This window comes from Aulonocara sp. 'chitande type north' Nkhata Bay, linkage group LG4 (assembly GCF_057382095.1).
Source record: "Aulonocara sp. 'chitande type north' Nkhata Bay isolate Kocher_YH1m ecotype deep benthic linkage group LG4, A_spYH_male_GT1.1, whole genome shotgun sequence".
Classification (NCBI taxonomy): Eukaryota; Metazoa; Chordata; class Actinopteri; order Cichliformes; family Cichlidae; genus Aulonocara; species Aulonocara sp. 'chitande type north' Nkhata Bay.
Genome location: NC_141347.1, coordinates 35,843,206 through 35,965,101, shown reverse-complemented (window position 1 = coordinate 35,965,101; position 121,896 = coordinate 35,843,206). Strand labels below are relative to the sequence as shown.

The following is a 121,896-nucleotide window of genomic DNA, read 5'->3' as shown; positions in this document are numbered from 1 at the left end:
TCATTAGCATCTTTATTATTATTTAATTGTTTGTTTGTGCTTTTTTTCCCTCTTTGTGTTGTTATTTTTACATGTTCAAAATACAATAAGAAGAAATTTCGAGGACCTGATAGAAAATAACCAGCATGTGTGTATCCACGTCAAACTTCAGCATAAGTGTCATAATGGAAATGACATTTAAATAAAACTCTCTCTTTACCTCAGCAGTCTTTTTTTCCCCCACGAGGTATTTAAGCACAAAGACAGCAGCAGTGATGACATCATCAGTACGTGCCACATTAACGATGTCAGCTGAGTTAACATTCATTAGTATAAAGTCTCTCTGCTGTTTGGTTGCCACTCATATACACTGTATGTAATGATATAATAATTTTTCACCTTATTTTTCTAAACTTTCCATTGTTTATTGTTTGAAAACAATAAAAATATGTTGTGATGTTCCAGCTGACTCAGCATGAACACCAGAGGAGGAAGGACGTGCTCAGAATCCTGGATTTTCCCCAACGTTTAATGAAAAGCTGAATTTAGTCAAAAGGTTTGATCAGACATAACAAAACAGGCACATTACATTTAAAATGAACGACAAAAATCAGACTTCACGGCTGTAACAGACGTGCAGAGTCAGTGAGTGGAAGAAGAACATTCATTATTTCATTTAGACTAAATCGCTCTCAGGTTAAAAACAGACACGTAAAAGACATCAAAATAAAAAAAACATTTTTTCTGGTTACAATTATTTAAGGATTAAAGATTCCAGCTATTAACATATTCAGTGCAGTTGGTTAATATAAAGAGTCATTTGATCGAGTTTGTGTGTCTGCACTGAAGGCGAACAGTTTACGGCTCCACAGTTTTACTCACGTTAACACAAAACAACAAGATCAGGTCATTCTTAAAAAGCTCCTTTAAGGTGCTTTACAAATGTACCACTCGCCATAAACACAAGAGAACAATATTTAGATTTTCTCATTAAAAACATGACTTTGATTGAAGCCTTGGTGCATGCTGGTGGATTAACCAGGGCAGCTGTGGCACACGTCTGTCCAAAAGTCCTCCACAGTGATGTGAGACTGATGAAAGAACACCTTTAATTTAAATTTCCTCAAGTTTAGTTGCTGCTAAAGTGGTTCTACAGTTTGGAGGGGGAACTTTATTTTAAGTGACTGTACAAAAACCAAACAGAGAATTAGACGTGTGTTTGTTACTTTTTATGGCTGATCACAGCTCGTACAGGAGTTGTTTTGGTCCAGTTTTGTTGTTCTTCCTTAAACATAAAGTCTTTTATAATGACAAATAAAAATGTAAATCTGTAAAGTCAAAGGAACGATCAGGTTAGTTGAATTTTACTCTGAAAGAGTGAAAGAGCTTCCTCGAGTGTTTTTATACCCACAGCTCTTAAACCAACACCAGCAGGACGTGACTATTTGCTGGTTGTCCTGTTTCTGGTATCCGTGTGAGCTCAAATATTCATCATCCACCTTCAGGCTGAGCAGAAAGCTGTAGACGCGATGAGTCGGCAGCTTCAGGCGATGTTCTCTGTGACGCTCTTCCCATCAAATATAAAAGCATCTCCCGAAGGTCGTCTGTCTTTTTCCTGTCCGTTTCCATCTCTTTATTTATTCAGTCTCTTCCCTTTCCCCCGCTCTCTCGTCTCTCCTCTTCCTCCATCGCATTTCTGGCTCTCTCTCAGTCAACCTTGGTGCTTTTGTGTCTCCAGGGATAAATCAGCTCCCCGACAAACAGCTTCTTGACCAGAGCGGCCCATGAGTCTCTGGGGTAGCAGCTGTATGTCGGGGTGCGGTACAGCTGCACCACAGTGCTGCACTTCAGAGGGTTTATCTGAGGAAGAAAGCATCAAAATAATGGCTTACTGTCAGGAGGAGCACACACTGATGACACATTATTAGCACGCTGAGGTATGAAGTAAGGTACAAACAAAACAAATGCACCTGCAGTTCTTATAAAGTCCACTAGAGGCGCCAGCAGTGAGTCGGTCCCCGTGGGCTCCCACGTTAAACTTTACAGCAGATATAAACACGTTAACCGTCTCATTAAGTGTCAGTTTTATTTACTTAAGTGTTGTAGTCTGTAAGTTTTTGGTTCTTTTGTTTTTTATTGAGCTTCATCTGATATTTCCCCTCCTGAGTTCCTGGATCACAGCGGCGTGCCAAGTCTGAGTTTTCCTGTTCCTCAACCACCAGATGTGACCTCAGCATCTGTTCCTGCACCAAACCTGTCAGACGTCTCCTCAGGACCAGCCGTCAGGCTCTGCTGCTGCTCGCCCTCCAGCGAGGTCCGGCCTCCACCCTTTTCTGTTTCTCTCTGCAGCTCCATCATGTTAGTTTTCTCCAGCGTTGGCTGGCTTATGTTTATTTCCTGTTTTCCATTTTTCTTTCAGTGTCTTGTGTTAATTTTACTTCCTTTTTTTTTTTTTTTGATCGTCCGCCTCGCCCAGATTGTTCTCACCTGTCATGTGTGTTTATAGCCCCGTCTTCCTCTTCCTGTTTTTAGAGGAAGTCAAAGTCAAAGTCAAAGTCAAAGTCAACTTTATTTGTCGATTCTGCCACATGTACAGGACATACGGAGAATAGAAATTGCGTTACTCTTCACTCCCTAGATAAATAGCAAATGAACATTTAAATATATTTAAATATAAAAGTGATTAAAAAATGCAATTAAAATAATTAAAAAGTAAAAATTTAAATAAATACAATTTTACATATAACAAGAAAGCTATATAATATACAATATAATGGGTAAGTGACATTGAGTGTAAACCAGGCAGAGTAGTGCAAATAGGCAAATAGTGCAAATGGAGATTTGGTAATGTATGGTAAGAGAAAGTGTAACAACAAAGTCTTATGAGGTAATGGCAGTCCAATGCTCCACAAAGTGACTGGTAACTGGTGCAGGCCAGTGAGTGAGTCAGAGAGTGTGTGTGTTTGTGTGTGTGTGACAGAGTTCAGTGAGACCGTGGAGGAGAGAGGGGAGAGGGGGCAGAATCGGGAGGGAGTTAAGCTTCCTGACAGCCTGATGGATGAAGCTGTCCTTCAGCCTGCTGGTCCTGGCCTGGAGACTCCGCAGTCTCCTCCCCGACGGCAGCAGCTTGAAGAAGCTTTGCATTGGGTGTGTGGGATCAGCCGCTATGCAAAGGGCTTTTTTAGTGAGACGGGTGCTGTAAATGTCCTGGAGGGAGGGGAGAGAGACACCAATGATCCTCTCTGCAGCTCTCACTATGCGTTGGAGGGTTCTATGACAGGACGCATTGCAGGCTCCAAACCACACAGTGATGCAGCTCGACAGGATGCTCTCGATGGTGCCTCTGTAGAAAGTGTACATGATGGGGGCTGGTGCTCCTGCTCTTCTTAGTTTGCGGAGAAAGAAGAGACGCTGCTGTGATTTCTTGGCCAGTGCTGTGGTGTTGTACGTCCAGGAGAGATCCTCTGTGATGTGCACACCCAAGAACTTGGTGCTGCTCACTCTCTCCACAGACGCTCCGTCAATGGTCAGAGGAGCATGTTGGGTGAGCATTCTCCTGAAGTCCACAACAATCTCCTTCGTCTTCTCCACATTCAGAGAGAGATTGTTGTCAGCACACCACGTGGCCAGGCGTCTCACCTCACTTCTGTAGTCGGTCTCATCCCTGTTGCTAATGAGACCCACCACCGTTGTGTCGTCCGCAAACTTGATGAAGAGGTTGGAGCTGTATGATGGGGTGCAGTCATGGGTCAGCAGAGTGAAGAGGAGGGGGCTCAGCACACATCCCTGCGGGGCCCCCGTGTTTAAAAAGTCAGTAGTTTACCTGAAGTTGTAGTAGATTGTAGTAGATTGTGTCCTGCTGGAGCCTTTGGGTGAATTTTTAATGTGACCAATAATAAAGTTGCTGTGCAGTCAAGAAAAATAATTTGGCCTCAAATGTAACAAACTAAGTATTTAGCATTTAAAACAAGCAAACAGCTGGATGATCATGGAAATTTCATCCAGCTGTGATGATTTGAACACAAAGAGGCTTCCTTGTAGCAGCCAATGAGGTGCCTCCATGTTTAAATCTGCGTGGTAAGACAATGAAGACCTGTGTGACCTCTTACCTCCATCAGCAGGTGAAGGGCGGTGCCCGGCTCCTCACACAGCACCTGGAACTTTACACCTTCTGAAAACGTGCACAAAGCCTCACGATGAAAACCTGCACACCTCCCCCACGCAGTTATTTAAAGGCTTTATAAAGACGGTTCAGTAAAGCGTACCTGCCAGTCTGTAGGGTCTGAAGAGGCGGAGGCCCATGGCAAACAGCGGGAAGGAGTTGATGAAGTCCACGCTGAGGTGGAGGACGCCCTGGAACAGCACCACCACGAGCCGGAGCTGCACGACACAACGAGACCCGGGAGTCAAAAAGAAACAAACAAAATAATGGATTGGATTTATATAGCGCTTTTCGAGACACCCAAAGCGCTTTACAACGCCACTATTCATTCACTGTCACATTCACACACTGGTGGAGGCAGCTACGGTTGTAGCCACAGCTGCCCTGTGGCAGACTGACAGAGGCGAGGCTGCCATATCGCGCCATCGGCCCCTCTGACCATCACCAGTAGGCGGCAGGTGAAGTGAAGGCGTACCAGAGTGAAGACCAGGTAGTAGAGGGCGGTGGTGGGCAGCAGGAACAGCAGGATGGTGAAGAGCAGCGTCCCGATGAAGAGCTGGAAGAAGCACAAACACAACAACACTCAGAGAAAATTCTCTGCATCTCTAAGAACTGATGAAGATTATGTTGAGTCTGAGGCTCTCGATGCCTCCTCTTCCTCATGATAATTCATTTTTTAAATAAATGTAAAAATCTTGGTATTAAAGCTCTTGAGTTAGTTTGGGTTTGAAGCTCCTGTGATGAGGTTTCAGATCAGTCTCAGCATCCAATCGCTGACAAACGTCCCTCTAAGAGGGGGCGTGTCTCCTCTTCACAGTAGGAAATTAATGCGCAACCAAATAAATCAAATTACGTTTGTTTATTCAGAACATTTTACACCAGAGTCGAGCACAGAACAAGCAAAATCAGGAATAAGTGCAAGAAACCCAGATGTGATGCTCCCATTTAAAGACTGCTCAGTAGAAATCTATGAATGCCTTTAAAGAGCCAATCAGCAGCTGAGCCTGGAACCATGAGCCAATCATGCTGCAGAGCTCATTCACAGCTCCTAAAGTTGAGTGGAGGACGATGCATTCACCGTTCTCGACGCGGTAACAAACATCTTTCTTTGATTTCTTTGCCTCCCTGATCCTGGTTCTGCTGGAGGTTCTTCCTGTTAAAAGGGAGTTTTTCCTCCCCACCCTCGCCAAGAGCCTCTCACAGGGGATCGTCTGATTGACGGCGTCTTCTCACCAATATTTAAGGTTCTTTATCTTATAAAGTGTTGTTGTGAAATGGAGCTGTATAAATCAAACTGACATCAGTGGTGCTCAGATATACATATAGTGAGGAAAACAGCTTCCGAATCCTCATTTTGGGATAAATGTACCATTTTTTTTAGCAGTTTTTAAATAAGATTTGACTCTCATCTACATTTGTAGAGACTCTTTGTCTCTACAAATGTAGATGTTGAATTCATGGATCTCTACCTGTTTATTCTCACAGGTGTTTGTGGGTTACCTGGTCCACGTCATAGGAGCAGGAGTCCACTCTCTGCCGCAGGACGTTCCACTTCTTCCCTCTGAAGAGCCTCCAGAGCGACGAGAGCCCATAGATCTTCAGACAGTACAGCCTGACAGAGACACAAACAGGTGATGAGTGAACAGGTAGATATCTGACACAAAGACAGGTTTCATAGAAGAGCTCTGCAGAGGCCTGTTCAGCTGGTAAACCACCAGCTTTATGCGCAGCAGCACTGACAAATCATTTCAAGTGTAGTCACAGAAAAAGCACCACGGCTGTAATAGGAGCAGTCATTAATGACACACTCAGTCTGTTTGACAAAGACTAAGAGAGACAGAGAAGCTTTCCGTTTGAAGCACAGCGAAGCTTCTTCGACTTTCATCCTCTGCAGAGCCGAGCTGTGTTCACGGCAGGAGATATTTTTAGACCCGGGCGCGCAGATTTAATAATAATAAAAAAAACTCAGGCAAAAAGCTCTCAAAGCGAAGAGCCGGCGGAGCATAAATATGTGAGGAGGAAAATGGGTAATATTTCACTGTGCACCACGGGGCGAGGCACTGCTATCTTTAGAGCAAATACATAATTTAGTCAATCCTTCACGACAGCACTCAGACTCCCGTCACACCACACGGCAGACTAACAGACCTCATTTCTCCTGTTAAAGCCAAAGCAGGTGAGTGTACCTGAGAGCTGACAGAACAGAACCAAGATTTAAGAAAATTAAGATTTAAATGTCATCGAGCTCATCTTTTAATCCTCAAACGGGATTCAGCAGCGATGACGTGCTGTTTCTGCAGCTGAACACGTCTTCAGGTTAAAGATTAAGAAGAAATACTCATTAGTCCTGTGATGCTCTGCAGTTACTGGCTGACCTACTGAAGGCAGCAACATTTCCTGCTGCAGAAGTTTCAGTTTCACACGCTTGTGCACAAAATATTGTAAAGAGTGTCATCTCCAAACCAGATGTTTGCTTAGTTTGAGTTTGACAGCAGCAGCCTGAGAGGACGTATGACAGAGTCATCGGTTCATCTGCAGTGTGGTGTTACAGGGATGCAAGCATGCTGTCACTTTTAAATGGTAAGAAGCGCTAAATAAAGGCTGCCAGGGTGGTACCAGAATTTAACTTGACCCTAAAATCTTCCAGAACCAAAAAACTCATCATGAAAGTAAGAATGCCCCAAATCTGATCCATGCATGATGCTGCATGGAAGGGGCCCTCAGCACCCAGACATGAAGAAGGCCCAGCAGAGGCTCGACTTCTTCAGGGTTCTCAAACAAAAACAGCCCGTCCTCCCACTGCTGCTCCATCAGCACCACCGAAACCATCACCAGGTTCCCACCACCCTTCCTGGAGGACATTTGGAGCCACCGCTGCCTGATAAGAAGCATCAACAGAACCACGAACTCGCCCCTGATAATACTAATACTAATATATTTATATATTCATGTGCTTGTATATTTTCTGAGGATATTTTAATACATTTGTATTCCTTATTCTCGCTTCCTTTCATTGTACTTTGTTCAAAGACAATAAATTCATCTGAAAACCAATTAATTGATTATATTAGAATATTTTGCAACAAAGTGTTGTGCAAAAATCTTAAGGCACCCTCATTTCTTTATATTTGTTAGTGAAATGTGGAACAGTTGCAGGGATTAACTGAAACGTGTGCAAACACAAAGAAATACATTAGAAAATTAAACAGAATAAGTTAATATTTATTATTATGACCACCTTTAATCTTCATCACAGCCTGAAGTCTGAGGAAACTCTCTGTCATTAGTTTAAGTAGCCTCAGTTCTCCAGCCTTCGTGGAGGACGTTCAAAGCTCTTTGGATGTTTCTGCCTCTTGTTCTGTTCTCTGTCAGGACGATCTCACGCTGCTTCAGTAAGTCTGAGGTCCGGCTCTGAGGAGGCTGATCCACGACTGGTGGTGTCCCACAGGTGTGTTGGCATCACTGTCAGTTCATAATCGTCAACACCGCTGGTTAAACTGCAGCCCACATGTCCATCACTGATGCCCCGTCACAGATTTTCAGTCCAGTTCTTGTGTAATTTCCATACCTCAGCCTTTCCTCACAGTTTTCCTTGGCAATGGCTTCTTGACGGCCGCCCTTCCACTGAGACCATTACTGATGGCACGTTCATACTGAAGGGTCACGTTTCACCTTCATCTCTCTCTCATGGTTTGGACCCTCCTCTGAATCTTCACCATCTTCTCACAGTCAACAATGACTCTGTTCAGCAGCACAGTGCGAGTGTGAACATCTAAAGCAAACAGGCCTGCAGAGCAGAGCGTGCACCAGCTTAGGCGAGGCTCTTCCAAATGTCCAACCCTGTTATGTAACCGTGACGTCAAACAAAACATCCTGCAAGTCAGATTTGGTTCTTTTGTGAGCGGCTGCAGAAATGAATTATGATGCTCTCATCTTCATCTTTCAGTTTTCACTATTGTCCAAAAGGTATTTTATAGTAAATTTACCGGCTGTGTAAAAGTTTTTATGTGTAAGATTTTAAATAGTTTCTTTTTGAATGAACTGCTTTTAGCAAACGTCCCAAATATGATCTTAAAACCCACCAATTTGGCCTCCATCACCTCAGTCCGGTCGATTATTTCATTATTAATAAATTCTCATTTCTAGACCATTCTCGGGCCATTTTCTACCAAGAAGTTTTTTCTAGATGCACAGAGGAAGGAAAAGATTTGAAAGCACTGCCCCCTGCAGGTTATCAGAAGTACCTCCTCTCACAAAGCTTTACCGCGTGCTTATTCAATAAGGTGGTGAGATGAAAACTAAAAGAAGTCCTAAACAGTCCACTCATCCAGGTCCAGAGGCAGACTCGTCCTCAAACCCAGCAGAGAAGACTAATCTCTGCGGAGAGTCCTGGGTCTGTCCCAGGGCTTCCTCCCATTAACACCTCAAATGGCTCCTGTTGAGGTGGAGGAGCATCAGTTTCACTTCCTCACCATCCTCGCTCTCTAACCCTGACACCCACAATCTCATTCTCTCCTCACAGCTTGAAGAAATCAGCAGCTTCACCTTCACACAGACACTGTGCACATCTGTCAGCCTCATGCTCCAGGCCTTGTTGCCTTCACCGATCAGAATGAGCTTTGCTTCATAGCGGAGTAAAAGCTGGCCGTTTCTAAGACATACCTGGCTCCGTAGACGTAGAAGCAGTAGATGTGGAAGGTGAGCAGGGCCACCATGTCTGACAGCAGCGAGAGGGCAAAGGTCAGGCCAAGGCAGGCCGACAGACCTCCGTACCACAGGATCCCCTCGATGAATGGAGACATCAGGTGGATGTAGCCTGGATGGAGAGACCAAGCAGCACAGTGAGAGTCAGCACAAGCTTTTGTGTCACTTTAGCGTGAAAAAGATTTAAACAAATTAAAGGAAATCTCAACACTGCAGAAAACCTCCTGATACTCACTGATCCAGAGGTGTATGTGGTACAGGAAGAAGCGGCCCAGAACCTGGTCCAGGGCCCGGTTCATCTTCAGCCCGGCTGGAGCTCCCATCAGCCACTGCAGCAGCTCCTCCAGCTCTTTAGCCACATGCTGAGGAGGAAGCGCAGGAGTTTAATGACAGAAGAACAGAAGCTGAAATTACACCAAATCCAGCCGGTTATTAGCGACTTAATGAGGCCTGTCGGCGCTGCGCAGGGCGCTGAAGTCTCTACATTTATAACATGAAGAGTTTTTGTGGCTTCAGGCTGTTTCCACAACATGATCCAAACACATGTCTGAGCATCATTAGTTCACTTATCAAGAGACTGTTTTTGTTTTCAAACCTGGAGTTTCTATAAAGCAACAAGCTGAAATTATTAAAGCTAAACTTTTTCACGTTTTTCCGATCCGGTGCGCAGCATCCTCTAAACTGCTTTTTGTCTCCTGGATGAAGCAGCAGTAATGTCTGATTATGCTCCTTCGATCCGTCTCTTGCTGGCAAAAGATGCTCATGAAGTGCAGGCAGCACAGGTCATTGGGCTGTGCCCCTCAGCAGGCTTCTGGAAGTTGGCCAATCAAAATAAAGTTGGTGTTTTAAAGAGACACGAACTAAAACAGCTTGTGTGAGACAGGAGGGCTGCATGAAGGCCAGCATGAGGTACACATGGATCCTTTTTTTAAACAATGAATCATGCAGAGCTGCTTTTTCCAACAGTGAACTGCAAAAACAAAACCAAGCTCATATGTCATGATGGCGATTCTACATCAAAGACACGACCATGAACCTGTAAAACAAAGACCAGTCTGCGAATCGAGGACATTCATTCAGCTCCAGCATTACTCAGCTGGTCCCTCACACTTGCACACAGCAAAAATCTCCACAGAGCAATAACTTACATCAGCTGCAGGCATCAGCATGTTAGCCAGCGTGGCGATGTGGTCGTCTCTGTAGAGCCACGACATGAGCAGGACGCCGAGCCCCACGTCCACCAGGAACGACACCAGGATGTTGCCTTTCCTGCCGACAGACATCAAAGCGGAGACGCGGCGTTACAGTCGGCTCGGTTTCAGCAACAGTTTCAGTACAAACCAGGTGAAGCTCCATTTCTTCACCAGACGCCCACCTCATGAACTGCTTATGCTCGATGGCTGGTTTGGGCGAGCTCAGCGTCCTCATGTGTTCGGTCCTGTAGCTGATCTGGACACATGTGGACAGTTTACTGGACAGGAAGCGCAGCGGGTAAAGACTGAAGATCCTGCATGAAACAGAAGAGGCAGCTTAGAGCTTTACAGCCGCGGTCGGGACTTTCTTACAATAAATGTTGGACTAATAAATAAGAGCAAAACAAAGAAGGAAGCAGGAAAAGTACGTCGCTTCTTCAATTCAAAAAATAGTTTTTATCCAGCTTTGCATTACTCCAAGTCTGTGGAGGTGAACAGAGAGCCGAGTTTGAAAGCAAAGCTGTCGATTCACCGGCTGAGCTACGTTCTGACCATGAGACCAACAGAGTGAGTCTGAGGATACAAGCAGCAGAAATGAGCGTAATGATGCTGCACCTCCACATTAAAAGGAGCCAGCTGGGGTTGTGCAGCATCTGACTCGATGCCTCCTGGCTGCCTCAAAGCTGAGGCATTTTGGGCATATCAGAGTGGGTGAGGTCCTGCAGCAGAGCCAGAAGCTGCTCGATAGCTGCTCCTTCTCTGCTAGCTTGGAAGGATCTTAAAGCTCCTCACAGAAGTGTTGGAGGAGGTGGAGAGGGAGGCCTGTGCATCGATCTACTATACAGCTTTTCTATCAGTCTTTATTAACAGATTAAACACACCCAAACGCTGAGATGTAATAAAGTGTAACTACCTCGAACTTAATCCGTGCTTTGATTTTTTTAGAGGATTTTAGTCTTTTGCACAAACAGGACTTGAGCAGATTGCTTGAAATGAGTGTTTTTTATTTCATTTTTTAAAATGAATAAACTCACTGAAATTAAAACACGCAAAGTGAAAAACACTGAACAAGAATCTTCTCGTGCAGAAACTGAAATGGTGAAAGAAGGCACGGCAGGATTATAGTTTGTGGTTTATTCATCATGAATTAACAGGATGTTTTGTGCAGTTTCCAGCCGGGGGAGGACAACCAGCGATAAAACAATCAGCACATTGATCAGTATATAAAATTATCTCTCAGCTGTAGCTCTCTTCCTCTTACCGGATGCTGCAGAGCCACGTCCACAAGGCGAGCAGCCAGCTGATGAGCACACACAGCGGCACTGAGGCCTGTTTAAGCAGCTCCACGATGATGCTGGCCTCCCGGCCTTCAGACTGCCAGTGCGTCGACTTCAGCGGCCCGTCATCGTAGCGATCCAGGAAGAACAGAGGCTGGCTGCGCGCTACCGTCTGGAACACCTGCAACAGGAAGAGGAGGAGCATGTGAGAGATCACCAGCTGCCCACATCAGGGATTGGACGCATGTTGGTGGAGGAGCTGATTTGAGAGCTTTGCACCAGCACGGAGACATCACAGTTTTTTTCTCCTCTCTACCTGTTTCAGCTCAGACGGCGGCTCGGTGTCGAGGTCAGGATCTCCACTCTCAGTGGGGTGGAGCTGCGACAGCATCACCTTCCTCTGCTCATAGTGGACAAAGATCACCTTCTCCTCCTCCTCATCATTTTGCTTTTTTGCTTCCTGCTGAGTTTCTTGCCCATCTGAAAGTTATTCAAATCAGAGCACAGAAACTTTCAAATTAAATGAAGGACATTTTATTGGACATTTAAAAACAGAAAAGAAAAATAATCTTAAAAACAGAAACAAACTGTCAGATAAAAAAATGAAAGACAGCTGTGAAAAAGGAGAACTATCATTCCAGGGTCAGCAGGCTTAAAAGAGTGGGAGGAGCTAAAGCAGCTTAGTTCAGACAGGATGAACTGCTAGGCTGCGCCAATGCCTGCACCTGTTTAAGATAAATGAGGATTATTTTGAGCTGAGAATCATGCAAAGCTACTCTAGCACAGTCCAGAATAAAAAAAAAAAGTATGGAAAAGAAAAGCCAAGGAGGAAGCAGATTCCAGTCTGAGGATCTTACTTTGGTTCCGGTTGACGACCTCACAGATGAAGCCCATCTTTCCCATTTGGCGACTGACCTGGAGCCAGCGCTGCTGGGGGAAAATGGTGCTGAGGTCCCTGAGGAAGCTCTCCATGCTCTCCTGACCCTCTTTAGGCAAACTCCAGGAGCCGAGTACCGTCAGCTCCACCCCGCTCTGGGCCTGCATCTTAGAGACGAACACAGAGGACGGCTGAGGGACTGACGTCTGGCTCACGTTGCTGAATGGATTCATCTGATCATCTGCAACCTGACTAAAAGTTTTCCTCTGCATTGTGTTTAATTCAAAAGTCAAAGGTGACACCTATTGGACAACTTGTGCCCTACAAAGACTCAGCTCCCTCTTTATAATCACCAACCTGCTGGATGTACTGTTTGACCTGCCCGGGGATGAAGGGGTAGTGAATGACCGCCAGCACCACGGCTGAGTCATGACCAGAGATCCAGCGGCCCACCAGCAGCCCGCTCTCCGCCCGGTTACAGCACTGTGGGAAGAAAATCTTCAGCACCATGACTGCACTGTGGCTCAGAGTCCAGCAGCTCTGATGATCTGAGAGAAATAAAACAAGCAGAGGTAAACTTTAACTTCAGTTACCGCCCTGACGGAGAAATCCTTCATCACAGATACGCGTGCTGATTAGCGCGTGCAGGTCCCTCATTGGTGTCCACACCTTGGTTGGAGACACTCGTCTAACCCTGGAAAACTCACTGCCAGCAGCAGATATTACAAAAGTCCAACTTGGAAATCAAAGAATTCTGAAATAAAATTTATGTGAACATTTTACAACAGCAAAGATGGCGGTAAAAGTAAAGCGTTGAGGAAAAGCCTTTAAAAAAGTTTCAGCCAGTGTCTTAAAAAGGTTTTAAAGCCTCTTCTCTCTAACCTCTATTCTACTGGTGCTTTCCTGACATGAAGCCCAGCATGGCATCAAGGCTCAGTTTCCCAGACATGGAATAAGTCTGGACCTGTTTTCAGTGGGACACATTCACGGAATACTTCTCCTCATTTAGGAACAGGTCTAATCTATGTGTACAACACACTGTATGTGTGTATATATACACAAGAGTAACAGTAACCAAGTACGAACTACCCGCCGAGGGGACAAAGAAGTCCTTATTAATGAAAAATATCCCCGCGTTTCCATTTAAGTGCTACGACAGGAAAACCACTCAATCTTCCATTTTTTGAATGGAGTTCGGCAACAGAATGGAACAGGGTTAGAGACGGCTGTCCTCATTTTTTGCCCTTCAATCAGAAACCCGATTGGAGCACAACAGGAAGCCTGGGGCAGGGATGACATTGATTTCCGAGACCACGAAGCCGGTCAGCTGCAGTTTTATCTGCAGTGTTATTACAGAGTAACCGCGGGAACATAAAGAAATTACCCATCACGTCAAAGAGAAGAGTGACACCCCAACCTGCTGGTTTATCATGTCCCCCACCTGACAACCACCTTAAAGTTCTTCGCATTTTTCATTATTTTTCGTTAAAAGCGTTTTAAAATCAATGAACTGAAGCTCGAACAAACAACGGAAAGGTCAAAGTGTCTAACATCACTGCGGAGACGAGACACGAGTGTTAAAAATGCAACTTTTACCTTGTTTAACACGACAACAAGAGTTCACCTTCCCTCTGCAGCTACGTGCAAACCGTCGGCGCCATCTTCGTTGTTGATAGTCCGTGCGATAAAACGCTCCGGAGAGAAACACGCGTTAATGACTGTGCTGCGTTCCTCTTACTGCGATTAGATTTCAGTTTTTGAAAGAATTAAAAGTCTCACATATTTTTTTTTTACCAAAGTTTTTTTTTATTTGAAAGGGAACTCTTTCAATAGAGAATATTAATAATGTTATTTTGAAAAGTCACTATATTAGTTTACATTCCTTGTTGTTTTATGCTAATAGTTTGATCAGGATTTTCTGAATTGTAATGTCTGAATGAAGGTATTGATCCTTAAGGGGAAACGTTTCAACCCAAAACATCCCAGAACAATAAAATATGCAGTTAAAGTCAACATGTAGTTCTCCTTACTCATAATTCCAGTTTACACTGAATTTATTACGTTTGCTTCAAAATTGAATTTTACCACGTTCACAGGCTTCAGCATTGGCCACAAGACGCTCCTCTGATTTTGAAAACAGTAATTCGTGTCGGCGTTATAAAGGACTGTGTTTCTGCAAATCCTTTTTAATTAATTTATACGGTTATTTCCTCTATGAAAAACTTTCTATATTCACTGTCTTCATGCGGTCCTTTTAAAATAATAAGAAGATATTATAATACTATAACAACATTTATAATTTACCTGGACCGAAAACTTTAAAACTTTATTATCCACAAATAATCAAAATCGTTAGTTTCTCTTAGGTTCTTCTTTTCTGTTAAGAAAACCAAGTGAAATGATCAAACTGATGTTTTAAAATAATCAGCTCATACTCACCAGTAAATGCTCAGTGTGCTGGAGCTGCTGCTGTGAATGCACAGTTGGTCCAACTGAAGAGATTTTATCTCCGGCTGCAGTGACACAGCAAGAAAAGAGCGCGAGGAGAAAGAAATATCAGAAACCTTCTGGACGAAGCGACGTTAGTGAGCGGGCAGAATTCAAGGCCACAGCAGCAGATCTGACTGAAGCTTCACAGATATCAGCAGATATCACAGGTTCCAAAATGAACATGAGTGTGGCTCAGCCCTTTGATTTATACCACAGTAACCTTTTATTCATGTCACCGAGCTGCTGAAGCTGGCATAAAGGGGAGGTTTCAACACGCTGCTGGATTCAGGTATAAAATTCAATAAGAACTGCAGCTGGACTTGAACCTTGAGTCTCAGTGTTTAAATCCACTGACAGACAGAACCAGCCGAGCTCTCCAGCAGCTCTGATGGATCAGAAATTTACTCTGAGGTTACAAAACATGCACACGAACGAAACGGACAAAACCTCCTTAAAACAAAAGTATACACGATTTTAATTCAGAAAACTTACACAGAAGATCTTTAAAGCATAAGACTACCTGCTGGAGAAGTGGGTCATCTGGAGGTTTGATCTCATGATGCAGAGGAGAGCCACAGGAGTGGCAACTTTTAATTTTGACCTTAAAAGTAGAAAAAGATATTTGCTGGACTTGAATCCTGAACCTTTTAGATAAAATATGATGAGACCATAATCAGAGCTCTCCAGCAGCTGATGTCTGAAGACCCTCCAAACTAAAAGGAAAAGAAAAACACACAGAGAGCAACAGAAACTGTATAAAAAGGTTAAGGAAAGCCCCAGAACACACTCTGGTTCAAAATGAAGTTAAGTTCTAATTAATACAAAACCTTACATTTAAATAATAAATGTCCACTAATAAAATATATAACAATAAAAAGAAGACTGTATGTATGTATGTATGTATGTATGTATTAAACACATGCACTAGCTCTCTGTAGCTTTAAAAAAGGCAGCCGATGCTCAAACCTACAGATAAACTTCACTACCCAGAGGCTCTGGCGAGAGAGGGTCGCGCAGGATTATGGGTAAATAGGAAGTAAACAAATACACGTGTAAGATGGCGCTTTCAGAGCGGTCCTCGGTTCAGGGGTCAGTTAAAGAGGTTTTAATGGAGTTCCAGGTGTCGTTTTTCGCTCTGACTCGGCTCCCTTCGTTTCCCTGGACTGTGAGTACGAGTCTGGCCGAACTTCATTCAGAAATCTCCGCATTTTAGCACCAAAGCAGTCTCTGCCTGTGAAACATGAGTAAAGCAATGCTTGTAATCAGTCAAGGGACCTCCCTGAATAATTTTGGTCTCAGTTCATAAAGATAATCTTTATTCTTTCTTTTAATTTGTTTTTATGTTTTCAAATTGGCCACGGGCTCTCTGAGCCTGCTTCTGCCGGAGATTTCTTCCTCTTAAAGGACATGTTTTCCTTTCCACTGTCGCCCAGTGCTTGCTCGTAGGGGTCGTCTGATTGTTGGGGTTATGGTGGGTCTACCTTAAATCAAATTCAAATTTTCAAATTCAAATTTTATTTGTCACGTACACAGTCATACACAGTACGATATGTAGTGAAATGCTTGGACAACTGCTCGTGACCTAAAGAAAACAAAAAAGGAAAAGGCTATGAATAAGATAGGAAATAAATATGAAAAATTAAAAAGGGTAAATTTAACTAGGAAGGAATAAAATATAAATTAAGGTTAAAAATGAAATAACTGTACAACACAAATTAGAATGAAGGGTAAATTTAACTGGGAAGAATAAGATAAAGATAAATATATAAATTAAAGTTGAAAATAAAATAACTGTACAACAAAATACACAATATAGAACTATATAAGAATGTATGAAGAAATCTAAATATAAATAAATATATACACAATAACAGCAGCTGTACAAGTATTAACCGGAAATGAAGAATATAGTGACCAGTGTTGTGCAAAACCAAAGTCCAGAAAGTCCAGTGTGTGTGTAAGAACCATATGTGTGGGTCAGTACTGTGTGGTGGTGTGATTGAGAGACCGTATCGCCTGCGGGAAGAAGCTCCTCCTCAGTCTCTCTGTGTTGGTCTTCAGGGAGCGGAATTGCTTTCCTGACCTCAACAGAGAGAACAGTCTGTTGTTGGGATGGCTGAGGTCCTTCACGATCTTCCTGGCCTTGGTCCAGCACCGCCTGCTGTAGATTGAGTGCAGGTCAGGGAGCTCGGAGCGGATGGTGCGCTCAGCTGACCGCACAACCCTCTGTAGAGCTCGTCTGTCCTGCATGGTGCTGTTCCCGAACCAGGTTAAGATGTTTCCCGCCAGGATGCTCTCTATGGTGCAGGAGTAAAAGTTCCTGAGCACCTTGGAGGGCAGTTGGAAGTCTCTCAAGCGTCTGAGGTGGTAGAGACGCTGTCGGGCCTTTTTCACCACGGTGTTGATGTGACAGGACCATGACAGGTCCTGCGTGATGTGAACTCCGAGGTATTTGAAGCTGTCCACTCTCTCCACTGGGCACTCGTTGATGACGGGGGTCTGGTAGTTCCTCTCCTGCTTAGTGCTGAAGTCCACTATCAGCTCCTTTGTCTTACTGACGTTTAGAAGGAGGTTGTTCCTCTGGCACCAGTTCTCCAGATTCCTAATCTCCTTCAGGTAGGCCGTCTCGTTGTTATCAGAGATCAGGCCCACCACGACGGTGGTGGCGCTGTCACTTGGTGTTCGCTCGCTCTGTGGTAGAGTATCACTTCCTGTTCCTGCTCAAACACAGTGGTGTTTCTGAGTAGCTTATTTGCTTAGCGATTTAATTAACAACTTTTAAATACATTCTTCTTTCATAGTATAATCTTCACGTGCTTCCTCCGAAGCACACTTTCTGTGTACTCACTACCTAATTTATAGCCAAAGTATTCACTCACTGTCTCTGTACTGTCTCGCTAGCCTAGCTCGTAGCCGACTCATTAGCACCATGGCTACTTCACCTGTCCCTCCTGCACTTTCTTGCTCATTGTGTCAGATGTTTAGTTACTCCTCGGCCTCCTTTAGCAGTAATGATATCTGTAACAAATGTAGCATATTTGCAGCTCTGGAGGCCAGGATTACTGAATTGGAGACTCGGCTTCGCACCCTTCATTCACCCGCAGCTAGCCAGGCCCCTGTAGCTGGTGCAGCCGAAAATAGCGTAGGCCCCGCTAGCTGTTCCCCGGCAGACCCCAAGCAGCTGGGGAATCAGGGCGGCTGGGTCACGGTGAGGAGGAAGCATAGTCCTAAACAGAAGCCCCAGGTACACCACCAACCCGTTCATGTGTCTAACCGTTTTTCCCCACTCGGCGACACACCCGCCGGGGGTCAAACTCTGGTAATTGGCGATTCTGTTCTCAGACATGTGAAGCTAGAGACACCGGCAACCATAGTCAATTGTCTTCCAGGGGCCAGAGCAGGCGACATTGAAGGAAATTTAAAACTGCTGGCTAAGGGTAAACGTAAATTCAGTAAAATCATAATTCACGTCGGCAGTAATGACACCCGGTTACGCCAATCGGAGGTCACTAAAATCAATATTGAATCGGTGTGCAACTTTGCCAAAACAATGTCGGACTCTGTAGTTTTCTCTGGTCCCCTCCCCAATCAGACCAGGAGCGACATGTTTAGCTGCATGTTCTCCTTAAATTGCTGGCTGTCTGAGTGGTGTCCCAGAAACGATGTGGGCTTCATAGATAATTGGCAAACCTTCTGGAGGAAACCTGGTCTTGTTAGGAGAGACGGCATCCATCCCACTTTGGATGGAGCAGCTCTCATTTCTAGAAATATGGACAAATTTATTAAACCCCCCAAAATATGACTATCCAGAGTTGGGACCAGGAAGCAGAGTTGCAGTCTTACACGCTTCTCTGCAGCTTCTCTCCTCCTGCTACCCCCCCAAAAACCCATCTCCATAGAGACTGTGTCAGCTTCCAAAAAGACAAAAAACAAACTAAAAACCAGCAACAAACAACTTAAACATAAACAATCACAAAGAAAGAACAATACAGTATCCACATCTGAACCAAAGAGTAAAACAGTGAAATGTGGATTATTAAATATTAGGTCTCTCTCCTCCAAGTCTCTGTTAGTACATGACTTAATAATTGATCAACAAATTGATTTACTCTGCCTTACAGAAACCTGGTTGCAGCAGGATGATTATGTTAGTTTAAATGAATCAACACCCCCGAGTCATTCTAACTACCAGAAATCTCGAAGCACAGGCCGAGGGGGCGGTGTGGCAGCAATTTTTCACACCAGCCTATTAATCAACCAAAGACCCAGACAGACTTTTATTTCATTTGAAAGCCTGATGCTTAACATTGTCCACCCCAGCTGTGAAACTCAGAAACCAGTCTTACTTGTTATCATCTATCGTCCACCTGGGCCTTACACAGAGTTTCTGTCTGATTTCTCAGACTTTATATCTAATTTAGTTCTGAGCTCAGATAAAATAATTATTGTGGGTGATTTTAACATCCATGTAGATGCTAAAAGTGACAGCCTCAACATGGCATTTAATCTGTTATTAGACTCAATTGGTTTCTCTCAAAATGTAAAAGAACCCACCCACCACTTTAATCACACTCTAGATCTTGTTTTAACATATGGCATCGAACCTGAACATTTAACAGTGTTTCCTGAAAACCCTCTCCTGTCTGATCATTTCCTGATAACATTTACTTTTACAATAATTGATTACACAGCAGTGGGGAGTAGACTTTATCAAAGTAGATGTCTTTCTGAAAGCACTGTAACTAAGTTTAAGAATATAATCCACCCACTGTTATCATCTCCAATGCCCTGTACCAACACAGAGCAAAGCAGCTATCTGAACGCTACCCCAACAGAGGTCGATTATCTTGTTAATAATTTCACCTCCTCACTACGTACGACTCTGGATACTGTAGCTCCTGTGAAAACTAAGGCCTCAAATCAGAAGTACCTGACTCCGTGGTATAATTCTGAAACACGTACCCTAAAGCAGATGACTCGTAATCTGGAGAGGAAATGGCGTGTCACAAATCTAGAGGATCATCATTTAGCCTGGAGAAATAGTTTGTTGCTTTATAAGAAAGCCCTCCGCAAAGCCAGAACATCTTACTATTCATCACTGATTGAAGAAAATAAGAACAACCCCAGGTTTCTCTTCAGCTCTGTAGCCAGGCTGACAAAAAGTCAGAGCTCTTTTGAGCCAACCATCCCTTTAACGTTAACTAGTAATGACTTCATGAACTTCTTCACAAATAAAATTTTTATCATTAGAGAAAAAATTACCAATAATCATCCCACAGATGTAATATTATCTACAGCTACTCTTAGTACCATTGATATTAAGTTAGACTCTTTTTCTCCAATTGATCTTTCTGAGTTAACTTCAATAATTACTTCCTCCAAACCATCAACGTGTCTTTTAGACCCCATTCCTACAAAACTGCTCAAAGAAGTCCTGCCATTAATTAATTCTTCGATCTTAAATATGATCAACCTATCTCTAATAATCGGCTATGTACCACAGGCCTTCAAGCTGGCTGTAGTTAAACCTTTACTCAAAAAGCCATCTCTAGACCCAGCAGTCTTAGCTAATTATAGGCCAATCTCCAACCTTCCTTTCATATCAAAAATCCTTGAAAGAGTAGTTGTCAAACAGCTAACAGATCATCTGCAGAGGAATGGTTTATTTGAAGAGTTTCAGTCAGGTTTCAGAGCTCAGCACAGCACAGAAACAGCTTTAGTGAAGGTTACAAATGATCTTCTTATGGCCTCTGACAGTGGACTCATCTCTGTGCTTGTCCTGCTAGACCTCAGTGCAGCGTTCGATACTGTTGATCATAATATCCTATTAGAGCGATTAGAACATGCTGTAGGTATTACAGGTACTGCACTGCAGTGGTTTGTATCATATCTATCTAATAGACTCCAGTTTGTGCATGTAAATGGAGAGTCCTCTTCACACACTGAGGTTAATTATGGAGTTCCACAGGGTTCAGTGCTAGGACCAATTCTGTTTACATTATACATGCTTCCCTTAGGCAGTATCATTAGAAGACATAGCATACATTTTCACTGCTATGCAGATGACACCCAGCTCTATCTGTCCATGAAGCCAGATAACACACACCAATGAGTTAAACTGCAGGAATGTCTTAAAGACATAAAGACCTGGATGGCCGCTAACTTTCTGCTTCTTAATTCAGATAAAACTGAGGTTATTGTACTCGGCCCTGAAAATCTTAGAAATATGGTATCTAATCAGATTCTTACTCTGGATGGCATTACCTTGGCCTCCAGTAACGCGGTGAGGAACCTTGGAGTCATTTTTGACCAGGACATGTCCTTCAACGCACATATTAAACAAATATGTAAGACTGCTTTCTTCCATTTGCGCAACATCTCTAAAATTAGAAATATCCTGTCTCAGAGTGACGCTGAAAAACTAGTTCATGCATTTATTACTTCCAGGCTGGACTACTGTAATTCATTATTATCAGGATGTCCAAAAAACTCACTGAAAAGCCTTCAGCTAATCCAAAATGCTGCAGCAAGAGTCCTGACAGGGACTAGAAAGAGAGAGCATATTTCTCCTGTTTTGGCTTCCCTTCATTGGCTTCCTGTTAAATCCAGAATTGAATTCAAAATCCTGCTCCTCACATACAAGGTCTTAAATAATCAGGCCCCATCTTATCTTAATGACCTTGTAGTACCATATCACCCTATTAGAGTGCTCCGCTCTCGCTCTGCAGGCCTACTTGTTGTTCCTAGAGTATTTAAAAGTAGAATGGGAGGGAGAGCCTTCAGTTTTCAGGCCCCTCTTCTGTGGAACCAGCTTCCAGTTTGGATTCGGGAGACAGACACTATCTCTACTTTTAAGATTAGGCTTAAAACTTTCCTTTTTTCTAAAGCATATAGTTAGGGCTGGACCAGGTGACCCTGAATCCTCCCTTTGTTATGCTGCAATAGATGTAGGCTGCCGGGGGATTCCCATGATGCATTGAGTTTTTCCTTTCCAGTCACCTTTCTCACTCACTATGTATTAACAGACCTCTCTGCATTGAATCATATCTGTTATTAACCTCTGTCTCTCTTCCACAGCATGTCTTTATCCTGTCTTCCTTCTCTCACCCCAACCGGTCGCAGCAGATGGCCCCGCCCCTCCCTGAGCCTGGTTCTGCCGGAGGTTTCTTCCTGTTAAAAGGGAGTTTTTCCTTCCCACTGTCGCCAAAGTGCTTGCTCATAGGGGGTCATATGATTGTTGGGTTTTTCTCTGTATCTATGAAGCGCCTTGAGGCGACTTTTGTTGTGATTTGGCGCTATATAAATAAAATTGAATTGAATTGAATTGAATTGAATTGTCAGCAAACTTGATGATGGTGGTGGAGCTGGTAGTGGCCACACAGTCATATGTGTACAAAGAGTACAGCAGGGGGCTCAGAACACACCCCTGGGGGGCTCCAGTGCTGAGAGTGGTGGAGGCTGAGACATGTCGGCCCATCCTTACTGCCTGTGGTCTGCCAGTTAGGAAGTTGGAGATCCACTGACACATAGATGAGCTGAGTCCCAGATGCTCCAGCTTGGTGGTGAGTGTGGAGGGAATTATGGTGTTAAATGCAGAGCTGTAGTCTATGAAGAGCATTTTAACATAATTCCCCCTTCTAGTGTCCAAGTGAGTGAGTGACGTGTGGAGGAGATGAGAGATGGCATCGTCTGTGGAACGATTTGGACGGTAAGCGAACTGTAGTGGGTCCAGTGTGTCTGGTAGTGAAGAAATGATGAAGTCTCTGGCCAGGCGTTCAAAGCACTTCATCACTACTGAGGTGAGGGCTACAGGGCGATAGTCATTGAGAGAAGCAGGGTGGGGTTTCTTCGGGACAGGAACAATGATGGACTCTTTGAAGCATGTGGGGATCACCGACTGAGATAAAGAGATGTTGAATATCTCAGTGAACACAGGAGCTAGCTGGTATGCGCAGTCTCTTAGGATACGACCTGGGATGCCGTCTGGTCCTGCTGCTTTCCTGGTGTTCACTCTCTTGAAGGCTCTCCTTACTTCATGCTCGGAGATGACGAGCACGTTTCCGGTGCTGGCAGTATCTTCCTGTCTGCAGCCGTTAGCGCCGCCAACACTAGCATTGTTGGAGACCTTAGCTGCAGCCTCGAAGCGAGCATAGAAAGTGTTCAGCTCGTCTGCCAGAGTCACGGCCGCGTTCGTCATACCGGTTGTTGGTGCTTTATAGTCCGTTATTGTCCTTAGTCCCCGCCACAGGCTCCTAGAGTCACTCTGTTGGAGTTGTGACTCTAGTTTCCTCCCGTAGCGCTGCTTCGCCTCTTTCACCGCCCTCCGCACGTTATATGACGCGGCTTTGTACGGGTCCATGTCCCCCGTCATGAGTCCCGTGTTGTAGGCAGCGGTGCGGGATCTCAGAGCGTTGCGGATGGTTTTATCCACCCACTGCTTCTGGTTGGGAAACGTTGTGATAGTCTTTGTCTCCACGGTATCATCCGCTAGTTTCCCGATGAATCCCACAACCGCTTCCGTAAACACGTTGACGTCATCGTCGGAGCTGTTTCTGAACATGCCCCAGTCTGCGTCATCGAGTGCGTCCTGTAACGCGGCCACCGATTGATCCGTCCAGCGCGCGACCTTCCTCTGAACCGGAACTTCCTGTTTTAGCCTTTGTTTGTATTTTGGCATGAGGAAGATGGCGGCGTGATCAGATTTGCCAAACGGGGGGCGGGATTGTGCCTTGTAGCCGTCCTTGACCGTAGTGTAGCAGTGGTCCAGTGTCCTTTCACCCCTGGTGGGGCAGGTGATGTGTTGATAAAAGTTCGGCGCTGCGCGTTTGAGGTTGGCGCTATTAAAGTCCCCCGTCACAATAAGCGCAGCGTCCCGGTGTTGTGTCTGGTGCTGTGTGAGTGCCTCATGCAGCTCGCATAAGGCGGTGACCGTGTCCGCTTGTGGTGGAATATAAACGGCACTTACAATGACCGATGTAAATTCCCGAGGTAGATAAAAAGGACGACACATGATGGACAGTAGTTCCAGATTTGGTGTGCAGGAGCGTGTGAGAGGAACAACGTTCGCACTGTTGCACCAGTTGTTGTTCACCATTAAACACACGCCGCCTCCCCTTGACTTCCCCGAGTCCCGTGTCCTGTCCATGCGGTGAACCGAGAAGAACTCGGCCGGCTGGATGGCTTACAATATAAGCGCCTTGAGGCGAGTGTTGTGATTTGGCGCAATGTGAATGACTTTAGCCTTCAGCCTCCCTGGGAAAGTCTATGCCAGGGTGCTGGAAAGGAGAGTTCGTCCGTTAGTCGAACCTCGGATACAGGAGGAACAATGCGGTTTCCGTCCTGGTCGCGGAACACTGGACCAGCTCTTTATCCTCTCCAGGATACTTGAGGGTGCATGGGAGTTTGCCCAACCAGTCTACATGTGTTTTGTGGACTTGGAGAAGGCATTCGACCGTGTCCCTCGGGGTGTCCTGTGGGAGGTGTTGCGGGAGTATGGGGTGTCTGGCCCATTGCTACGGGCCATTCGATCCCTATACAACCATTGCAAGAGTTTGGTTCGCATTGCCGGCAATAAGTCGGACTCGTTCCCGGTGGGTGATGGGCTCCGCCAGGGCTGCCCTTTGTCACCGGTTCTGTTCATAATTTTTATGGACAGGATTTCTAGGCGCAGCCAAGTGGCGGAGGGCTTTCGCTTTGGTGGCCTCAGAATCTCATCTCTGATTTTTGCAGATGATGTGGTTCTGTTGGCTTCATCGGGTGAGGGCCTCCAGGTCGCACTGGAACGGTTCGCAGCCGAGTGTGAAGCAGCGGGAATGAGGATCAGCACCTCCAAATCTGAGGCCATGGTTCTCAGCCGGAAAAGGGTGGAGTGCCCACTCCGGGTCGGGGATGAGTTCCTGCCCCAATTGGAGGAGTTCAAGTATCTCGGGGTCTTGTTCGCGAGTGAGGGAGAAGGGAGCCGGAGATCGACAGACGGATTGGCGCTGCAGCTGCAGTAATGCGGACGCTGCACCGGTCCATCGTGGTGAAGAGGGAGCTGAGTGTAAAAGCGAAGCTCTCAATTTACCGGTCGATCTACGTCCCTACCCTCACCTATGGCCACGAGCTGTGGGTAGTGACCGAAAGAACGAGATCGCGGATACAAGCGGCAGAAATTAGCTTCCTCCGAAGGGTGGCTGGCCTCTCCCTTAGAGATAGGGTGAGAAGTTCGGCCATCCGGGAGGGGCTCAGAGTAGAGCAGCTGCTGCTCCACATCGAAAGGAGCCAGCTGAGGTGGTTCGGGCATCTGACAAGGATGCCCCCTGGGCGCCTCCTGGGTGAAGTGTTCCAGGCATGTCCCACCGGGAGGAGGCCCCGGGGCAGACCCAGGACACGCTGGAGAGATTATATCTCTCGGCTGGCCTGGGAACGCCTTGGTATTCCCCCGGATAAGCTGGAGGAGGTGGCTGGGGAGAGGGAGGTCTGGGCCTCTTTGCTTAGGCTGCTGCCCCCGCGACCCGGCCCCGGACAAAGCGGATGAGGATGGATGGATGGATGGATGGATGGATGGATGACTTTAATTGAACTTAAAACGTGACTTACACAGAGGTTGAACTTTTTATCTGCTTACAGTTTGTAGAAAAAGACCTTCAGAGCAGCGGGTCATCAGAGCTCATTTCTCAGGTGCTGAAACAGGTGAGTGTTCCTCCATCGTGCTGCAATCATAAAACAGCTTCGTCAGTGTAATGAACAGTCACATGTTTTTACAGACGTGCCTTCATCCCCTGTGCCGGAAGTTTCCACCTTCAGTCAGATACAGGAGGCTGTTTCTCTCCCAGCTCATCAGACGGGTAAGGAGAGGTTAACTCTCAGATTATTAGTTGAGCTTTTTTTTTCTCTGGGCAGAAAGATGTTGAAGTACTCGATCACAGAGTCAAACCCGGCTGTGTGCTTCCTGGTTTCTTCCTCCACAGCTGGAAGCTTCAGGCTGTGAACCCCTGGATGAGCTGTACGATGCTCTGGCTGAGGTGGTGGGCGCTGAGGAGACCATGGAGTGCTACAAGAGCTACCTGCTGGTACCGCACACAGAAAACCCCCAGTGTCACTGTTACCTTTATATCAAATTATTTGTTTTGTGCCATAAAAATATCACGATCTGATTTTCGGTCTGAATCGCCCGGCCCTACTTTTGCCAGCTGTTGCTTGCAGGAGTCTTAATTTGAAGTGCAGCGATGTTTGTGTCCTGCAGCCTGCTGGTGGCGCCGTGAGCTTGATGGAGAACATTGCTCTGATCTCAGAGGGGACCACCGGGCTGGTGACGTGGGAGGCGGCTCTTTACCTGGCAGAGTGGGCTCTGGAGAATCAGCAGGTCTTTACAGGCAGGTAAGCGGAAGGATCTGCAGGTCGTCGCCCTCCAGGTGGAGCTTCTGCAGCTTTTAAATTTGCTCCTCCTCCTTCAGGACGGTGCTGGAGCTGGGCAGCGGTGCGGGGTTGACAGGTATCACCGTCTGTCGGTCGTGCAGCCCAAAGCGATTCATCTTCAGCGACTGTCACTCCACAGTGCTGCAGAAACTCAGAGACAACGTCCGGCTGAATGGGCTGAGCGAGCAGACGACCCCAGCGGTCAGCGTGGAGAAGCTGGACTGGACGGCAATCTCAGAGGAAGAGCTGAGGGAGATCGGAGCTGATGTCATCATCGCCGCAGGTCAGATTTTTGGAGATGGTGTGGACACACATTCACACACCTCAGTGTTCTGGATTTTGTGGAGCTGTTGACAATCTGCTTTCTCAGATTTGGAGTTAAAGCAGATTCCTGTTGTTTGTCGTGGTGCAGACGTGGTGTACGACCCCGACATCGCAGGAAGTCTGGCGAAGCTGCTGTCCATCGTCCTGAGGTGTTCGTCTGCCGAGGGTCTCCCTCAGGTCTTCATCTGCTCCACGATAAGGAACCTGGAGACGTACGGCGGCTTTAAACAGCAGCTTGGTAAGACAGCGCTGAGGAGGAGGCGGCTGTGGTGAAGATGGTTCAGATTAATTCAGACTTAAACCTGATCAGAGTCTGGTTTACTTAAACCTGACATTCTGCTGTGGCTCTTTGGCTCATGCTAACCTCACGTGATCGACCTCATGCTCGAGTCTGAGTTTCATCAGCCTCGCCCACAAAAACACGTTTTCTGCCTGAAATGAACAGTAAACATATAACACAAGGGGAAAAATACTGTGGTTTGCTGTAGTAAGTAGTTCTTTAACCAGCTGTGCACAGTGTCCACAATTCATGAAATTCATGAAGCAAAAAGGACCTGGAGACAGCTCACAGGAAACACTCAGACGTTCCAGTGTCGACAAAACGAGACTGCAAATCTGGCCAGATTTGATCCTGGATACTTCCTGGTTGCAGTGGGAATAAATAATAATAGTTGTTTTTGAGGCGTGCTTGGGGAATTATGAAGATGATTTTATAGAGATCAGGATTTTCGCAGTGCAGGACGTTGGTTTGAACGAAGTCATTGTTTGTTTGTTTTGGCAGAAGCTGAAGGAGTCGGCCATGAAGTGATCCCAGCACCCGTCAACCACGTGTTTCCTTATAACAGACAGTCGGCTATAGAGCTCATCAAACTGCGCAGATGACACGAGGGGAGCATGATAAAGATTTTATTTACAAATGTACATCCTCATCGTCATGACAACTTCCTTTATACATTCAAGTGAAGAAAGAAAAACGCCAGGAATAAAAAAAGAAGACCTCAGAAGACTTCGTCTTTTCACCCACTGATCCATTTAAATTTTAAATGTACATTTATCAGAAAACACCCCAAACAAACAGTTTTGTCCTTTATGCTCTCACTCTGCTGTAACTGGTGCTTATCTCATCCAGGCATTCACTGGATACTGGACTCAAAGGCTGGGCCTACTTTATTCCATAAAGTGCTCACCAGGCACAAAAGGAAAAAAAAGGCTTGTTTCCATGGTGATGTCTACTGCACGTGCCCAGTAGGGCTTACAAAGCGAGACTTTCATGAATTAAAAAAAATGGTTATAAAACTGCAGCGCTGTCTAGCTCTCTAAATAGAGCCAAGGTTATCTCGGAGCAGTGATTAGAGGCAGGACGTTCTGGTCCCAGTTGTCATCCCAGCGCTGCCCCCTGCTGGAGTGGAGGTTCCTCCTGAAGGTTCCCAGTTTGCCGTCTGAACTGGGAAAGTCTGACAGGAGAGTCTGGAATCATAAACGTTCAGCATTATTTGAAAGAAGTCAAAAGAGCGTGTCGATCACCTTGTTTGTTTTTTTGAGAATAGAAGAAAGAAGGTGGAGTGCTAAGGTATCAGCTAACGCTAGCTAGCTAGCTACCATGCTATATAAATAATTAGCTATTAACTGTTATTTATCTGTAATATCCAATTAAAATCCTAGAATTTCACCCCCAAAACTGTGGCTCCAGCTTCTTGGACAGTCTGTTAGTACAGTCACCTCACAGCAGCCATGTTTTTGGTCACATGATGTTATTAAAAAAAGCTCCAACAGCACAAACACGGTCCAGAGGTCCAGTTCAGTTAGCTGAGGTGAAGCCTAACGGACATCTAGCTGCTACAGCCACCTGTGTCACCCTCTCATCACAGATGTGGCCACTTCACTCCCACTCAGGCTTCAGAACCCACAAAACCATCTTTTATATACAGTCTATGCTTAAATCGTGTTGTACGGTATTTTCAGAGAAGAATAAATGTTGATAGATATTAGAGTCCATATCAGGGTCTGCCCGAATCTTTCTCCTGATCATGTGACTGGTTTACAGGCATCTCTCACCTTCAGCTGCTCGGCGAGCTCTGCAGAGTCTTTGAAGATCAGCCCGTTCTCCTCGTGCTTCACCAGCTCATCCAAGCTAGGAATAAAAATACAGCCGAGTCAGGTTTAATTCACGTTCATGAGCTTACTGGAAGCACATTCTCATCTCCAGTTTAAATAGGTGGACATCAACACAGAGAGGGAAGTATTTACAGAGGTCACTGATGAGCATTTTACTTTGCAACCAGCGGAGTCGCCCCCTCCTGGCCACTAGAAAGAATGCAGGGTTAAGAGGTCGGCTCACCAGTTGAAGTGGACGGCGCAGACGGGGAGGCAGCAGCCGAACATGTCCACCACCTTCATGGGCAGATCCAGACCGCTGGACGACTTGTGGAGACAAACACCCAGGTCTGCTGAGCCTGGACGACAGAGAAGGAAACTCCTCCAACGACCTGCAGGAACCTTTGTGCGCAAACACGAGTGAGACTAAACTGGTCGAACAGACCAAAATTAATACTAAAATACCTAAAAGCAGAGGGTAATCTTCTGCCTCCAGCCAGGGGGTGCAGATCTCCACGTGCTCCAGGTGCAGGGAGTCGATGAGCTTCATGTAGTGTTCCTTCTGAGGACCCTTACCTGCACAAACGCACAAAAACACACAGAGTGGAAACATGTTCTGAATAAAGGAAAATCTTCTAATCTGTAAGCAGCGAGCTGGACTACCTGTGATCACGCAGAGTAAAGGTGGTAAGGAAGCTCCTCCCCTAATGAAACCTTCGTACTCTGGTGGGAACAAACAGGCGACAGGTGAGGAAACACGTTTCATGGATTATTTAAACTTTCGTTTCTGGAACAGCAGGTCGCACCTTCGAGGGCCGTCAGCAGGATGGAGAAATCTTCGTCCTCTGCAGAGAAAAAATGTCCTGAATCAGTGATTCAGTGTTTCCAGAGATGAAACACAAGGTGCAAAATAAAGTGAAACTGGCTGAATTTGGAAAATTTTACATTCTGTTTACAATAGAAGCTGCAGCCAGAAACCTTCAGTGAGCGTCCTCGCGCATCCCGACATTCCCGCATCGTGTTTACGTCGATGATGAGGAACACCGGGAGTTTAATTCCCCTTTTCCACGAAAAAACTTTATTTATTTCCGCACTGAGATCACGATCTCTTTACCGAGATTCACAGCAGGACTTAAAGCGAAACCGTTGCTCCCAAAATCCTTTCCTGTAAATCCTGAACGGGCCGAGGACGCCGCTGAAGCGGAGGTCACGACCTCCAAGCAGTAACTTCTGTTTTGTTTCTGTTTCTTCCTGATCATTGAAATGTGATTAAAAACCCTGCAGTGAAGCTGCCTGTGTGTGAGCCGCTGAAGGAAAGTAAAAGCTTGTGAAATTAAAAACAAGACTTTTTGAACTCCTGAGATGAACGACTTCAGCAGAAATGTTCGAACAGCAAACGCAAAACAAAAAATCGGTTTGCAATCAGAAAACACCAAAAGCTCGCCGTGGTTTTCGTTCTTAAATGGGGGGAAGCGTCTCTTCCTCAGACCTGTCCAGCTGGTGCTGCTGAGCAGCAGCGCTGGTCGCTCCGCCCTCAGGGTCACGGTGCCGTCAGCGGGGTCACGAACTGAGAAGATGGTCCTCTCCGCCTCAGACCTGAGAGAGTAGGTGAGCACACAGAGCTGATGTGTTTTTTTCTATAACAATAAACTGAACAACCGAGGAAAAGCCGACAGTAAAACTCTGCAGCTCTACGATTGCACACATTACACAAACTTCCTGTTTTGTGGGCGATCAACAGTGTTTCACAGGAACTGCCCCCCAACGGCGTCATCACTCACCCCGCATGTCTGAACTGAGGATAGACGGCGGCGAGCCTCACGAAGAGCTCGTGCTGCAGCTTCAGCGGAGTCTCTCTGAAGATGGAGGCCGGCCGGTCGTACAGAGTCGTCGCCCTGCAAACGTCAAACAGTAAAATGTCGCGCTGCGATCCAGAGTGAGAACAGAGTCACTGCGGTTAGTTTACTGGTTTTTATTAACTGCATTAAAAACTCGGCCCTGCAGTGAAACACAAATGTGAACATCAGGAGCCTCACAGAGGACGGATCACGGGACCGTCCACAGCAGAGCAGAGACTTCGAGCAGGTACGAGTTATGTGAACACATCGTCCGCAGACCTGGAGCAGCGTCTCCTTTTAACTCCGCTCCTTCAGTGTCTCCTCAGGTGTCATACACATCACGGCCTCCAGAGGCCACTAGTGAGACATCTGACCTTTGTTTCAGTCTTTCTTTCCTTCATCAACTTCACTGTAAAGTGACACGTCTGCATGTTTTTATTGGTGTGTTGTGAGAATCTTCAATTTCAAACATCTCTCAGATTTTCTGCCACGAGCATTCGTCAGTGAATGAAAAACAGCCATGCAGATAATAGAAAGAGAAAGTCATACTTGATGCCCCAGTTTTTCTGCAAGTCGACCTTCATGGCGTTGGTGACGCACAAGTTGTGAGACGCCAGAGGGCCAAAGAAGCGCTCGTACCTGAAAGACGAGAACGAAAGCGCCCGTCAGAGACAGAAACACCTCGGATCAGGATTTAACATTAAGTATTTTTATCACAGTCCTGAGGATCAGGACACCGCAGAGCGCCACCTTCAGCCTCTCAGCGGTACTCACCACTTTGCCAGTCGGACTATGGGATGCGCCGGGCCGTGGCTCAGCGCCATGATGGTGTAGCCGTAGTTGTGCCAGTCGATGATGAATCTGCTGCCACGCAGCAAACACACGAACCAGGTCACTGCGATGCTGGGCAGCCCAGGAGGATTCTGGGAAACAAAGGCAGTCGTTGATGTTAACAGAGTGAAGTATTTATAGCAGAGTTCTTTATCGTTCCTCTAGAGTTCATTTAACTCTCAAAATAAATGTTTTTGAGTCAAAATGAGGATTTTTGTCTTAATTTAAACAAATAAAAAAGAAGAATGGATGAACCAGTGTGATGTTTACGTCTGTACGTGAGTTATTGTTCCCCCTGTGAGTCACAGGTAACACACCTGCATCAGAACATGCGCCTGCAGCTCCATCGTCAGCAGGACACGGAGCAGCTGCAGGGACTGAACCGTCACCTTCGTCACATACGAGACCACTTTCGGTCCGACTGCGAAACAGGAAACGGGTTCATTAAAAAACAAACAGTAAAGAATCACATCCTGTTTGTTGTTTAAGCGCAGATGTAAATGTACCTCGGACACCTTTCAGCTCTGCGATGGGCACTATGGTGATTTTCTCCTCGCTCAGCACGTCTTGATGAGGTTTGGTTTCTGAAAAACAATCACAGCACAAATTCTTCACTTTCACAGCCGACACGGGAATTTTTCAGGCACGATGAAACGACTTCCTGATTGTTTTTAGTCCAAAGCTCACATTTCGTTTTTTGTTTCTCAGAACAACCGACTGTTTGTCTGAAACTCTTTTGGTTTTCAGTGCTGTAGAAACAAAAGGTATTTCTTTTCTATCAGGTCATGTTTATAACGCACAGCTGAAATGAACCCGGCTCAGTTAACCTGGATGTGCTGCACCGAGTTTACGTTTTAGTAATTTTAATAGAGTACGTGATATTACTTCTTTCAAACACCACCCTTACAAAGAGGATCGGCTCCATCTCGGATCACTTACAGCGACCTGCTTTGAGGTGTTTTCTGTCTGTGGTCATTTTGCATCCTTTTTTTTCTGCATATACTTTACAGTCACGTCTTTTTCTTTATCTAAAGTTTGATTTATCTCAACCTGCTGAAAGCACCAGTTTTATACTTGGATCAAATATTCTTTTCTTTAGATTTTTGATTTGGAACTTTTACGAGTAACGACATGTAAACGCTGCTTCTTTAAAATACCACTCCTTATAAATCCTACAGGCAGAGCGCTGCAGTATTGATGGAGGTGTAGAAGTTGCAGCACATGTTTCAGGAACAAATAAACTCGCACAGTGAACCACCTCACTATACAGCTCCAACAGGATGTAGACGCTTCAGTGTTTGTTTCCCCCAAACCTCCAAACATTAGGAGGTATGGACCTCCTCTGTCACTCCAGCCCTCCTTCACTACATCCAGAAATATCCTCAGAGGTCATCCTCTTCTCCTCCTGTGTATATCCAGTATATGTACGCTCCCTCCTCTGCACACCTCAGCCTCTCTGACTCTGAGATGTCCCTCTGATGGACTCATTTCTAATCCTTGTCTCCACCCACGCCGCCCTGCCTGCACGTTCTTCTTCACCTCCTCTTGTGCATTGTATGGATGATTGACCCCAGGTATTTAAACTCATCCACCTGCACTGGCTTCTCTCCTCACATGTCCACCTGTCAACATGTCTCTCTCACTCACGTCTATTCTGTCTGGATTGTACCAATTTTCATTCTTCTTCTCTCCAGATCATACCTCCACCTGCTCACTACTCACACTACAAATCACAGTGTCGCCACAGGGACTCCTGCCTACCCCCATCTGTCTGCTGACCAGAGTGGGCTCAGGGTCGATCCCTGATGTAGTCTCACCTCCACCTTAAACCCACCTCCCCACTGTCTCTCTGTCCTCATACTGGTACGAGGATACGCTGGTATCGGTACCTACCTGAACATGTCGGTACGAGAAGTGAAAGAAGCTGACTGTTTGATCTCAGCGGCAGGTGGGAAACAGGTGAATCAATGTGTCACAGGAAGCTTCAGTCTCACCTGAAAACCCCACGAAGGTCACATGGTACCCGTGTTTACTCAGGGATAAAGCGTGATACTGCATCCGAGGACTGCGCCCGATGTCCCCCAGCACCAGCACACAGACCCGCCGGGAGGTCCCGTCGTCCCGCCGCCGTAGGCTGCGGCCCCACAGCGGCAGCAGCGCGGCAGCGACCGCCAGAGACACCGCGGGCCACCTCACAGCCGAGTGTGGCGCCAAAAGTCCCGCTAAAAGCGCCAAAACCGTCAGGGAAACTGCCAGCAGAGCCGTGCAGGAGCAGCGCGGCGCCATGTTTGTTTGAGATTTGTGATGACGCGGCTCATCACAAATGGGCGGGGCTTGATGTTTAAAGGAAGCGCGCATCGTATCGTGACGCGTTCATGTGCAAACCAGGAACTTTCAGTCTCAGCCGTCAAAGCGTGTAACTTCTATTGTTATCAAAAGATTATATTAAAAAACCCACAAAGAAAAAATTAAAAAGTAGGGCTTTGGTAGCACATTTACATTTTGTTTTTAAAAAAAGAAAAATCTCAGAAACATCTTTTCACAAACATTTTGGAACAAAGAATAAAAAGTTTGACTGAGCAGATTTTTGTGAATATATTTACACAATTAAACATTTGTTCTGAAGTTTTGTGCTTTTCAAATGTGAAAATCTACTTTGTATTAACCAATCTCTCTTTAGGATATTTTCGGTTCTATTCTTCATTTAGAAACAGGAGGATATAATATATACACATCAGAATCAAAATAGGATTCAGGATTATACTTTACTGTCATTACACATGTATAAATACAGTGTAACGAAATACAGTTTGCATCTAATCAGAAGTGCAAGAGCAGTAAGTGCAGTACTTTCTTAATCCCTGAGGAAATTATATTATACACATATACACGTATAAGAATGCGTGACATTGATATGTAATATATGTTTTCTAGTGCCTTCCAGAAAATATATTCATAAAATGTATGCATTAATATACTATAAACAAAATTGTTTAAAAAATCTAAATAATAACATATACATATTCATCAATTTGTAAATGAGCCTGAAAATTGTACTCGTGCTGTCCACACTGTATTTTTCTGATGAAATAGTCTGACTTATTATCCTGGAAATGCCCTGCACACATAAACAAAAACAAACAAACAGAAACAAAAGAACCAAAAAATTAAACATTACTGAAATAAGAAAACTGCCTTCAGATTTCTAATTTTTCTTTGTACGTTGTATTTACAAAATCATTTACATTGTAAGCAAATTATTGAGAAATTTACTTATTGTTACTTCCGCTTGTAAATAATTTTAAAACCAGACTGATCTTCTATACTAACCTTTTGTGGTCAAATATTCTGGCTCCCTGCGCCGCCCCACTGGAAAATCCCGCATACATAAACCTCACCTCACTGTGGGAAACTGCAAGGAAATATGATATTAATTCTGTGTACATTTTCCACTTTTTGAACAGCTTTTGTCTTCCATGCGTTGCAGCTTTCAGGCCACTAACTGACTTTTTTAAAATGTAATTTTGTTTTTTGGTTTCGGTTAAATAAACGTGTAAATGGTTTCACTGCACATCACTTTAAATCCTCTTAGGAGGTAAGGTGAGCTTTTCTTGGTGTATTATTTTTATTCTAATATTAATTCAAATTAAACGCAGTAAAAATAAAATGTCATTTCGTGAGCCCCTCTGACGTCATGGATATTTCCTCCCCCATGCTGAGCCCTTGACTTTCCTCCCCCCGTGTTAAAGCGGAGACAGGCTGTCCTCCTCCGCCTCTCTCGGTCTCCCTGCTAGACTGAAGCTGTCCCGGACCTCAGACCGGATGATGCGGGTTTCGGTGCTCCGGCTGGCCGCAGCGCTGGCTCTGTTTGCCGCAGTGTGCGGCTCTCGGGCGGAGGTGATCGATGACATCCTGAGCAGCCTCTCCCGCGGAGTGTCCTTCCTGGAGCGGCAGCATGAGCACATCAACCTGGACGGAGTGGTGGGGTTCGTCATACTGCAGGGTAGGACTGTTTACCAGCTGCAGGAAAACATCTGGAGAATAACAGCTGTTTATGGTTTGCTTGTTTTGGTGAAACTCACTGATTTGAGATGCAGGTGCAGATCGAACAGGTTATACAAATATGCGAAAGCTTTTAAAGTGAAATGCTTTTAACCTCAGTGTCGACTCAGAGGTTTTTGTCTCGCAGTGCCTGAAAGTGACACATTTTCTGCTTCACTCTCAGACTTTTCACTGATCTGTTTTATTTTATAGTAAAATACAGTAAAGTACAGCGCTGCCAGTACAGCTACTGCTCTGACATTTGATTTTATGACAATGAAAACCCCAAAGTAATCTAAAAATAAAGTAAATCTATTGTTTTAACCCCTTCTGTCCAAAAACAAATGATGAACATTTCCAGAATAAAAAGTGTATCCCCCCCAAAAAACGTTGATTTTGTGGCCGTAGCTTCTTAAAGAGCTAAAGTGGGATCATGTGTATTCAGAGCACAGAGGATAAAATGATGGCCAGTATTTTCTGCACGGCATTTAATATTCTGATTGGCCAGCTTCTAGGTGCCTGCTGAGGGGCAGCAATCTGTGCAGCATTAAACTGTAAAGTCGCTCACAGGTCACGTAACATGTTTTTAATGTGAACGTTTGATGCTCTAAGGACAAATAAAAAGGAAGCGTGTGACGGCCTGAGTGGTGGCTCTGATATTTTACTCCGCTCCACAGTGACAAACATTTAAATCTTGTTGGTTTCAGCAACTTTGAAGACAAACAGTCTTTGTTTTGCGTCACACTGTTTTCAGGTCTCACCACCGCTCGGCGAACAGTCCGCAAGTGTCTGCAGACGAGTCAGGGTCTTCCATGTGTAACATTGTTAAAAAGATGCAGATTACAGTTCACTAAATGACACAACACTGACTGAAGCTGCGCCGCCACATTTGGCTAAATAGTTTCTGCCGTGGTTTGTTTTCTCACCAGGAAAACGAACTGACTTTAATGTGAGGCCGTGTTTGCACACAGAGCTCTGTTTGCCCAGCAGAGATCATCTTCATGCTTTATTATCTTTCCTCATAAATGCAGATGTGCAACAGCTGCTCTGCTGTTTATGAAACAGAAAACAGCAGAAAGTAACAGCTCAGTATTCACCATCTGCCTGCTTTTCTCATTTTAGACACAGACCGTGTCCGTGAAGTGACGTAATTTGAACCTTTATATTTTCTGTATGTTGACAATACACAGCAGCCTTGTGAGAATCACAGTTAAGTTATAAGGCTTTTTGTCAATTTTCTACCAATCATTCATGAAGCTGACCTTGAAGACCTCGGTGGATGTAAGTCGGCATTTACAAACTCAGCCTGCTCCAGATTTAGAGAGACAGACATGATGCCACTCAGGAGATACACCTGCAAACCTGTTGGCAACCAAAGCAGTCACACAGAGGCTTTCTGTGCAGCTGACCTCTTTGCATATGCAGCTGACTTCACCTAGAGCCAGCCGGTCAGGTAATATCGAGACCAGAAGGCTGCTGGCTGGTCTGCAGATCTGTGTGACTGAGGCTGAAGTAAAAACACTGAAGAGCTCACCTTTGAAATAAAACAGGAAGTAAGCCAAAAGAGGGAAAACACAAAGACAAAAGCGAGGGCACGAAAAAGAACAAAGGAAGAAAGTAACAGATCAGAAAACCAACTAAGGGCCTACCTTTCAAAATAAAACAGGAAGTAAACCGAAAGAGGGTCCATCCACAGGAGGAAACAGGCAGAGGAAATTAAAACCATAAAGCAAGTTTACTTACATCCTTTTATTTTACGAATGAACTCTTTCTTCCTGTTTTTGTGTCTCAGCTGAGCTGAAGGAGGCGGTCCGGACGTGGCCTCACACCGACCCGGTCAGCTGGGCTCAGAGAACCACCGCCGTCGCTCTGGTCAGACGTCTCGACCAAAGTGTGGAGAAGGCGAACGCTGCACTGGAACAGGACGACCCAAAATACTACAGAGGTGAGACTTTCAGACTCCGTGTCCCAAAAGTCTGCAGGTACAGTGCTGATCCATTTAGTGGTTAATTCTTGGAGCTGTTATGGTTTTTATGAAAAGGCTCAGGGCAGTCTCAGATATGTATTTTTTATTATCACACCTTATATTTATGAAGGTAAAAGTGTCAGTGATGTTACAAATCTGTTCTTCACAGTGACACTGAAACACTACAGGTCAGTGAACACAACATCGAGAACAGACAACAGTCTGCTGTGACGTCTTCTGTAGGTGTTTCCTGAAAAAGGAGGAGCTTATTTAAAGACTGTTTGAACTTATAGGGGCTGTTTTTGAGTTAAATTTGTATTTAATTATGTTTTTAATCATCACGACGTATTGATTAAGGTTTAATTATATAATTTAAATATCTGACTTGAGAGAAATGAGCAGGCAGGTGTTGCACAGACGTGGAGGTGAGGTTTGTTGAGATCCTAGCAGACTTTAACACTTGTGCGTTTCTTGCATCCTCCTCTCAAGAGTTCGAGCCCCTGTTGTCGTGGAGTTTCTGGCTGATTCCTCAGGAATGGTACACCACAGATCCCAGCCTGGTTTATCCCTCCACCATGACCACTGAGTGTTACGATGAGCAGCTCAGTGACAAATGTCTGACCCTGCTGCTGGGAACCTGGTAGGAACCCACACCAACACCCCAAAGAGTCCGGCTTCAGAGGCTCTTTACTGTGCTGGTTCCCCTACATTTGGATTGTTGGACTGTGCAAATTATTCACCGACCGCAGCCTGTTTTTTAACTTTAAAAATGCTGATTTACACTAAAAAGAAAGTTCTTTATCTCATTGTAACTGTCAGTAGTTTGGATTGTTTTTCACTACTGTGTAATTATGTATGAAGGTAACAATACCTGTTAGCTGAGGTGAGGACACTCACCTGCCCGAGTCGTGTGTGTGTGTGTTCGGACAGGAAGATGAACGGGACGCCGTGCATCGTCACCAAGCCCTGCCGGGACACCATGACTCGTTTTGGGTGTCCACACTACTCTCTGTCCCACCAGCTTCTCTACTTCATGATTGGAAAAATGGTGAGCAAACAAAGATGGAAACAACACGTAAAACCACTCAAAGACCCACAGATGTGTGTAACACTAACAAGCATTTTGGAGAAAGAAACAACCTTATTTTAGGAAGCCTCACAGAAAGAGGCTCGAAACCAGATATGAGCCTCCTGTGTGGAGTTTGCATATCGGCCCAGAACCTCCGGTTTAACTCAAAATACCAGATTAATGCTGCCTATCTCTGCCCAAGCTGAATTTTTAATATTTTACTTCCTGGTAAGACTCATTACATTTTCATTAACAATTTTCATTAAGAGTCTTTACATTTGTATGTTTTTCCCAGTAAAATACTGAGCCAAAAGCTCAGGCTGTAGGCTGCTCTAAAAGCTGTGAGCACAGAAGCCCCACCCACCCGCTCTCCAAGACATTCTGTTTATAATGTGCAGCCAATCAATAAAAAGCTGTCTTAAAGTGAGACCAGTACAGAGCCAAAGACAGAGCCTTGGGGAACACCACAGGTGGCAAAACTACTGTTAGAAATATTTGATTAAAGTAGCGAGGACCATGATTTCAGTACGAGGGGAATTTATGAGCTTCACAGTTTGACTCGTTGGTATTTCCATTTCAGAAAGGCTGCACTAATCTGCTGAAAGGTGACACACGAGCATCCAGAGCAAACATGACTGAACAGAACTACCAGAGGATCTTCTGCTCCAACATGATGAAGACCAACCAGGACATCAAAGACGGTCTGAGCGAACAGATGGTCGACATCTTCATCGAAAACAGTGAGTGTCAACATTTTCCTGATCCGGTGTTATTCCGGTTTGATGCAAAATGAATTCCCATATTTTAAAAAAATGTTCTTACTCATATTTTAATATTTTCATGCAAAAAAGCTTGAAAATGAATTAATTTATAAATATAAACCACTAATTATGATAAACGTAAGGATAAACTCATAAAAATGATTGACTGGAATGGGAAAACCATATTGTCAAATACTGATGTGTCCTTTTGAATGAGATAAACTAAAAACGTTTACTTTTTTTGATGACTACATCACCATTTCAATATAAAAGAAAATTATGGAATAAAAGAGATCACAACAAAATCTGAATTTCAACAAAATTCAGAGTGTTGGTTGTAGAATTTGGGGATTTTAATGTTGAGTCCTGACTTTTCAGGAGACATTGAGGCTCGCCTTCAGAGAATTCATGTAACAAAGAAAGTTTTTTCTTGTTTTAGGACTTTTTAAGACTTTTAATTTAATTTTTGTTTTAGATTAAATTGAAAAGTGTACAGGGGGGAATTTGGATGAGCAGTCAACTGTAAAAATGTCTGAACTGTAAATAAATTAGTTTCTGAGTTTCCTCTCTATGTTGGCAGTCCTGATTTGTGGATTGTCTGGATTCTCCGACTTCCACAAAGCCGACTGGCTGCAGCACATTCTGAGGCTGCAGGACGAGGAGGTGGGCTGCTTTGGGAGAGACAGTGAGTATCACAAACCTGCTAAAATATATGTTCTTAGTCAAAAATACCAAATATGTCAAACCTCATAAATATAGCAACAGTGTATTTTAGAGGTCTTAATGAAACAAAGATGGCCACTGATGCAAGAATATGCAGGTTTTTATGTGTTAGGCAAATAAAACACAAAGAGCATTCGTACAAGTAACGTGGCGATCAGATCTCTGTCTGACGTTATGTCAGTGAAAAATCTGCACGAGATCTGAATTACCTGCAGATTTCTTGAGAAAACTTTTGAGGAAGTGCAGTAATTTGTTATAGAAGACACTTCAGAAATATTGTTATAATTTACCTACAGTTTCTAAACTTTTCATGATTTATTTCTTGATTTCTTTGGACAGACCAGCAAACAAAGACTGCAAACAGAATTTTCTGCTCATTTATTGTGAAAACTTTTAATAAGAATAAATGTTTGAAGTAGTCGTCAGGGATGCTGGTGAATAATAATGCTGCCCAAGGGGTGTCTGTGTGTGGATAATAAAAACTGAAGAGGACCTAGAATACTTCCTTGAGGAACACCATATTTAACATCAGCTGCCCTGAACCATTAAATCACTTTTTACTTCAATTTTTAACTTTTGAGTAGAAACAATGATAATGAGAGTAGTGATTAAGAGTCCTTCCATCTCAAATCGCTGCCAAAGTTCTATATCTGCACATACACGCTAATCCGGTTGTTCAGTGATGACGCGACGAATCCTACTTCCGGGTCTAAAGTAGTCTGCGTTTAATATGGCTTTTGTGTTGTTAACATGTTTAATGTTTTGTATTTTCTTCTATTTGATCTCAAAAAGCTCCTAAAACAGTCAGCGACCACTGTTGACCTCCCTCGGCTTTTATTACCGCTAATCATTTATTTAAGCTCAGTTTTTAAAACCTTAGGATGTAACTACAGCCCAGCCCATGCAGCAGTATATGAATGACTAACCTCGTATTGTGGATGGATTATCTCAGTTGTTCTCCTGGCTGAAGTTTGGTCCTTTTACAGCATCCTGCCATGCGATTACATTTGTTCCTGACCACCGAGAACACTCACATTAACTTTTATCGAGTGGAAAAAAAGTTAGCTTGTTTATATTATGCTAACATAGCTGTGTCGCTAGCGGTCACGTAGCACATCATTATATAGCAGCTAGCCCAACTTCAGTAACCCTACAAACGTCACTGCTGTTTAGTTTTCTGTCTTCATTTATGCTGGAAGTGATAGCAGAGCTGTACGTTTGAATTTGTTTCCAAAACCCCGCAGTCAGGACATGCTATATTGTATTTAGATAGAAGCTAGCGAGCTAACTCCCTGCTAACTTCTAACTCCGTTAAATGTCATAAATTCCGTTTTCATGGATGACTGGATGTTAAACTCAATTGTTACACCTGGTAGAGGAGAAGGCTGATCATTTTATTAAAGATGAAAGACTTTAGACAGTTTTTCAACTCTCAGTAATGCCACAGTGATCGTTTGATATATGGACCTGCAGCGGAGTTTAGACCCAGACACGGCTAGTGACGTCAGACTGAACAACCGGATAAAAAAAATTGAAAGCCATGCAGAGTAGTTTACAACATGAAATTCTTCAGTTAAGTTGTAGCATTTTAAACTTTGGGAATTCTTTATGTTGGCCAAAGGCAGGATGTATAATGGAAACAGGTTACGAGCCTGAAACTTCCTTGAAGAACATAATTTCAACAACAAATGTCGTCGACACTAAATCACCCGAGTTACAATTTAACTAGAGGGATGGAAAATCTTTGGGCTGTTCAGAAAATTTGAGGTTTTTGGGAGCTTTTCGTCACAATTATTATTGCATTCCTACAATGTTCATGTTTTGGATCCTGTAGTAAGATATATAATAAATAGATTTAAATATCTATTTGAATACAATAAATAATAAAATCAGCCATGGAACAGACTTTTTATATGCACTGTACTGATGTATTAACCCATTTGATGTATTTTGAAAGCAATTAGTTTTAAACAAAAAAAATCTCCTAATTACTGATGTGGATTACACAAGAATCAATTATCTGTATTTATCTGTATTAAATTACTTATTTCTGGGCAGAGATTGTGAACGGATGGATGGGCAGTTCATTCTCTGTTGTTCTCCTCAGAGAGCATCATCTCACAGATCATTGGAGACGAGCTGCTGGAACAGCTGCAGCCTCACAGGAGAGTGAAGAGGAGGGAGAAGATACTTCCAGGTCCGTTTACATTTTTCTCAGCTGAGGATCTGTCACGGTCTGCAGCTGCAGAATGTGGGAAGTGATGATGAGGCGGTCCCAAATGCAGGCTTAACAAAAAACGAGCTGCTTTATTCATAGGCTGCACAAAAACAGAAGCAAATGGCGAATGGAGATAGAACTAAACTAGGTAGACTAAAACATGAATCACAAAAATGAAACTAAGAACCTGGACGTGGACAACTGGACAAGGGACAAGAGGAACCTGACACAACATATATGCGCACACACCCACACCCACACACACACACGAGGGTAATTAGGAAAAGCAGAAACACACGGGGAACACAGCTGGGACGAATTAGGCGTGACGAGACAGGGAGGAAGCAAACACACTGAACACAGGATGGCAGACTGTCAAAATAAAACAGGAAACACACTAAGACACAGACTAAAACACGCAGCATGATACAGGAGCCGGGAGGAAGGAAAGCACACGGGACCAAGACAGACTGGAGAGACAACTGGATGAGACACAAACAGTTACAGAGGCGAGACATGGAGGGAGAGAGAGACAAGACAGGCTGGGGAGAACACACATGGACAGACATGAGTGGCTGTGGAAACACAAGGAGGGGAACGTGTGGACACAGAAGGGAGACGCAAAACAATGACCCGACTAAGACATACACAGAGGTTGAGGGAGCGAGACACCGAAACACAAACACAGACGACAAGACAGATTCTCACAGGAGACACGACGACAAAGGCACAAAAGGGACCTAACAGACCAGAAATGACCAATAACTCAGTGACATGGAAAGGACTGAACTCAATACTGAATGATAGAAAACTCAATCATAACATCTCAGGAATCACAAAAACACAATAAACTCAGAGCTGGATCAAATGACCCAGAAGCATGACAAGATCGTAACAATCACATCAGCTGATCTTCAGCCACTGTGGCTAAAGAAGCTTGTTGTTACGTTTGTAGGTTTGGAGGAAATCTGAAGAACGCTGGTGTTGTGAAGCCAGCGGAGGTCACATTAAAAATGCAGTTGGATGCAGAGCTGCTGGAGCTCATATGCTGATAATTTCTTGTTATGTGTGAAGCTGGCATGAACAGTCTTTACCACCTTAAGTACTTCATCTGATTTGAGGTTTTTGTTATTGTCTGATAAACTCTGTTTGCTTTCATCTGCCAGACGGCTGTTCCAGTCACATGACGGCGGTGGCGGTCGGTGCTCTGGGAGGATACCTGAACTACTACCTGACAGAGCAGGACATTACAAAGAGGCCGCTCTCCTGAGGGGCGTTCTCACGAGAAAAAAACACTGTAGATCATCAGGTAGAGACTTTCGTCATCGGCGAAACGAGGCAGACTCTCCACACCACATGTCGCTTTAAGAACGTAGTGTTAACATGATGAAAACGCCTAATGCAAAGCTGGGATGTGGAAGCTAAAGCTTTATTTTCAGTCATGTTTTGTTACTATAACAATAAAGCTGATTTTTTTTATCATTATTATTATCAAACCTAAACAAGATGTTTGAAAGTAGTGATGCTCCAACCGTAAAAAAGGATGGCGTACCCAATAAGTAGGACCGTGGTAAAATGTAAATGAGCGTTTTGGAGGATGAGACTTGGATTAATTCGACTTTTCGAGGTCATCACGAGATTTTTTCTGGCTCCAGGGGTTAAAGTGGGCCACGGCGATCCTGAAAGCCCACCTCCAGTTAATGAGTGATTACATTTGATCGGCAGCTTTTAATATTAAGAGTTCATTTTTATTGCAGCTCGGCTTTGTTTCCAGCTGCTCCCACCTCAACCAATCAGACGGTGACACACGGCTGCATGCACACTCTGAGCCTTCAATCCTTCCATTCGTGTCAGAGTTCATGCTCACAATAAGACTGGAATCTTAATACTTTAGCATTTAGCCATCACTACAGGAGTCCACAGAAAGTGCTGTATGAAAGTTACAGTGCTGAAGTCCCACACTGAGCTGTAATGGTGACGAGGGCAGAGCTGGTCCCGATGTTTTCAGCTTTGAGAAGTGAAAATGCACAGCTAAGAGTTTTTATACAAAAGTATAAATTAATTCAATTCAGTTTTATATATATATAAATTTATAGGGCCAAATCACAACAAGAGTCAACTCGAGGCGCTTTATATTGTACGGTAAAGACCCAGGAAATATACCCACCCCCCACCAGCCCAATCCCACTCTAACCCCTGTGTATCAGCGACACTGTGTCCACAAAACAGTGTTTTTTCTTTGATGTAGCCTCTTTAGGAGAAATTTGTAGTTGCAATGAGTGAACAAGAGATCAGCTGGACTTGGAGGGGGGTGGGGTCACCTTTGTGTGAACACCACAGTGAGAAAAACACAGAGGACACAGCGTGATGTGGTCAGAGACTCGACGATCTTTGATTTTTAACGATTCGATGATTTTTAAAGTTTATATGAAGCTAAAGACGCTGATTGGAGCATCTCTATTTAAAACACATATTTACATTTACTTTGAAAAAAACATCAGAATCCACCCAGGTTGTTTTCCTGGTGAAAACCTTGAGTTAAGTTCTAAAAATATCTTTATTTACTTTAAATCGTATTGTTTTTCACACGTATTTAATCGACAAACAGAGTCGGGAGCAGCGGCTGCAGAGGATCTGCATGAACCGAATGCATGGAGATAAACTTACATTACTATCATCATGTATGTTTATGTTAGTGAAATAAACATAACCAATAAAACTAAAGTCTGTTCTACAAACCGTTGTGTTCATAGTGATGATAAATGCAGCAATGTGATTATATCAGATCTGCTCACTGAGATCACGTCCTTCAGCCAGAAGTGTCCCAGCGCAGAGAAGCCGGACGAAAGCTCCACAGAAACACGTCACTGTGTGCTGACCGTCTTTAAACCGAGTTTCTGTGGAACTTATTAAACTGTCCTAACTCAGCCGGTAACACCTTTGTGATGTCACTTGTTCCAGCCAATCACCTCGTAGAACAGGGCCTTGAGAAGCCGAGCCTCGTAGGTGACGGTGTTCTTGCCGATGTGAATGCGGACCTCCTCCAGAGGCTGCTCGATGATGGCCGGCACCTCCTTCCCATAAACTGCAGGAAAGCAAAGAAAACAGTCGGTCAGAGCATTCGGAGTACAAAATGACTTTTTACCGCAGTACAGGAGGCATCAGCAAGAACATTTAAAATGGAAACACTGCACACAATTTTACACTCCAGCTAAACAACCTAAAGTCCCAGCGTGACTGTGATGGATCGATCACAGTTTGAATAATGTGCAGTTAAATATCTGTGACGCAGAGGACCAGAAACAGGCAGTAACACCCTGAATGTTTGATCCGTTTCCTGATAATTCACTGGACAAAACTTCAAAAAGTGTGTTTGGATGAGCTTCAGAGGCTCATATCAGCAGGTGGCTGAATCGAACACACGTCAGTGTTCACTGGTTTCTGACTTCTGGACTTATCATAACTCTAAGCATCAACATTAGCTGTTTAAGTTGCCACCATGTTGGTTTCTCAGAGCTGAAGGGGACTGAAGCTGTGGTCAGTGTCTCTTACAGCGGTTTCCAACTGTGTGAAGAGACTAAAGATACTACACTATCACCAAAACGTTAACAATCACTAAAAACTGGGACCCGTACACGAACATTTTAATCTGAAGAAACAGAGTAATCCCATTAATCGTGTCGTCACACCGGTGTGTTCTCGAGATATTTCTGCAGGCGTGTTTGTGACGGCTGCTCACCCTCGCAGTGCTCCAGGAACTGAATGCACTCCTGTACCACGGTGTCCCTCAGCATGACCATGTGTTTGGACATGTTCTCCAGCAGGGACAGGAAACAGCGCTTGGCGTAGAACCATGTGTCCGTCCCCAGCTACACACAAACAGAACAGATTAACAACATATAACCAGACTGAACGCCTCAGCGCCTGCCAGCAGGATTTGTTTTGTGAACATTGTAAGCTGTCGTCGTGACAGTTTAACCACGCAGGCCGGTTTCCTGTATAAAATGATCTGAAGTAACCAGAGACGAGAAGCTTGTGTGATGGGCGTGCATCTCGCCAGGTTTCACATTCCTGTCGTGCTCGCTGCTTTCACTGTGGATGCGACTGGATGGTGATTGTTGGAGGGGATGACAGGCTCAGGATGATGGTGTGTGTTCTCAGCTGGATTTTAGTGGACTCAGCTGCAGCTGGACTCCGCTGATGTTGTGACCAAACGGGATCAAAAGGTTCCCAAAAAGAGCAGCTCGGCCTTGGAGAAGGTGCTCCTGCAGGACTGTATTTGTTGTTCAGATATTTTTTAATCCTTGGACACAAAGTCCGAACACTGCAAGTGGGATTACCTGCATTTAATATTAAATTAAGCTAAAGCATGATTAGATTTCATCAGACTGTACAACGAGCTGTAAGTGGAGTCAGATTGCACAGAAACTGCAGATTTATGAATAAAACTAAACCATGAAGGATGAAATGTTCAGACTGCTTTTGATAAAACTGTCCATGTGCATGGTTCTCTTTTTAAGTCTTAATCTAAAACTACATGCATGAGTCTCTAATCTATAAGCATGAACGTGGACATGGAAGTGAAGAAGACTGTCCGGGTGTTAAGCATATTAAAGAACACTCCATGAAGCTTGTTTGTTCCTGTGCCTCCTGCTGCTCCTGCAGCTGGTGGGGCTGGTTTGGGCCTGGGCCACCAAGCATCCTCACTGTGGCTGTGTTTTTCCATCACAGCCATTAAAGGCTTGCATTGTTATGCTGTGTGTCCTTCCAGTGTTAAATGACACAGAAGTGTGTGGTCTGTACGAGCCCTGCTCGTTTTTGTGTGGGAAAAGGAAAAATCTTCAAATTAAAGAAACAAGATTTGAGTTTTCATTTTTTTCATCCATCTGTAAGAACGATGCCATCCAGCACTGATTTACTCGGTTCAGTCGGTGCTAAGCATTTAGCCCCGGCCCTTACACCACTTACACCAACACCAGGCTCTGATTGGAGGCTCACTCTCCCAACAGATGGCCAATCAGCTGCAGTCCAAGAAGCAGGACTGCGGAGGGAGACTTGAAGTGTTCCTGAGTGGAAGCACAGTCGGCACCTCTTCTCTCACTAAAGCTGATCGCCCGGTTGAATCATCATCGTGATTACAAAAGTACTGGAATCAAAATCTTCTGAGTGTTGTTCACAGTTTGAGGATCTCCAGGGTGACCTGCTTGATTTTCTTTTCTTAGCTGTAGGCACTGGGAGCCAGTCAAACATCAGGGGCATTAAACTGGGCAGTAGGAGACGACGTTGTGGTCAGCCTCGGTGACCCGAAGGTCTCTGTGATCTTTTGTATCTGACTGATACAATTGGTGGAAAAATGGCTGACCTTCTTGTTGTAAGGCTCCAGGCTCTTGATAACACGGGAGATGCCAAAGTCGTAGTTTCCCTTTGCACAGTACAGCGTCCTGAAAGACAAAACACAAGTGTGCAAAGAAGGTTTCACAGAGATGATCTTACTGATGAAAGCAGGACGTTTTTGTTCTTCCTCTCTAACCTTCACATCAGAAATGATACAAAATAAAATACTTAGGACTGATTTCTGATTGCATAGTAACTCCCTTTCATTACAACTGAAGAATACAGTAAATAGCTGCTGACTGTCCCCATAAAGCTCTTCCTGTGTGGGACTCACCCGATGACCAGGTTGACGATGCAGAGGTGAAAGACCTTTTTGTCGGGGTCGTCGTAGGAGATCTGCTCCTCTTCTTTCTCGATCTTCCTCATCAGCTCTTCAGCCTGTTAAACCGGGACGACACGCAGAGATCATCAGTCAGAGAAGTTATGCTGTCCTGTTATTGCAGAGGCTCGATTCTGGGCTTTGCTGCTCTCTCACACCTTTCCTTTCTACTCTCAGACACAACAAAGGCTCCCCCCAAAAAATCATCCATCCTGGACAGTGGAGCTCGAGTTTGGATGAAAGTATCACACAGGGACCTGATCAGACTCCCAGCAGGGAAAGGCTGGAGCTAGCTGTCTGAACTTTCAGGCAGTCTAACAGCACTGCTGGATTTCAACATGTTTCCATGCCCGGCTTTTTGTTAATTCCGTCACCGTCAGTGTGGAGATAAAGTAGTGCCCGCTGTGGCTTTACTGTATAACAAAGAATCAACAGTGACAGTGGCCATCGCAGAGAATGAGTACAATAACCATATGTGTGCATGAGTCTGAACAGATATCCTCTGTGCTCCCTGTCTCTTTAGGAGGACATCCCAGTGGACATTAATCTAATCTTCTATCAGGATATAAATGCTGCTTCATCTTTTTTCTCTACATTGATATATATTAAACTGGAATAGGATAATTAATTTATTTCGTTGACTTCTTTTGTCTCATCTGGTGTGTCTCTGTTTTTTAAAGCAGTGCTTTGCATGAGTTTCATTACTTTCATGTGTGTTATAAACATGTTCTTCTGGATACAAACTATATAGAAACACCTTTGGGCTGACAGTGACCGTGTCTGTACGTTACCTCTTCGTTTTGGCTCGTCATGATGTAGGACACGCACAGGTTGGCTAAGACCACTGCGCTCACGTTCAGGATCTACAGAAGCAAACACCAACATGGATCAGAGGCTTGACCAATGATTTCACAGGAAATCTTTTCAGTCAGCAGCAGAACCTTTAAATTATCCCACTGATGTGAGGTTAAATCTGAACTGGAACATATAAGAAACCTGCAGGTGTTTTCACAGCTATAGTCTGTTTACTCTGGGTTGGTAAACTTGTAGCTTTTTCTCAGGGTTTGGTTTCTTTTCTTGTGTCACTACAAACCACATGAGAATGTTCAGTCTACTGATTGGCCAGATGTGTCTGAGGTGAGAGAAACAAAAGTAAATACAGGAAGAAGGTTCTGCACTACCGCACAGAGCATGGAGAATATTTTAGCTAAAACCTACAACGTACAGCTGGCTTTGGCTCAGATCGAGGATGGATCACATTCACACCATAAAAAATGCTCTTTGTTCAACACTGGTGCAATTACTGCGTTCACACCTGCACAAACCAAAACGAACCAGAGTTTGAATTGAACAGGTTAAAAACCACCTCTTTGTTGTCCAGTGTTAGTGCGCTCTGTTAAACACTCCAGACCTTCAGCCATGTGACTGTCTGAAGTTGTACAACATCAGAAACAACACTGCAAACCATCACACTAAACAGTGGATTCATGCACAGATAGAAACTGCAGAGGCAGAGAAACAGGTGTTTGGTCTGTTTTTTGTTTACCGATGGTTTGCACTTGCAGGGACACTCTTGTATGTTACACTGCTCCACCTGGACAAAAAGGCACACTGTCAGCTTTTACAGCTGACGTCACACTGTCATCATTTGCTGCCCACAGTTGAACAGGCGGGTAATAATCCGCCCTGAGCACTCACGTTGTCGTAGTGCTTCTTGACGATGGGCTCGTAGAAGCCGATAGCCTCCTTGTACTTGTTCTGCATGAAGAGCACGTGAGCCACGTTCAGCTTCCAGGTGTCGTTATCGTTGCAGTACTCCACCGACTTGCGAAAAATCTTCTCCACCATCTGGAAGTTCTCGCGGTTCCAGTAGATCTTAGCCTGAGCCATGAGGACAACGATGTACCTGTGAAGAGATGCGGCCAATCAGAAAGTAATCCTCTGTTACTGAATTTGCTTTGTTTCCATTGAGGAAATGAAAACACGGCTTAGTGTGTTTATGTTTGCGTGTCCTCACTTTTCCTGCATCAGTTCGAAGTCCTGCACGGCTTTCTTCAGCAGTTCCTCATCTCGAGTCAGCCTGGTTTCCTGCAGCTTGAAGAAGATGAGTGATTCACACAGACATTTTATTTGTATTCAATCCTGTCCTGCAAGAAATCGGCAAGTTCAACTGCAAGCCCCTTTGCAACCAGCCTCCAAACCACGTTTTATAGTTCTGAGTTAACCCACAACGCCACTCCTATAACAAAAGCATGTCTGATATATAACCCCACAAAATAAAATACAGGCAGTGTGAAAATGCTGTGTGCAGTAAGACAGAAAGAGCAGCGTGAGGTAAACAACCTGCTTTGATAGTTTGCGTAGCTGTTCCGCCAGTTTTCCGTTCATCTCTTCAAACTTCCTGAAAGCCTGAAAAAAGAACGCAGGTAATGAAACATGACGGATACTAAAGACACAAAAACAAATCTGATGCTGAACCATCATACTGGTCTTTTCCAGCCGACTGTCATCCACAGCATTAGTTGTGTTTCATTCACAGTGTTGACTGGTTAGCTCAGCAGGTTAACGTACTATGGTTCATGTTTCTAGCACTCCAATAACGAGTATTATTTTGTAATTTCATCCTTCTATACACTCTCTGCCAATTGTCCAGGTCTGGATTGTGGCAGCAGCAGTCTAAGCATAGGTGTTAAGACCCCCCCCCTCCCAGCCATCTCCTCCAGTTCTTCTAGGAGGCTGGTTAAGTGTTCCTAAGCAAGCCAAATTACAAAACCTCTCTAGAGTGTCCTGGTTCTGCTCTGGGGTCTCCTCCCAGTTAGATATCCCTGAAGCACCTAGAGAGGGTCCAGGAGTCATCCTATTCAGAGGCCTGAATCACCTTGACTGACTCCTTTCGATGTGGAGCAGCAGCTCAACTGAATGACTGAGATCCTCATCCAATCTATGGCTGAGTCGAGAAACCCCTCAGAGGAAGCGGATGTGTCTTCAATGCTGCTTTCAGTTAAAACGCAGAGCTCGTGGTGAGGGAACGTAGACTGAGCCATAAAGAGTTCCTCTTTACCACAACGGACCGCTACAACGTCCTCATTGGTCCATCTGTCAGTCTCGTCTCACTTGTGAACACCCTCACATAACTGAAACTCCTTCCCCGTCCTGGAGTCTGCACTCTCTTTGTTTTCCAGCTCAGGTGTAAAGGTACTAATTCTCATTTCAACCACTTCACTAAAATGATCTGTTTCATTTACAGTCATTACAAAGAGACTCAGAAAAATCTTGCACATGAATCCAAGTCCAAGCTGGAAGTCGACATTTCAATGAGAACAGTTTAAACAGAGCTTAAATATATTTTTCGGCCGTGAAACTTTCATATCATGTGGACATTTGGTTGATTTTATACAGATCATTAAAAATAGCTTCCTATTGTTAATAAGGTGTCAGGTGTTTTGTACCGTACCTCCTCTGGTGCCGTCTGGCAGGTCAACAAAGCATCAAGAAACTCGTACATGTACTGAAAAAGAAAAAGAAACAGATGACTGTTTTTGTTATTACTAGTCATATTTGTGCAGACGACACTACACCAGATGTTCTAATTAGAATAAAATCAACTGGCTGGTCTCTTGAGGATGCTCGTTACTCACCGGGGAGAGGAACTTGTAGGTGAGATGTGCGTTTTCTGCCAGGACATCAGCTGCCAGGTCAAAGTACTGTGAGAAGTCCAGCAGAGAAGTTAATGCCATCTTAATGAAAGACTTGCAGCTCTTTGTTTTCAGCTCTTTCCACTGGAACTCACACCACATGAGTCCAAATCCCTTTGCAAACAGTGTTACTCCCTGCGTGGATGCTCACTGGTGGAAACTGCTGACATGCTACAGAGAGGCGTCGTGGTGTTTATGGAGAACGGCGATAAATCTCTGAATAATGAGGTCAGCGTGAGCGCTGTCAGGGAGAGGAGCTGTTCAGCGTTTATAGGGCTGCCAATTAAAACTAACTGTATGGAAAATTTTAATTTACTGAGGAAAAGTAAAGAAAAAACATAGAAATTAATTGTAAAACTGTGTTTTTGGAGCAGTAGATCTGAATATTGATGCTTAAAGTCAGAAATTCTTTATCTGTCTTATTTAAACTGGCACGGTGGCAGATGCTTTTGTGAAAGATGTTTTCTTGATTAATTTCTTGTGAGATTTATTTTTGTGTCTTTTATGGTTCAGTGTCTACTTTTCTTTATCTTTGTTTTTACTTCTGTCTTATTTTGGTAATCTGCAGCAGCTACTTCCTGTCGCCTCTGTAATTTTCTGCCACACCCTGATAAATTTCAGCTGTGTCTTCTTCTTCTCAGTTTTTGGTTATTCCACCTGGTTTCCCTCCTCGTGCTCCTTTGTGTTTCTGAGATTCCTGCGTTGTTTGGCCACGTGGATGTTTTTTAAAATGGTTTTTTTTCTGAACCTTTGTGAGCTAAAACTGCTTGTTTCAGTTACCTAATTACCTGAACTAATCTGAGCTGTTACGAGCCTTTAAAGCCACGGTGGAGTGGGACAAATTATTTCCCACAGTGTTTGCTGGATCACAGCAAAAGCCTGTCTGATAGTCCAAATAGCGCTGAATACAGCACGTTTCATATTGATGTTATTGGTTATTGGTAACTTTATTGTCCCTAACGGGAAATTGATTTGCAGTATGTCCGTACAAACAAACAGACAACCAACACATCACATACACACTCCAAAATAATATAATATAATATAATATAATATAATATAATATAATATAATATAATATAATATAAGCCTGAGAAAACAACCTAGATTTTTCATCAAAAAAGTGCAGTGTGCAATGGCAACAACACTTATGGTTTAGTGTTATTAACTATGATAATAGCAGCAGGTACAAAAGACAATCTATGTCTCTGTCTTCACTGCAGGCACTCTATAACGACAACCTGATGGAAGCAGTTGAAAATCATTAAAGAGAGGATGATCTGTTAAGTCTGGTCTTATTATTCAGGGACATATTACCGTACCAAGCGATGATACAGAAAGTTAAAACAGATTCAATAAAACTTTTATAAAAAATCATTTCAGATGAAACATTGAAACCTCTCAACCTCCTTAAAAAGTCTTTGTTGAACCTTTTTCACTCTAGCAGCAAGATGTGACTCAAAGGACAGAGCCTTATCAAGAACAACCCCCAAATAACTGTCCACCAGTTCAATGGCTGCACCATTTACCACTGTTAGTGCAGGATGGCGGGATGTCTTCCTGAAGTCAATAACCATGTCCTTGGTTTTCAAGGTTTGCTACAGCAACAGGAACAATTACCAGGATCCTATTGTTCTAATTTCTATGCACATATTTTTGCTTTTATTCAAATGTACTTTTTACTGAGCCTCTTAGCTCATCATCTGTCTGAAACACAAGCTGTTTTTAGTGCCGTTTAAGACAACCTGCTGACTGACCCTCAGAAACACCGGGTTATAAAAGCAGCTGCATGTGATGATCACAGTAAGGAAATATACCGTCACAGGCATCACGCAGGGCCAAGACTAGAGTGTTTGAAGCAGCCTGAGCTTCTGGCCCACAGGGAGTACTTGTACATACGCTACACTGACTTTATCAGACACTTTGCTTATGTTTAATATGAACATCCACCGCTGGAACATGAGATACATGACAGAAAATCAAGAAAAGCATCTTTGACCTGACGTTTAGCAGGTCAGTGGGAGTCTTTGCTGCTGTAGTTGGTCTCCTTCAGATAAAATACTGCTGCTTACCTCGTGTTTGCAGTAGAGCAGCAGCAGGTTTCCAAAGGTGACGGGGGGGAAGGAGGGCTGCTGCAGGAGGAAGGCCAGCTTCTCGAAGCCCTCCGACGGCTTCGTGTCCATGTTCAACAGAGCCTGGTTGTGGAGTGTCACTGGGTCCAGTTCCTGTAAAAGTAGACATAATATAGGAGATGAAGTACATAATACTGCACTGAGTGTACAAGAATAACTGCACTTTTTCGAATTGAAGCGGGGCTGATTGCTTTTATAATGAACCACATAAAACTAGTTGTACAGACTTCAACAGAAATACAAACTTTCATCGTTTGTGAGTTTTCAGTTGCTCATTTTGTTCTTTTTTATTGTTAGTGTATAAAAGAGGCACAGCTGGAGGGAGAAGGACTCTTTGAACAGCCTGTTTAAATTCTTGTTTCAGTTTCTAAAGATGAAGAAGCTTTTTCTCCTTCACTGTTTCTGTGTATGAGCAAAAACACCAGGTCTGGAAACGGTCACTTTGCTCCTCGTGGTGAATTTAATTAAAAGTGTCCGAGACTATAAAAATGTCACGAGCACCGTTACACCTGAGATCATGAAAAACTGCTGTGGCTACAACAGAACAGTTTATGATGATGTCAAACATCATATTTAATTGACATCATTTAAAATGATGCTCAGAGTCGAGGATGGCTCATTCTGTTAGACGGTGTTTGTCTCGTCTCCTCTCTCCTCGTATCTCCTCCTCACCTCCTCTGCTCACATCTCACGTGGGAGGGACTAAGGAGGATGAGCACCCTGATCCTCCCTTTGTCATATTAGGAACAGAGACATCCTTTAAACTGGCACACTGAGACTGAGCTGCAGGTCACAGTCAGGAGGACAGAAGAGACAAGGAGGCACAGGTTAGAGAAAAAAGCCCCCCCCCCGCCCAATGAGTGGTTGTCTATAGTGATAAACAGTAAAATGATGGTGTTTACGTTCTGTTCTACCGATTATTTAATTCACAAAAAACAAACACTTTAAATCATATAAATGACTAGAATAAGAGTGTATTTTTTACACTCTGGATCCATTTCATTTGAGTGTTGCTGCTGTGGTCCCATTAATTTCAGCCTGTAAAAAATTTAGGTAAAACTTCACTTCCTAGTATTTCTGACTCAGTGCACTTTGCATGGATTTCCACTAGGGGGCACTAGTTGTTCATAAGCCATGACTCAGAGGCAGTGACAGGCTGGACCAAGGACAGTGTCCCATCTGTACATTAATTTTAAATAAGTCATGTTAGGATGATAAAAATACCATCATTACCTCCATGTAAGCCTTCACACCTACGTCTCCATTCTAATCTTGAATTAATCTCTGTTATCTACAGGCTGTCAGGCTCAGCGAGCCCAGGCAGCCTTAATTCAGACAACTACTGAATAACAACACAGAGTCATTCGTTTCCTTCCTTTCGATTGAAGTCTTCACCCTAACAGTAATGATTTTGTGTTCATGGGGGCCTCCAAACGTGATTGTGCAAACAGTTTCATGTCCTTACCTCATCTGATCTCGGGGGCATGTCTGTCAGAGCCTCCTGAGCTGTTTTCACTGCAGGAATCCACATGGAACACAACAGAGAAGAAATCAGGTCGTTTCAGTGCACATAGAGGTTTTTTTCTGAGAAATTTCTCTTTGAGAGATGAACTTTATGAACCTGGGAAACTTAAACAGCGCAGAGTCTTGAAAACCTCATAAGGAAAATCGATAATCATCATCTGCAGGCGCCCCGTGGAACTGTTTTCAGATGTACTGAGTCAATTCCTCAAACATGAGCAAAGCTGATTTTCATCCTCACTCTCTCTTCCTACCTACCTGTCATTTAACGCTCAATATCTAATAAAATCAAAACTGTAACACATGCCACAAAGCATTTACAGTTTTTCTACAAAAGGTTTTTCTGGAAAACAAAGTTCTGATCACTTCTTATTGGACTAAAAGTATCCCACTGGTCCTCTGGGCTTATTGTTAGGTTCTACCTACCCCTTTAAAAGGATTTTCTCCTGTTTGGCACTCCCAGCTGGAAATCTTTTAACAAAAACCTGTAAGGCTGACAAGTAACGTCTAGTTTCTGAAACTAGGAGTGTTTAGACTAACCCTAACCCTCTCTCACAGTGGTTTTCCGGTGACCTGGTGGCTCTTATTTGGGGTTCATATCTTCCTGAAACACACTTCAACACGCAGACAGCAGAAGCCTGAGATCAAATCAGCACCAGTGGTGTTGATGAGGTTAATAAGAAATGTCCAATATAGCCAAAACGTGCTCGGGATGTCCCCTAAAAACGTTTCTGAGCTCATCCCTGCAGGCTGGGTTCAGCACATCTTTCCATCCGTTTCATGCAGCAGGTGACGCGACTCTCCGTCCGTCTGACAGAGCCGGCCGTTTGATGTGGGCTTCCTTCCTGCATGTCGTCCTCTGATCACTGTTCTTTAAAGCTTTGGTCTGATAATGTGTCAGAGGGTGGAGAAAGAAAGGACTACAACCCTGCTTTTGAAGATTAAAGGAAGCTTTGCAAGTTCTCTTGCAGCCGATTTTCATCTCTTTCTATCGGTTTCTGTTCCTCTTATGAACAGGGAAAAGTTTACGGCTGTGACCTGGTTTAGGACACAAGCACTGAGCCTGCAGTCAAGTAAGAAAACACAGTCCCAACACATACATCAGTTAAAAATTCAAAGGACTGAAAAAGACCCAGGTCATCAACACTGACAGGTTCAAGGTTCGAGTCCCTCGGTTCTAACCTTTTTGGCAAACACAGTTAAACGCTCACTTTTTGCATTGAATGTAAAAGTGTACAAGCTCCTTCAAAGGCTTTTTCAGTGTGTTTAATCACATGCATACGTTTTGCTTTAGCTTGCTTAAAGTAGTACCTGATGCTTAACAGACAGACTGAAACTGCACTTTGTTAATGTTATTACAGATGCTCTGAATAGGAGAATCTGGTGTGCAGTTGTTGTGTCCATGGTCATTTATTCATTGCTTTGCAGAGTATTTTTTGATGAATAAATGACCATGGCATGTTGCGTCTTTCACAAAATTTCTTAAGGTCTAAAACATTAAGGAGCCCTGGCTACCAGACTCACCTCAGTGGAAACTTCTGGATTTGTTTCTTGTCGCAGACGCTGTTTTTTCTGCACTGGTGAGGTTTTACACATGTGAAACCACAACGAGCGTAAACAGTTTTACAGGCCTCTTCTTGATAATTGCGGCCTATGCAAAAATATTTTTAGGCTACAGGGTAAATATCAAATTTTTTTTTATTTTTAGTTTCTTTCTTCTCTTGGTGTTCAGGAAGGGTTCTCCGGGGCTTTTGAAGGACATTCAAAGCTCGTCTTTGTTTCATTCTCTGCATCAATAATGTTGAGTTTCGGGCTCTGGGGAGGCCAATCCAGGACTGATGGTTTCTATCCATTTATGCTTTTACTGCATTGGCAGTAAATCAAACTATTGGCAATCAGACACTTATCTTTGCTGCATTTCTTGTTTCTTGTCCAAATAAGAACTTTGAAAGACCTTCAGAAAGCTGGAGAACTATTGTTCAAGAGGACTTAAAAAATACAAGTCTGGCTCATTTGAATCAAAATATAAAGTAATGAGGGATGGTTCAAGACTTTAATCATTTATTCATTATTTACTACAGTTATTATTAACTTTAACCGCCTGCGGACTGATATCTATGTGACTGAGCAAAACTTTGTGATAGCTAGCTAACGTCGGCTTGTTGTTCTCCTCACTGTGACCTAAAACCAGCGATTAATCCACCAGGAAAGTGTTTACTGTGGTTGAGGGGAAGGTTTAAGGAGCTTTTACGATGGCTTTTCTTATCAGACCCAGGACCCACATCCATCCTTTATAATGTAAACAGTGAGAAACAGCCGCTAACGTCAGGTTAGTCAAACTAAAGACCAGCTCTCAGCACACCCATGTGTCTTCACAGAGGATTTAGATAGCTATGATTGGCCACAGCATGGATAGGTTTGTGATGTTCCTCAGCTCTTGTGTGGTTGGTGTCTGAATACTGACTGTGGTTCACTTTACAGACACAGTTGTCATCAATACTGTTTTTTTACGCGGGCTCGTCTGCCACCTCACTACCTCTCTAAGTGACGTGTTGGAAACAGATGGAGGTTCTTACAGTTCTTCAGCTCGTAATTGATTGCAGCTTTGAGGTTAAAAGCTTCGATCAGGGCCGACTGATGCAGGACCAGCGTGTTTCCCACGCTGTGGATGTCGATGCCTTCGGTCGTCATCCCGACACTCAGCTCTGGTATGCAGAAAAAAAACAACCCTCATGCTGATGACAAAAACATGATCTAAAAATAATAAATATCTAAAAGAGGAGAAAATCACAGCTATTTTTACCTGGATGTTCCTTGATTCCACGGTCTATGATCTCTCCGATATACTTGAGGGCCTGATTGTGGTTCTTCAGGCTGTAATAAGTCAGGGCGATGTTGTAGGACAACGCTGAAAATAAGAGACAAAAATGACACAAAAACCCAGAGGTGTACAATCATTTTATCTTAATCAATTTTATTTAAATGTATGATGAATTCAAGTCATGTCCAGTTTTTGTTCTGGTTCTTTTTGTTTAACAGAAATAGAAACTCATCTCATCTGCAAATATTTTCGGTTAACCTGAAAAATAAACCCTTTCCACTGTAAAAAGTAGTGCGGAGTTGATTACAAAAAACCCAGAGACAGCTGATATTCTCCCACAGACTGTGGATTCTCCCACAGACTGTGGATTCTCCCAACGCCACCAACTATAAGAAATGAAGGACAAGATTATTTCTGCAGGAGGAGCTGTTTGGGTCAACATTGCTTTTTTATAGAGATGGAGCAGATGAAGATATGTTACTGGACCGTCCTTCCAGCGGTTAGACAGCGTCGTCTTATTGGCTGTTACGGGTGAATATTTTTGGGTTTCCAGAAACACTCCAGTGACAGTAAATAAATTGTCTTTTGATTTCAGGTCAGTGCATAGAGAACAGCTTACTGAATGTGTGTTTTTAACTGATCACCTGGCACGTATCCCAGCACTTGCATGGCAGACATGAACTTCCTGCAGGCCTCCTCATACTTGCCGTCCTGGTAAAGCAAACAGCCCATATTGTAGACGTAGTCCGGGTCGTCCGGCGGCAGCTGCTCCAACAGCGACTACAAAAACACAACAGAAAGTGACGCTAATGAAGGTGTGTCTGGCTGTGCATAATAAGGATTAATCTGATGCTATACTGAGCAGAAATGGTATCGTGTGTTAACAGATGACGTGTTAAAGCTCCTCACCTTGGCAGCGGAATAATCTTCCTCACAATATTTAATGCAGGCCTGCAGCTTGACCATCTGTGCCAGAGAGAGACAATAAACCGAAGGTAAAACAGGGACACGGCAACAGCAGCCAAGTGCTAATTTTAATATGGGGCCAAAAAAAAAGAGCCAGTACAAAGTGTAATCTGTAATGCAAACTGTCATCCATAACCATTTTTATGAGCTTCTTTTCCCACATTTGGACCTTTTCTCCAAAACCTCTGAACTTTTCTTCTTGATATTATCACAAGGACAAAACAAGCTTAACCCTCTGAACCCCAGAAAGCTTCTAGATGATACTTTTACTCTGGTCTAATTTTTACAACAGCGCAATAGCTCCACTGAAGGTATGTCACAAACCGTCCACGGGCAAAGGAAGGGAGGATAGAGTGGGTCATCAGAATAAAAATAATTCACATAACAGGACGGCAAAAGGTTTTATTGTAAATTTATAAGAGAAATCTAACCCAGTTACAGTTAAATGTATGAAAATTTGTCACCAGCTTTCATCATCAATGTTTCCATTTTTTTTCTTGTAGGTTTTAGTTTTTTATAAATAGGAGATCAGGAGATTTTTTCTTGCAAATTTACAAATTTAAACTTGAAATTTCTGTGTCTGTAAAATATATTTGGGAGTATGTGTGCGAATAAAAATATAGATTCAGCCCCAGCAAATGGCTAAATTGTCGTTACGTGACTATGGCTCCTAGCCGACTCAGTCTTAGCTTCTCGGGACTGTTTAGCGAAAACGATGTATTTTTGCTTTAAAAGTGACACGCTGACTAAATTAATTTTCATAAAATGCCACATTATTAGGCATAGATTATAGATTAGCCTTCATTCTCTGCCTTGGCAGAAGTTTGTCTTGGACAAGTCAGAGAGACGCGCCACATAAAACAGCGTTTATGATGCTGTTTTAAATTCATACACACAAACACACACTCGCAGCTTGACTTATTATCATTCAATGATTTATAATGGTGCTAAAGAAAATTTGCACTGATTAACTTACAAGTTGTTACCCTGCACCTTTTCAACAGCGTATTAGAGCCACTGAAGGTACAATCAGGGCGTCGACTCTTGTGATTTATATCTTTGGTGATTTTCAGAACCTGCTTTATCACTGACGCTTCAAATATCTCCTGGAGGAAGATGGAGGGAGCATGCTAACTATCTCTTTAGACCAAACTTTGAATTTGATTTAATTAGATGTCATTATACTCAATTTTCCCTGAATTAGACCTTTGGAAAGCTAAAAATCGATGACGGAATAGCCAAGGAGGTAATGTTTTTGGTAGCATTTGCATGCGTCTGTAAACACGACAGCTTTTGAATAAATTCTAATAAAACTTTGTAGGGGTGTAAAGTGGAGTCATGTTAACAATCCATTAAAATTTGGCTTACACCCACTGAGGTTGTCAAGGTCAACTTCATGATTTATTGGTCTAATATCATTATAAACATAATATCACATCTGACCTCTGACCTTTTCTTCAAGGTTAAAAGTTTGATCCGAAAGTCAAAGTTCTTCCATGTTTCTCATTGCCATTGTTCATACTGACAACAGCAAGACATTTGTGAGGATTCTAAATATCACATTACTTTGGACCTCTGACCTCATTTTCATGGTCAAACTTGTCAAATCTCTTTTATGTGCAGAATTATGCTTAAAATTCTACTTCCTTTGTTTGTATTGGTAACAGTTAGGAAGTGATTCTGGTGTACGGGGATTCTAAATATCACATTAGAGTTTGCATCCAAATATCATGACACAGCTACTCTGACCTCACTTTTACATTTCACATCTGCGTTTCTTTCAAATTGACCCCAAATGCGATATATCTTTAAATAAAGTATTGTCAGGAGAAAGAGAATGAGCTGTTAGGAACACAGAGTTATATTACTGTAGTAATATTACACAATAAGATCAAGTAATTAATTTCAGGTACTTACAAATCTGTACCTATAATTCATTGCCGAGTCCTTTAGTGTAATCAAAATAAACGTCTTTCATGATACCTGTATCTAGTTTTTACTGCACTACAAACTTCCTAAAGTCTTTAAGTTCTTAAAGTAGATTTAAAAGAACAAAGAATACAAAATGTATCTTCAGAGTAAATATCACCCAGAGAGTGAGCTGCCTTGACGCAGGTTTGTGTGCTCTGAGTGCTTCTTGTTGCATCTGTTTTTACACCTTCTGGTTTTGATGGATGGTGTTATTTTTGTGATTTTTTTTGTAAAACCAGACACTTTTTCTGGTTTGGGGGTTCAGAGGGTTGACTCTGATGCACAGGCTGCCTTCTTGTAACTTTGATAAAAAGTGTGGCCCTTGTTGCTGAATTACAAACATTTTTGTTTGCTTTTGTTCATTTATTGTGCATTTATGGGCCATATGCATTCGCTAGAACACGTCTGGTGAACAAATGTTCCTCGTGATGGAGATCATCTAACAGATGGTGTTAAAACAATTCTGTACAAATAAAGTGGAATTGTTCATAAACTGACAAATTTGATGCAATGATGAAACACCTGGACCACAACACTTCCAGCTCTTCGTTTATTTATTTAAATGACACACGCATGCACACACAGCTGGGCTCAGTGTGTGTGTGTGTTGTACCTTGGTTTGGCTGCTGGGGTTGTCGAGTGCAAATGAAGCCTTGGTGGCCTCGGGATAAGCACCAGCTTTGTACAGGGACTGGGCGTAGTACACTTTGTACTCCTCCACCTCCGGGTGCAGCTGCGTGAGCTGCTCGTAGCACTCGGCGGCGTTGGTGAAGTCCTGGATGTGATAGTAGCAGAAACCAAGCAGAGACAGCGCCGCCCTGGACTGAGACACAGGTGAAAGGAGGAGAGAGTGACCAGCTGAGGCACATCTGTAGAGAAAAACACACAGCTCACCTGAGGATGTCTGAGCACAAAATGCAGACATCTTCAGCCCACCAGGGTTCCTGCTGCATTTTAAGATGTTCTTTTCTGTATTTTAAAAACCGTTTCCTTTTTAAGATCTCAATAAATAAAAATTAAGAAAGAACAAAACTGCAGGGATAGTTCAGTAGGTAGAGTAGTGGCCCCATGATCGGAAGGTCGGGGGTTCGACTCCACTGAACGGCTACCCTGAGGTACCCCTGAGCAAGGTACCGTCCCTACACACTGCTCCCCGGGCGCTGCATTGGTGGCTGCCCACTGCTTCACTGGGTGAATGGGTTAAATGCAGAGGAACTATTTCCCCATGGGGACTAACACGCACACTTTACTTTACACTTTACAAAGCTGAAAACAATGTCTTGCAGCAGTGCAGTAATCCCTACAACTGAAAGTGTGCCAGATTTACTGAGGTGCAATATGCAAAAATGCACTTACAATGTGCTAATTTAAAAAGAAAGATGTAGCCAGTTTATTTCAGTCATAATGAAAGTAATGTACTGAGAGCAGAGCAAATTAGAAGGGAAAAAATGAGTGACTCAGATGAGGGAGCGAATAATTTACTACCCAAAGTAATATAGTTTCATCACAGTAACAGTGAAGCAATTCAGATCAATGACAAGACACTATAATAAAATTAATCTTATGGATCCAATGATGAAGTCTTGAAAATGAGCCCCATTAATTGCTGTATTTGGACAAACATGTATGTAATAGCTTTCCACACCAAAAAAAGCCCATGTAACAAACAAACAAGAAAATCAAGTTGTAATGTTTCAGAGCTCTCTGTGTGCACTGTTGAGTAGAGACAGGAAGAGAGAGAGGATTACTGTTTCTTTAAGTCTTATATCGCGGGTTGCATATCTCCTTTCCCCCCTTGAAGATTGGCAGACTTACCTTGGTGTGTTTTTGGAGCTGGCCGTTCAGGATGTGAATGGCATCCACATACTGACCATCTTTAATCTACAACGCAGACACATATTTATTGGGAAAAGCTTGAGTATGTAGACTGATTAACACTCGCTCTCTTTATCCAATCACTTGTAGTAAACTACAAGGACTGGAGCGATAAGAACTTCAAAGATTAACCACCGGTACAAACCTACAAACACTGCAGTTTACATTTTCTCTGTTTATTATAAGTTTAAACTTAAGCCGAATTTACGGAAAGTGCATCTCAATTCCAGAAAAATATAATTCGTCTTGGATAAGTACTTCATTAAGAATGAAACACTAAAATAAACGATTTGTGAATGGAGTTTGGTTCACGCTGTGTAGCTGTTAGCTCAACAAGCTAAGAACCCTAACTAATTGGCGTATTCTCACCAGTTTGTAGATCGTAGCCGTGTACTCTCCGTCTTTTATAGCAGTCATTGCTTCAAATCTGCACTCTCATCAAACAGACACTACTTGTGGCTTCGGGTTTTCCCATAATCTGGGTCGTAGCATTTAGCTAGCTTCTGCTTGGCGAAGCACGGAGAGCATAGGAGCTGTTACTTAGCAACGGAGGAGAGCGGAAAGGGACATTTGCCTGGCGTATGTAACAGCCAATCACCTTACAGTTTGAACGTATTTTTTTTCTAGAACCTTTATTTACTTGTTGGACAAAGACAATCACCGTCCCGTAGAAAATATAAAACTTTCCTGCTGTCTTTAAGTTTCTTTCTTTCTTTCTTTCTGTGGCATTTTTATAGTGTTTAAATTCATTTGCAGCTTCTCCCCCTTTGGTTTGACAAAGAATGTCTTATATTAAGTGTCCTTCTAGTTTCTAGTTGTACTGGTTTTGTTTTAGCTTGTCTCATATATTGCGTCGCCTTTTGGCAGTTTTACAAATCGTTAGTAGTTTTGAGCCTGCGTGTGTGAATTTGCAGTCATTGTCTTCCCGCTTGCATTGGTTTTGCATGTGTTTTTTGTTTGTTTTTCTTTATTTACTTTCTTCTCTTTATGAATTTCTTTAAATCTCTTTTAAAGAATTTTGAGTGTCTTTGTTCTTTGTTTAACTTGGTTTTGTAACTTTTGTTTTATAACTTTTTAAAAAAATTTTTTTGCTTCTCTTTTAAATTTTCTGTCTATCTGTTGGTGTTTTGTGTCTCTTTGTGATTGTTTGATTTACTTATCAGCAAGAAATACTGACAATCATCACTGACCAGGGATCTCTGTTCCTTTGTGCTCCTGGGCCTGTGCTTTGTAGGGCTGTTCTTCTACACGTTTACAACTTAATGTCTCTAGTTTTGTCTCTCTTAAAGTCTCTCTGTTTTTCTCTTTCCTTCTTATCCTTCAGCACAGCACAAGCACAGGCTGGTAAAATCCACAGATGATCTCATATCTGAAGGATTCAGGAGAAGGAAATATACTCACCAAACAGTGGCTAAAACAGATGAAACCTGGAGTGTCGCCTCAAACCCAAACCACAGTGTGCTGACCACCGGGCCTCCATAATGACGGAGGAAAGGTTTGATGCCGAGTGTGTGTGAGAGAGTTTCAGAACGTGAAGTGTTTTTTTTAGTGTTTATATGCATGTGCATGCATGCTTGTGTGTAGGAGGGGTGTGTTTTATGCTTGCGTTCTCTCCTTCTGGTACTTTCTGCACTTCTTGCATGCCTGTCACTCACTTCTGTTGGGACGAGTGAAAAGATCTGCAGCAGAGGAGCTGCAAAACAACAGGTACATATTAACATTAGCAGGTATGTGCAGAAATATCCATCATTTACTCACATTTATTTTATAGCTGGCTGGTTCAGAAAAGGAAGAGAAGCACTATCAGAGGGCTCTGTTTTTTTTTAAACTGTATTATTTTTACATTTTCTTTATATTTTCTTCTTGTTTTCTTGTTTTGCGTTATTTTGTTAAAAACTGTTGCATTGCTACTTTGCTTTGCAAGAAAACACTTATTGTATTCGTGCTGCATGAAAGCTCGAGCTCCATAAGTCTAATGCATACTTGAGATGCACCTGAATGAGGTTCTTTATTAATGCAGAGCATGTACATGAATCTGGCATCTGCCGTTGTAATATTGAAAAACTCTTGGGAATGTTTCCATGTGACTTTCTTCACTGCGAGGCCAAACTTATTTCATGGTTCCCAGATTGAGACTGGTTGGAGCTGATGAGATTTTGGTGGCTTAAAATGATGTTGAGGAGAAAAACTGCAGCAGAGACGAAGGCAAAAAGATGTGTTTGTTTGTGTGTGTGGTTATCTTCTTTGGATCCTGTGGGAGTGTGTATACTTGCACTACGGGTGGTCAAGTGTGTTCCATTGGTTTAAGGATATGTTTGAGTCCTAAGTAAGTGATGGGTTTGCATGAAAATAATCTGGTAGACCTTCAGAGAAAATCAAGGTAACTTAAGGAACTGTTGTACTGAAGGCACTCAGTCTGTGTGGCTATGATTAGGCAGCTCAAAGATGAAGAAAGACTGGGTCATAGTTAATAAAAACACTGGTTACATAAGTGTTTTTTCCCCCCTGATGACAGAGTTTATTTAAAGGGGCAGTTCCTCTTCTGATCGCTGGATGATGCACCAATGTGCAAATACAAAAATCAATACAGGTTTTGGAAAGCATATTTTGGCATCGCTCAACACCAGGCCACTAATTATGAGTGCTGCTGGTGATTTTTATGATTATGTATAATATGTGCACAGTATGCTGCCTTTATTTGGAGTTTGTGTGGAGTCACTCCAGGGCCTCTGTTTTCCTTCGACAGTCCAAAAACGAGTGATTTTAAACTGGCTGGATAGTTAGATAGATACTCCCCAGGATGCTATGTTTATGAATGATTCAAAAGAGACTCAAATGATAAGTACAGACACGTATTCTAAAAAGACGACTACAGCTGTAAAACAAAAAACTTTGTTATCCAACAAGTCTTCTCAGAGAGAGCCAATGGAAAACATCACTGGTTGAAATGAACCAGAATTATCCCTGAAATGGCTTCAAACCCCGTCCGCTTCACTTTGAGCGTAACGGCAGGTTTATTTCTGTTTAAACACACGTGTGCAGGAAGGCCGGCTGTATAGTCTGCTGCTGCCTCTGTGTATTTTTGCAGGCATGTGCGGAACAAACACAAAGCTGCTGAGGTAGACTGTACTCGGCGTGCCTCTGCAGCTCTCCTCTAAGTCGCTCTGTCAGGTCTGGTTTGTGCATCGGCGCTCTGACTCGGGCTCGGACTCGCTCTTTAATGCGAGCTGACTGCAGGAGCTGAGAGTTTATCGCTTCTTCCTGTGTTCCACTCCTGACAAGCCTGGAAGACTTAGAAGTTTGTACACTCAGTAGTTAGATTTCCTTTCTCTACTTTATTAGGATTGATAGCCACGGTGGTAGTACACAGTGCTGAGGAATAATCAAATCTCTAGAGCAAACTCGCTTCGGCCGTACAGAGCAATGTTTCCAGACAGATATTGTGCAGTTCAGCAGGAGGCAATCTGCATTTCATAAGGCTGAGCACAAAGAAGCAGCTTGAATATACGATTCAATTATTTTAATGCCATGCAAACAACCAAACTTATCGACATGTCTGAGTCGTTTGGGTGTGATGCTGAGCCGTTGGTGGTTTGCTGGTGATTCAATTAAATTGCTAGAGTGCCTTCGTTAAACCATTGTTGCCAATTATTTCTAAAGCAATCAATCACCCAGTCAAAGAATCAATATTCACACAGCAAAATTATTTAAAGTGCTCAATAAAAAACGAGGTGTCAAAAGAAAAGCTGCGTCTGCATGTAAAGCCAGCAAATAAGCAAATAAGCAAAGCAGAGCAGAATAAACAAGGATTAAAAGAGACAAGTGGGACACATGTCAACATTTAAATGATTGAAATAAGACAAAGAAACACAAGGGGAAGATTTGAAAGGACCAGTTCTTCTCATTTTCAATTTTTAGAGCAGCTTTGCATGAGTCACAGTTCAAAATAATCCTTCTTTATCTCATACTGGGGCTCCTCCACCGCTTTCTTCTGATTAGCTGCCCCTCATCAACAGAATGTGGGCGGGGCTTCTGTTCTGAGGTAGACCTGCGGTGTTTATCCTTTTCATTTGTACAGTTGTAATCGCAGTAATCGCAGTTGGGTGCGGAGCAAAGCAACTGCACCGAAATGCTTTGGAGGAGAAGGTTCATTTACCATGTGGAAGTGATCTGACTTCTGACTCCTAGCAGGAGTACGTTGCAATTTTGAGCAAAATAAATAAATAAATAAATAAATAAATGGCAGTGTATGCTTTGTGTTCTGGTATACAGCGAGGTGAAAGGTCTGTATGGGCTAGCAACTATCCGTGAAATGAATGTTAATTCTCTGCGTTCTCCAACATTTGAGAGTGCAGCATCTTCTTCCTGTATTTACTTTTGTTGCTCCCGCCTCAAACGCATCTGGCCAATCAGCAGACTGAAGATTCTTACGTGGTTTGCACTGATTCCTTTTGGCTCGTTTGGAGTTCGCTTGGATTTTTCTGTGTGAAAAGAAATCAAATCACGGAAAACTACAAGTTTACAAACTTGTCAACTGATTCAGACCAGAGTAAACGAACTATAGGTGTAAAAACAAACAAACAAACAAACAAACAAACAAACAAACAAACAAACAAACAAAAAAACCCCCAAAAAACCAAAAAAACTCTAAGGCAATAGACAGGGGTCAAAGTAGGTGGTAACTCTCTCCTCTATTTGAGCAGTGTATTTATATGTTAGGAACTAATGAAAAGTAATGCAACAGTTTATTCTAGAGGAACAGAGTGGCATTTAAAGCTTTATAGAAACAGAGAGCAGCTGGGACAAGTGGCCAATCTATCACAGGGCCAACTCAGAGAGACACACTCTTATTCACACTAACAGCTAGCTTAGAATCACCAGTTAACCCTAACAAGGATGTCTTTGGACTGGGCAGGAACCAGTGTCCCAGGAACCCATAAAAAGCATAATATCCTCTGGGATCAATAAAGTATTCTGATTCTGAAAGCGTGCAGGCAACAACAACACCACAGAGAAAGGCTCCAATCAGTTAATGATAAACAGTAACTTTTCATATGTCTACATATCTGTAGAAAAAACCAACCGTGCTAGAGGGACAAGAAAAACATAATTAGGGCAAAGTCAGGGTTGCGTGATCCAGCTCTAACTGTATGCTTTATCAAAAAAGTCCAATCTTAAAAGTAGAGCGTGTGTCTGTCTGCTGGACCCAAACGTTTAAAGTTTATATGTAAATAAACTGTTTTACAAGAGCAAAAGTCACAAAATGTTTTATGAGATAAAAAAAGGTTAAAAAACTAAAAGTGTTTTTCTGGAAGTGTAATAAAAGTTCCACAACCTCAAACGCACGTCTCCTTTTGTCCTTAACCAGCACTGATCAGCTCACCTCAGAGATCCAGTACTTATTTATGGCTGAAGTTCTGGTCATCAATAACTCTGTGTGTGATCACCAGATTTTTAAATTGAACCCTAAACCTTTTGTAGAGCCGGTGTAAAGAGGACAGTGTCACGGCGGGAGCTCTGAGAGGACCTGTGAGAAGCCTCGCAGTCGCTTCCTACACTGTTTATAAGAGAGGATGTGCTCAGGCAGAGGACTCATGAATAACTGAGGTGTTCAACAGATGATAAAAACAAGTTCGCACAAGACAACCAGCGTGTTTATCAGAACTGTCTGATCAGAAATTTCACCCAGCTGGAGGCTCTGGCTGCAGTTCAGCTCCAAGTGCTCTGTTAGGATAAGACAACGAGGTGTTTAAGACCACACGGGGCCTGATTATTCGAGACGCTGTGTTGGAGAAGGACTTTAAATTCACTTATTGAGAGAGAAGCTAATACCGTAAAACTGAAGGCTTTTCATGGCGTGATTGTAAAGAGACCACACTCGCAGTAACAGATCAGTGTGCTGGTCTCTGACACAGGATGCTTCTAAAGATGCCAACACTGATGAGACTACAGAGGGTTGAGATCTGTTCAGTATTTCCATTTTAACTTGGTTGGATTTATGTAACCATCATGTTTTGGGTTAAATATGTTTCAACCTCTGTGCTGGGCTGGACAACAGTTATTCATCGATTTAACAGGGTGGTAATGTTAAAACTGAGGGCTCAAAGTGGGGCTCAGATGGATTGAAATCACTCTTCCTCATCATCAGATCATCTGCTGCTTCTGCCTGCAGGTGCGAGTGCGATCATGGCCTCCAAGCTGAGCGTGCTGCTGCTGGTACTGACTGGCTCCACCTTGACGGTGCTGGCCCAGAGGCGACGCCCGGCGTCCAAAGCCACCGACGAATGGAACTTCAAGGAAGGCTGTGAGCACCCAGATTACTCTCTGTTTACTCTGGGTCAAGGGTCAAGTTCAGGGTCCATCATGATGAGGTCAAAGGTAGAGGTGAAAGATCACACTGCTCAGAGAAAGCCTGCCTGTTAAACCTGTACATGCAGGTTCCAAGCTGGTGTCTTAAAATATGAAATACTCCTTTAAGAGGCTCACACAGGAGCTTCCTTGAATCTGAATTTATTTTGAAGTAAACAGGACCTCTGGGGCTTATTATGGTGTGTTCTCACTAATCGTTACAAAGTGAAGATGGCTGAAAATTAACAGTGCTGTGACTTTCTGTCCCAGCTGACAGGGTGAACATGCGCAATGTGGCCAACCTGACCGAGGTTCTGGACAACTGGCGGTTCGACATCATCAACCAGATGAAAGGGCTCCTGCAGAATGACCACCAGTCTCTCCTGCCGGACTACGCCAGGTACGAGAGAGGGTCTCATTTATTCGTTTATGACGCCACAAAATCCCACGGCACACAAACCTCTGATGTGCCTTACAGTTCAGATCTACTGTTCCTTTTAGCTGAGTGTTCCTGCCATAATGCGACTAATGCAGTAGCTGAATTTTGCCATTTGCACAGCTGATAGGTGCACAAAGAAGTCCAGAAATCCAGCACGAGCTCATGAAGCTGGCCGGTACACTGACAACTGTGTGCAAAGCTGTCATCAAGACAAACAGAGGCTGAAATAGAAAGCATATATTTGGGTCTTTTCTCACTACATAAATCCATGACAGTAACAGAAGAGTGTAAACGAACGAGCAAACTGTTCCCCGTGAGTGAAGCGAAACAGTCTCTGAGAGGCACCACAGGAATGCGGTTTAGCCGTGGGGCTGAAAATGAAGTCGGGGGTTTACTGGGTACGCTCTGCGGCCGATGCCGTCAGAGGAAGCTGCAGCTGAAACGGCAATTTTTATTTTTTTTTTTGAACTTTTAATTGCAGAGCAGGAAAACAGCAGTCACCAGCATATACATACACAGGACAAAGATGCATCTACATGTATAGCAGGACGTGGGAGGCAGAAAGAGAAAGCCAACAGCAATATTAATAAACAATGAAAAAGGTTAACAATCGTCCCTTTGTTGCCAGGCTAAATCCCGTAAGCCCGATTTCAACCTCTGAGCAGAAGGAGTGTTCAGGTGGGCCAAAAAAGGGTCCCATATGCGATAGAAAAGGAAAGGTTTGTCCTTAAGTGCTGTAGAGAAGGCTTCCATTGGCATGATACATATCACAGACTGTAGCCACTGGTTGACAGATGGGGCCTTATCAGAAATCCACAGTACCATAATGCACTTTCGAGCGTAGTGCAGCAGTATGTGAAGGAGATCTTTGCTGCGAAAGCCGGCAGGTAGCTCATCGTTCAGTCCTAACAGGCAAGTCCTTGGACCCAGATGCAGTCGGCAATTAAATATAGTACATAGCTTGTCTATAAGTGATCTCCAAAACTGTAGAATAACAGGGCAGCTCCACAGACAATGAAAAAAGGAACCAACAGCAGACCGATGAAACGGCAATTTAAACGTCAAAATAGAAACTGACCGAAAGGAGCTCCAGTTTTCCAGAGGGGGACTCTGCAGCTTCCTGCCGCTCACCGCAGGTCAGCAGACGAGACATCGCTGTGGTCCAGAAGTTACATAAGCACAGCTGCAGACATGTTTCTCCCTCAAATTTAATTTTCTTACATAAAGTCTTTTAGTTCAGTTTTTCTGCTGATCCAATGATCAAAGTCTGTGTTTGTCATCTTACTTTAACCCACAGTTTGATGTTGTGATTGATCCTGGACTGTTGGTCGCTTTCATACATGGTTTGCTTTATAAATGTCTACATTAAGGAACACACCCACTCACAATGAGAGAAGAGAGTGTGCAGTTTGCAACAGGAGTATAAAGAAAGAAGACTTTGTAGCCTATATTTCTGGGTAACTAGACATGAACATAAATTACAGATGTCATGTAAAACCTGCAAGAAAAAGACTTTTAAACTAGAACAGGGAGCACTAACTGCAGCGAGGATCACACGTGTGCTACCAAAGAGACTTTTAGTGAAAGTTATGTGTGTGGCGAGCAGGCAGCAATCTCTACTAGCACAGGATGAAGAGGAAACTAAAGCGTTGCGTGTGTGTTTGATTTATATTGTCTTCACTCGCCCCGTGTTCAGGATCCAGCCGCTGTCTGAGGCCTTAGACGACCTTTTCAAAGAGTTCAACGCCCTCAAGACTCGTCTGGGCGATCTGACCGATAAGTTCACCGCCATAGAAACTTTTATCGATGAGGTCAAAACCAGCCGCGCAACCAGCTCCAACGCCAACACCAACCCGAACCCCAACACCAGCGCCAGCACCAACCCCAACACTGGCACTGCTGTGGCTCCAGTCGTCAGGCAGAGGCGGGTGATGAGGAAAAAGGCCCCTGCCTCGTCCTAACCGGACGGCTACGACGAGGCTTTTCCTCTCTGACGTTTGCTTCTCAGGCTGTTTGTGTCTGAAGCTAATCTATTCTTTTTAGCAGGCTTTACTATATTATGAGCTTCTGCATAGCTCAGCTTTTTATAGGGAGATCTAACATCTCTCACTCTCATTTGAAAATTCAGAAAAATGCCAAATCAGCCATTATTCGCTAATATATGCAATTAGTCGACAGAGAAACTAAACAAATGTGCTCTATGCACTGAGTTTTACATTTTATTTTATTCAGAACCTCTTCATCATCTTTATCATCAGGTGAGATCTCACCTGCATGGGTGTATTAACCTCTTTAGAGTCCCCGCAGCCCTCGGCCTGGAGCTTTCTGCTCACCTCCATTATACCTGTCAGTTTTCTAATTTCCTCAAAGCCAAGCAGAGCTCACATGTCAAATTAAAACAAAACTCTAATAAATGACCAGCTAGCTGCTTCTTCACGTGTTATTCTGGTGCCTAAAGAACAAAAATGGGCTGTTTTTAAACACATTATAAAAGAACACAATGGCCTGACCTGATGACCTGATGACCCTGACCCCTGACCTGGTTGAGGTTTTCTTTGTGTAGATTATTTTTAAAATGAAAGAAAAAGCAAAGCTCACCTGAAAGCAGAATCTGGAGATCCAGAAGGATACCTGGATCTAGATCAGTTTTTGTCTTTGAGAACATCACAACAACACCTTCCACTTTTTACTTTGTATTGATGACGACTGTCCTTTCTTGCAATGATAAAGAATCAAAGAATCCTCCGAAACTTCCTGGTTCCAGATCCGGAGCAACTCCAAGTATCAGCCCACGTCTGTGCCTAACCTGTTCTGCACAGGTTAAGATCAGGTTTGAAGACACAGTTTGGTGAATAAACTGAATACTCAGGGATTCTGGCATTTTACTAAAATATCATCAACAATTGGACACAAAAGTCTAACCCACCAAAATCATCAAGATAATGCTGCCTTATTCAAGCCTTCCTGTGTCTGCACTCTGCTTGCTTATTGTACAAACATGTTTACTGGTTTGTACCTATTGCTGCATTATATAACCTGCAAATAAACTCACTTATTGCATTCAGCTGAGAGTTCTGCTGTGGACTTCTTCAGAAACGAGGTTCGTTTGATCTGAGGAGCAAAGCTCAGAATAAAGCTTTGGTCTTAACTGCGTGACAGTAGATTTCCTGTAATAGTCTTAAAGCAAAGAATCAGTGAAGTTTGAATAGAACCGCTAATTGTGACGTCACTAACGCAATGCATTATGGGACGGTTCTGCACGCAAGCCTGAGATGTATGCATGGACTGTACAGAGACAGTCTTTTGGGGGTTTAAATGTTCCATGTAGACATTAGAAAGCTGTTTTGTTGTAAAATGACACAATGGTACAAATGACGAGGACGGAGAAAGTTCTTTGAGTTTTCTGCAGTGGGAGGAGCAACAAGGAGCTGAGGTCACAGAGCCGAAGACAGCAGCTGGAAGACAGAAAACCATGAACTTCAGCAACATTTCAGGAAATATGCAGGCACTGCTAATTTATCTTATAATACTGATCGTAGCATACGTATGTTAATATGTGCATGTTTACCCTATAACAGCACAAACATGCGAAACAAAGAACTGCCAGTAAGATGGGTTCTTGCTGGTAATTTAAAATATTTTTACACGTTACCTCAGATAAGGCTGTTATCTTAGCTGTCGCCACACAGCAGCCAAAGAAAATCTTCATGCTTTTGTTTTCAAAGAGCAGCTTTCAGAACGTGACAGTGTGATCTTTTGGGTTGTTTTGCGACCGGCTGTTTTCAGTGTGTTTTTTCCCTTATTACCTGTTGGCGTCTATCTCTGCCTTGCTTCTGAGTGAACAGCATCATGGCAGCTTCATGTGGTGCAGAGAACTCCAACCTTCGTGTCGAGTGTGGATCTCAAACCTTTCAAGTCTGATGTTTAAAAGGACTTTATCACAACTTTAAAAGAATTTAAGTGTTTTTTAAATCTCAGTTGCCTCTAACAGCCTTTAGACTGATTTCTAAAAGAGCATTTTCTGCTAAAATCTAAAAGATGTCTTGACCGCGCTCACTCCCAGCATCCAACATGAGCAAACAAATAAAAGATTCAATTCAATTCAATTTTATTTATACAGCGTGAAATCACAACAACAGTCGCCTCAAGGCGCTTTATATTGTGAGGCCGACCCTACAATAATACATACAGAGAAAAAAACAACACTCATATGACCCCTATGAGCAGCACTTTGGCGACAGTGGGAAGGAAAAACTCCCTTTTAACAGGAAGAAACCTCCGGCAGAACCAGGCTCAGGGAGGGGCGGGGCCATCTGCTGTGATTGGTTGGGGTGAGAGAAGGAAGACAGGATAAAGACATGCTGTGGAAGAGAGACAGAGGTTAATAACAGATATGATTCAATGCAGAGAGCTCTGTTAATACATAGTGAGTGAAGAAGAAACACCCAGTGCATCATGGGAATCCCCCGGCAGCCTACGTCTATTGCAGCATAACTAAGGGAGGATTCAGGGTCACCTGGTCCAGCCCTAACTATATGCTTTAGCAAAAAGGAAAGTTTGAAGCCAGATCTTAAAAGTAGAGATAGTGTCTGTCTCCTGAATCCAAACTGGAAGCTGGTTCCATAAAGATAAAAGTGGAGGCTCTGAGGCTTTTCCACCAGGCACCCTGTTAAAGGTAAAACCATAAAATATTTAATCTTAGGAGCAATTAAACAAGCAGAACAGACTGATGTGTACTGAAGTCTTGATCAGGGTCAGTCTTCGTAGTTATATATCTGCTTTATATTGTGTCCGGTATTTTAATTTGATAGACTTCTATTTTATTTTATTAATATGTTTGTTTCTTCAGAATTTTTGTAACAATTTTAATTGAATGCAATCTTAATTTTGCTTTTGAAAAGTTTTGATTTGTCCGGCTTATAATATAATTTACTTTTGATTTACATGTTTTTATGATTTTACCTTTGACAGAGTTCCTGAGAAATGTCTCTTTTATTGAGCAACACAAGCTTAGCTTAAAAATAGAATTAAAAATAGAAAATCCTCTCATTACGAACATCACCTAACAACCGTCTTCTAGCACAACATAAAGCAAGAAGAAGTGAACCTGCCAGCTGTTACTGAGCTACACACCATGCATCAGCTTCATTATACTTATACTTTATACTATTCATGTAAACAGTGTGTAAACTGCTGTGTAACATATATGACACAGTACATGCAACAGTGCAGCATAACAGTGCAGGACAGTCTTCTGTGTTCTCATTGCTGTTTTAGTCTTTCCAAACTTGCACCTAACTTAAAATTTAAACATTTGGGACCTTGAAATGTAATCCATCAGAGGCTTCAGTTCAAAAGTGTTTGCAACAAAACACTAAAACTCGGCTGTAAGTGGGTCTCTGAGCCGTGACCCACATATGCATTACATCAGAGCCACGGAGAGAGGCTTCAGTAATCCCGTACTATAACATACTGTGTGTAATCTGTGGTTGCTCTCAATTCTGATTCACTGCAGGAGACGATGTGGGAAGGATCACACAGGGAGGCAACAGAGGAGATGAAACTGTGTGAAAGGAACATTAAAGGGTGACACAACTGTGGTGGCTGTCAGCCACTTAAAACACAAAATATAAACTGCAGCACTTACAAATGACTATTTTAGCGCTCTTATAATACTTCCTTTGACTCCGTGTCCTCTTTGCTGCTTATGAAAATAGCTGAAATGCTCCATTCTAGCAGAAGATAAATAAGAACCTGCAGAAAGCCTTTTGACACTCGGGCTAAAAAGCCAAATGTCGTTTAAAGTTTCTGTATTTCTGTTTACTGTGTATCTGTAAACACTGAAGTCTTAGCTCAGAGCTTTGCGTGCAGTTATGACACACAGGGTTTGATGTCCCAGAGTGAGAAAACATTAAAATGCTTAAATTTAACCGAGTACTTGTTATCTCGTCCGGCCAAGGCACTGATGAGCTCATGACGTGGCAGCATCGAGGTGCTCAAATCTGCAGTTGAAAACACTACAAGCAGTGATGAGTTTTGGAAGGAGATGCTCTGCTGTGGCAACATCACCAACTTATATAACGACAGGAAACCAAACAGAAAAAACGAGCAGCAAAAGAAACAAAGACAGGAGGAAGGAAACCCCCAGACTCAGCACAGAGGTCGGAGGTCACAGTCCTTTCATAGAGGTGAAGAATAACCAGGTAGCTCATATACCGATGACAATAATGTTTCAGTCATGACCACAGATGGGTTAATGTAATCCAATTACTTTTTTCAAGTAACGAGTAAAGTAAGGGATTAAGATTGCAAAAAGGTAATTAGATTACCATTACTTTCCCGTGACATTTGACATTCACAGAGAAACCCCCGGATCCCCCCACTGACACGACCGCTGCGGCACCGGGCAAACCTCCTCCTGCTAAACAGGTGACAATAGACTTAAGACTGACAGGACTCGGTGCTGCTGAATCTTTGATTTTATTTATTTTTTGCTGTGTTTGACTTTAATCTATTTGAAAAACATTATTTTATTTGATATGCTGGAATTAGGTTTAAATGTTATCAGTAAAGTAACTGGATTACTTTCTTGCAGAGGTAATCAGTAATTAGTAACTAATTACTATTTTTAAGTAACTTAACCAACACTGGTCATGACTGGTGTACAGCTGCCACAGGGCGAGAGGCCAACACAGAGAGACAGACGACCCTGCACACAGTAAACTTGGAACCACCAGTGAATATTATTCTCTTTTATCATTTAACACATTTGAAACATAAGCTGACCCAAAGTGTTTTTAAGAGACGCACATTTAGATTCCAGGTCTCTAAAAACCCCAAATTCAAAATCGATGAAAAGCAGCGTTTACTGCTTATTGTGGAAAGCAAAAATCAGTGATTTATATGGTGGTCATTAAAATGTGTTCAGAATTTGCAAATCATCTCACAGGAATAACATGTAGAAATAATCAAGCTCACCGTAATTGTGCATTAATCGAAATGATTTTATGTTTGTTTCGATATAAACAGACAGACACGCTGGGATTTCCTGTTTTGAGGCGGCTCCGAAGAAAAGCCATGAACTCCAGATTCACTCGCTTCGCTGACAGCTGGCTGAATCACCTGATGAATACAACATGAGAGCAGGTGCTGGAAAGAAAAACTCCAGCCCGGCACTCACTTTCATGCTGTAATTCGTGGTCACACAGAGTTATTGCTTTGCTTCACTTGATCAGTTCATGAGTGGATTGACTGGCTGCAGCTCTTCAGCTGTCCTACATATAATTCAGTGTCAAAGAAGCTCCAGATCAATACCACATTTCATGCCTTATGGTGTCAGCGACACACTGCACTGGTGTCAGTATGGCTGAAGGAAAATCACCGCTCTCACTGAAACTTTCTCCTGAGACATCTGCAACGTGATTTTTGTTTTTCTTCTTCTTATTTTCATCCAGCTCAGAGCAGGAAATCCTCTTTATCCTTTTCCTCTCTGCTGCTGCAAATGCACTTTGACCTTTGACACCTCATTTGAAAGGCAGTCACATTTTACTGTGCGTCACAAATCTCTCTGAATCAGATGTGACTATTGATTTTACAGCTCATCTCTCAGGCCAGCCTTGACTTAATGTTGAGGTCAGAGTGAGGCATCACCTCCATCTGAGAAGAGTGCATCCTCTTAAATCAGCCGCGAGCCTTCAGTCATCACCTGGAGTCGGCTGCTGAACGTGAGCAGCAGAGCGTGTCATCTCTGCATTCTGACAAAATATGTCTTTTGCATCCATTTGTGGTATTTTTGTTTCTCTTTGTAGTCATTTTCATTATATTACAGTCGTTTTACTTGGCATGCTAGTGTTTTTGTCACGTGTGCAATGAAACAAATAAAGTGGACCCAGGTGCAGATAAAACACAGAAGGACTGGCAGGGCGGTAAAGGGATAAAAAGGTACTTTAATTACTCGGTGAAACATAACATTAAAAACAATCCTCAGAAAAGGGAGAGACTACAAAAACCAGTAACAATGTTCAACAACAAAGAAATCCAAAACACTGGCAGAAAACAACAATCAAGACTCAGGAACATGAAGGATTTTGCTCGGGGGAAATCTCCCCTCTGATTTTTTTTGTGCTTTTAAGCTGCAATTGCACACCAGCAGGTTGTATCAGTGTAAAAACCATAGCTTTTAAAAAAGGAGAAAATTAAAGGATTTAGTACAGCAGAGCACCCTGAGAGTGTATACTAGGCAGGAGGGAGGCAGAGGAGTAGTCAGTGTCACAACCATGGTCCAGGTTGAGACAACAAACATACATGAGTGCATCAGGAAGATGGCCACTACTGACCATGTGCTCGGTGAATACTTCAGGCAGCAGAAACCCAAGAATGAGGAGGAACCATCATGAGAAGACAGTCCCTTGCATGGTATGTACCACGGGCAGAGGTGGCTGACATCCAGAAATCCTACCAGTGGTTGGGTAAAGATGCCCCTGAGACAATCCAGCATGTAACAGCAGGGTGCACGATGTTAGCATACATGGAACGCCATAAGAAGTGTCCAGCATAGTGTACAGAAACATCTGTGCCAAATATGGCCTGGAAGCCCCAAGGTCAAAATGGGAGATGCCCCCAAGGGTGATGGAGAATGACTGAGCTAAGATCCTGTGGGACTTCCAGATACAGACGGACAAAATACTGATGGTTGACAAGCAGAGGAAGCCGGCTTATAGATGTAGCCATACTGAATGACACCAACATCAGGAAGAAGGAACATGAGAAGAGAAATACCAAGGGCTCAAAGAAGAGCTGGAGAAGATGTGGAGGGTGAAGGTAACAGTGTCCCAGTGGTAATCGGAGCACTAGGTGCAGTGACTCCCAAGCTAGGCGAGTGGCTCCAGCAGATACCGGGAACAACATCGGAGATCTCTGTCCAGAAGAGCGCAGTCCTGGGAACAGCTAAGATACTGCGCAGGACCCTCAAGCTCCCAGGCCTCTGGTAGAGGACCCGAGCTTGAAGGATAAAGACTGCAGGGGCGAGAGGGGCATTTATATATATTACCTGATTTACCTGATCTTACCGTTGTAACAGGACAGGTGGATTTTGAGACAACCTGCCCCAGAGTGATGAGCACTGCAACATCATAACATCCATAGAGATGCATTTTAAGACGAATCCCACCTAAAAATCTCAGCGTGATGGTTTTTTCAAGTAAATGTTGCTGCTTCTCTCAGTAAAATGTTTTCCAAAGGACTCGTAGCTTTCACAGCATCGAGGTGCACTACGGTGATGTTAGACTTTCTGTGTCCTCTCATATCTTTACCATTAACCCGGTAGCCTTACAGCATAACAACAAAGCTGTTTTTGATCATATGAACAGCATTTTCATAATTCTACAAATAAAACTTTCACCATATCCACGCAGCTACTTTTGGCTTGTGCTGGCTCTTCATACCCTGTTAGCTCTTGTTGGTCTCTCGTATCTCAAACTGCATCGGTTGCAATGACGCACTCAAAATTTCTTCTTTCATAAAAAATTAAAACTAAAAATCTGCACTTCAAAAACCTACCTGTTTGTGTAGTCGTACATGCTTTTTCAGAGGTGCACTGATGATATATGCAGCATTTGAACGGCTGTCTGTAAAACACCAGCATGCTTTCAGTCTTACCTGTCCTGCAGGAGATGGGATGATTGCATCATTTTTCCCCGGTGACGTGACCTGCTGGGGCCGTTTACATCATTTTCTGGATTTAAGAAGAGATCCCTTAGCCAATAAAGTAAACAGACTTTTATTACATATAGCTCAATGGTGAATTTTCTCAACAGCTTGTGGTGTGACTTAACTGAAAAAAGCAAGTGAAAGATGAGAATGAACGCTCATAAACTCTGGTGGGGGAACATTGCACTGGAGGTCGATTAGTCAGCAGCGAGGGCCGTCTACGCCATGCAGCAGGATGTAATATTAGACACAGATGTCATTTTTCCTAAAGTGCGCTGAGTTTCTGAAAGGTTCAATTCAAGCAAAGCGTTGCATGAATAAATTAAAGTCAGGAAAAAGGGCGGCTGCCACTTTGCTTTATTTCTGCAGTGACCGTTCTGATGCTTCGCCCTCCACAGCGAGAGGCAGTATCAGACTGAGAGTCTGCAGCTTTAGACAAAATTCTAATTAGAGGGTAAACCTCTCAAGGCCCCTGAGGGTGAAGGATGTGATGAGCTGCCTCCTCCCCTTAATTTTAAGATATTAATCTGTATGAGTTACTTTACAAACTCCCTCGTGTGTGTATGCAAAATCTGAATGGAAGAAGGTTAATAAACTGGGTAACCCTGATTCTGCTTTCTTTTGAATTATCAGCTCATCAGATGCTCTTCAAGTTCATAACTAGAGTCCGGCCTCACGTCAGTCACTAATCAACAGTTAAGAAAACGCACAACCATCTTTTTTATTAAGATTTTTGTTCCCCTGGTAAGCAAGAAAACTGCAGTTCCTCTAATGTCCAGCAGTGAGTCATTCCCATGGACTCCCATGTTAAATTGCCAGATTTACATCAGAAATAAACACGTTTACAACCTGACGCGAAAACATTTTTGGTCTCTATTGCTACTTTTTGTCCTGCATTAAAGCTGTATGGGTTTGAATTTCTTTACAAGACATACATTTGGATTATGCTGAGGCTTAAAATTGGGGATGTGGCCACTTTGACAGGTGTGTTTCCATTATATCTATAATTTAGACACGTGTTGGGACTTAGAATAGCTGAATGTCGTCTGCACAGAGGGAGCAGCAGAGTATGGGCAAATAAACACAAATATGTGAATCATGTGCAGTAACACATCATCACAAGACATCAAAAGCAGTCAGACTGACCAAGGAAACTATAATATATAGTATATAATACATCCATTTGCTTTCACGGCCTGGGGGATCAGCAGGACGTTGATCAGCCATTTCTCCCTTTCTCTCTCTCTCGCCTCCTCTCTGTCGCCGGGGCGAAACTCATTGTGGGTTCACGCCCACGGAAGGGGAACACACCTGATGCCCATCAAGGCAATCGGCATTTAGACTAGGAGGAGTCTGTTGGTCTTCGCTGGATTGTTGTCTACCACGCGTCAGTGAGAGTCAAAGCTACAGCTCAAGTTAAGTCAAGAGTCTATTGGGAACGTTGGATACCTTCCCTGTGTGAATCATTGTGTCAAGTGTGGAGAGTGGAACTGCGGTCGTGAGTGTTCTAAGAACGAGTGATTACCCCCTTTGGATTTCCCTGGAGCCCCGTCACGCATGTTGTTGTATATAGCACTGCCCTGCACTTCCTGTACATACACCTGGTGGATTCTGTAAATAAATTCTTGTGTACAGCTGATTCTGGAGTCCTGCGCTTGAACCGTAACAATCCCAGCTGTCATTGGGTAGGGTACACCCTGGACAGGTCGCCAGTCTGTCGGGGAGCTAACGTGGGCAATTAACCTATCGCCACAAACCACTTCTGTCTGGACTGTGGGAGGAAGCCAGAGTACGGGAGGGAACACGGGGTGGTGGAGTTGAACTCAGGACCTTCTTGCTGTGCGGCAAAAGTGCCACCATGCTGCCACAGTGCAATGAAAATAAAAGAGGACCTAGAACGGGCCCCTGAGGGACACCATATTTAGTTTAAACAGGGGATGTTCAGGCAGTGATGGTTTTACCTTTTAATAAGTTAAAAGATGTTCAAAGGATGACTGGAGGGGAAAGGACAACAGTACTGATTTTGCCCTCCAGGTGGGAGTGTCCCAGTAGCTCTGATGTCACATAAAGACAAACTATGGCTATCCAATCAAATCCTTGTAATAATTAGCACAAAGGCTTAGACTGAATTTTGTTGTTTAATTCAACATTATTTATCTTCCAACACGTCACAGATTTTCCCTCAAAAAGCCCTGACCCTGTGTCCCTCACTTTAATTTTGTCATCGCATTGATAGCAAACGCACTTTTTAGAGCCGCCCTGCAGATGTCAGAGGGGTTGAGTGGAGACACTCAAACCCAGCTTTTACCCACGCTCCTGCTTTTAATCATGCTAGGTTGAAACTGAATGTGGTATAGCTGCTTAACCATCTCTGCTGATCTTTAAACTTCGCTGCTGAAACAGCTGAACTTTGTGAGCTACCACACCCACTCTGATCATTTACATGTCAGTGACTCCTTTCTCTGATCTTTTCTAATCAGGCTGCTTCCATTGAGAGCCGGAGTGTCTTTCTCTTTCCCTGAACTTTCTCGCTCTGCTGTCTTTTCACTTTAGAAGCAGACGCTGCACAGCATCAAAGGCTGCAGAGGAGGGTTCATTTAAATTCACTGCACTCGGTGAGAATCTAACCGAAACAGCTTTTGCTCAATAAACGAATGAAATACTCTACCGACTGTCCGGCCAGCACCGCGTTACTGTCCACTAGTTTAATTTAACCCTAAAAATGTGGTGAGTTATTACTGTTTTTAATAAACACTGTAGTTTAAGTCACTTTGGTGTTCTTTTCCCTCTTTTATCAGATATTCATTTAAATATTCACTCGTTCACACATTAGTTTCGTGTTCCTTGTCATGTAAAACATTTTGAACGGGATGTCTCAAATGAAAGGACAGCGCATATCCATTACTACTGCTGCTCGTAGAGCCTCCCCAGTCTCATCTGCAGACGCAGAAATCCTGCTCGGATTTCATTAATTAGCAGGTGCAGATCTACAGTTATCTTTACTGTCTGAATTCACAGATACAAGCGTCCGATGTGATTCCTCATAGGCTTTCTTTACATTACTATGCTGGGAAGCTCTCACCAAAAAGAAGCAATAACATCTGAACAATGAAACCCACAGTGAAAGATGAACAACCTCAGTTTTTGTAATAAAAAATAAAAGAACTGATTGATTTTATTTTGGTCTGAAAGGTAACTCAGAGGGACTCGAAGTGCTGCCTGTGAAATAAAGTGGCATATTTGAAGCAACATTTATAAAAGTGAAATGTTAGCAACTGCAGAAAGAACCTAAATCCAAGTTCTCCAAGACAGTGACTACTTTTCTGATCAGGAAACGCATCCCCAGCCGCTCACGCCCCGTAGGCACCGGGCAAAATATTTATTCACCAGACTGGAAAGTAATTAAATGATGAACAGGAGCCTGATTCAAACAGCCTCACCCTCTTTTTTTATTTATTATTCACATAATTGCAGAACTGAAGTATCCTAAAGGACTGTAGCTGTTATAATGAAACATTTCCAAATATTAACTTTCATGTTTTCGTAAAGAAAAAAAGAGAAATCTCTGCTGCTTGATTAAACAGTGAAACACAGTAATAACAGCCGGCTTTATTAAACCTAACAAAGTGAGTGAAATGAGATTCATTCAATATTTGCTGAAAGGAGACTGAAAGTGAAAAATGCATTTCTGAAGATGAGATTTTTAAAAAATGTGTGCAAAGATTCTGCAGACATTATAATGTTTTCTGACCTCCTGATGATGCCGTACCGAGTAATGGAATAGATCAATAAGATAACCTACAAAGCAGAAACGATTATCAGACTCTGAATGAACCACTGATAGTTGAAAATAATAATTTTAAGCTGAAGTGTTAAAAATGATGCAGGGAACGAGTCAGGTCGAGGACTTTGTAAAGTCGGAAAGTTGCAGGAATGAGAGAATATGGTGAAACAAAGGTGCGTTTGTCTAAACTGTTACAGTCAAATTAAAACAGAACGACTCTGTGCAGATGATCAAGTGACCTTTAACAAGTGTGAGCACCTCTATAAAAGCAGGCATTTTGTCAGTTTGATGGTCTGGAGTATTCAAGTGTTAACTCAATCCCACAGTCTTCCCAGGAGCGGGAGTCCCAGCAAATTCAGCCCAAGGTCAGAGCGTGCAAAAACGGCAGAAAAGCCGAGCGCTCCGTCCCAGACTCTACAGGCCTCAGTTAGCAGGTTAAAGGTTAAAGTTCATGCAGGTTGGTTTTTTTTGGAAGAGTTGCAGGAGAAAGTCTCTTCCATTTAAAAAGAACATGGCCCCATGACCCAGGTTTAAAAAGCTGAACAAAGCACAAGACTTGTTGAACATTGTTCTTTGGACAGACGAGACCAAAGTGCAGATGTTTGTTCATAATGCACAAAACTGAATACAGCATGTCAGCACAAACACCTCAGACCGTGGACACGGTGGTGGAGGGATAATGATTTGGGCACCTTGCAGTCACTGAACTTGTCTTTATACCAAACTGCTCTACAGTCAGGCATCTGTCCTACAGCTTAAGCTTAAACCAAACCGATTCATCAACAGGACAAAGATCCTGAGCTCAGCAGAAAATCTAGAGAGTCAAGGTGTCCAGACCCCAAGCTGACTGTCTGGAAAAAGTCCAGTGAAAACAACTTTAGTTTCATCGGAGTCAGAAATCTGAAATCTGCCAGTTTTCAGTCTTCTCACTTATTAAGACCCAATCAGTTTCCTGCCACACTGAAGTAAGATGGTTAAGCTCAGGATTACAGTGAACTGTCTGAATGTGCACAGAGTATCATACAAGGTCTGATCAAAAAGTTGAGAGAACAGGTCCACAGGAAGAAAACAAATCTAATATCTTACTTTATTTAAATTTGAGTTATCTCCAATTTAAGATGTCTATGGACCTGTTGTATCCTGTTGTACTTGTAAAATCACAAAATCTCAACCAGCGTGTCAAAACGGCGATCCCTTAACTCACTTTTTATTTCCAAGTACAAGGCCAAAAAACTGTAACTTTCAATTTCTCTTCTTTTTATCCGCTCATTTGACTGAAGGACGGATGAGATCATGTCCATCCATCCATCCATCCATCCATCCATCCGTCCATTCGTCCATCCATCCATTCATCCATCCATCCATCCATCCATCCGTCCATCCGTCCATTCGTCCATCCATCCATTCATCCATCCATCCATCCATCCATCCATCCATCCATCCATCCATCGATCCATCCATCCATCCATCCATCCATCCATCCATTCATCCATCCATCTGTCCATTCGTCCATCCATCCATTCATCCATTCATCCATCCATCCATCCATTCGTCCATCCATCCATCCATCCATCCATCCATCCATCTCCATCCATCCATCCATCCATCCATCCATCCATCCATCCATCCATCCATCCATTCATCTGTCCATCCATCCATCCATCCATCCATTCGTCCATCCATCCATCCATCCATCCATCAATCCATCCATCCATCCATTCGTCCATCCATCCATTCATCCATCCATCCATCCATCCATCCATCCATCCATCCATCCATTCAATTCAATTCAATTTTATTTATATAGCGCCAAATCACAACAACAGTCGCCTCAAGGCGCTTCATAGATACAGAGAAAAACCCAACAATCATATGACCCCCTATGAGCAAGCACTTTGGTGACAGTGGGAAGGAAAAACTCCCTTTTAACAGGAAGAAACCTCCGGCAGAACCAGGCTCAGGGAGGGGCGGCCATCTGCTGCGACCGGTTGGGGTGAGAGAAGGAAGACAGGATAAAAGACATGCTGTGGAAGAGAGACAGAGGTTAATAACAGATATGATTCAATGCAGAGAGGTCTGTTAATACATAGTGAGTGAGAAAGGTGACTGGAAAGGAAAAACTCAATGCATCATGGGAATCCCCCGGCAGCCTACGTCTATTGCAGCATAACTAAGGGAGGATTCAGGATCACCTGGTCCAGCCCTAACTATATGCTTTAGCAAAAAGGAAAGTTTTAAGCCTAATCTTGAAAGTAGAGATAGTTTCTGTCTCCCGAATCCAAACTGGAAGCTGGTTCCACAGAAGAGGGGCCTGAAAACTGAAGGCTTTGCCTCCCATTCTACTTTTAAATACTCTAGGAACAACAAGTAGGCCTGCAGAGCGAGAGCGAAGTGCTCTAATAGGGTGATATGGTACTACAAGGTCATTAAGATAAGATGGGGCCTGATTATTTAAGACCTTGTATGTGAGGAGCAGGATTTTGAATTCTGGATTTAACAGGAAGCCAATGAAGGGAAGCCAAAACAGGGGAAATATGCTCTCTCTTTCTAGTCCCTGTCAGGACTCTTGCTGCAGCATTTTGGATTAGCTGAAGGCTTTTCAGTGAGTTTTTTGGACATCCTGATAATAATGAATTACAGTCGTCCAGCCTGGAAGTAATAAATGCATCAACTAGTTTTTCAGCGTCACTAAGAGACAGGATATTTCTAATTTTAGAGATGTTGCGCAAATGGAAGAAAGCAGTCTTACATATTTGTTTAATATGTGCTTTGAAGGACATGTCCTGGTCAAAAATGACTCCAAGGTTCCTCACAGTGTTACTGGAGGCCAAGGTAATGCCATCCAGAGGAAGAATCTGGTTAGATACCATATTTCTAAGATTTTCAGGGCCGAGTACAATAACCTCAGTTTTATCTGAATTAAGAAGCAGAAAGTTAGCGGCCATCCAGGTCTTTATGTCTTTAAGACATTCCTGCAGTTTAACTAATTGGTGTGTGTTATCTGGCTTCATGGACAGATAGAGCTGGGTGTCATCTGCATAGCAGTGAAAATGTATGCTATGTCTTCTAATGATGCTGCCTAAGGGAAGCATGTATAATGTAAACAGAATTGGTCCTAGCACTGAACCCTGTGGAACTCCATAATTAACCTCAGTGTGTGAAGAGGACTCTCCATTTACATGCACAAACTGGAGTCTATTAGATAGATATGATACAAACCACTGCAGTGCAGTACCTGTAATACCTACAGCATGTTCTAATCACTCTAATAGGATATTATGGTCAACAGTATCGAATGCTGCACTAAGGTCTAGCAGGACAAGCACAGAGATGAGTCCACTGTCAGAGGCCATAAGAAGATCATTTGTAACCTTCACTAAAGCTGTTTCTGTGCTGTGATGAGCTCTGAAACCTGACTGAAACTCTTCAAATAAGCCATTCCTCTGCAGATGATCTGTTAGCTGTTTGACAACTACTCTTTCAAGGATGTTTGATATAAAGGAAGGTTGGAGATTGGCCTATAATTAGCTAAGACTGCTGGGTCTAGAGATGCTTTTTGAGTAAAGGTTTAACTACAGCCAGCTTGAAGGCCTGTGGTACATAGCCGATTATTAGAGATAGGTTGATCATATTTAAGATCGAAGAATGAATTAATGGCAGGACTTCTTTGAGCAGTTTTGTAGGAATGGGGTCTAAAAGACACGTTGAAGGTTTGGAGGAAGTAATTATTGAAGTTAACTCAGAAAGATCAATTGGAGAAAAAGAGTCTAACTTAACATCAATGGTACTAAGAGTAGCTGTAGATAATATTACATCTGTGGGATGATTACTGGTAATTTTTTCTCTAATGATAAAAATTTTATTTGTGAAGAAGTTCATGAAGTCATTACTAGTTAACGTTAAAGGGATGGTTGGCTCAAAAGAGCTCTGACTTTTTGTCAGCCTGGCTACAGTGCTGAAGAGAAACCTGGGGTTGTTCTTATTTTCTTCAATCAGTGATGAATAGTAAGATGTTCTGGCTTTGCGGAGGGCTTTCTTATAAAGCAGCAAACTTTTTCTCCAGGCTAAATGATGATCCTCTAAATTTGTGACACGCCATTTCCTCTCCAGATTACGAGTCATCTGCTTTAGGCTACGTGTTTGAGAATTATACCACGGAGTCAGGTACTTCTGATTAGAGACCTTAGTTTTCACAGGAGCTACAGTATCCAGAGTCGTACGTAGTGAGGAGGTGAAATTATTAACAAGATAATCGACCTCTGTTGGGGTAGCGTTCAGATAGCTGCTCTGCTCTGTGTTGGTACAGGGCATTGAAGATGATAACAGTGGGTGGATTATATTCTTAAACTTAGTTACAGCGCTTTCAGAAAGACATCTACTTTGATAAAGTCTACTCTCCACCGCTGTGTAATCAATTATTGTAAATGTAAATGTTATCAGGAAATGATCAGACAGGAGAGGGTTTTCAGGAAACACTGTTAAATGTTCAGTTTCTATGCCATATGTTAAAACAAGATCTAGAGTGTGATTAAAGTGGTGGGTGGGTTCTTTTACATTTTGAGAGAAGCCAATTGAGTCTAATAACAGATTAAATGCCATGTTGAGGCTGTCACTTTTAGCATCTACATGGATGTTAAAATCACCCACAATAATTATTTTATCTGAGCTCAGAACTAAATTAGATATAAAGTCTGAGAAATCAGACAGAAACTCTGTGTAAGGCCCAGGTGGACGATAGATGATAACAAGTAAGACTGGTTTCTGAGTTTCACAGCTGGGGTGGACGAGGCTAAGCATCAGGCTTTCAAATGAATTAAAAGTCTGTCTGGGTCTTTCATTAATTAATAGGCTGGTGTGAAAAATTGCTGCCACACCTCCCCCTCGGCCTGTGCTTCGAGGTTTCTGGTAGTTAGAATGACTCGGGGGTGTTGATTCATTTAAACTAACATAATCATCCTGCTGCAACCAGGTTTCTGTAAGGCAGAGTAAATCAATTTGTTGATCAATTATTAAGTCATGTACTAACAGAGACTTGGAGGAGAGAGACCTAATATTTAATAATCCACATTTCACTGTTTTACTCTTTGGTTCAGATGTGGATACTGTATTGTTCTTTCTTTGTGATTGTTTATGTTTAAGTTGTTTGTTGCTGGTTTTTAGTTTGTTTTTTGTCTTTTTGGAAGCTGACACAGTCTCTATGGAGATGGGTTTTTGGGGGGGTAGCAGGAGGAGAGAAGCTGCAGAGAGGCGTGTAAGACTGCAACTCTGCTTCCTGGTCCCAACTCTGGATAGTCATATTTTGGGGGGTTTAATAAATTTGTCCATATTTCTAGAAATGAGAGCTGCTCCATCCAAAGTGGGATGGATGCCGTCTCTCCTAACAAGACCAGGTTTCCTCCAGAAGGTTTGCCAATTATCTATGAAGCCCACATCGTTTCTGGGACACCACTCAGACAGCCAGCAATTTAAGGAGAACATGCGGCTAAACATGTCACTCCTGGTCTGATTGGGGAGGGGACCAGAGAAAACTACAGAGTCCCACATTGTTTTAGCAGAGTTGCACACCGATTCAATATTGATTTTAGTGACCTCCGATTGGCGTAACCGGGTGTCATTACTGCCGACGTGAATTATGATTTTACTGAATTTACGTTTACCCTTAGCCAGCAGTTTTAAATTTCCTTCAATGTCGCCTGCTCTGGCCCCTGGAAGACAATTGACTATGGTTGCCGGTGTCTCTAGCTTCACATGTCTGAGAACAGAATCACCAATTACCAGAGTTTGACCCCCGGCGGGTGTGTCGCCGAGTGGGGAAAAACGGTTAGACACATGAACGGGTTGGTGGTGTACCTGGGGCTTCTGTTTAGGACTATGCTTCCTCCTCACCGTGACCCAGCCACCCTCTTTCCCCAGCTGCTTGGGGTCTGCCGGGGAACAGCTAGCGGGGCCTACGCTATCTTCGGCTGCACCAGCTACAGGGGCCTGGCTAGCTACAGGTGAATGAAGGGTGCGAAGCCGAGTCTACAATTCAGTAATCCTGGCCTCCAGAGCTGCAAATATGCTACATTTGTTACAGATATCATTACTGCTAAAGGAGGCCGAGGAGTAACTAAACATCTGACACAATGAGGAAGAAAGTGCAGGAGGGACAGGTGAAGTAGCCATGGTGCTAACGAGTCGGCTACGAGCTAAGCTAAGCTAGCGAAACAGTACAGAGACAGTGAGTGAATACTTTGGCTATAAATTAGGTAGTGAGTACACAGAAAGTGTGCTTCGGATGAAGCACGTGAAGATTATACTATGAAAGAAGAATGTATTTAAAAGTTGTTAATTAAATTGCTAAGCAAATAAGCTACTCAGAAACACCACTGTGTTTGAGCAGGAACAGGAAGTGATACTCTACCACAGAGCCAGCGAACACCAAGTGACAGCGCCACGTCTTGAGTCTCAGCTGGAGACAGAATTGGATTTCATGGATCCATCCATCCATCCATCCATCCGTCCATCGGTAATTGGTCTTGTGTCTGCCTCTTTGCATAAATGTCATCATTAGCTTTACTGGTCTTAATAATCTTGCTTTGCCAAACATTGGATACCATCCTGTCAGGTTGTGATGATCGTGATTTTATTGGTCGTACTTGTGAACATGCAGCTGACAAATCTGTACCATCTGAGTGATGCTGTGATGTCAATATGGACGAAATCTCTGAGGAACATTTCCAGCACCTTATTGAATCTGAGCCACGGATAATTAAGGCGACTCAAAAGAGGGTCTGACTTGGGACTTCCAAGGTGTGCCTAATAAAGGGAATAATTAAAACACAATATCCAAACTTTCTGGTTTGTGAACACTTTCCAACAGCTGTCAGGAGATTCAGAGACTGTGCTGTTTCCCTGGCTGATCGTATACACTTCTGCCTTTTTTTGCTTGTCTTCTTCTAATAGCAGAGCAGCCACTCAGACCAGCACTCTCAGACTCATTACATCTTTTTTCTTCTTCTTCTTCACGCTAACGCAAACAAACTGAGGCAGGAAAGCTGAAATGAGGCAGGCAGCGTAATCCCTCCTCCATCTCCCTGTCATGGCTTCTAATCCAAGTCCCAGATGCCCCGGGCTCCTCAGCCAACCAGTGTGTGTGTGTGTGTGGTTGTGTGTGTGTGTGTGTGTGGTTGTGTGTGTGTGTGTGTGTGTGTGTGTGTGTGTGCGTGCGTGCGTGCGTGCGTGCGTTAGGTCGCTGCACTCAGTTCACACAAACACAAAGACGGATTTTGTTTGGAAACAAAGCAGGAAACAGCTGGAATCAGGCAGCATCTTGTTAATTTGTTTGGAGACTCTGCAGACTTTTCTGATGTGAGTCACAAACAGCAGAAGGTGTTGCAGCACATCAGACTTCCTAATGGCTCACTTTCAATTTTAAACTGGTAAAGGAGCTGGCTCACCACCAGGCCAAATAAATCGTAGTGGTGGAAAACAAGCAGACAAACCAGAGTGTGAGAGATGCTGTACACGTCGGCTCGGTTCATCCTTAGTCAACCTTTTCCACCTGATTAAATGACTCCAACTGGGTAATATGGAAGGAGCCAGTCATGTTTTCCTGTCTGTGTTCAATATTTATAGTTTATTTCATGTAGCAATCTGTGTTTTTTACCTTACCTGGGTCCTGTTGGCCACATTACTGCTTTACTGCAACTTTGTGTTCCCCCTCAGTCTTTTTGTTTTAATCACCCTTCAGCTCTCCCGTGTCATGACTGACTTCACCTACCTTATTATTCCTCATGTGCATTCAGTCTATATATAAGAAAACTAACGTAAATAAAAGAGGAAGTAAACTAAAAGGGATCAAAACAAACAGGTTAGGTCCTGATGTAGCATTCGGTCCTCACTTTCATCCCAGTTTCCTTTTCAGACACTTCGTTTTTGTCTTGATTGAGTTTACTTGTGCCTTATTATCCATATTCAGATGTTTTTGTTTATCTTACAGTTTTAAGTATCTTTGCTGGAAAACTGTTGCTGTTGTCCTCCAACTAAACAGTCGTATTGTTTGTGTTCCTCAAGCTGCTGACAAACAAAGCCAGTGCCAAAAATGACCAAAAGCTTTGTTCCACGTCCACTCGATGCTGGCTCCTAAAGTGAGCTTCACTTTAACTTGGGAGTCTTCATAGACTCTCAAGTTAAAATGTCAAACTTTACAGCAGAAATAAACATTTTACATCCTGATGCAAAACCAGTTTGGTCTCCATGGAACATTCTTCTTCAGTCCTTAAATCATTATGTCTTTACAACCAATAGATAGCTGATCCTAAGAAGGTGGAGCGTATAAAGACTTTTTAAAAAGAAATGCTCATTAAAAGATTAATTTTTATTGGAAATTGAAGCTGAAAAAACTAAAAGGTCAGATTATTGAAGCTACAGGTTTGAAAGAAGCAAAGTTGAGCATCCACAGGTTGATAACAGGTTTAATTTTGGTGGGAATCAGGTCACGGTGACACTAAAGGTCACACTATTACCGGCAATATTTTATTGATTTTCTTCTTAAAACCTCACAACAACATGCCAGGCCTTCAGGGACATGAGTGCTAGGTTGGCTAAGCGTTTGACCTTTACTGTCATTTTTAGCGCCCAAGGTCAAAGTTGACCTAGAAAAAAGAAACCACATCAACAAACTTATCATGGAGGGAGCTGTACAACACACTTTATCTTTTCAATACGTCGTCACAAAATTACACAACATTCATGAACACCATTCATCTACATCTTAAAATGTAAAGTTTTGCAGCTTATAGAAGCCAAAGATTTCAGCCAGTTGTGCTCCAATCACACAGGCAAAGATATAACACACCATTTCACTATGTAATGCTTTAAGGTTAGTATGGCCTTTGCCTTCTGGGGCTCTCTGAGTGCTCTGAGAAAAATTTACCCTGGATGAATCTGGGATTGTAAACATAGATTTCAGAGTTGAAACAACACTTCACACAGTTTTAATTTCCCCTCAAAGCGTTTTATGAATTGACAGGCCGGTCTCTAAATGCTAAACACACAGGACGCCTTTCACAGGACACTCAGGAGAAATGTCAGATGAGAGCGGTAAAGGCCAAGAGCACCGAGGAGGCTCTTTTCAACGGCAGACACCTTAAAATGCTAGCCAAAAAAATACAAGAGAGAGGAGGGGGGATAGAAAAGGCGTATGTCATGTGTTTCCCACTGGGATCTTTGGCCCTTGACGGCTGTGCTGACATTTACAGTGGCCTCGGTGACAGCAGGTCGCAGGCTGTCTTTCAGCAGGGTGTCATATCTGTCGCAGGAAATCTGGAGGACAACAATGCGCAGGATGCGGAGACCCTTCAGAAGCCAAATTGGCCACAGAGACAGGCTGGTTAGGTTGATTAGGAGCCAGAGACGGTGGCGGCTCCATTTTCTCGAGGAGGCAGTTTGATTACAGACACTTTGATAAACAAGTAGGAGACACCTGAAGCGGAAAATTTCCCTTGTCAATTTGATTCTCTCATCTAAAGCAGCCTCACACACACACGCAGGCTTGTCATCTCCTTCTAATAATGCCTTAACTGTGCTCCTGATAGAAGGCACTGTGCCGTGACCGCACCATAATAACCTCATCCACCTTTACCTGCCTGCCACAGACCATCTGTGGTGAGGCTGGAGATAAACTCCATGAAATCTCTCTTCAAACCCCTTTTTAATCCAGAAAATATGACCTGATAGAAATCTTCAAAGCTTATTTTTTATATGTTTTATTGTTTAGGAATAGAAAACATAAAAAGACACAATATATCTGACTGTATCAGAGAACCGGGGTCGTTGCAGTGAAACTCGTAACATTTTAACCCAAAAATCTGCTCTTTAAAGTTTGATAAACTCGACCCATCCTCTCCAACATTTATCAAATACGTTAGTCTTTAGTCTCAAAGCAAATGTCAAATTTTCCATTACAAAAATGTCACGCATCACATTAAACCAGCCCGTGCAGCCTCTGTTTTGTCCTGTTTGTGTTCACTCCCCCTGCCATCTTTATGAGCCAACCACCAGCAGCAGATGTCTGTGCAGGTTCTCAGTTAATCAGGTCATCGTAGTCTTTGAAGGCGACTCGACTTCTTTAAGTTTTTCTGAATACCTGAATCCAGGAAGCTTCCTTCAGCTGATGGGAGACACCTATGGTATCATTTTCAAACCTCTACATCCTCTTGTTCGAGTCATTCACACTGCCTGCCTTTTATGGCTAAGAAGTCGCCTTCTTTTCAAGCTAATGAGACCACCAGCAGCAGATTGCTTCCCTGCTGGTGCATCACTAGCCATCTTCCTGCTGAAAAAAGGGAGTTTTTCTGTCCCACAGTTGCCAAATGCTTGCACACGGGGATCATCATTTGCTGGGATTCTCTCTGGAATGCCACAGTCAAAGGTTTAGTGTTTAATGTACCCGAAGAGCCTGTAAAGACAAACTGCTGTCATATTGTTATTTTAATATAAGTGTACATTCTGTCTGTGTTTAGTCCTGCCTCTCCATGCTCTCTTTCTCCTTACCCACCAACTGGTCAGAGAGACCACTGCCCCTCCCTGATCCTGTTCTGCTGGAGGTTCTTTCCTGTTAAAAGGGCGTTCTTCCTTCCCAGTGTCACCAGATCTTGTTCATAGGGGATTGTGTGATTGTTGGGGTGCTTTCTCTTAAAAACCATCCTACACATAAAGAACAGATGATATGTCCAAGGAGAGCACTGAAATGTGAGGAAGCTCCAGAGCAGGGAAGTCATACAGCCCATTTTAATCTCATGCTGGCTGAATGAGTGAAACTCTCCTCTCTGTCAGTGCACAGAAGCTTTAATCCCAGAGATATCTTAAGAAGAGCAGTCATAACTTAAATGAGAAAGTGTGTTGGTTTTATATTCAATACAGAAAAGCTGCTAAGAAATAATCAGCAATAAGAAATGACAAAATTCTGGTAGCTCGTTGTCCAGACTGTCCTGTAACCATAGAACCCAAAGTTTTTGTTACTTTGTAAAAGAATCCTTTTGTGAACTGCAGTCCTGTTGTAACAAAAAGAATCCAGGAATAATCACAGTAAGTGGTGTAAAAACAGCAACGTGTCATTCCAGTATTTATCTATCAATTACTTTGTAGTATGAATGGTGTGTGGGAGGTCTTTATCAGCAGGCAAATCTGTAAAATACAGGGAAAAGTCCAAAATTGGTTTTTGATATCCGAGTACAGGGATATGTGCTGCTGTTTGGGCCTTCAGGTGAACCAAAACGCGTCTCTACAAACCATGTGAGAACATTTAGTCTGTTTATTGGTCAGATGCAAAAATAAATATAGGAAGCTGTGTTGTGGGTACCAAGGAGACTTTACGTTCATTTTACGGCTAGTTGCTGCCTTGCACTGCGTATCGGCTACAGGAAGGCGCTTAGCTTAAACTCACATACTCCTGATAGTTGGTTTGGTTCTCGTTCACAACATTAACAAATGGCTCTGTGTTTGAAACCGGACCAAGACCAAACGGTGTTGGTACCATTTTTTGAGTCTGCACCTGAGTACGATTAGTGCTCCCATCTAAGTGCCTTGAGGCGACTGTTGATATGATTTCACATTATATAAATAAAACTGAAGTGAACTGCACCAAGGGCAAAAATGAATCAGAGTTCGACTTAAGATTTTTAAGGATTTAAGGTGTGAAAACATCCTAAATGGAACTGAGCTGAATGCCAACGTTGTGCAGTCAGTTTGAGATTAAATCAGGAGACAGAAGGCTCTTTGGCAGCCTAAAAACAGCCCCAAACCAGATCTGATGCTGACAAATCGAAATTAAGTTTAAGAAGCTTTGAAGTTCAAGCGAGCAAATGGAGTCAATTATGCCCATGGCTCTGTTTTTACATGTGTTGTCATTATAGTTTTAATCATGAATTTGTCAGTGTACTTCTGCAACTTTTCATGAAAGAGATAACAGCACAGAAACCGTTAAACAAATAGTTTTTATTGAAATGATAACGGAAGTCTGAACAAACAAGGGAAGCCTGGCATCTCTCGGCCACTGACAGACAGCAGAACGGAGGCAGTAAAATAATCTTTAGTTTCTCAGCGGCTGACAGAAGCAAGCCACAAACACTCTGTGTCTAATCAAAGTCTCATTTTTAAATGTCATTTAGCTGAACCTTTGAATCGAGAGCTTAAACAGTGGAAAATACACTGCACAGGCTAAATGTATTTGAATGGTGCTGCTGGGGCCACAGCATAATGTCAGGCTTAATAAATTAAAGCAGTGGCAGTGAGCCCATAGTGTCAGCTGTGAGCGCAGACTTTGTGTTGTGATTCACTCTGTGTTAAATTTGAACTCACAAGGTCAGACAGTAATTGACCTGCCAGGGATTCGCTGTCTTTGATTTAAGACAGTCCTGATATGCAGCACGTATCCCTGCGCCGGGATACAGAGGAGAAAGTAAATAACACTGCTGCTGCTGCGGGGATGAAACCCCCGACGATGGAAACATAAAACATCGACGACAACAACGAGGACCCAAATTCCCCAATAAAGGCAAACAAAGATCTGCAAAAATACCTCACATCATTTATCATTTTAAACACAGCACAGTAACATGGATGCAAACATCTTAAATATTAGATTTGTAGGATTGTAGAGAGTGTTCAGGCTAGTGTTAGCTTAGCAACATGACGGCTTTGACCTCAGAAGGTTACGCTGCATATATTCCAGTTTATCTTTCTTATTACTGATAAAATTGATTTAGTATTCCAATATTTGTCATTTATTTAATTTTGGTTGAATCATATTTAAGAAAGGTACCACCAATAGTTACATATACTTCTTGCTACGTATTTATCATTTCTATGTTTATTTTGAGTACAAATACACTTTTACACTGTTGTTGCCGTTTCCTTTAAAGTGGGCTCAATATTGACTAAAAGTGTGATCTCATTTCTTCTGCAGCTGTCTGCACGTCTCTCGTATGGATGCAGCCTGTGACGGCTGCAGTTGCAGCCACACAGTGGTAACATCCACCTAATATTAGTTTAGAGGCCTACACATAACACTACACTCACAATTTTCTTTCTTTAAATATAGGATTTAATTTACAGGATAATAAATAACTGGTTTTGGGTTAGAATTAATTTACATACTGCATTTTAAAACAAGTGTGCACATTTTGGTTGTCACTGTTAGGTATGATTTAATCTCTTTGTTTCCTGAGTTACCGCAGTTGCAGCTGCTCCGGTCCCTGGTTGATGGGCTAAGAGGTGGGGAAAGGGGCGGAGCAAGCCTAGATGGAGAACTGCAAATTGGCTCACACCATAACTCTGGATCTCATCCTTCATCTCCTCTGTATCTTCTTTTTGGAATTTATTATGTTAGCTTCACCCCCTCTTTGTGGGGGTGATGTAGGAGGAGCGACATGTAAAGTTTCCTCTCTTTGTCTCGTTTGGATAGGTCAGTTTGTTGAGTTACCAGTATTGCTTGCTGGTAACTTTTGAGTAGAGTTCTTTTACTTTGACGTCTTTCATGGGCCCAAGATTTTTTTTGTATAATTTAACCAAATTTGTTTTGGGGTTAAATAAAAAACCCTTCTTTTGGACTTTAACCTGTGCCTGAGTTTCCTTCACTGCTTGGTCCATCACACAGCCCATCAAGTACCAGCTCAGTAAAAACAAACTTAATGAACTTCAATCTTTAAAGAAAAGTATAAATGTGTAGCCACACTGGAGATTATCAATCGTGAAGCAGTCACCTGCAGCTGGACCGGACTGGGCTTATACCTCCGACATCATGTATTTCGATGAGTCCCCTATAAAAGGTTAATATGGTTATATGGTATGTGCTGGTGTGTCATGTGCAATTTAGAAAATCGACATCAAATCTTATGACGTAACCGGAAACTCCTCCGTGGACCTCCTGAGAGACACAACTACACGTCGGGTCGGTGCAGCCCGCAGTGGAAGGTTGTGGTGTGGGATTAAGAGGGATTTCCGGTTACATCGTAAATCAGGACGTAGATTTCCCTCACAGGTCTTACATCAAGCTTTATTCTCTCTCCAGAGGCTCTTTTCCCTCTGAGTGGCAGATTTACTGCCATCATGTCCTCCTACCACTTCCTGCTGGATCACCTGTGTTGAAGTGCCAGCTCAGTCATCACACTGATGCAGACCCAGTGGCAGTGACCAGTCAGGCGTCTCATCCTTCATCTCAGCTCCTCTGCATCTTCTTTAAATGCAAAAATCTTTGCAAATCATTTCTGGAAAGAAGGAGGAGGACTCGCCAGCGTGCACACTCACTGTCACCCCTCTCACCACCAAAACTCGCCTCTGGGAAGCACTCACCTGCTTCTCTTCACCTCATCGTGAATTCTCCCCCAGCTGTGGGTCCGGTCACTCTCCGGCTTCTTTCCAGTCTTTATAAAAAATACCTGAAAGCATGTTTCCAGTGTCTGTGTGGGTCCACAGGCTCAGACGCCACAACTCCAGCAGCTACAGGATGATTTGTTAATAAGAAAATGCTGTAGTTGATATAGAGAGGCCGCCATGAGGATGATTGACTGTGACTCGTGTGCCATTGTGACTGATTCTGCAGCCCTCCACTCAGAGCCGTCTGACTCTGCCAGTGAAGTCTGAGTGTGGGAGAGTTTAAAGAGCGCGGCATCTCCAGGGACATGTGTCTGCCTGTGATCCTGTTAGCTTTGTTTGGAGCTTTTCTGCAGAGTCGGGTTTATCCCAGTCCAATCAGTCCAAACGGAAGCCGCTGAGCCCTTCCAGCGTCAAATTGGGTGGACTGGGAACAGTCGAAATCCCAGTCTGAGGTCCATAAAGCTCCTTTCAGTAAATCAAGGACACAAATTTGAATAAAGTCTCAGTGGGTGATGGCTGTTTCATTTTAAAAGATTCTTACAAACTGTGTTTTCTTTGAGCTGGAAGGAGGAGGCACTAATTTCCAGTAAAAAGTGATTTTTGTGCAAAAATGGATCCAATTGAAAATATTTCACGCTAACCTGAGTGATGGAAACATGCTAACACCGCGGTAAGGACTTACGCCCGTCACGGTCTTTGTTCTAAAGACCGACTCTTGCATTTTCTTAATCTTTGGTGACCCCATGTGACGTTCCATTTGTCCATTTTCACCCTTCGTCCCGTTGGCTCAGTTTTGTCTCTTTGTCATCGTCTTAAGGTGTCATGTTGTTTTCGGGTTCTTTGCTTTATAGGATTTTCTGCTGGTCTGATTTCTTTGCTAATCTAGTAGATTTTATTTTATTTGTGGTCATAATTCCTGTTTTTATTTTATCAATTTTTCTTCAACTCTTGATTTTATTATTTTATTATAAAAAGCTATAGATAAGTTCCCTCAGTGTTTCTCTCTCATCTTTCTATAGTATCCCTCTTCTATTTTATTATTTGTCTTTCAGGCACTTCCTGTTTTACTTTGAAGGTTCAGTTTCCGTCTATAGCCTGTGCTAGCTAAATGATTACCTGATTGCTCTCACCTCTGGTAATTTCTTCCACCTGTGCCTCCTTTGCTTCCTGCAGTCCTTAGATAGTCTGGCCTTCCTCTTTATCACGTTGCGATGCTCCTGTGGACGTTCCCTTGTGTCCTGCCCTGAGTTACTCTTGGTTGTTTTCTCCTGATTTGGGACTTTATCAGCTAATAAAGATGGCTCCTCCCCCAATTATCTTGGTAATATCCCGACACTGTAAAATTTAAACAATGATTCAAGGCCACTCGCGTCAGGTTTAGTTCAATGCATGCTGATTTGTCTTTTTGTTCTATTTGAATTGTTCAAGTAACTCCTCTCAGTTAAAAAGAGGTTTCTTCTGGTACAAAGGTTTAATAAGGAAAAAAGCCGGGTTCATTAAATAATTATCACCTCAGTGCTGACCAAAGTATTTGTAGCTGAGCATCCTCACCACTGTGCAGGAACGGCTTCAGAAAATCAGAAACTAAATCGATTCATTTCAAACGAATGTGTCCAAAGATTTTGTTAAAGTTAGATTTTCCTCAGACATCAATGTGTTTGGTTTTATTTGAGACTTCAGAGATGAACTCTTCCCTCCCCACGAGACACAGAGGAGCCTCCACTGTCAATGATGCCAACCACACACACACACACACACACACACACACACACACACACACACACACACACATTCATAAGCTGGTCACGGACACGTAGCAGACGGTGGAGGTTGGCAGTGTTGTTGAGTTTTGTGTTTGGCCCTGGCCTGAAGGCCATGTGGGACCCACAGACGGTGGGACTGCAGCCCATCCACAGGCCTGTCTTCATGTCTGGATCTGTAAGATTTTGTAAATGTGTTTCACCAACATCACACAATGAACCGAAATCAGTGAAACAACACACACACACACACACACACACACACACACACACACACACACACACACACCTCAGCCTAAATGACTGTACTGGTTTACAGCAGCTCAGGATCCTCTGTTTCATGGTCCTGAACACTTTTTTCCATCAGACCGGTCTCACATGTGCCGATTGGTGTCTTTGTGCACAAAATGAACATTTGGATGTTGGAGGGTTAGCATTAGTTACATTTTTATATTAATTATCATTAAGAAATGCTCAAGTTTAGAAAAGTTTTGTGGTTTGGGTAAAAGACAAATTTTCCATCGTTCCCATGGAGACACATCCTTACTAAAGACTCTTGACTCCTATTGAAACATATTTTATCAATAAAAGTAACCATTTGTATGGCCAGCCTGTGTTCAATGAAAAAAAAAACGACCTCATAACACATTTTGCTTCCTATGTGTGCAACTTCCTGCTAAACTGATAAATATTTACCTTTTAACTGGGAGTTCATTAAATCTGATTGGCCGTGTTGGACTGTTTACTCGTGCAGGTGTTCGTCTTTGGTCCACAGCCCTCATCATCATCACAACCAAAACTTTGTGGCTTCTCTCCACATTTCTGAGCTCCATCTGGACCCTCCAGCTCTCCAAAAAAACAACCCATTTATCCTGTTGACGAGCAGCACCCCTGGGTGCCCCGTGAGCCACAGCACGCTGACACAGAGCCCCACCAGAGCCGAGACATATGGTTTAAAAATGCACACGATGCATGAGTGACAGTCGTGGCAGCAGTCCAGCAGTTTGCAACTGTCTCCATCAGTGCTTCAGCAGAGGGAAGTGTTAGCAGTAATAGCTCCTGTTCAGCTTCGACTCTTCTCCTCACACTGATTTCTACTCTTAGCTCTGTGTGATGTCACAGATAAATGTTATCGCTAAAACGGTCGGCCATGCTGATCCTGCTATTCAAATCTGTGTGAAGCAGCCAATCTGAGCATCTGTGAGAGGTGTTCAGCATCTTGGTGCAGATACCACAGTGCAGCTTTGGGTGGAGTCCACACCGCGACGGGTCAGGGCTGTTTTATCATCAACGTGGGACCAACACAACATCACACAGCTGGTCATACTTTTAAAAATGGACAGGCCAGCAAAGCCAAGGCTTAGCTAACTGACTTTCATTTGAACATTAGCTTATGGAAATAATAAAAAATATGTTGGTTTAACTGGGAATAAACACCAGCAGCAGCTTTGTTTGTCTTTTTCTTGGCCGGTACAGCCAAAGAGGACGCTCCAGCATTCATTATGTATCAGCTTCTTATTGTTCATATACTCTATGCAGTATATTTTCAGTTCCTGTTGCTATATTGCTGTCATGTTGCTAGCTCACATATTTATTTGACCTTTTCCTTTCTTGGTCGTGTGTAAAACAGCGACCCACAATGACCAGGGTGAAAAATGCCTCAGTGAACACAGCATGATGTTTATTTGGGAATGTATTAAAGTTTAAATCGGGTATGCTTCAGGCCAGGGCTTCCTGATGACTAATGCTAAATCACAAAGTTTAGAATAATGCACTGTCCCTCAGTGTCTTCATCTGATCCAATTTGCAAAATCTGGACATGCTCTCTGCCTCCGGGCCGATTTCCAGTTTTTAAATAAAACAACATCATAGTGTAACTAGAGTAACTAGAGTAACTTTTGATGTTTTTCAATTGTGTTCTGTTGTTTTTGTCCATTTTATGCATAAATTTCAAACCACAAAGAGATTTACTGAACAAACTGAGGAAATGATGGGTTCCATAAGGTGGTGATCACTAAATGCACATATACTGCTTATCGCTCAATACATAGTGCTCATAAAAAGTAACATAAATGCAGTTTTAGTACACACGCGCACGCACACCAGATCCATGAGGAATCCACAGTTGCAGCCGGGCAGCTTTGATCAGTGTCTTCACTGATGGACAAGCGTGATCCTCCTTACAAAACCACACAGGTGTTTTAATAAAGAAGCTCCACAGGATGAGACTTTGATGAAATCACACCAACACACCAACACATACACACGGAGACATAATGTCATTCATTTCACCTGTAAAAGGATACTTAAAGAGAGACAGGTGGCCAGTGACACACTCCACCACCTGCATCATCACTGAGACCAGATGCTTCCCTGCTGCAAGTGCGTGTGTGTGTGTGTGTGTGTGTGTGTGTGTGTGTGTGTGTGTGTGTGTGTGTGTGTGGGACAGCCTGAGCTCTACTCACCTAGAAATCATCTCCTTTTATTACCCTCCCCGTGAGGTCTGGAAGTATGTGTGTGCCCGTCATCTCCAGACAGTAGGAGGTGTTTCATTACAGAGGATCAGCTGAAACGCCGCGCCGAGCCACAGAAACCCGACAACTGTAACGAGAATGTCGCCGGTCTCCTTTCAGTGTCTGAATTTCTTACCGAACAGCTCAAGGACGTGCAGGTCAGCAGAAATTCAAACAAGAAGTAAAATTTATGGTGTGTTCAGGAAGTCCCTGTTGTGTCATAAAACATTTAAAACGGCGCTGCATTATCGGTGATGGCAGATCACAGCAATCCTCCTGCTGGTAAAATAAAGCATGCAGCACAAATAAGTCCTTAAAAACAGAAGTTAGTTTTACGCCTTTTCTCTCATCTCAAAGTCACCCCCCAAAAAAGTTGTTAGACGAATGATTCTGTGAGGAGTGACGGTGGGGAATCACCAACACTTTGTGGCAGAGGTCAACAAGGTCCTGGGTGAGAGGTCAGATGAAGAGCCATGACTGTAAAACCAAAGGACCAGTTTATCCTGTGTAGGAGATCGATGCCGTGTTCTGGAGTGTAACAGGTAGGACACAAATGCAGGCGAGCTTCACTGAGCAGTTTATTTTGCTGTAGGTCCCAAAAAAAGTACCAAAATTTCAAAAAGGCGTTGCATAGCAACATAACACAACAATGAAAACATGGCTGTTTATACACGGACACACTGAGGGCTGATGAGGGGAGTGGAAACAGCTGGGTAACAAATAACAGGTGAAATAATCCAGGATAATGGGAGTAAAACTAAAATCAAACACAGCAGATAAGGACCACCAAATTAAAGTAGGAAATGCAGGAAACACAGAGCCAAAGGTCAAGATACAAAATAAGAAAATGAAAATGAAACTAAACAAACCATAAATCAAAGAAAACATGTAATAAGAAACGAGAAGTGCAAAAAAGTTAAGACTCTGGATCCCAGATCAGCACTGAAAGCAGATCACATGCTGGGCACTTCTGATAAAACGGGCTACTGCAGCCACTTTTATGCCATCTGATTATAATTCTGTGGTTGTTGATTTTTATTTCTATTTATTTATTTTGTTATTTCTTTGGTACGACAAAGTGTCCGTCTGCTCTGTTGGAGCTGTGCCTCCAGTCAAAGGTCACTCATGTCAAACACCAAATCCAACATGCGGAGCCACCCACTGATTTCTTTAAATGAACCAACGTCTTCTGTTTTTTGAACCATTGTTTTTTCTACTTTATTTATAACTTGTTGGATGGATGTTGTGTAGTTGTGGTGAACTGTGCAGACGATCTAGCAGAAGAAAGCAAATAAACTTTTATTTGTCCAGTTGGGTTTTTGTTGAGGTAAACAGGGTGATGCCACACACACACACACACACACACACACACACACACACACACACACACACACACACACACACACACACACAAATCAAATCATCCATGCGGCACTCTTTAGGTGAGCTGTTCCAGGGTCTTTGGGCTGTGCACACTGGCTTGCTGTGGCACAACATGGAGCTGAGCCATGGTGAACGTGGTGCAGCTGGGATGTGAAGAATACATTTTCTGGTTGCCTCTAAAAAGCAGAACAAGAGCATAAACTGTACACAGAACACTTCCAATGCAAAAGCCAGGTTCTTTGAATCTTTATAGGCAGACCCGCTTAATCTGCCCTTCTCTTTACTTTGCGGTGAAGAATTCACCTTAAAGCTTCCACTATCACATGTATTCAGAGGACAACAATGAAAAAATGTTGATTTCATGCTATAGCTCTCAGGTTCTTGAAGTGAAGGCCAAGTAGAAACCTCCATGGGTAAAAAATGAAGCCAAGGTGAATGAACCTGCAGTTCCTCTAAAATCCACTTGAGGCTCCAGCTGTGTCTTGTTATTTGTCATCAATCATCTGATGTGATATTATATATCTGTGTGGGCGTGGCCTCTTTGACTGACAGGTGGATGGTGACCAGAGATGGGCAGTAACGCGTTACTGTAATCCGATTACTTTTTTCAAGTAACGAGTAAAGTAAGGGATTACTATTGCAAAAACGGTAATTGGATTACCGTTACTTTCCCGTAGGAACGCTGCGTTACTGCGTTACTAAATCCGTGATTTTTTGCGAGAATGTCTCATGACAGTGACGTAAGCGAGTGTGACGTTCGTGACAACAGCTGTGTGCAGATCAACAATGGATCACATATCGAGTGCAGAGAGAGTATGAGCGTGCAGCGTTTAAAGCGTGGAAGCACTGACCTTACTTTGAGTTTGATTCCATAAAAAGTGACAAAAACATTCGTGTCCGCTGTGCGTGGGAAGAAAACTTCTTTTTACAGTGAAAAAAACCCCTAAACTTCCAACAAGCACCGAGTAGCTACGACGTAATGGGAAACTCACAGAGAAACTCGCGGATTCTTCCACTGACCGCGGCACACCTGCACCAGGGTAAACCTCCGCCTACCCCACTCCTGCTTTACAGGTGAAAATAGAGCAACAGGGCCGCTGAGTCTTTGACTTTATTTATTTTCTGCTGTGTTTTACTTGCATCTATTTGAAAGACTGAGTGTAAACACAAAAAATATTTTATTTTATGTGCTGGAATGTGCAGAAAATAGGTTTAAATGTTAAACTAATTTCTTCCAGTCAGAGAATGTTGCATATAATTAAATTTTTGCTTGATGCATAAAGTTAAAAGATTAAAACTAATAAAACAAGTTTTAAAAAGAGACTTTTCCATTTGATTACATTTTGTATGATGGATTATGCAGAAAAAGTAGAATTGGGCTGAAAGATCTATCGCTTTATCACCTCTTCAGGTTGTAAATCGTGTTTTTAAAAAGTAAGTAAGTAACTAAGTAATTAATTACTTTTGAAAATAAGTAATCAGTAAAGTAACGGGATTACTTTTTTGGGGAAGTAATCAGTAATTAGTTACTGATTACTTTTTTCAAGTAACTTGACCAACACTGATGGTGACACAGGCGGCTAAAGCTGCTAGCTGTCTGCTCGGCTTCACCTCAGCTAGTTGGAGTCCCTGACTCTGTACAGGTCCATTTCAAAAGCAAAATCCTTTTTTCAAGGATTCACATATGCAGGCACGTAAGCAGGCCTTCAAGGATTCACTACAGAAGTCTAAATCACTCATGAGTCTGAGCTGTCACAACAATATATTATCTCTCGTTAGAGGTTGATACTATTTTAGCTACTTAATTAATGACAGCAGCTTGTAAAGTCGGATATTATGAGGGTTGCAGCATGAAAACACAGATACCGAAGATCGTTCCTCCTCGTCATGGTGCATAAAGAAGTCAACTGTAAAACGTGACTGCTGCAGCATCACATATTTCACATCCTTGTTACACACTGTAAGATAAACTTCTTAAAAATGAGAATATTTGTCATGGTTACACACACTTCTTTAATCTCCTCAGGTGTCACAGGAGCAGCGTGTGGACTGTCACCTTATGGAAATCAGACACCCAGCAGGTGGTTACGGTGTCTGTTTGAGTCACACCGTGGTGAGGGGTTCCCACGTGGACGTCAGAGATGCTGGGATTCGTGTCAGTCATGAAGGCTTTGATGGAGGTTGTCGACCTTTCCCTGCTGTGACCCCTCGCTGGGTCACGACACCCTCCTGTTCTGCTCCAGTGAAATCTCATCTCCTGCTGCTTCATTCCCCACAGATCACTTTTACTGTTCTGTGAATCTGAATCAGGTCAGGAAAGTACATTTATGTACATGAACATATGTTCAGCATTTCTGATTCCCTAAAATATGCCGATGATACACAAATTTATATTAGTACGTCTCATACAAGCTCCAGGATAATGCATTTATCAAATCAACACTTAGATGTGCCAGAAAAATAAAACAGGAGTAACTGTTCATCTTCAATCTGTGAAGTTAACCAAAAAATAAGCTGGAAATGTTGGTAGAGAGTTAGATTATAACAGTCAAATGCCGTTCGGGGCGATTGTGGTTCAAGAGTTGGAAGTTCGTCTTGTAATCGGAAGGTTGCTGGTTCGAGCCCCGGCTTGGACAGTCTCGGTCGTTGTGTCCTTGGGCAAAGACACTTCACCCGTTGCCTGGTGGTGGTCAGAGGGCCCGGTGGCGCCAGTGTCCGGCAGCCTCGCCTCTGTCAGTGCGCCCCAGGGTGGCTGTGGCTACAATGTAGCTGCCATCACCAGTGTGTGAATGACTGGATGTGTAAAGCGCTTTGGGGTCCTTAGGGACTAGAAAAGCGTTATATAAATACAGGCCATTTACCATTTTTGAGGGTTGATGGGCTTATTTTTTAGCTGGATTTGAAAAAACATGAACATTATCTATATTAAACTAGACTAAAGTGATCGTACAGTAATGGGAGACACCTCACCTAGGAGCCATCCACGAGGCATTTTGGTCAGATGCTGAACCAGCTCATTTGAATCCGTTTGATGTGGACGGTCAGCTGCTTTCCTCTGAGATCCCCCCAGATGACTGAGTCCCCCCCCCATCTCTAAAGCTCTAAATTCACACAGGGTCATGTAGGTTTGGATTTTTCCCTCTTAATAATAAACACCTTCATTTAGAAATGGTATTTACTTGTCTTATTTTTTGTCTAATATTTAAATTTGTTTGATGATTTGAAATGTTTAAGTGTGACAAACATAGAAAATTACATAAAATAAGGAAGAGGGAAGCACTTTTTCACACCACTGTACACTGACACCTGAGGTTGAGGACTCTAAACAACAGGTGTCATAGCTAACTAGAAAAAATGACTTCATCAGTTTTGGAATGTGAAGTCTGTTGTAGAGAGTGCTGGTGTTCATGTGTGTTTGGGGGTGTTATGTGGAAAACAGGCTCCTGTACATGTTGTGGTTAACTGTTGACGTCTCATGAAGTAGTCATTAAACGTCCTGATTAAGGCTCTTAGTTTCTGAGCATCGTTATCCTGAGGTTATAACAAAGTCAAATCAGGAAGCAAAGAAACAGAAAGTTTTCTTTTTATTTGTTCAAAGTTTTCTACTCTTGTATGTCTGTATCTTTGTATGATATATCATTGAAATGACAGCAAAGCCCTGAGTCAGGTTATGAAAACAGAAAAGTGCATGATGAGCTGAAAAACTCTGAAGTGCAGAGAAAGGTGAGCGTAAATAATGCTGAGCCCGGAAACCCTGCAGAGGAAGATCATTTCCACAACCTGCATTAATGGTTTTATTCCTTTGGTCTCTGTCCACAGCTTGTGGCCTTAGTGCAGGACAGGAACATAGACTGATCACCTTCATCTTTTTTTGCTGTAGGCATTTGTCAATCTTCCCTTGGTAGGGTCTCCAAAGGCATGTTAGTGAGGACCAATCAAAAGACCTATACCCAGGTTAATGTGGCCCCACCCGGGGACAGTCCTGGGAGTGGGCACCTGATGGCCAGATCATAAGGGTTTCTGTGGGGATACTAACAGGAGGCGGGGCTGTAGATGTTCAGTGAGAGGTTGACTGGATGGCAGTCGGACTGTCTGATCTCACATTACCATTTTAATATTTTCTGTTATAAACGGTCTGGTAGATATTTAATGTAGTTACAGACTTTAATGATATATAATGACATGATTGTTTTAATTTCCTTTGTAAAATAGTGTGCATGTGTTAGAAATTCAGTTTAATTCTCTCGTTTCTTCTTCTACCAGCTTTTAAGGGACAGGTGAATCTCCTGATCACCTTCCTGCTCCTGAGAGGATGAACCTGTGATGATGGTCTCACATTTACAGCCTTCGCCCGTCTTCTTCTGTTTCTTTTAAAGCGCTAAGAAGTGTTAAACTGTCAGCATTTATGCTCTTTTGTGTGTTTATTTAATTGTAGTGACTGGTGTAAAAGCAGCATCTCTGGGACACTTTCACTGCTGTCAGCTGTAATCTTTTGTTTTTCAGATACTCCAGTAATGTGTGTTGGAGGCTGTAAAGCTTACAGCTCAACAGCTTACGGTGCACAAATGTTTGGATGTAAGAAAAGGCACAAACACACAATCACTACCTCAGATCCTTTTGAATGACTTTCCTTCTTTACTCTCTGAATCCTGTCGGCCTCTCCTTGGTTCCTCTATGTGCAAATCTGTCTTTGTTCATCACTTGTTGACTTGCTGAAATCAGCTTGGTTCTCCTGTTAGCAGCCCTGCTCGTAATTCAGTCGTGATTTCCAGGAAAGTTTCTGATTCTGATCGTTTCCAGCTCCATAATTTTATTCTTGGACTCCATTAAAGTAGCTTTACATGCTTTACAGCTCAACATAATCCATCTTTGTCTTGTACAGGGCATTGGTAGAACCCCTCAGTTCATACTGTCTGCCTTTTAGCTCCTCCCACTTTAGCCAACTAAGCATAAGGTGGGAGGGGCTTCTGTGCCTAAAATAACCATTATAGGGAAATTCTATTCTAATCATAAGCAACCCATAGTAGAAATAACTTAGTGAAACTGAGTCTTCAGAGCAGTCTGAAGTGTGAGCTTTACACTGACCTCAATATTTGAATCGATGGTCATGTTTATTACGACCATCCACCGCAGAAACAGGAGAAACATGACAGGAAGTAAGGAAGCATTAGAATAATGTGTGAGCTTTAAATCACTAGATATGATTCCTTAACGTGCTAACTTACACTAAATGTTCCTCTGTTGTTACATCAGTTACTTTACACCAAAAGTCTTTTATCCATATAGAGCCCAAGGTTATCAAATTCAGCCCAACAGCCACGGAGGTGTTTCTGACCAGAGTTAAGGATGTTTTTCAGGTGGAAACTCAAAAGAAAAGAAAAGAAAAGAAAAGAAAAGGCCTTATGGGGTTAATTTAAAAGTCTCACTCTGGCTGTTTTCAAAGAAAAGCTTCTAAAGGGCTGCTGTTCACTCCCTGCTTAGCAGCAAACTGAAGACAGAGAAATGAGCAGGTGAACATGGGAGATCATTTAACAGCTAAAGAGCTGAATATTTCCCTCAGGAGTTTGGGCAGAATCCAAAAACAGAGAAAGGGTGAAAATGACACTAATTCTTTACGTGGAACCAAACAAGCCTGCAAATTAATGATGTTTCTGCAGGACGAGGAAATGAGCTGCGTTTATTGCATTGGACCCAAATCAACACAGAAGTTATTGCAGAGTTATTTACAGAGTTTGGATGGTGATATATATATTTTTCTAACTTTGTCTCTGTACACCACCACAGGAGACTTTAGATCAAAGACTCAAGATGTGACTGAAGTGCAGATTTTCAGCTTCAATTTAAGAGATTTAACAAAAGCATTAGACTGTCTGTTTAGGATGTACAGCCATTTTCATGCACGGTGGTTCTGTTCACAGACAGCAGACTGTCTAATGGTCGGGTGAGGCCTGTTCCCTCATTATTCTCTGACAGATTAAGCACATTAAAGATGAGGAGTTGAGGCTTATTTGCATCTTTCCTGGAGCTCTGAGTCCAAGGTCCAAATAGATTTCGATGTAAGTGAAGCAGGACGTCATTAGACTGAAACACCAAAATATCGACACAAATTGTTATTGTATCTTTATTTTTATGTGCTTTTACAAATGTTTAACTTTTCTGTTATGCTTCTTGAGCCGTTTAGAGGCCTAAACTTTAAATTCATCACGCACTCCTCTCGATGTAGGACGCCGGTTATTGCAGCATCCTTTTTCATGTTCCACCACTTTTGATCAAAAGTCACGGCGTGATGGAAAGATTGTTCCCCCCCCGTCTCATTTTCCTGCCAGCAGCAGCAGACCTCACACAGCTCAGAGTAAATACAGCTGAAGGCTAACAAGCAGCTAGCGAGTTCGACAGTTCGTGAAAGACAGCCTGTTGCTATTCCCTTCACTCCGGTTTCAGCTGGTTAGGCTAATGATCAGAGTGGGGCTTGATTTAATTTCCAGAGAGGGTGTGTATGTTTGTAATGAATGTGAGGAGTGTATATATATTTATGTGTGCACAAAGACAAAGTGGAGGTCGCTGATCCATCAGGACATCTCAGGCTTAATTGAATTAATTTTGCCTTTGTGGTGTTGCAGGATCAAATGGAAACAAGGTGAAGTGGCACGTGGAGGACGCCTGAAGTGTGAATGCGCTTCCACCCTGAAAGCAATCACTTGTCTCTGGTTCTAATTTCTGGGTCATGTGATGCAAGTCAAATGATGACAGCCTCCATTGATTTGTCTTTGTTCACCCACCCACTGAGGTTGATGAAGCCTCAGGAGCTCAGAGATGACATGCAAACAAGCTTCCAGGTGATCCTGCATGTTTAAAAGACACTGCAGGACGGAGGCAGGACTGTGTTCAGATCATTTCTGTGCTTCATTAGCTTCACACCGCAGTGTCGCTCTGCCTCTTGTTGAAGAAGTCCATCTCTCTGTGGCCGGCTGTGTAATCGATAGGCAGCCCGATATTACCGTGGGCCGGCGGGCAGTGAGTTATTCCTCGGAGCTGAAGCTGGAGGCTGATGGAGGAGGGAGAGGATGAGTCTGAGCACTGAAGCGTTGGCTCGGAATCGAATCTGAGGCGAGATAGCCTCGTAGATATTATAAAAGCAAGAGCGAGGGATACATGTGTGGGAGAATTTATGAGTGCCTCTGCGTGGACTCGTGTGCAGAACTGCGCCGAAGTTTTAGGCACTTGTTTGGATTGTTATTCACCGTACGAAGCCAATAATAATCACGGCTTCTGTCTGAGAATGCAAATGTCAGGCGCAGTCAGATCGAAGCTTAGAGACTCTTTCACCTGCCAGCTGTCTAGTACAAGTCAGTTTGATGTTGGATCTCACCAGTGTGGGGAAAAGAGCAGCTAATTTTACTAATCAGCATTCTCAGAACATCATCTTACAAACTCCTGCACACAAATGTTTGAGCCTTTTTTCCTTCAGTAGCATCCAATGTGCCGCTGTGCCTCGCTGAAGTTAAATAGTTGGTATTAAATGGAAAACTTTCACAAATATAAATCCACTGCGATTGGCATGCATGCCATCTTGCAGAACATTTTAGTGGAGAACAAATTTTTCCCCCTTAATTTTATTCGACAACAACTGTCAGCTGAAGATTTCATAATAGTGAAGGGTCCGGGTTGCTTCCCGTACCTTCTTCTCATTTTCTGCTTCATCTTGGAAATTACTGCAGCTTCAAACCCGGCTGGTGGTGATACTCACCTCAGCTGTGGTGAGGTGTGGGTGTAATTTTACTGTATTCTTGCATCGTCCAAACACAACACGCCTCCACTCCTCCCAGCTGGTGTAGCTCTTGAATGTTGCTCTGTCAGCTCCTGCATTGACTTCACATGCACATCAGACGATCGGTGAAAAATAACAGGGGAGACGGGACTAAGTTCATCTGGGTGGGAATTCAAGACAATCAGACAGACAGAAACCGCCAGAGAAAAGATGCATCAAAGTAAAGCAACAAACTCAGAAGACACAAACAGTAAAATGAAACAGAAATCTAAAGTTAATAATAAACATGAAGCTGAGGGTCTAAAACAGGGACTGACACCTGTCAGTCAAAGAGGCCATTTTTATCTAAATGTCAGTGGATTGCAGATTGCAGACAACTGACTGTAATCCTATTTTTCTTACCCCTCCCAATCCAAGTGCATAATCCAAGCTACAGTACGGCTTCTCTTCTCCTGCAAACCTGCTTCTATGCATTTTCAATAGATTCATTCAAGTCTGTGGAATGCAGTCTGTTGGAAGATGTAATTACATATTATTATTCTATGTATATTAATGACTACAGTATCCTTTTTTTTATTAAATAAACTCAAAAAATGACAGGCTGCAACTTTAAGCAGGTGACTAATAACAAAATACTTAAAAGTTGTTATGAAAGGAGAAATTATCCATAGAGACCAAATCAGCATCAGGCTGTAAACATCTTTATTTCTGCTGGACACATGTGAGTCTATGGGGACTCACTGCTGGAGCCTCTGGTGGACATCAGGGGAACTGCAGCGTTTGGCACCAGGTTGTGAGCAGGCTGACGGGGAAGCTTTCTTACAGAGTGACTGTATGTGGGAAACTTTTAAAACCTGTGTCTGTATCTCTCTCTCCCTCTGTTGTTCATTTTTTAAGGCTGAGATAAGCCGTCCCTCTGTCTTCCTCTCGGTGTGCAGACACTGCTCCGGTGGAGGCATTAGCTCCTAAATCACTGCAGCTTTTTGTCAGACACAAACGATCTTGTTTTCCTCATAAGGAAGCAGCTGGCAGCAGAGAGGCAGGACAGATACCCCGTAAACCAAAGGCACCAGATTAAGCTGAGGATTAGCTATTGATCCTTCATGCAGACACTCTTCTCTTCTCTTCTCTTCTCTTCTCTTCTCTTCTCTTCTCTTCTCTTCTCTTCTCTTCTCTTCTCTTCTCTTCTCTTCTCTTCTCTTCTCTTCTCTTCTCTTCTCAAACTCATATTATTCATTGATGCCAGCCTGGTTTTACATCGGCATGATGCAACGACACAAACAATTAAAAGTGAACACTGACTGTTGCCCATCAGGTAATGAAGCTGTCCAATCTGCAGGAGAAAGATAGGGGCAGAGGGGCCTGTAATTAAAATTGACCAATCGCCTGCCTGCCTGGTTGAAACACTCCTGACAGCTCAGGTGTCATTTAGAGTTTGTTTGTTAAAAGTTCACAGTCGACCGGTATAGAGCCATACACAATGGAAGGACACAGTTGTACATATAGCACAATCATTTACAGCAGGGTTGTGAAACATAAGGCCCTGGGCCAAAATCGGCCCGGTAAAGACTCCAATCGGGCCCACTGGACAACTTGCGAGACAAAATGTGAGAGGGGGCTTTTAATGCATTTTAATAAGTTTTACAGATGATAAAGACTTCACCAAAGTAATTCAGTAAGTTTTCATTTTTATTTACTAAAAAAATCAGTTTTTTACAATGAGCCCACAGTATTATTATTATTGTTATTATTAATGATAACAATAATAATCTTTCTATTTCTATTTCACCTTTTTCTGTAATGTTGCACATTTATTTATTACAATTTTAAACTTCTTGAACTTCTTGTAGAAAAACGTAGCTATAGTTTTAAAATTGCACTTTATTTACACAAGGATCCAATGTGTAAATAAATGGTGTAAGTAAATACATGTTTGCTATACAGTTAGCTATAAACTAGTGTTTCATTGCTTCGTTAAAAACTGTAAAGATGTTTTTTGTTTTGTTTTTTCTGCCCAGTAATCAACAAACTAAATATGCTGAGTGCACAGCTGGAGAAGCTGCTATCAAATTAATTGAAAAATAACTCATCAGCTGCCGTTTCATGTTCTGTCAGTTGATGAATTAATGAATTAGCAGCCGGCTTCTTCAGCTCTGGTCTGTAGGTTGTTACTGGGGTGAGAGAGGAGCCCAGGGACGAATCGGTGCCCCAGGGCCTCTCTGGGCCTCTCTCGGGGTTTCTCTGGTTTCACTTTTTTGTCCATTACATGTTCTTGAGTTGTTTTTGTTTTTTTAAATGAGATATGGGGATAAAGTTTGTTTGTGTGCACATATATAAACACAAACTCCACAGATCAGGTTCTGCAATCACGAATTTCATGAAGAACCCACTTTTTTATTCTTAATGCCCAATAAAACTGCTCCTCGACTCTCTTCTTTCTGAAAGCAATGGATGTAATAAAGTACAGTTTGAAGGAGTAAAAAACTCCCACATACAGTCTGAACGTCCTTCTTTACCTGCCAGCTGAAGGCCCGTCCTCATCGACGTCAAAACCCAGAGAAGTGAACATGAACTGTGAATAAAACATGGACTCACCGAGCAGCCGGACCAGCACAGACATGGTTACACTCCACCCTGTTCTCCAAAGGTGGGGATTTATGGTGCATCTCCTCCTTCTCACATCCCCTCTGACACTTTCATTACAAAGTAAAATATCACAGAAATTGGACATTTCCTTCTCCTGGAGATCAGGTAGTCGGGCGGAGGCAGAGCAAGCGAGACAGGCGTGCTTTTCAATAACAAGGTCCACCTCTCCGGCTGACTAATCATGGCGCCGACTCAGGGCGGGGTCTCCGGTGGTGGTGGTGGGGGGAGCTCTCATTCTGAATTGGAAGAGACCCTCAGGCGGTAATGGTCCCTGTGAATTTCAATCAAGGCTCAAAGGATTTAAGGAATGAGACTTTCTCGAGTGAGTTTTCTCACAGGAACTGGCAGTTTAGCTGACGCACAGCTTTCAGCACCAATGTCCAAATCTGCATTTATACAAATACAGCTTTCTGTGGTGGAGCAAGAAAAGAGACTGAAGGAAGGAACGTTTAAATAGTTAAACTGAGAATAAAGCTACATGATTAAAAGGAAAGCATTACTCACACAGTCATGCATCACACGTGACTTTGTACTTGGACGGAGGTTTTGTTGAACTTTGGGGGCAGTCTGATGTCTTCCACATTTAGAGCATCAGAAGCTTCATTTCCTGCATTTTGTCTGTTTTTCATGCAGGAAGTTGTACCTTTTTCTGCAGTTTAAGGTGGAAATGTGTTCCTGTATGTAACAGAAAGAATTGCAACAATTCAGCAGTGACTGAATCTCTCAGGCGTTCTGTCAAATAATATTAAAACACATACAGGCACGAGATGACAGCACAGTTTATCCAACTCATTTCACAGAAAAGCTTCACTGCATTCGCTCAGAGCCCGAGAGGCCAGGTCAATATGTTGTGTTTAGGATGGATGTTATAACACGGAGAAACGCCAGTTTCATCAGTTACCTGGAATATTATGATGTGCTGGTTTCATCACTTTATGGAAATCTCCACATCTGCACTCCAGAGGAACACAGAGGATGAGCTGCGTTTCACTGAGTCACCGCACGTTCACCAGCATACAAAACTAAACATACCCCCATTTAACCCTTTCACTCAGTGGTCACTGCGGTGCAGCTATTCAAAGGCTGTTTTCTTGTGTTTGTGTCAGTGTTGATGGGATCCTTGCACATAAACCACTACATTGGGCACTGATGTCACTCCATACCTGCCACCCACTGGTTGTTTAATGTTACTATATGACACGTTTCATTGTAATTATTGTTATTTAACCCTGACATGCATGAATTGTGACAACTTCAATCAGGATTTTCTTCTTAAGTACTTTATTCATCTTTTCGTGCCTAAAAATCCTGATTGAGGTTGTCACAATTCATGCATGAAAAGCTTAATATTCTCTTAGAGAACATTTAAATTCACTTTGCAGCACAGAAAGGTCAAATCCAAGGTCGGAGTAGAGGTCAAAAGGTCAGATAATATTGTAGGATTTGAAACTTTTAACCGACCTGTATTTTAGTCGTTTCTGTTTTTAGTTAAGAACTCTTCTTCTTCTTCGACCTGACCTCTGAGCATGTCGCAAAAACTGCTGTAAGCTTCAGTTGGAGGTTCAGTTTCAGCTTTGATTGCTGGTGTCAGTGTCACTGGGTCTTAAACCCAGGGGCTTTTCATTTCTCTGTGCCTGTTGTGAGGATAATTTGATAATTTAATATTTCTATTTTCTTTGATCTGTTCTGCTTTCTTGTGGTCTCAGCTGTTTTTCACCTGTTTCCTCTCCCGTCGTTACCTGATGTGTATTTATTGTCTGAGTACAGCGACTAGTTCGTTTCCTCTCACAGACAGTACAACAGACGGCGTTTTACAGCTCTGATCAGCCTTCTTACCATCGCTGTCATGGTTACAAAAAGCTGGACGTGCAGAAGACTGTTAGCAGTGACTGACAGCTTGTGATTGACATGTTGGTAGACGATGAGAGGCTTTCATACACGGATCATCCTCCACTTTGAAACATGGTTTCAAACTGACCTAAATTTTTACTCATTGTGACCCAAAGTGACGGAGCTTCTACGAAGGCAACAGTAAAGTCGTTGAGAACCAGCCTGGTGTCGAGAACCGAAATGCAGGACATGAATGAACAAGAAGCTCAAAGTTTTATTAAGAGGGCTGAAGACGAGCCAGGGAGTACGTTAGGAATCCACTCATGATTAACAAAGAGTGAAGTGCACACACAGGAGGGTAACGAGACTCAGCTGAACTTAATCTAGACAAAAGGAAGTAAAACCCTAAATGAAAGAAGGAAACACAAAAACATGAGTGGGCTCAACTAAAGAGCTCACACAGACAGAAACAGTAGCAATTTATAACAGTATTATTCCTGAATGACGATGTAATCATAGTGACTTACCAGTGGATACAGCAGGATACGAGGATAACGATCCAAGTTTTCCCAGTGAAGAAGAAATATTCATACTGGAAGTAATTTTAAGCAGTGAACAACCAGAATAAGAGTAATTACTCAACTTACACCACACAGCAATTTAGGGCCAATGGCCATATTATACAGTAGCCCTACATTTTAAAAAGGTGTTTTGGTGATAAGCTGTATTCTGATAATAAAAAGTTAAATCAAAATGTGGTAAAGACTGTTGTTGGTTTCCTGGTCAACATATTGATCGAGTCTATATAAGAGTATGAGAGAAGCGGTAAAGTACCTCAGATGGGGTTTTTATAGTCCATGAACTGGACAGAGGATCAAAATTCGAGCCTTTAATAGCTGCTAAATAAATAAATAAAACCCAGAGAAACCCAGTCCACAAAAACAAAACAGGAATCCAAAAGTGAAGAGGACAAGCACGAAGGACAGCAGGCAGACACGTGCAACAGCAAACGGACGAGCTCACAATCCACAGTCTGATCTGTGTGACTGGCTGTAATGTTAGTGACTGAAAATATGCACTCATGTTTTTCAGTCCAGTAACAAATGATAAAACGTTAGCCTGCAGAGAAGAAACATAATCCCGTTTAAGGCTAGAGAAACACTGCAGTGCGCCAATAAGAAGAAAACCTCCAACCAGGAGGCATAAATAAGTGAAGAGTCTCAGGTTTCAAAGAGCTCAAGGATGTGTTTATTTGTAAGAAGTACTGTCTTTAGATTTAACTTCTGTTTTCAGGCTGCCAGCTGCTCCTGTTTGACTTCAGCAGCATTCAGACACTCAAAGAAAAGCGCTTTTGATGCTGAAGGTGAAGACGTCTTTTGTCTTATCCGCCCGCAGAGCTCTGCAGAGACTGAAAGTGAGAACAGAAGGACGATCTATCTGCCTCCTCGCTCCTGCCGTCTGTCCCTCGTCTGTCACTTTCCCTCGCTCGCTCTCCTCCAGACCTGCGACCATCAATTACGTCTGCCTCCACTATAATGGCCGACTTTCCATGCGCACCAAGAGGCGTCTGCAGATTTACGGCTTTAGCCTTCATGCTCGGGTGTCACACTCTGTCTCCTTTTATCTCGCACGCTCATGTAAGTTTTGCCAATCGATGATACAAAACAAAAGCTGCGTGAAGAAAAGCTTCTTAAAATCTCCATTGATTGCGTGGAAGGCCGCCGCGCCGTGGGGACATTATGACCTCGCTCTGATGATGGATGAAAAGCTCACTGCCGTCTGTTCAAAGTTCTGCTGGTTTAAAATCTTTTGGACGGCTGTCGAGCTGAGAGATGCTCTGAGCTTATCAGTCACACATCTGGACAACTCTGGGCAAAGATGGGCTCGATGGAATCGAAGTTATTGGATAATGCAGCTTTGAGATTACACCCAGGGTCATTTTACTAGGTACACCGCTTCATCTTTTCATCAATCTAATCAGCCAATCGCATGGCAGCAATGCATGGTCAGGATGCGCTGATGAACTTCAAAGTGCATCAGAGTGGGGAAGTAAGGTCACTCAGCGTCTGGGTGTCTCAGCCATCTCCAGGGCTTGTGGAAGACCACACTTAGTGGCAAGAACAGGAAACTGAGGCTATAGTTCACACGGACTCAGCAAAAGTGGACAACAGAAGATGGACAAATGCTTCCTGGTCTGATGAGTCTCAGGTGGTGGGGTCAGAGTGTAGTGTAAAAATCACCACAGCATCCACCCTGCCTGTATCAGCAGCTCAGGCTGCTGCTGGAGGTGCTGGTATCAGATGAGCTTTGTTTAAGCACCACAGCCCACCTGAGTACTGTTGCTGACAACGTCCATCTGTCACAGTGCCTCTGTCCCTCTGTCCTCGCCGGCTGAATCACCACTTTCTATCTGTCCTGTGTGTGTGTGTGGGTGTGGTTTGGTTATGGCACAGAAACAGGACTCTGCCTGAGTTCCCACCTGCTGCCTCCACACACCTGAAGCAATCACGTCGCTCGTGATGTGTCTCACAATCTCAGAGTATCGTTTTCAGCAGCTTGTCGGGCCAACTAGCAAGGTGTACCTAATAAAGTGACCATGAGCATTCATACTGTAGTGTTACATGCAAGTTAATGACTGCAGTGTATCTGAAACAAAGAGCCCCATCACAGCAACATTACAACATAAACATAAAATCATATTTCCTGACTTTAATATATCATTAAACTTCTGTTAGTCTTAAATAATATAGATAGACAGTTATAAACGAGTTATCCTCGTCCTTTATGCTGCAGAAGCTTCACCCTCCTTCAGATTAAAAGAACACAGTAAGCTGTACAGTGTGAAAGAGCAGCCGAGCTCTACTTCAGGTCCTTTTACAGGAAAAATAAGAAGGTTTCAAACAGATGATGGTCAGGTCATCGTGCTCCAAACGGCTCCACTGAGCGTGACCCTTTTAAGCACCCCCCAAAAATACAGAGAAATCCTCAAAGAGACAGTGAACGGATTAATTCCCTTGTGTCCCTTGCAGTGTTTGATACTAAGACAGGGACTGATCTGTCAGTAAAAAAGAAGTTTAATTACACATTGAATCCCTCAGATATCTTAATATAAGGAAAAGAAGTGCAATTTCAACAGCAGATCTCATGCTGATTTATTTAATTAAAGAAATCTGTAAGCACGACTCTCTGGGTTTAAATCGTAAGAAAGCAATGTGTAAAAATACAGAAAAAGTTCTGGTAGCTCATTGGCCAGACTGCTTTACTTTATTGTAGAAAACAGAATTTCTATAGTAGATAAAAATGAAAAATAGAAACTTTTTTGTCTTTTAATTATTGTGATATAGGATGAAAGAACCCTCGTAGGTGAAACTATGCATTTTATTATTCAAAGCTGTCCAAGGGGCTTGGTTGGAGGATTTCTCTGGCCGATTCTGGCCCCCGAGCCTTTCACACCTGTGCATTAAGGTTAATGTTGTTTGTCTTTTGACTCACATCATATCAGGAGATTGCAGAAACAGCAGGCAGTTTAAGATAGATTTCTCTTCTCTATGTATTTTAAACTCAAAGCCATGAAATTTGACTCCAACTCAGCGTCTCCTCTATGCAGATATGAATTTATGGCCATCTTTAGATATGCGTTATAATATAAATAGAAAGACTTTCCAAACAAATGCAAAGGTGACAAAATATGTTGTTGCAGGTTCTAGAGCATAAATGAAAAACACCCAGAGGCCAAAACAAAAGAGAAAGAAGAAGATATCTGATAGTTCTGATTAAGTGCTTTAAGGCTCTCAATATCTCTCCTCCACAGGCTGCACTCACTGAGTTCTCAGCCCTGCTCCGGTCTTTCAGGGATGCTCGCCACTCCAGCACCATTTTTCAGATGATTCGGTCGGAGCGAGCTGAGCCGAGACGTCGTGGCAGGTGCTGACACCATTCGCGTCTCATTCCAGCTGAGAGACAGCTCGCCCGGGTCCCACGAAGGCAGGAGCAGGTGTGAAATTAAATTACGACTTGAGTGGTTTGAAATACAAGCGCAGGCCTGCTGAGCTCTCTGAAGTCGGGCTACGTGGACGGACTGATTGCCGGAGTTACACTGACACCACGGTGTTTGCGTCACTATACGAGCACGTTAACCTTTCTTTTGTCTACATGGACCCTGAAGCAGGAACAATTGAGGGACACCGTCTGTTTTCTAACCCACTCCTCCTGCTGAGCCGCCCACAGAGCCAGCAGAGACATTTAAAAAATGTCTTTAGTTTTTCGTATTTCTCCACATACCTGACACAATATGAACCATAATATTACAAGTATTTTCCTCACACGAAAGAGGTAAGCTTCTCCATCCTCCCTGTGATTTCTGTGGGATGTGAGCGATTGCTTTCCAGCAGCTCCCATAGCAATCCCAGGATGTGAGGAGTTTTGATGGTAAGGCAGGATTTAGTAGAATAATCAGTATTAAAATAATCTAAATGCCATGTTCTTTGTAGTCTGTATGTAGTTTTTGTCATGAACCCTGGGCTGCCTGAGGTTTGTATATTAGTACATATTTTAGTCTATTTTAACTTTTTGTGTTTCTTGTGTCCTGTAGTCAAATGTTAGACTCTTTCTTCTCTCTTTCTTCATCTCTGGTGCTTTGCATTTAGCTTTACTTCAGCTGTGTCTCCTCTGCCCAGTCATCCCTTAGTGTATTTATAGCAGCCTCAGTAGTCTTCCTCTTCGTTTCATGTTTTCCCGGCCATGGACAGCATCAACAGCTCCTTTTGTTGAATCCTTCCTGCCTAAATGATGCCTTTCTAGGTCCTCACACATCACTGTAAACACAGTCGGTATAATCCACGTACGGTTTTAAGTTATTGCAAGTGCTGTTTTATTTTGAAGTGTTACTTACTTTGTGTGTTCTCACGTTACTTCCTGTCTTTGTCTCCTTCATCCTAATCACACCAGCCATTAGGCTGGTGCTCTGTGTTGATGCGAGGAGCAGAAGACAACAGAAATGTAGCAGAGATCCTCTGTTGGAGCTCCTCACACATAAATCAGACAGACGTTGCCAATGGCGATTTTAAGCTCACATGATATTCATTCTGGTTTGAGTCTTCCTCCTGCTCGTATAGCTGACACGGACGTGTCTGGGCGTGCCCACATGGGGGCGCACAACTTCATCAGACGTTGTAACAAATTAACAACTGTAATAAACTCCCTGTGTGAGTCCTTCTCTCTCTCACACAGTCGAGTGAGTTGTTGCCTTTGGGCCGCACGTTGTTCTGCCATCACAGGTGCACGTTAACCTCCTCTGCTGCCCAATCCAATCAGTTACTGGCGATCCCACGGGGGGACAAGAGGACGATTAGACTACACAGCAGGTCACACAGGCCTATCCTGCTCAGACATTGGCTGATTTAACACATGACAAAAAGGTTACATAAGACACATTTAGTCAATAAAACTAACGTGGAACCAACTCAAAGCATCCACGTCATCTGTTGTTCAGGCAGTTTTAACCACAGCAGCTCACATTTAGCTTGTCCTTGCGCAGCCCCTTAGTTATACTGATACGTGCATTAATATATTATGTTTTCTTTTCAGATTTAGAGGCTTTTTCCCCTCTGGCAAGAATAAAAACTTCTGCTAGAAACAGATTTGTAATTTTTAGAAAACTTTTGGCTTAGAATCTGTCCGAGATAATGTCTTAAGATAATGAAAATGCTGGCAGTGGACTTCAGGAAGTCATTTAGGTGGAACCCTGATGCGGACGGCTGCCAGAGACTGATAGACAGAGAGTCCCATTAGATTAGGAAGGAGAGAAGCATGGAGAGCAGGTTCAGCTGAGGGTATAATGAGCTGCAGGTCAGCCACAACTCTTTACCAAGGGGAAATCAGGAAAAACTGGGAATGAGCAGTCGACTGCAAACTCACACAGAGTGAATATAGCTGCATTCACACAACTGCTCTGCAGTTTAAGAAGTTAGCATCTGGTCACACTGATTTCCTAACCTCAAAATGTGAAACCAGTCTTCAACAGGTCAGACTAAGCCTCACATCATGTGTCTGCCAGGTTTCTGCTCCAAATGAAAAGAGCACAAACGTGACCGTGTACTCATCGAGCATAGCATTAGTTCGGGAAGGACATGGAGTCAAACTTGCAAAAGCAATGAGGTGACCTGAAGCTTTACACGGGTACAAGATTTATGCTATACGTTAGTTTACTGCAGCTGCTCAGGGTCCAGTCCATCAAGGCTGCAGATGTCCAGACCGTCCTCTCCACGGTCCCCTCCTTCAGACAGGCAGCAGAGAGACGAAATCTCTCAAGCATATCCTCGGTCTGAAGCTCTACTTTGACCCCCACCCAGATGACTGAGTTTCTCACTCTCTCTCAAAGGCTGAGCTTGAACATCCTCCCAGACGCTCATTTCCACCACTTAGTGAAGGTAGTTCTGTTCTGCTGATGCCGGGCCCCGCGTCGGCCTTTGACACTGTTCACCATCACATTCTGCTTGGAAGGCAGAAAATACCAGGTCGGTGATAAAATACATATCAATCACCTGGATCACCTGTTGAGAAAAAAGAAAAAACAAGCAAAAAAAGAGAGCAATATAATAAACAACATAATCACAATAATCTATGTGTATATGACAGTAAATACTAAATATTGAATATTATGAAGCAGATATGGAGGAGATCCAGGCTCCAGACATCCAGAGGCCCCCAGAGCGCAAGA

At 43.0% G+C, this 121,896-nt stretch overlaps 6 protein-coding genes across 15 annotated transcripts; 3 read left to right on the top strand and 3 right to left on the bottom strand.

Annotated features, from left to right (window-relative positions):
* Positions 1-489: 489 nt before the first annotated feature.
* pigq (phosphatidylinositol glycan anchor biosynthesis, class Q) lies at positions 490-13,879 on the bottom strand. The gene is made up of 14 exons (XM_086290194.1): positions 13,789-13,879; positions 12,550-12,740; positions 12,173-12,359; positions 11,632-11,795; positions 11,300-11,496; positions 10,221-10,352; positions 9,994-10,114; positions 9,081-9,207; positions 8,804-8,957; positions 5,642-5,753; positions 4,617-4,697; positions 4,245-4,359; positions 4,089-4,150; positions 490-1,839 (listed from the first exon to the last, which is right to left on the bottom strand). Exons 2-14 carry the CDS (start codon positions 12,700-12,702, stop codon positions 1,687-1,689), a joined length of 1,758 nt encoding a protein of 585 aa, XP_086146320.1. The 5' UTR covers positions 12,703-12,740; positions 13,789-13,879; the 3' UTR covers positions 490-1,686.
* Positions 13,880-15,703: 1,824 nt separating this feature from the next.
* On the top strand, positions 15,704-30,052 carry eef2kmt (eukaryotic elongation factor 2 lysine methyltransferase). 3 transcript variants are annotated; one of them, XM_086290191.1, is made up of 9 exons: positions 15,769-15,847; positions 22,324-22,390; positions 25,294-25,356; positions 25,431-25,511; positions 25,635-25,736; positions 25,910-26,043; positions 26,121-26,365; positions 26,495-26,644; positions 27,188-30,052. In XM_086290191.1, exons 2-9 carry the CDS (start codon positions 22,355-22,357, stop codon positions 27,286-27,288), a joined length of 912 nt encoding a protein of 303 aa, XP_086146317.1. In that variant the 5' UTR covers positions 15,769-15,847; positions 22,324-22,354; the 3' UTR covers positions 27,289-30,052. The 3 variants fall into 3 exon arrangements, with proteins under 3 accessions (XP_086146315.1, XP_086146317.1, XP_086146316.1); XM_086290190.1 differs by lacking the exon at positions 15,769-15,847 and adding an exon at positions 21,820-22,244; XM_086290189.1 differs by lacking the exon at positions 22,324-22,390 and having other exon boundaries at positions 15,704-15,847.
* Positions 27,297-33,542, bottom strand: alg1 (ALG1 chitobiosyldiphosphodolichol beta-mannosyltransferase). Its single transcript, XM_086290186.1, has 13 exons — positions 33,164-33,542; positions 31,676-31,753; positions 31,487-31,590; positions 31,113-31,261; positions 30,888-30,977; positions 30,282-30,395; positions 29,990-30,096; positions 29,307-29,345; positions 29,164-29,223; positions 28,966-29,076; positions 28,745-28,859; positions 28,462-28,537; positions 27,297-27,873 (listed from the first exon to the last, which is right to left on the bottom strand). Exons 1-13 carry the CDS (start codon positions 33,525-33,527, stop codon positions 27,739-27,741), a joined length of 1,542 nt encoding a protein of 513 aa, XP_086146312.1. The 5' UTR covers positions 33,528-33,542; the 3' UTR covers positions 27,297-27,738.
* A 1,353-nt stretch (positions 33,543-34,895) lies between these two features.
* On the top strand, positions 34,896-44,671 carry lg4h16orf89 (linkage group 4 C16orf89 homolog). Its single transcript, XM_086290187.1, has 8 exons — positions 34,896-35,172; positions 37,003-37,155; positions 37,666-37,816; positions 38,107-38,224; positions 38,826-38,985; positions 39,587-39,691; positions 41,837-41,926; positions 43,114-44,671. The coding sequence occupies exons 1-8, from the start codon at positions 34,992-34,994 to the stop codon at positions 43,215-43,217; spliced, it is 1,062 nt and encodes a 353-aa protein (XP_086146313.1). The 5' UTR covers positions 34,896-34,991; the 3' UTR covers positions 43,218-44,671.
* On the bottom strand, positions 41,735-63,216 carry ift70 (intraflagellar transport 70). Of its 7 annotated transcripts, none has more exons than XM_086290180.1 (21): positions 63,011-63,216; positions 62,582-62,647; positions 61,380-61,589; positions 58,739-58,795; positions 58,474-58,609; positions 57,812-57,916; positions 57,585-57,713; positions 54,953-55,002; positions 53,428-53,580; positions 51,299-51,364; positions 51,115-51,168; positions 50,004-50,069; positions 49,678-49,748; positions 49,359-49,566; positions 49,207-49,254; positions 48,452-48,523; positions 47,616-47,719; positions 47,310-47,388; positions 45,687-45,816; positions 44,917-45,032; positions 41,735-42,047 (listed from the first exon to the last, which is right to left on the bottom strand). In XM_086290180.1, exons 1-21 carry the CDS (start codon positions 63,056-63,058, stop codon positions 41,889-41,891), a joined length of 2,127 nt encoding a protein of 708 aa, XP_086146306.1. In that variant the 5' UTR covers positions 63,059-63,216; the 3' UTR covers positions 41,735-41,888. The 7 variants fall into 7 exon arrangements, with proteins under 7 accessions (XP_086146306.1, XP_086146305.1, XP_086146311.1 ...); XM_086290179.1 differs by having other exon boundaries at positions 41,738-42,047; positions 49,678-49,754; positions 63,011-63,215; XM_086290185.1 differs by having other exon boundaries at positions 41,738-42,047; positions 49,678-49,754; positions 61,380-61,635; positions 63,011-63,194.
* Positions 63,217-64,196: 980 nt separating this feature from the next.
* LOC147333187 (uncharacterized) lies at positions 64,197-72,492 on the top strand. Of its 2 annotated transcripts, none has more exons than XM_086290192.1 (4): positions 64,197-64,368; positions 68,814-68,945; positions 69,260-69,389; positions 71,125-72,492. In XM_086290192.1, the coding sequence occupies exons 1-4, from the start codon at positions 64,212-64,214 to the stop codon at positions 71,387-71,389; spliced, it is 684 nt and encodes a 227-aa protein (XP_086146318.1). In that variant the 5' UTR covers positions 64,197-64,211; the 3' UTR covers positions 71,390-72,492. The 2 variants fall into 2 exon arrangements, with proteins under 2 accessions (XP_086146318.1, XP_086146319.1); XM_086290193.1 differs by having other exon boundaries at positions 64,223-64,348.
* Positions 72,493-121,896: the final 49,404 nt, after the last annotated feature.

Coding starts and splice junctions, on each gene's coding strand:
- pigq (XM_086290194.1), bottom strand. CDS start 12,702: ATGGTGCTGAAGATTTTCTTCCCACAGTGCTGTAACCGGGCGGAGAGC. Junction 8,958..9,080: donor CCACATACACCTCTGGATCA/GTGAGTATCAGG, acceptor CTCTCCATCCAG/GCTACATCCACCTGATGTCT. Junction 5,754..8,803: donor TTCTACGTCTACGGAGCCAG/GTATGTCTTAGA, acceptor TGTCTCTGTCAG/GCTGTACTGTCTGAAGATCT.
- eef2kmt (XM_086290189.1), top strand. CDS start 15,740: ATGGCGCTTTCAGAGCGGTCCTCGGTTCAGGGGTCAGTTAAAGAGGTT. Junction 25,357..25,430: donor TTTCTCAGGTGCTGAAACAG/GTGAGTGTTCCT, acceptor ATGTTTTTACAG/ACGTGCCTTCATCCCCTGTG. Junction 25,512..25,634: donor TCTCCCAGCTCATCAGACGG/GTAAGGAGAGGT, acceptor CTTCCTCCACAG/CTGGAAGCTTCAGGCTGTGA.
- alg1 (XM_086290186.1), bottom strand. CDS start 33,527: ATGCGCGCTTCCTTTAAACATCAAGCCCCGCCCATTTGTGATGAGCCG. Junction 31,591..31,675: donor AGAGCTGAAAGGTGTCCGAG/GTACATTTACAT, acceptor CCTGTTTCGCAG/TCGGACCGAAAGTGGTCTCG. Junction 31,262..31,486: donor AGGCGCATGTTCTGATGCAG/GTGTGTTACCTG, acceptor TTTGTTTCCCAG/AATCCTCCTGGGCTGCCCAG.
- lg4h16orf89 (XM_086290187.1), top strand. CDS start 34,992: ATGATGCGGGTTTCGGTGCTCCGGCTGGCCGCAGCGCTGGCTCTGTTT. Junction 38,225..38,825: donor ACTTCATGATTGGAAAAATG/GTGAGCAAACAA, acceptor TTTCCATTTCAG/AAAGGCTGCACTAATCTGCT. Junction 38,986..39,586: donor CGACATCTTCATCGAAAACA/GTGAGTGTCAAC, acceptor CTATGTTGGCAG/TCCTGATTTGTGGATTGTCT.
- ift70 (XM_086290179.1), bottom strand. CDS start 63,058: ATGACTGCTATAAAAGACGGAGAGTACACGGCTACGATCTACAAACTG. Junction 45,817..47,309: donor TGGAGCCTTACAACAAGAAG/GTCAGCCATTTT, acceptor GTTTGTGTGTAG/CTGGGGACGGACACATGGTT. Junction 42,048..44,916: donor TCAAGGCCCTGTTCTACGAG/GTGATTGGCTGG, acceptor GTTTTTGTGCAG/CCTATGAATAAAGCAGCTCG.
- LOC147333187 (XM_086290192.1), top strand. CDS start 64,212: ATGCTTGTGTGTAGGAGGGGTGTGTTTTATGCTTGCGTTCTCTCCTTC. Junction 64,369..68,813: donor GTACATATTAACATTAGCAG/GTATGTGCAGAA, acceptor TTCTGCCTGCAG/GTGCGAGTGCGATCATGGCC. Junction 68,946..69,259: donor ATGGAACTTCAAGGAAGGCT/GTGAGCACCCAG, acceptor TTTCTGTCCCAG/CTGACAGGGTGAACATGCGC.